Raw genomic sequence first — 101,599 nt, 5'->3', positions numbered from 1 at the left:
TCAAATAAATTTGTTAGTCTAAGGTGCCACAAGTACTCCTTTTCTTTTTGCGAATACAGACTAACACGGCTGCTACTCTGAAACCTGTATTAAGGAAAACTCCAGTTCAGCTCTAGCCTTGTGCGTGCTAGTGCATTGTTTTACTATTGATCTCTTTGGGCCTTTGCAAATCTACAGAGTGTGATAATCAATGTCTGTCACTACCTATGGACTAGTTTATCCAATTAAAATCAAAAGCCATTGGAGGCTCTAGGGAACCAGTTTGGAGCTAGATTTGAAGTCCCTAAACACAAAGCAAGGGATGCTGAGTCCAAGGGTTTTTCTGATTTGTAAGGTCCTAGGAATCCACGAAACTTGCATTGCCCCAGGACACAATCTGATGAGCTATAGGAATGGTTTAACCTGTCTCCCTTGGCAGAACACCACCAAGGGGCCTGGGACCAATACACCCACCCTATTTTTATGACCCCTTCTCTCTCATTCCAGCTCCCCCCTCATGCCCAAACTGGAATTTTTATTTCTTCCTTTCTCATTCACAGACCAGAGTCACTCTTTCTCCATCCCTCTCCTGTCTTTCCTTCTGCCACATCACCTTTTCCCTGTCTGCCCCATGCTCTTCCCCCTTCCTCTATTCCCTGCTCTCTCATCCCCCTCCCCCTCCACTCCGCGGTCCCTCTTTTCCTGACACCCCTTCAGTACCCCTTCCCTCCTCGCCTCTCCCCCATCACCCCTTTTGGTTTCCCCTTCCCCTCCGTCGCCCCCTCTGCCCCCTCCCCCACAGGCCATTCCCCCATCTCCCCTTTCCCCTCCCTGCCACCCCCTATGCTCCCTCCCCATAGGCCTTCTCCTCCTCCCCCCTTCCCCTCCCCCATCACCCCCTCCTTGGTCTCCCCTTCCCCTCCCTGCCACCCGCTCCCCCACTGACCCTTCCCCCATTGCCCCATCTCCCTCTTCCCCTCCCTGCCACCCCCCTCTGTCCCCTCCCCATAGGCCTTCCCCTCCCCCATCACCCACTTTCCGGTCTCCCCTCCCCCCCGTCACCCCATCCCCTGTCCCCTCCCCCCCCCCGGTCTCCCCTCTCTAGCAGCCGCGCGCACAGCGCAGCCCTGACCGCGAGCCAATGGGGACGGGGGGACGGCAGGCGAGCGGGGCCAAAGGCTGCGGCCCGGGCCGGGGCGCGCTGTGCGTGGGGCGGGCTGGGCAGGGGCCGCGCGCGCCTCCTCCCCGCGCCCCTCCCCCCCCCCCCCCCCGCGCCATGGCGAGCTGAGCCGGGGGACGCGCCGCGGCGGCTGCACCAGCACCACGGGCAGGGCCGGGCCGGGCCAGCGGGCGGGCAGCGCTAGCGGCGGCGGCCGAGCCGAGCGCGTCTCCGCCGTGGAAGGGGAGGAGGGTCCCATGGCTGCCGCCCTCAGGCGGGGGCTGCGCTTCCCCGCCCCGGGGGGGCCCGGGCTGGCCGGCTAGGGCAGGCAGCCGCGGGGCCGGGCTGCGAGCAGGGCAGAGCGGAGTCCGGGCTCCCCGGGAGCAGGGGGCGCCGGGGCGGGGGGCGGCCCTGGTGCTGGGGGGGCGCGGGGCTGGGGCAGCGGAGGCGGGCCGGGCTTGGCTGGCAGTTGGGGTGCAGGGAGGTAGGCTGTAGGGAGAGCTCCTCTCGGGGGGCTGCGGCTGGAGGCGGGGGGGGCGGGGCGGTGGGAGAGCAGGGGGGCGGGGCGGCCTGGGCAGGGGGGGTCGGGGAGCTGCCGCCGGGGTGCGGGGCTGAGGGGACGGTCTCGGGGCAGGAGCAGGGCAGGGGCACCCCTTGGCAGAAGCCGGGGCGTCGGCGCTCCGTGGAGCGGGCCAGGGGCGCGGTGTATTTTGGGGGGCCAGCGTGTGTCGGGCAGCGAGTGGGGAATGGCTGGCAGAAGCCGCCGCTCCTGGCTCAGCGTGTTGCTAGGACTCATCCTGGGCTTCATCCTGGCCTCAAGACTCATCCTGCCCCGCGCCGCGGAGCTGAAGAAAGCGGGACACCGGCGGAAGGCGAGCCCGGAGGGCTGCCGGCTGCAGCAGGGCGGGGGGCTGCTGCGCAGGGACTCCCGGGGGACGCTGCTCTGGCCCCAGGACCCCGCAGAGCGCCAGGACGACATCCCGCCGGCCAGCAACTTCCTCTTCGTGGGGGTCATGACAGCCCAGAAATACCTGCAGAGCCGGGCGGTGGCTGCCTACAGGTGAGGGCTGCAGCCCTGCCTTGTGCTCCTCCAGCATTGTGTGGGGCAGGGTCTCCCCCCCTTGCACCCCTTCTCTGTCCTCCCCCTCCACCAGTGCACGGGGTAGGGTCCTCGCTTGTGCATCCCCACTGTGTCCTCCATCACAGGGTCTTCCCCCGGGCACCCCTTCTCTGTCCTCCCCCTCCATCACAGAGTCTCCCTCTTGCGCACCCCTTGTCTGTCCTTTCCCTCAGGCAGTGCATGTGGCAGGGTCTACCTCTCGCACACCTCTTCTCTGTCCTTCCTGTCTCGCAATGCGTGGGGCAGGATCCCCCCTGTGAACCCCTTTTCTATCCTTCCCTTCCAGTAGTGCATGGGGTAGGGTCCTCCCTTGTGCACCCTTTCTTTGTTTTTCCCTCCCCCAGCAGTGTGTGGGGTAGGGTCTTTCCTTCCGCCTCCCGGGGCCCTTCTGTTCTGTGTTCTCATATCCTCCTCCACATGCTTTGGGCATGCTGTCCTTGTTCTGGCTGACCCTATTATTATGCTGCTCTAGGCATAGGGCAGCCCTCCCCTTCAATATGACTTCTTTGGCATATCTAGCTCCTCATCAGTGAAGAAGGTAGTTACTGGAGTAGGGGTGGGTACAGTGGGAGGGAAATATGTATGGGGATTTGCTTTATGCCCCCTTTTCCTTTGCATGTTAGCCTACATCTGTTAAGTGGATAAAGTCCCTATAGGGGGTGTGCAGAGAGGAGAGTGTCTGTGAGGGGGAATGTGCTTTATAGTGCTCTCCCTTATCTGGGTTCTTTTGTATGTGCAGTTTCCCATCTGTTAAATGGATAAAGTCACTAGCCTTGCAGGGGAAGGGGGAGATCTTGTTTTATTATTCCCCTCTCGACATCTCTAACCTACTGCACAGATTCAGGGGGTCTTGCTGCTAACCAGCTGCTTTGTATTCTGACAGATGGGATCTATAAGTATCTAGAGTCTCTTCAGCAATCTTGACTTGCTGTGTATTTGAAGGCGTTTTTTGTAATGGCATTACATGCCTGTGGGTGACTCTGTCCATATTATCAACATCAATGGGGTTTATAAAAAGAGCCTCCATATAGATCAACCTGGAGGAAATCTTGAAATATGCATTCTGAGCTGCTGCTGGGTTTCTCACTAAGTAGGAAGACATCTGCACTGTACAGACACCAGTGTCTGACTTACACTTTGCTCTGCCTTGATACCTGTTAAGCCTCAAAATGCCAGTTAAAAGTTGCTTCAGGTGCTACACCTCCACGCTAATCTTCTGTGGTTCTTACAATCACATTTTCCTATTATTAAAATAGCTTTCCTCTCCCCTGGTGCTGTCTGGCAGACCCACACAAACAGCAGGAGAAATCGACAAAGGCACTGTGTGTTTCTGGGCAGTTTCACTTGTTCCTAAAGTAGTGTCAAATGGATCAGAGGAAACTGAAAAAATACAAATTTTTCAGTTGTAGCCATTTTTGTTGCTACTTGCAACAGTAGCAGGCAAATTCAGACAATGAGACCTTTTCCTCACAGGTTCTGACCCTTTAAGATTTAGGAGTTAACTAACTCTTGTTTGAGAGAACCCCTCAACAAAATTGAGGGCTACTTTGGAAATATAAGTTTGAGTTTGTTATAGAGCTTTCACCTTAAGGTTTTTCTTGGTTCTGGTTTGTTTGACTAGTTGCAATAAGTTGACAGTTTAAAAGAAGGAAATGCTCTTGCATCAGAATTAAACCGTCTACTCTGAGAATGATCAGTCTGATAACTGATTAGACTTCCACAAATATGTCAATACTCAGGTCTATTCAATTGCACTTTTCACTGGCATCCCTTATCCTTCATTAGGATATGCTCAGCTAACACTTTTGCACTGAACTCTGTTTGTTAAGATCTCTGGCACAGAAGTTTTTAGCAAAAACTGGTTTGAGATTGGAAGCTCTTCTTAAACCATATCTCATTTGAAAATAGGAGGGGGAAGTGAGTAACATGAAGAACAATGCTGTGGCGAGATCTGAACATTCGTGTGTGTGTGTGTGCGAATGAACTTAAACCTCTGTGTTCATTTCAAAATTGCCAGGGTCAGTCTGACAGTACTGTAACTTCCTTATGTTGAAACTTGATGAATGCACCCACTAGACCACTCCTTTGTGTCTTGTTTTAAGGGACATTATCTGGTAACTGTAACCCCAATTTACTGTTTAAATGAGGCTTAGCATACTATAGCTTCCAACATTTTAATATTGGTGGAAATGTTTTTTATTGAACTTCTGTTTAAAAAACAAAACAAAAAACATTCACCACAGGCGTGTTTAAACCAAATTTGTAGCATTGTGTAGGTGAAGTGTTCTGAATCTTTTCCATACTAAGACCCCATATTACAATAGAAAAATAGTTTTGGGACCACCTCTGTTCCCATCTAGCCATGAAGAAAGTGATCTCCAGGTTGAGAACATGGACAAAGTAAGTAGAAGACATAAATGGTAAAACACGGATTGTTTAATGTTCTTCAATTTTGATACTAACACAGGGAAGGAGATCTCTTAAACATATTTTAATTTGCAGTGTTCTCTGATTAGATTACGTTCTTCAGGGCAGGGGTCCTCTTTTTGCTAGGCATAACAATGTAGCCTGATCCATAAAGGGGACTCCGATATGCTACTGTAATACAGACAATAGTTGGAACATAGTAACAGATTTCATCACCAATCTCTGTCTATTAGAGCAGTCATCCCTTTGGCAAGAGTAGTCCCTGTGGTTCTAGAGAGTCTCTACTCTGCTGATGTGTCCTAGACGAAATGTGCTTGGTGCTTCAAACTTAAGCTAAAGGCAGATCTTGGAACGTCATGCCCCAAGGTCTGCTTCTGTAAGAGATCTGTAGTTAAGACCTAGCAACCTAACTTGGATGTTATAGTTTTTAATCTTTTATGCAGATGTATCTTAAATAAATTTCTGTATTTTGTATGTTAAAAATATTTGGCCTGTTCGATCAATAGGCTAGTGAAACTGAGCAAATAAGTGCTTTTCAGTGTTAGCAGAAATGGGAGCATCTGATTATAATGCCATAAAATGTCTTAAAGTGGAAGGGAATATTTAACACAAGGAATTGGCTAACTGGGCTCTTCAACATAGTAGCTCTGCTAGCTCAAACCTAGTTGGGTTGGGAATTTTGGAGAGGGAGGCGGTCATGAGAGATCTGTGGAAGATGTTCAAAGAGATGTTGGCATATGCAGCATTTACACGTTTGTAGTTACTAATATAGGACCTGAATCTGCATCCATTACACTGGGTAGTAGCCATGCAGGTAATCCCATTGACTTCAGTTGTCCTGCTACTTATGTGGGTCAGGCTTGCAGAACTTGATCCATAGGGTAAATGTGCGGGAGAGATGCACACTGACAGATGTTGGGTAAAGGTGGAGAGAAGAGAAAAGCCTTCAGCGAGCAAAATAATGCGCAACCTGGAAGAGGAACTGGGTAGTCCCCCCAAAATTGGTGCTTTTTTGAGAGATTCAGTAGTCACCAAATGGGCAAGATCTGAGAGCTATTACCATTGTGAGGAGTCTAAAAGCATTTTTCACCCTGCTGTGCATTTAAAAAAAAAAAAGGCCCAGAGATAAGAACACACTTTCCTTTGGCTAAAAGAAACCTTAGATGGCTTATGATTGCCATGGTACACTCCACTAGACAATTAAGATTATTAAATTGACACAGCATCACAGTAAGATGAATTGATGGTTGCCGCAAGGAAAGTGGGGAAGCCCTTAGCAAGGAATTCTGGTATTACCATCTTAAGAGTTGCAGAGACTGGCTAATATGATTTCAATAGTTGTGGAGGAGCCAAAGGTGCAGGGAGCTGAAAATCTCCAAACTATTTTAGCTCTAAGGCTTTAGTTGAAAAAAGTAGTTGCAAATATTTACCAGGGACCAAAGAACAAAATGTACACTGTCCCTTGCTGCTGTTAATCCACTTATGGTTAGGAAGAACTTGAGCAGTGCACTTCCTGAAAAGCTTTGTCAGTCATTTCAGTGAGTTGCTAGTAGGAGAAGTGGGCCTGTTGAATTTTCGGAAGCTCTAAATAGTGCTCTGGTAGCATAAGAGGCAGAGTGTAGTAGGCATTTGCTTTAAACTGTTATTCCATCTGACAAACAGATTAGCAGAAACTGTGTCTTAGAAGGCCACTAAAATACAACATAGGAAACAGATTTGATCACCCTTGCTGTGACCATGTAAATCAGGGAGGAGGTTGGAAAGTCAGAAAGAGTATAGGTATAGGGACTGACTAACAAAGGCATGAGGCCAAGAAAAAGGATGCCAATAAATGTTAATGGTTGAGTGGCGGGAAGTTATCCTGAAGGGTTCACAGAAGGGAGAAAATCCGCCAGTAGACTAAGTACCAGAGGATTCCAAAGTCTGTTGTTAGTAGAAGGTCTGGACAAAGATGTCTTGTAAATGGAATAGCAGCAGTAGTCAATTTTGCCAAACACTAGACCCACTCATTTATTTTGCACGTCAGTTCTATTGACTGGGAAATTTGGAGAGTAGTTAACTTTTAACACAATTAATGTGTAGGAGGCATCAAACTTTGAGAACCAAGCTGAATGTTAGTTTTCTCTACACTGAACTGTGTAATTGAGGAACAAAAAACAGAGATATGGTCGTTAAAGGACCATGAAAGAGCGATGCCATTCTGCTTATGGATAATGTTGTGCAGTACCTCATGCCCAAACTTGCCTATTTCAAACGTTGCGTGGAAGATTCTAAGGTAAGGCACTTATTCAAGAGACTGCATTTTGAACACATTGTCATGCTGTTGTTATATCTTATAGGAAATAGATTGCTGAGAAAGCTAAATACTGCTTAGAAAAGCTGCAACAAAAGGCAGCCAAAAGGATTTGGGGTCTAAGAGTGTAGTGTGTCTTCTATGCCTGAGCCCAGGGCTGTCCATTGCAAGAGTAAAATACAGGCTCTTTATCTGCAGGCCCCGGAATCTGCAGATAAAGATTGGGATTCCTCTTATTGGGTTGGGATTCCTCTTATTGGGTCCTTTTAGGGCAACTAGTTAGATACTGTGGTGGGCGGTGGAGTATACACTTTTTTTATATTTGGGAAAATGTCATTTGCTTCCAATTCAGATTATGTTAAGTGAATCCAGATATGTTTTAATCAAAATAATTGGAATGAGAGAGAAAATATCAATGCAAACAATAAAAGTTCTTTTTATGGTCTGGTCATATGCCATAGTGAGGGTATAAGACTTCTGGGAGGACATTAATATTTATTACAGTGACCCAAAATCTGCAATATACTCTACAGAACAAATAATATATTTTGGGAGCAACCACCTGTTATACTTCTGAGGTAAAGAGGAGACCTAGGCACTGGCTTTCCCACCTAAAATTGATTGTAGGAGCACTTTTATGTAAATTATAGGCACACTTGTACATTTACCCAGATGCTATAAATTGCACCTGCATATACTTGTAAGTGCAGAATTGGAGGCTGAACTCCAACCCTTCTGGAAATGAGGGCCCTAGATTAGCTTTTCTTAGCTTTGGAAGGGGAGACTTTAAGGAGTACAGCAGACCATTCAGGCTCTCTGGCAGCTTTCTGCAGGATAGCATGGCTGGTAGCTTTAAAAAGAAATTTCCTATCAAGATATAAACTCCTAGAGATCTTCTCTGGTAAGAGGGGAGACAGAATTGTATGTGGTGGTCAAGATCAATAGTTTGCACTTTGTTGATGTAAATAACCCTATCAATACTAGTGTAAAATTCTTCAGTGCTGAAGTGGATCAGCATATAAATATCTTTAAATTTTAAAAACCCTTACACTAGTGGCACCACAGATACTTAGTACCAGAGCCACATCTGCTACCAATGCTGCTTTTTCAGCATGACATTCATAGGTGAGTTAAGCTGATTTCTTACTTAGAAGTAAGGCACTCAGTGGAGAGAACTAGTCCATCATTTAGAAACAGAGTTGCTCAGAACTAGTCTTAATTCAAGGCTCCATGGTGTATTCAAGAAATCATTTTCCCAGCTTCATTAACTTGCTGAGGCATTGACAAATTGTTTTCTTTGGCATAATTATACAATGCAAGTGTTTCTCAAAACTCTAAATGGGTTCCTTGGTCTCTTGCAAGTGAAGTTCCCAGCAGAATCAGGCAAAAATGGAATACTTTTTTTCTTTAATCCTCTTTGATTTGGGACAACTCTCTGTGTAATAAATATTCTAGATTATTGTGCTTTTTTATGAGTGTTCACTGGAGATAATGAAGCAAGAATTTGTTTTGGAAACTGAAGATGAGGAAAAATTCCAGATCTAGGACATGCCAAGTCCCAACTGCTAAGTGCATACATTATTACTAACACCACCATAACTGTATTAATGGTTTCTTTTTAGGAAGTATTTAATTCCTGGTTATAGTAGTTGTTGACTTTGTAGCCCTAACATGTTTTTGTATACACCTTAGTTTGTGTCTTCAAAAGATTATATGCACTTGATTTACACTGATTTATTTTTTAACAGCTTTCTGTGGAGAACCCTTGTACCTGACCAGCTGTACAAATCATGTGACTTTCACACAATTGGCTATATATGCGTGCAAAGAAAAGTTTCATCTGACTCAAAAAAGTAATGACGTTATGACAGCTAGCCTTAATGCACTACATTAAGTGTCTTCATTCTAAAGGAAGATTGCTCAACTCTTTTGTTTAAATTATGACGTTGGTATTTCATGCTTCTGGATTGTCAGAATTGTGTGTGTCTTGCATGCTGTGTGAACTAGTATTTCTCAGTGTCATGCACATCTTCAACACTTCTCCCAAAAAAACCCAACAACCATATGGACCTAATCCTTCAAATCTTGACTCATGCAGTATTCCTGTTCACATATGTAAAGATTCTACCTATGAGAGAGGGTTGGGCTCTCACAGAGCAGTTCTGTTATGTGGTTTTTGAATACTGATGTTCAGTAGCCACTAACGTTTTCCTGATCTACCTTTGTACGGTGTCTAGTGTGTACCTGGCTGAGGCCTTTAGGGACTACTGCGGTACAGATGATTGATAATCCTGGTAACACCAACTTCGGCTACCTGGCTGTAGAAGTGTTGTGACCACATTTCCTTAACCAAAGGAGTCTGATTGGGGAACTGGAGGGTGGGGGCAGAGTATGGGCCTTCTCTGAAAATATCCATTTTTTGGTTTTTATTACTAAGCTTCAGGCCTAGTTCTGCAAACCTTTTAATAAATAGTTCTCACTTATGTGAACAGTACAAGCGAAGCAAATGGGACTGCTCATGTGAGTAAATACTGTTCAGGCCACGGGAGGGGAAAGAGAACAAAGGCCCGTGACTGTGAAGTCTTATGAGTTAGGACACTGCCTATAACTGAAGATCAAGCAAAAGAAATAAACCTAAGGATTCTAGACTGAATTGGAATAGTAGCTCTGAAATTGTTAAACTTGGTTTTACACTTTACAAGTTGGCTCTTCAATGACTTAAAGTTAAGAGGCTTGAAGTAGCTTTGAACAAAATTCCATGTTTATAATAATTATTTTTGTCTTTTGATAGACAAATCTTTCAAATGTCAGATATGGCTGATCAAATAAATTCAGGTTTGATTCTATTAGATGTAATAAACATGTATCCTGAACTTAAATTTTTCTGTTCCTGTACTTTCTGAATAAGTGGATGCATGAGAAAATAAGTTATGCATATCAAATGTCATCTGCCACTAATTCCGACAGTAAGAAGCAGCAGGTGGTGTTCTCCAGATGTTTTGGCCTCTGATGACTGACTCTTTTATTCAAAAGGCCTTAAGTGAGCTTCTATAAGTCACCTGTACCAAAGTTCAAATATGTGCTGAAAGCCACTATCCTGAGTTAAGATGACTTCTTATCTTAGAAATCACATTAATTTAGGAAATGATTAAGGTATACTCCAACTGTAGTTCCACCAAAAATATTATCTAGGGCAACTGGCTTTGGGCCAAGGGATATTCTGCAGTTTGAACACTTAAAAACCCTGTCTTAGAGTTTTACTGATGCACGCTGCTGTTCCACCTCGAGCAACGAGGAGCTATTCCCTACCAGTGCTCACATAAGTGTTGATATGAAAGAACTTAAACTGGGAGGGCTGAGAGCACCTTCAAACATGGGAAATAACAGACACAGCATTGCTTTACATAGCTGAGTACTCTTCTAAAACATCTGGACTGTGGAGGATCATTAGCTAGGAGCTTTAAAGTGCAGAGAACATCCTGCGCTGTCCATAGTTCATCAATTAGAGAGTGCTGACTTTTCATGGTGCAGGGAGTGAGCTGGAAAATTATTGGCTTCCTTAAAGGAAAAAGACAATAAACTGAAGGAGTTATAAGGACCTCATCTTGCCACTTTATTAAATGAATCTGTCTGGGAAGTGGCTTGGTTCAGTATAAAAGCAGCATTGGGAACAGATAACAACAGATGCTTTTGATTATTGTGATTCCCAACAGCTTTTGTTCTACAATTCTACATTTAAATTTGTCACAGTGCACTTTTTGACTAATGTTGGTCAAAAGGCTTCTTCACTTGGTTTTTAAATTTAAATTTATGCTGGGATATTTCACTCGTAAACCACCAGATATTAGCATGCAAAAAGCTATGTATGGTCTGCTTTCATTTTACTTAAAAGGGAGTAGAAGATCAATCTAAATGTGATTACCAAAGAATTAACAAAGAAACTGACTAGTTCCTGAAAACTTAAGATGTGGGTGTTTGCTTAAAACTATCTGATTTTCCCCACTTCAGTTGAATGGTTTCATAAACTGTAGCTTATGCATTGATGACTATGGGTATGTCTACACGGCAAAGAAAAATTCACGGCTGGCCCGTGCCAGCCGACTTGGGCTTGTGGGGCTTGGACTGCGGGGCTATTTCATTGCTATGTAGAATTCATAGACTTCTGGGCTTAGGCTGGTGCCTCTGCTCTAGGACCCTGCGAGGTGAGAGGCTCCCAGAGCCCAGGCTCTAGCCCAAGCCTGGAAACCAACACAGCAAGGAAGCAACCCCGCAGCCTGAGCCCTGTGAGCCTGTGTCAGAAGGCATGGACCAGCGGCAGATTTTTCTTTGCTGTGTAGACATACCGTAAAGATCTGATTCAGCTCTGACTGAAGTCATTGGGATTCTTTCCATTGACTTCAACTGGATGTTAATTTCCTAAAATACACTGGACACTTGACTAATAAATCCAGATTTAAATAAGTGTATCCTTTTAAATGATTGTGGCTTTTTAAAATTAAAATTTTTGTGATGAGCAGACTTCAAATACCATTTTATTTCTAAATGGAACTTTTTGTTTAATTTTACCTGAATATTTTTAAATGAGGTCTCAAAGCCCTGGTCTATGCTAGGTGGGGGGATCGATCTAATTAGGCAACGTACTTAGACCTACTCATCACGGCATCTTCACTTCGGTGAGTCAACTGCTGCCGCTTCCCCGTCGACTCTGCCTCCACCTCTCAAGTCAGAGGAGTAGGGGAGTCGATGGGAGAGTGCTCGGGGGTCGATTTATCGTGTCTAAACTAGATCCGATAAATTGATCCCCACTGGATCAATTGCTGCCTGCCGATCTGGTGGATAGTGTAGACATAACCCTCGTGGCTAATGCTGTAGATTTCGGATCGTTTAAATGATCCAAACACATCCTACTCTATTTGTAATCTAAAAAATTGTGGTTGGAAGCACCTGGTATAAATAGAACTGTTACATTTAAGGAACACTATTCTTTTTCACACCTCAAGAATGTTTTCACGGCTGATTCTGAATGCAGATTATGGTCTGAACAAAGCTGCCAAACATAACTAGAAAGTAACTCCTATAGAAGGAACGACTGTCCAGTTACTGATTAAAACTGCATTCCATGTCTTTCTACACAGAATACTCTTTCCTCTTTGTGAGCAGCAATTGCATTAAACAAATCCCAGTGATCTAAAAGTCATAAGTTTCTAAGAGCAAGGATGTAAAACGTTTAATAGCTGCATAACTTAAAATGTCTCTAGAGAGTCTTTGCTTGACTGTGACTCAGAAGAGGTGTAAAGAGGAGTCCTCCTAAGCGTAAAGAGGCCAGCTGCCCATGTACATAAGCGCTAGGCAGGCTTTGCTAGAGGTTGCTGGTGAAGTCTGAAGACCGATGCTATGTCTTTACACAGCTCTACACAAATGAGGGCTCCTGGCTGGAAGAGTGGCTGATATTCCATAGGCCCTGTCTATATTGCTGATCCCATTTCCTCTCCCAGCTCCCTGTCTCATGAGACATCCCCTTTATGCTTGGAAAAGCCTGCCATTTCTTGTCCACAAATACCCATTCCTATTTAAACCCCACTTCTTTCCTAACCTCTTTAGGGGAGTATGGGTCTGTCGTCTTCTGGGAGCTGATCCACATCAGAAGTAGGAGATCCATAAATGTCTTAAGTGACTTAGGAGTGCTAGTTCTATTGAAAGCCATTTTAAGTATCTTTGTCCTGTTTGAAAATCCCATCCTTTAATTCTTTAGCTGAAGTGGTAGAGTATCATGGTTTTAGCTCTGCAGGGTCCTAGGTTCAAACCCTGCTGTCAACCCAAGTGGTGGCTGTTACCTTTTTAACCCTCCATTTCAATTGTCCTTTCTCTTCCTTTTGGTTTCTTTTGCTGTGTTTGTGAACTAGAAGCTGAGCTTGTGGGATCATGGAACACTTAATATCAGAACTTTGAGTAGGACTTAAAAAAAAATCTGCATTCCCATTCTCCAGAGACTGATACAAAATGTGGCTGTGAGGGGTAATACCATGGTAAGAAGAGAAGTCCATCTGTTAGGATTCTACTGTGCTGCTATTCATGCCCCATTCTTTGGGGCTGCTTTTCCATAAGCCTCCAGCTGGTAGGGGGCAGATGAGTTTGAGGTGACCTTTCCTGTTTCTTCCCCTGCATAATGGGTTGCTGCATGGAAGAAAGATCTCTTCCTCCATCAGAGCCTACCTATTCAATCTGCCAGCTCCTGGGTGGAAAACACCACTAGTTTACCCATCTGTCCTAGAGTCTTTCCTTCTGTGGGGTACAGACTTTTCATAAGTTAATGCAAAAAAATGGTCATCTGTTCATTCTGCACCTCTGAAACTATAGATTAACCTAGGCACCAGTGGACAGAAGTAGGGACTGAAAAATGTGCAGGGAAACTTTTCATCTACACAAAATTAGCTTCAAACTGTTCTGTCATCTGCACAAACTTGAAAATACATTCTTAGTAATTAAAAGAAACTTATTTTCCTAAATTTTGCAAAAACTTTCGGGGTGGGGGGGAGGAAGGTAGTAGCTTAAACAAAGTCAGTATCTAGGAGGTCCCAAATGTTGTTCTTCCCTCTGCATCTGACTGGTATTCATACTTTACAGTTATATAGTCCTTTGTAAGGACTCTAGATGGTACTTTCAAGGGCACTCAGGATTAGCCTAACATAGTTCCCTTTGACTTCAATGGGAGTCTTATGCCCAATGTCAGTGGGGACAGAGTTAGGCTAACACTGAGCACTTTCTGAAAATTCCACATTTAGTTTTGGAGGAGCTTGATTGTTAGCCCATCTTGAAACTAGAAACTTAAGCTCAGAAGCATGTCATGTTGGAATAGCTTGGACGTCGTATATCAAACTTCATTGCACCCCTCTGACAACAAAAATAACTACATGACACACCCACACCCTGTGTGCCTGAGGGCTTCAGTCCTAGGCAGCAGGGCCTTAGCCTGAGGCCCACTGCCCAGGGCGGAAGCCCATGGGCTTTGGCGTCAGCCTCTGGTGGTGGGGCTTGAGCTTTAGCCCTTGGCCCCACTGAGTCTTAACGCCAGCCCTGGTGACCCCATTAAAGCAGGATAGCAACCCACATTGGAGTTGCAACTCACAGTTTGAGAACTGCTGTCTTATATGGTTCTTACCACTGTACGTGACTATCGCTTTTATGGAAGGAAGACCGCATTTCAAGAGAATTAAAAAGGGAGGAAATTCTTAAAACAAATGGTCCTCCTGAGTCACTTTTTCCTGTATGTTTGACTTGTACTGTGATGTGCTCTGTCTATAAACTTAACTTTGTATTTTCATTCTAGAACCTGGTCCAAAACCATTCCTGGCAAGGTCGAATTCTTCTCCAGTGAGGGTTCTGACACCTCTGTTCCAATCCCAATAGTGCCGCTACAAGGCGTGGATGACTCCTACCCACCCCAGAAGAAATCCTTTATGATGCTCAAGTACATGCATGACAACTACTTGGACAATTACGAATGGTTTATGAGAGCAGATGATGATGTTTACATTAAGGGGGACAGACTGGAGAGCTTCCTTAGGAGTTTGAACAGCAGTGAACCCCTCTTCCTTGGGCAGACTGGGCTTGGCACTACCGAAGAGATGGGGAAACTGGCCTTGGAACCTGGTGAGAACTTCTGCATGGGAGGACCTGGCGTGATCATGAGCCGGGAGGTGCTGCGCAGAATGGTGCCTCACATTGGAGAGTGCTTGCAAGAGATGTACACCACTCATGAGGATGTGGAAGTGGGAAGATGTGTGCGGAGATTTGCAGGAGTGCAGTGTGTCTGGTCTTATGAGGTAAGAACATGAACACAAGAAATGAGGCATGTGGGGGCGAAAGGTGTGATGTTTTGTACAGGATAATAGCATGTCCCAAACACAAGCAAATGGGATATGGCCTACCTGACATCTAATTTTGTATAATATAAATTTAAAATCGGTTAAAGTAGTTCTGGATATTGCACCTGTCCCAGAGTTCCCCTGCTTTTCTTTCTAGCTTTACAATAAAATTGTCCTATTGCTCTTGAAAATAATTTTTCTCCTTCCTGTCATCCTGTGAAACCCCCACACGAATGGATATGTGACTTCACGGAGAAAAATGTCTCCTAAATGAACCAAACTGGGGGAAATCTGGTAACTAGTCTACCCTTTCAGTTACACTACTCTTGGATGTTAATTTGTTATATATATATATATATATATATATTTTTTAAAAAGTCTTCAGGTAGAGGTGTGACATGTAAGCTGAGTGTCTCATAGTTTTACCATCCCTGTGCTGTGAGGTAAGAATATTCATCACCCCCGTTTTACAAATAGAAACTTGAGGGGAAAGCTAAATCAAAGTGGTGTCTTTCTTTCTGTCTTGTTTTAGTTTATCAAATGGGGCTCAGCATTCACAAGCCCGTATGAATTTAATAGGGAGCTGCAGGTGCTCACCACCTCTGAAATTAGGTCCCTGAGTGATTTGCTGACTGTCAGAGCCATGAGTGGGTGTTCTTGGTTTCTAGTTTGTGCTTAACCAACTTGTCTGTGAGATCAGTATTGAAAACTAATGGAAAACCAGACTGCTTACCAGTGTTGGAGCACACAAGGCCTATAGACCTGTAAAATAATTACATGTATCTGTCTTAGTCTTTCACTCAATGTATACCTATTGCCAAACAAATGTTTAATCTCTCAAGCATTTAACATTGTCACACTGCATGCAGTTCTGAGTCTGCAGATAATTAAACATGAAACTGCCTACAGGGAAGTGTCTACAGCTCAGGTATGGTTCTGTTACTTGTTGGATATTTGCTGATTCCTGCTGTTGGACTTGTGGGTGGAGACTGGTCTTCAGAGGGGCTTATCCTCCCCCTCCCTTTTCCCTCCCCTGTCCCTTCCCCCCACCTGTACTGACAGCCACTGATATCTGCCCAAGGAGATCTGATTGCAGCTTCAGGATCTCAAAAACCCCACAACCTGCTGTTTACAATGCTGTTTATTATTTACACTTTGTTATCCTCATGGACAATTCAGATCCATACAGTTCTCTAGGCTTCAAAGTTTGGTTGTAAATGTTGCAGAAGAATAATTCTGTTCAGCTACTTACATTGGAGTTTTTTAAAAAAATACAGTGGAATCACTTCCATCAATCTGTAGTTCTGTAAAAGCCTGTCCCTACAGAATCTAAATATGTGGCCAAACATGAGTTCAGTTCTCTTTAAAGGGACACCAACTTAATCACACTTGGAAAGAACACTGAAGATTACTTCCGATAAAAGGTCAGAGGAAGATTGCTTTACACTCATATATTTTTGTTCCAAGGGCTTACTCTTTGTGTTCTGGCAGCTCTGTGTATAGTTTCCCCTAACTGTGAGCTCTCACATAGGAAAAGGGGGAGCTTTTTTTAAAAAAAGAAAATTGTAAAACCACAGAAATTGACAGAGGGACTTGAGTCAGAGATAGTACCTGAAGCTGTTACTAACTAATTGACTTGGAAGCTATTATTAACTAAGTGACTTGGTTTCATTTTGACAGCAAGTCAGTTTAAATTTTTGAAATAGTTACTGATTGCTTCTCCTGAGAAGTTACCATTTAGTGCCTTGTGGGCCCAATTGGAGCTCAGTGGAGTCAATAGGCATTGGATCAGGTCCTTGAGATGGAGAGAGCTTTTCAACTGCATTCATCTTGGCACGTGTAGATGTTTTATATATAAAAAATGAAATCTGGACACCGGCGAAGATGAGCTCTGGAATGGCAGTGGTGCTGTCACTTCTTCTATATTTCTAGACCTGAAATGATTTACTAGTGTGGTAGGTGCTTTACAGAGAAAGGATCAAACCACTTTTTTCTTAGTTCTCCTATTTAAAATAGTTATTGGGCCTAGAGCAGACGATTGTAACAACTTCCATGTAAATAGCTACATCAGGTATCACTTGAAACTATTAAATGCTCAAATCCTGGTCCGATTGAAACAAATAGCAAAACAGCCATTGATTTCAGTAGGACCAAAATTTGGCCTGAAATCTTGAATCATTTTTAGAGCTGTCACACTTTGAGGAGGTAAGAGAAACAAAATAAAAAAGTGAGTGACATGTAGCAGAACTAGACTGCTAATAATGCTGAGGAAAAGCAAAATGCTTGAGCATTTTTAAGCTATTCAGAATGTTGTCTTCTCTCAGATGTGGTGGATTGTCTAAAATTAGTATGTGTGGAGGGGGAAAATAGCACAAACTCTTAAAAATTACCCCTGCAGTGTGAGTGAGAATGTAAGGTTTAGTGTTCTTCGGGAGAGAGGGAGAGGGAGGAATGGCTGGGTAGCAGTTTCAATTATGAAAGCACATTACTGCTTTAGGGAGTAGCTGTACTTTCATTTCACTGAGGGCTTTTTAATTTAAAAATTGTCATACTTTGGTCTTTGATCTGATTCCCTCAGTGCCCAGACAACTGAATTAAATGTGCCTAGGGAATGTTATGTAAAATAAAACAATGGCTCTGTTAAGCAATGCAACTGCCTTAACCAGCTGTGTTAGGAAAGGTTAGTGTTTAAACAACATTTTCCATGTCTTAACTTTATTCATGAGTGTCAAGCAAGAGATCACTATGGCTAAAATGCAATGCATTGTATTGCAACAGACTTTGGGTGGAAGGAAGTTTTATTCCATCCCCTGCCTTCTGGGGGTGTTAGTATTGCATTCTTTAGGATACCTCAAATTAGTTCCCTCTTTACAGTTCTTGTAGGGCTTAGCAAATTAGACTCTAATTGCTTTAAAAAAAAAAAAAAAAAAAGTTCCTTGCTCATAACTTCCATTTAGAAGAGTTCCAAAGAGCTTTAATGGCCCAAATCTTGAAGCCCCTATTCATGTGAGTAATTTCACTGATGTCAGTAGGGGCTGCTTGCATGAGCAAGTGTTTACCAGTACTTTGCCATACATTTGTGGAACATCGTTGGGGAAAACTCTGCTAGGCCCTGTATTTTCCCCCTTCTACTCTCCATTGCTGTTACCCTTATTGACACCCTGGGGGTCACATGTATTTTGATAACTGCAACCACCTCTTCTCCCTCTCCCTTTTAACTCCAGCCACCACCAAAACAGTCATCTTCTGTCCTGACCATTAGGCACCCCTCTACTGCTGCATCAAAGCTCTGTCCCAGCCTACATGTCTGGTCCTGGATCCTCGTGTTCCTCCTGTACCTTCTGCTTGATCAAAGATATCAGCCTCAAAACCCATCTTGTTTCATTCTTGTATTCGGTGCTGACTTCTGTGCTGCCTCTTACTCATGAAGTGCACTCCACTAAGCTATCAACCTTCTTCATTACAAATCTCATGTAAACCCACTACTTCCATGATGCCCACAAGACAAGTTGTGAATAAACTTTGTTGACCTGAATGCTTGGGGGTGTGTGTGTGTGTGGGGGGGGGGCGATAGCACTGTCGATTGTTCCTCTCTCTGGGTTTTATCCTTTCGCTGGTGTGTCTGAGGTTGTAAAATCTCTTTTTATCAGTGATTGTTCCTTTTCTTTGTGTGTGGTAGAGTGCTGAACCTGTCATTTGTGCTTAACAAGCAACTATGAAATGCAGCCACCTCCTAGGGTCAATGGGAGTAACCACTCAACAATTAGGGCACAACACATTGCATGACAGCAGGGGGAGAGGACAAATTATACCAAGGATGAACAGGGCCATGGAATATCATATGTCCACAGAGAACAGACAGGACCTAGGTTATAAGGTCTTTCTTTCAAAACCTGACACCCCTTCCCATCCCCAGCATAAAGTATGTGGAGCTTAATTTACCTACGTTGGGGAGGATAAAGGGCTGAGTTGATCCCATGAGGACTGGACCCCACAGTCCTAGAGAATCTAGGTATTTCAATCTTAAAGGGATGATGCCAGGGCTGAGGCGAGAATGTTTGATATACGTGTGATAAAATCTTCTCTTTCGCAATTAGTTTACTACTTTGCATTTGTCTCTGCTTGGAGAGTGAAGACTGGCTAGTTCAGTTTCTGCCTTAGTGCAACATTGTGCCAGTGTACCAATTTCAGTTGCTCATACTGAAGAAAGCTGGCTTCCGTTCTGATGCAAAGCTATTGCAATGCCTTCATTTTTTAAAGAAAAGTCACTTTTCTATTTTGAGTTTCATTTATTTTGAGTTTCATTTTGAGTCTTGTATTTTCTTTAGCAACATCTCACCCATGGGGTCATCTTTCAGTAGCAGGTGATGCATTTTTTTTTTAGTTGCTCTTGCCATAAAAATACTATGTAAAGAGTTCCATTCCTGTTCACAGGAATCCTGATCACTTTTATCCAAGTTATTCACAACTGCTGGTACAGGTGAGTCGCATCATATGCATATTTAACTTACGCGAATTCAACTATATGCGCTCGGCAAAAAAAAAAAAAAGAAAAATAACAAGATACCTGTAAATAGTGTGGGCGATTCCACCCACCATTCCACTCAATGAGCGTATGCCCCGGTGTGAGCATGAGATGGGAGACGTGAATCTGCTGTTCACTCGGTCGGTCTGAGTTCCCGCGTGACTCTCATAGTGTGAGCATCTTGCCACGCTGAGTGTGATTCTAGTGTTTAAAGATACTGTAAGTATTTTTCGTACAACATGGCCCCTAAACGCAAGCCAGCTACTTCGTCTGGCGCGCAACCGAAGAAACAGCGATCTGTTCCAACGCTGGAGGAAAAACTGGCTGTGTTGGATTTATTGGGAGACGGTATGTTGGTCTCCAACGCAGCACATAAATATGGTTGCAACGAATCTAGCATCCGTGCCATCAAGATTTGAAAGAGAGAAGTTCATCAAGCCGTGGCATCAAGTGCTCCAATAATTGCTAAGGTGACAAGCTAGGTGCGTGATAAGACTTTAGTGAAGACTGAAAAGACATTAAACTTATGGCTGGAAGACATGAACCATAAATGTGTGCCTATCGATGGCAACACGTTGCAAGAAAAGGCTCTTCACGCTGTTCAAACCTCCTGCTGAAGAGGGACAGCCTTCTCATGAGAAGGAATTCAAAGCCAGCCAAGGTTGGCTTAACAGTTTTAGGAACCGCTTCAACCTCAAAAATGTGCAGACTACCTGTGAAGCTGCATCTGCCAATGAAGAGGCAGCAAAAGCCTACCCCGAACAATTAAAGAAAATCATAGAAGAAAAGGGTTATCTTCCGGAACAAGTTTTTAATGCTGACGAGACTGGGCTCTTCTGGAAAAAAATGCCCAACCGCACTTACACTTCGAAATCAGAAAGACAAGCCCCTGGCTTCAAAGCGTCTAAAGACCGTGTGACTGCGGTGTTTTGTGGCAATGCGGTTGGGCATTTAATAAAGCCGGGCTTGCTCTACAGGGCTGCAAATCCCCATGCCCTAAAAGGCAAGAACAAAAATCTCCTGCCTGTGTTCTGGCAATCAAATAACATGGATAAGACGCGACTCCACTGTAATTGGCAAAGCTGCAAGATATGCATCCAACTTTCTTCAGTTGTGTTATAAACCATTTGTGCCATTTTGCCCTCTCATAGTGTCAAACGCTTTTCTTTCCTCCTATTACAGTGATTGGTGCAGAATAAGAACCTAGACAGTGTTGTGCCCTGGTGAAAGTCTCTTACTGGAAACTTCAGTTTTCAAAAGAATAATGTTTTCAAAAGAATAATCATGTAACACTTTTCTATTTTAACTAGACCTGAAAAGTCATTTTAAAAAATGTATTGGTCCATGTGTCTTAATAGAAACTCCATTTCCTAGTTTACCTAGCAGTATTGGGAGGGGAGTGCTTTCCACACCAAAGCATCAAAATAGAAAACATATTTTCAAAACGTCTTTACGTGTGAGAGGTAATGTAAAGGAAGCCAGGGAGAGTCGAGTGCTTTATATTATTGTATTCTGTTGTGGGTTGAGAAGAAGAAGTTTGTCAGATTCACATAAGTCCAATTATGAATCCTTAGTGGAAAGGAAATGTTTGGAAGAAGGGGGAGTCTTGCATTAGTATTTTTGTCTGGCCTTTTTCACTCAGATTTAAATGAGGATAATAGCTTCTCTGAAGTGCAGCTAACTAGAACAGGGTTTCCTTCTAAAACATTTGCATTGCATCAGATAGAGACGTAGGCATCCCCCCAAACGTTCCATTTCTGTATATAAGGCTCTCAAATGCGGGGGCAGGAGGAAAGTGTTTAGGGGCTCTAAAGTGGCCAGAAGTCAGAGAAATCCTGTGTTGGTTAGGGAGGGAAACAGCAAGTACTAGCACAAATATACAACTGTTAGTGTGTGACTAGTCTCCAGTTCTGTGGGTTTCTCTCCTGAGAAGGAAACTTCTCCTTCACTGTGTCAAAAAGGTATTGGAGACTAACTGGCTGACTGACTGGCAGTGCTGACGGGCTTCATGTGGCCCACTTAAAGCTTGATCCTATGCTACATTAACTTCAAGGGCAGAGCTTCTATTGACTCTCTGATGCTGCACCATTAGCCCCGATGAGATGATTTTATTGGAATACTCTGTACTTGCCTGTTTAGTCTAATAAATATTAAAATAGAGTTGTGAAGGCCTTTGAGAAGCAGGGTACAGCATGTGTCTTTGTTAACCTTGAGGACCAGTGTAGCATCATGTCAGTTCTTGAATTTGTCATCTCCAACATTTTTCCACAATGCTGAGTATCCACGACTCCAGCTGAGGTCAGTATTTCTGGAAATCAGGCCTTCAGTATTGCTTTACATCAGTATCTCTCTGACATGCAGTCCGTTCTGACATCAGGCCATGTACTACTTTAAAATGAACCTGTCTTTCAAAAACGTGGGTAGCCGGGTTATAAATTGATGCCATCGGTGTACGTGTTGCCATGTGTACCCATGCACAAGGTGCCTAGATGAATCTGATGCAGACCATCTGTATGTATGCCATGATTAGTTTGGAGAGAACCTTGAATTACTAAAGACTTTTAAACTGTAACTTTGATGGCACTGTCATTGAAAGGCTTCATGGAAGTCTGCTTTGTCTTTTTAAGAGCAATTCCATTTAGCATACAGGAGCTGAAGAATGGATTTCAAACATTGTGTGCATGGCTGAGGAGAAACGAGTACCTTGCAGGAGAGACAATGGACAAGAATAGGTGGTGACCATATGTAGGCAGGGGCAGAATTGCGCAAGGCCTTGGAAATGAGTGCAAAAAAACTTGACCTTGATGCGGCAGGCAATAGGGAACCAGTGAAGAGCTTGGGGGGAGGTAGAGGGAGGTGAGCAGAGCATCATAACTCTAAAAACAGCACTTTCGGCAGATTGGTGAGGGGAGAAGCAGGGAGGTCAAAGCTGAGGAAGCTTCTCCGTAGATGCAGGAAGGCCACAGGGTGGACAAGGGTTTCAGCATTTGGAATGGGAGGTAACTTAGGATTCACATCCAAACTGTAACTTCTACATCATCTAAGTTACTTAAAAGAAAGCAAAATCTGACTGAAAACTCATAAGCCTTTTCTTAGTAACTTCTGCAGTCGCAGATCAGCAAAGCCTTAAAGCAGAAGTTTGAGGTTTGTGAAGTATTTTGATTGCTTTGCTGTTTGAACCCAAAGACCCTGGAGACAGCTCCATTTTGTGTATGTGCAGTTTTAGCACAAATACTTTTTGACTCCTGGCCATGTTGTTGGGGGTGGGAGGAGGGAATTGTACGATGTGCACTTGTATCTGACTTGTACGTAATGTTGGGTTTTTTTGTTTGTTTTTGTTAGGGTTTGACCCAGTTTTCATGAGAATACAGAGGAATCTGCTCTTAGATGACCTATAGTAATGTCTAAGCTGACGGTTATAAAAATTTGAAAGTTGAACAATGAAATGTAGTCTCTGCTGATGCCAAGCATAAAAATAAAAGTACCTTAGGTCTTCCTTCAGTCTTCTGAAGTTCAGCCATTCTTTCATGAATTAGTATCAATGTAGTGTGAATGTGGGGAGCTATCAAGATTAGTCATTGTCTTGAGTACAGTCAGCAAAGGCTTTATTGCTTTGCTGGATAAAAAACTTCAGTAGAATTTCCCCTCATCCCAGATTCCTAATTCAGACATGTACTTGTGGAGAGAAGTTGTGTGAAGACTTGAGAAACCATTGGAGAAGGGGGAAATTCTTCGAAAAGTGTCTTGATAGACTTGATAGTATATCCACAATCAACTTGAAATCTAGTCTTTTTTGGATATTACACCTGCCCAAAGGATCCCTTGGGTCTTGCCAATATTTATGGGTTGGCAGTACCACATTTCTTTTTTAAATGGCTGTCTCATTGTTTTGTGTTGGCTTTTCTCCCAAAGGGAAACCCTATATAGTCAATTTCACTGCTTCACTGTCTAGGCAAACTTGTCAAATGCACAAAGCAGTTAAACTATAAAGAGAGATTACTACAACAAAGACTAAAATCTTAGGTGGTACTTATAGTAATAGGCACAGTGCTTTCAGGATTGCTTTTTTAGTTGACTGTATCCCTTTTAATGTCAAGTGAAAATGACCTTTTAAAAAAAAAAAAGTGAAGAGGGGGACCTGCTTTCAATCCCTCAATCTTTAAAAATAAGTCTTAAATTACTATTTATGTAGCACCAACAGTGTGCTGGGTTTGTCTAGACCTGTGCTACTGCTAGACTGTACCTGTAGTCCTGGGTGCTCCAAAACAACCAACTTTGTAAAAGCTGGTAGCACTAATCTGTTTCCAGGGCCTTTATTAATGCTGTTGGGAAGTCAGCATGGCGAAATTATATACAATAGATCTCTCCATCCTGATGTATCACTAAAACAGCTGCTTTCTAAGCAGCTCTCTTTGCTGGTCATGGTATGCTAGTGTATACAAAGGCTTTAGTAAACTGTCAGTTATATTTTGTTGATACAACAGGATCGGTTCCTGACATGTTGTATTCGTATCTTCCCAATTCGTATTCCTGATCTTTTTTTCATTCTTATCCGTACAGTATGCCTCCAACTGAGAGAAGAAAAGGGGAAAAAATACTGAGAAGAATTAAGTCTCTTAAAAAAATAAATCTCCTTCTGCTTCAACAGCTTCCTTTTATAAGGTCACTGTCTGTGGAATACAGACATCCATTAGTGCTGCAGTTTTTCCTTTTTGCTGACTTGGCTGGGATGAAACTTCATGTGCTGTGATGTGTTTAGATGTACAGCTGCAATTAATAATGGGAGCTGAATATCTTAACCCTCCCATATACACTGCACTAAAATGTTTCTGTATGGTAAGCTAGAACTTGGCTTTGGACTGCAGTGGAGGTTCTAGCCCTCTGGTAGATAAAAGTGGCTGTGAAACAGCAATCTGCAGCACCAGCTCCCTGTCACAAAAAGGATCACTTCTAACACTCTGCTGTGTACTACACTGTACAAGATCTCTATTCTTTTCTCTACATAATCTGCTGGCTACGGTTTGTACCGTCCATCGTATAGAGAACTAGTTGTTCAGGATGTGTCTAGCCATTTAGCAAGTTTCCTGCTGAAGAGTTGCTGTGAGTTGTGCCCTGAAGCCCTCTGATTTGGAAAATGGAACTTGGTTCTCTAGTCTACTGGGCTGCCACATATCCTTAATTGAGTCTTAAAAGGCTTTAAACACTTAGCACTAATTTCCTGTGTTTAAAAGCTTAGCTGGACTCCTGATGGTGTAAACTTTCATGGTTATCAGCTAGAGACATCTTAAATTTTTGCCAGAAATCCTCATTATCTAAAAGGTAGGCATTTTGTTCTTGCATACCTGGGACACCATGACCTTTAAGTGTCCTCAACTTCTCTGCAAGTACTATTGGGAACTCTCAGAAACCTTGCTGTTAAATTTCATCTGGAAGAGGATTCACTGGTCCTGTTGCACTTAAAACTTAGTTCTACTTTATTTCTTGCTTTAAATTGGATTTCTGCTTGTATTACCACTTGAAGCAAACTGTCAAGAATTGCCTTCAGCTATGTTTGAGCAACTTCACATACAATAATAATGACACAAACTTGACTCTAGTTTTCATTTTCACCAACCGGAAATTTGAGAATCTGGTTAACTGGCAAGTTATGTTACAGATGGTGGCTGCGTTTTGTGTGTTTTTTTTTTTTTTTTTAAATTTCATTAAACAAAAAATAGCCAAAGTTAGCTTAAATTCAAATATATTGATGATGCAAATGCCTTTTTGTGTGTGTGTGTGCGCGCGCATGTGCATCAGAGGAGATCTACTCACTTAGGGTTTGTACACTACATTTAAGGTAGTGTTGGTGTTCTGGTTTTTGAATTAAAGTTGGAGAGGACATTCCACTATCATATTTAGACCCCAAGCCTGCATTTGGATCTGCTAGCAAAGGTTTCTCCAGCCGTGCCAGATCCTATTTGACTGTAGAATTGGGGCCTGAACGCTTTGCTACATGGGGAACTAGTTAGAAATGGCTAATCTAGAATAATTCCATGATAGATACTCATATTCCACACCAAGTGTCTTATTCAGACTTGGAATAAGTGGATTGAACTAATTTGGAATAAGGCACTGTTGTTGTGGAATAACAGCATCCACACATGGCATTAATCAGGAATCACTACCTTATTCCAGATTTATTTCTATGTGTAGACAAGCCTTTAGTCTGTGAAGTTGTCAGGGAAAGGGATAGTCTTCACGTATCTGCAGAGAACACAGTTGGTGCTTAACAAATAGGTTGCAGATCTTAGTTAAATATTTTGAAGCTTGGCAGGTAGCATTTTCCTATTAAATAATATAGGAAGATGATAAATGTCCTAGTAAGAATCTTCTGAAATTTCAGAGGTGAGTTGTCTTCCTCCTGTACAGTAAGAAGGGTGGGGAGACACACAACTGTGCAAATTCTGACTATTTGGAGTAGCTTTTCCCTTTATACCTTCAGAAATACTGAGAATATATGGCAAATGGATACTTCTCTCCATCCCAGTATGCCTGCATTGGCACTTGAAGTTGGTCTCAACATTTGTTATAAAAGGCTGAACAAGTTGCTTCATGAATAATAGTGGGCAAGTTTTCATATACATAACTTAAAATCAGTGTGATTGGTTAGAACGCTGTTCCAAGAATAAGTTAGTGCTAATGAAGGTACCAGCCCTTATAGGCCTTCAATGGGTTTAATTACTTGGCAGTAACTCCCTTATTTTGAATTAAAACTAAATGTTTTGGCGGGTTATGTCACCACTGTATTATTGTGGAATGAAGGAGAGAGTGTTAGTTTGCCTCCACTGAACTGCCTCTGGATTCATAGTGCACTTCAGACAGCCCAGACTCTGCAGCAACATTGTCTGTCTTGGTGGTATAATGCAGTGGCTCTCAGCCTTTCCAGGCTACTGTACCCCTTCCAGGAGTCTGATTTCTCTTGTGTACCCTCAAGTTTCACCTCACTTAAAAACTACTTGCTTACAAAATCAGACATAAAATACAAAAGTGTCATAGCAAACCATGTCTGAAACATTGCTTATTTTCTCATTTTTACCATAGAATTATGAAATAAATCAATTTGAATATAAATATTGTACTTCCATTTTAGTGTATAATATATAGAGCAGTATAAACAAGTCAGTGTATGAAATTTTCGGTTGTAGTGGCTTTTTATGTAGTCTGTTATAAAACTAGGCAGATATCTAGATGAGTTGATGTACCTTCTCTGTGTATCCCTAGGGGTACGTGTATCCCTGGTTGAGAACCACTGGTATAATGTAAATTCATTACTTATACAGTGACATTTGCTGGCTTGGGCACTTTAAGGATATGTAGGAAAGCAAATTCCTGCCCCAAAGAGCTTACAACCCAAGGTCCCGATCCTACAGTGGGGCCCAGAATTTAACAAGGCAGGGTGCTCTGAAAGTGAATCCTTTTTTCTGCACATAAACTCCAGCTCTATTCTCTGTTTAATGTTACTACTTTTAAAAAAAAAAAACTATATAGAACATGAATTCCAGTATTAAATATGTGTTTACCACACTAGGCACTCAAGGCCTCAGAAAATGCCTTGTTCCTCTTCAGTTGGCACAAGGGTTTTGGGTTTTTTTTGTATCTGCTCAGTCATAAGTCTGCTTTGGTACCCCAAACCATTAGTACTGGCTGCCTTTTGAGATATGCGAACTCTGAGGCAGTGATATCCTGTAATACATTGGCACAGTTGGGATGGGACATGTGGGAGGGAGAGTACTCTGCTCCCCATTAGCATCCCCCCTTTCTTGCTAAATCCAGCTTTTAAAAGTTGATATCTATATTTCGATCCATTAGAATGGATACATATCTATGTACAAAAGCTGAGGGCAGTAAAGGGGAAAGTGATAAGAAGTGGGGCTGTTGGGGACAAGTAGTGGGGTAGGGAGGCAGAGGGAAGCATGGGGGGACAATTAGATTGGGATGGAATGGGGCATTACAGGGGAGCATGGAAGGAGAGCAGCATTTGGGGTTAGGGCCAACAGGAGTTGTCTAAAAGACACCTACCTATCCACACTAGTAGAAAAACTACATTAGCTGACACAATTCTTTATCAGGTTTCCAAAATGGTGTCTTTTTTTTTTCTTTTGAAGTATGTATGTGGTGGGTGGGTTCTTGAGACCAGGGTTTCCTTCGCTTCTGTTAGCAGTGTACCATGCAGATTTTCATATGGTGCAAGAGATTGTGTTCAGTGATTCATCAAGTGAATGTTATAGGCAGAAGAGACCCTGTTTACTTGAGACGTACTGCTGCATGTTATTTTGTGATAGATGCTTGGTACATTCCATTACAATTGCTGCATTTGTATCCCTGAAGGGTGCTACATCTGTCCTGTGTACACTACAGTTCTGCACTAATGCTGCACTACACACAGGGACTGTACGGGGTTCTGTCTTGAGCTACTTGGGTGACCCTTGCTCTATTCTCTGGTAGAAATGTTCTTCCAGTATAGGGAGACAGAACAGCTTACCAGTTTTTACTAAGCCTCTTTAACTCACTTAAAATCCTTCAGTTGTCTCTACTGATCAGACTTCAGGCATACAGTGGACTTCTTTCACAACAGGGTGAGGAAATACTTTACAGCTTACTTTTAGATGGGCTAATGCTGTGTGTTCAAGTAAGCTTGAAGGAGTCTAGTTTTAACCCTGACCGCCAAGAAAATTGGGGAAAATGATTCATTTGTACTTTGAGAGGAGTTCTAATCCTGTGTCTGGAATTTTATGAAGTGTTTCAGCAGCAAAGCGTTTTGCAACACCTTTTCCTCACTGCACCTCTGTGATAATTACAATGATCTTCCTCTTGCAAAGGGGTTTAAGTAACTAGCCCAAGGGCACAAAGGGAGGCTCTGTCAGGGCAAGAATTAGAGCACAGGAGGTCCTGACTCCTCCTCATATACTCAAATGACAGCGTCTTTTCTAGTTATTTCAATTAAAATTCCATAGTCAGGGCTGACACTAAGAGAAGCTTGAGCAGACATGTTCTTCCTCTTGCTCTAGGAAACCACGTGTTCTATCAGATCTCTTGGCATCCCTATGATTTAGGGTCCAGACAGCTAGTTGCAAGTTGGTTCCTCAACACAGTTAATAGTAGGATATCATGGCAAACTTGGTCTTCAGTCTAAACATTGTCATCTATTAAATCAAAAAAGCAACTCAGCGGCTCCAGTGAGCAAACTTGTGACATGAGGGGGCGAGGAACCAGCATCTGGTCAGTAGGAGAAGGGTACGAAGCAGGGGGGCAAAGATGAAATTTAAGGAACTGTTAACTAACACAAGTGGTGGAATGGAGTCCAAATAAAAAACATTGAGTTAAATCAGAGGTGGGCAAACTATGGCCACATCCGGCCTGAGGAACCGTCCTGCCTGGCCCTTGAGCTCCCAACCGGGGAGGCTAGCCCCTGGCCCCTTCCCCGCAGTCCCCCCTTCCCCTGCAGTCACGTCGCTGCACGGGCAGTGCATCAGCGTGTCTAGCTCCAGCCGGGCGGCGCGGCTGCCAGACATGCCGCTCTGAGCGGCATGGTAAGGGGGCCAGGGCTGGAGCCGGGGGGTTGAATAAGGGGCGGGGAGTCTCGGAGGGGGCAGTCGGGGGACAGGGAGCAGGGGGCGATTGGATGGGGTGGTCAGGGGACGGGGAAGGTGGGGGGGTTGGATAAGTGTGGGAATCTCGGGTGGCCTGTCAGGGGTTGGGGCAGTCAGGGAGCAGGGTGGGTTGGATGGGGGTGGGGTCTCGGGGGGGGGGGGGCAGTTAGGAGACAAGGAGCAGGATAGAGATGGGAATAGAGTTACTATAGAACCAAACCTCCTGGGAACTTTCTAAGGGTGAAACCTTCAGTCCTGCTTTTAGTAGCAAATTCACTAGAGCAGCTGCTCTGATGCTGTAGTCTGCTGAATGCTTGCTGGTCAGCTATTGCAGGATCTGCCTCCTTCCTGCATAACTGCTGCTTCAGGTGACCAGGCTTCTTGCTAAAAGGAAGAATCTGGTTGCTAGGGTGGCTCTTTTACAGCCATTTCACATATTAGCCTTTGCTAGAGGCCACAATTACTATAAGAAGGTGGAGAGCAGATATTTGCCAGCAGGAAAGGAGTTGCCCTCATCAAGGAACTTGGGCTGAGAGGGGGAGCTGGGAAAGGTGTGAACCTTTGATCCACAATGGCTCAGTTGCAGGCAGTCTCTTAGTATTGGGAGCTGAAGGTCAGGCAGAAGGGAGCTTGGGAAAGCAATATATTGTAAGATCAGGGGTATGCGTTGGGAAATCAGTCTGATTTTTAGAGTTAACTAAACTTGTACAAATGAGTTAGTGTGCTCTGGAAGATATTACGTGGTGCCAGCTTCCCTGGCATGTCGCAGATATCTGCAAAGCACCTACAGGAATCCACTAACCTTTCTACACCTGGATCATAGAATATCAGGGTTGGAAGGGACCTCAGGAGGTCATCTAGTCCAACCCCCTGCTCAAACCAGGACCAATCCCCAATTTTTGCCCCAGATCCCTAAATGGCCCCCTCAAGGATTGAACTCCCAACCCTGGGTTTAGCAGGCCAGTGCTCAAACCACTGAGCTATGTCTTCCCTCCAGGCCAGGAAGAATACCTAACGATAAAGCATGGACTTTTAAAGTCCGCAATCTTGGCGCTGCCACAAAGCTCTGTCCTGCACAAAAGTGACAAGACTCGAAATCAAATCAGAGGGAGGGAGTTGAATCATGCTGTGGATAACAGGATGACTGTCTATTGAGGGGCCCCTGCCTTCGTGGACAACTGTGGTACACTGGGTCATAATCCATTGGTAGGTTTCACTGTTGCTAATTCAGGTTTTCACAGCGCATTGAAGCACTGAATGCAGGGCACTGCCATGAGAGGGTTAACAGGCTGGAAGATTTAAGTAAACATAGACTTAGTAATGGGGATTTACAGTTTATTAAGGCATGATAAGTATTTAGGAAAGTAGAAAGGAGCAAAGGAGCTGTAATTATAAGGTTTAATTTAAAACTAATTATAGCTATGCAGGTGGCTTGTTAATGAGTCATTGAAATCTTGCTTGCCCACCTTTTATATGTAAGAAAAAAAATGTATGCTGCCTGTATATTATGAATTTACCAATATTTAAAGCCTTATGTCCTTGTCACTGCTAATCTTACATTTCCTCCCCCTTCCCCCTCCCCCACATCCTTCTTTGTGTACAACACCATTCCTCTCCTGTCTCATCCTTATTTTCATTGTAAGCTGTTTGGAGCAGGAGACTATCTTTTAGTTGTGTGGGTTGTATAGCACTCAGCAAAAGGGAACCCCATTCGTGCCTTGGGCCTCTGGGGACTATTTTAATACAAATAATGAATAACTGTATTTCAACAAGTGCAAAAAAAAAATCCTTAACTGCCTCAGTTTCCCACAGAACTGGAAGTGCATGTTAACTGCATAACCAAAGGATGCTTGCTAGTGGCTTTAAGAACAAAAAAGTTGTCTACCATTTGCAATATCCAAGTTTACAAAAAGCTTTGTCCCTCAGACGAAAAGGCTTTGAAAACGTGCATCACCTTAGTTTAAATAAATACCACTTACTTTCCCTCTTTTTAAAACAAACAAACAAACAAAACCCCTTGTAATAACTGAAATGGGCAAGCAAGGTACAATTGTCCTTAAAAGCAAATGTGCACAAGAAACTCTCTTGAGCTACTGTAAACCTCGTATTGTAAGGAAACAAATGTATTTGTATTGAAGGAGTAACTCAGCCCAACTCCTCTTCATTTTGAGCATGGGGCATTAATCCACCGTTCTGTACAGAGCAGCTTTAAATCCCCTTGCAATGAGAAGTTAATAGGTCCTTTTTTCTTGAAAAGCAGTTCAGGAAACGTGGAGGAAAGAGTCAAACGACTGAGCACTATTTTAGTTGTTGGAGTAAGGAACTGCTTGGTTGGCACATGAGGAAAATGACTCTAAATGCTAGTCTTGGCATTGAGGTTTGCAGTCATCTGTTGATGGATGGGGTCTTTCTTGGTGTTGGAACAAAGGGTGGAGAAGTTGAAAGGGACCTATATATGCAAAGAAAATTGTATTACAGCAACTGTACAACTGGGCCTGTGGTAAGATGCTAGTATAGACCAGATCTGAGTGTTTTTACAGCCATGTCCTGAGTATCTGCTTGCGTCAGGGTCTTCTGATATAGAGGTAAGCCATCCCCACTGCCTCCCAAGGCCTATGTTCACTAGTGCTCAATGTAGCTGCTTGGGTGGTTGCAATGACAAGTGGTACGTTTTTCCAGCATAGACTAGGTCACGAAGAGAAGAGCACCATCTCCTTCAGCAGAGCAGCTGACGTTGCTGTGATGTAATGCAGGGGTTCTCAACCTTTTCCTTTCTGAGGTCCCCTGCGACATGCTATAGAAACTCCACAGCCCGCCTGTGCCACAACTGCTTTTCTGCATATAAAAGCCAGGCCCAGCTATAGGGGGTAGCAAGCAAGGCAATTGCCTGTGGCCCCAGAGCCCCACACCACAGGGGGCCCTGCAAAGCCAAGTTGCTCGGGCTTCGGCTTCAGCCCTGGGTGGCGGGGCTCAGAGTCCTGGGCTTTAGCCCCATGCAGTGGGGCTTCAGCTTTCTGACCTGGGCCCCAGCAAGTCCAAGGCTGGCCCTGCTTGGCTGACCCCCTGAAACCTGCTCGTGGTCCCCCAGGCGGTCCCGGACTCCTGGTTGAGAACCACTTAATAGGAGGGCCACTGCTGTCTGCGCTGGTTGTGAAAAATGATGTAACTGAGCAGTATGGGTTTTTTTAGGTACATGCTGGTCATGTGTCAGATCCCACCTTGTAAGCAAAACACTGGGCGGGAGGTTGTGGTTCTTCGAATAGTGGTCCCTAATTAAAATATATATATATATATATATATATATATACACACACACACACCCACCTATGGACACTGCTATGAAAAATCAGACTCCGGCACAGGTGCACCAACATTTGGAATATAGATGTATTCCAAACGTTGGTGCACATGTGCTGGAGTCTGGTTTTTCATCGCGGTGTCCATTGACCTGCATGTGCATCATGCATTGCCTCATGTCTCAGGTGAGGTTATATTAGGCAGTGTGGGTCGAAGCCTCTTCTGTTCCCTCTTACTGCCGCATGGTCGGTATCAGAAGTGGAAGGACTGGGTCTCTGTACTGACTCTCTGGAACCAGGGACAGTCAGTGCATTTGCACGGTGGCAAGCTCAAAACTGATAAAAGAAATACTTTTTTCATGCAACACAGCCTATGGAACTTACTGCCATGGGATGTCACTGAAGCCAAGAACTGGGCAAGGTTCAAAGGGGGTTTGGTAACCTACATGGATAACAAGAATATCAAGAGTTGTAGTAACTAATGCTTAAGTGTTAGTTTTGTTTTTTGTTTTTGTTTTTTAACAGTATATAGAACCTTGTGCCTCATAGCATAAGACTTTTAAGGGTTAATATTAGACCTTTGTGGGGGGCAAATTATCCCACATCTGCCTAATACGAGGTTTCTTGTACCTTCTCCTGAAGCATCACAGACTGGATACTGGACTAGATGGACCTATGTGACTTAAAACATTTTTGATCTCCCTTGAGTTCCTGCCTGATCGGCTGGTCTACATAAGCGGTTAGATAGTTCTATCCACCCTGTTATCCTAGCCTGCTGTGCATCATAATAGATGCTAAGAAGGGCTCGTAGGGCTTGATCCAACTCTGGTTGTAGTCCGTGAAGCCTCAGCTCATTTCTGTGAGACTCGGTTTGTCATACCTGTTCCTGGTAGTTGACACCTCAAACAGCTGTTGGCTTGTATGGGGAGTCCAACTGAAGGCGCTTTAGCAACAGTTCCTGTACTGTACTTTGCTTTCAGTCTGCTTTACAGTTCAGTTTCACTCAGATTTTAAAGTCAGAAGGAAGTAGTATGCTCCTCCAGCATGACCCGCTACTGTACATGACACCAGCCATAGAACATTTCACAGTAACTCCTGATTCAAGCCCATAACTTCTAGAAAGAGATCCATTCTTGATTTTTGGTGCTTTTTCTTTTCCTTGTAGAAAACACTGATAGAATTGCTTGTCTGGCACTTAAGAAACCTGAGCTGCTCTAGCCCGGTCAACAGTTTTGCAGGTGGAGAAACTCAAATGAGACTGAGAATAACTGAGCTTTACAGTGTGCCCTGAAGCTCAACAAACTTTGCCTTCTGCAGACCAATGAAGGAAGAGTTCCAGAATAGAGGTTGCTTTGTAGAAAATGTCTTGCTAGTGGTCATTTGACCTTTTCAGCTGGGGAGCTGTTACCAACTACAGCAGTGTTGCATGAAGAGTGAGGAAAGGGGAAAAATAACTTGTGACACTGACCCCTGGAGTAGGACATGTTAAACAGTTGGAGCTTATCTAAACTTTATTTCTGTCTGTGCAATAATGGTGACTTCACAGATCTACAAGAGGCTCATATTAATCAAATAACTACCCTGCACAGACCCACGTCTAGGCCCTTTGGAGGAAGCAGTTTGGCAATACGTCAAGCTAACAGTAAAAAATAAGAGATTATAACACAGACCTACTCAAATTGAATACATAACTGATGGCCACATGTATTCTGCTGTATCAAAGGTCAGACAGACAGCTGAGTGCCACAGGGGCAAATTGTTAATGTAATCCAGCTAAAACAGTGGACAGTTCAGACTGTGCTGTAAACAGATACAGGTTGGGATGTGATTTTTAGCTAGCCGATTTTTAAGGAAACGTGAGACAAAGCAATCTTTGTCGGAGCCTGCTGCAGAATCCCTCACTACCAAACACTTTATCATGTCAGTTAGTCTGTGGTGGGTGATACATTACAGTAATAGATTTGTTACTGTGCAGAACTGCTGCTGTCTTTAGCTGGAGAAAACTGACCTTTGAGCGTTGCTTGAAAGGGTTTAATGCTAAACTTACTAAGAGAGCCCTTTTAGGGGAGAACCCTGAACTTTCAGCTGAGCGATACAGCCCTAGGATATGAGAGTTTTTTGTTATACCTTGTAACCTACTGCAGAAACAACATGCTTAGGTGAATCTTCTGCGTCCCTGAACTCGCTCATGAACAGCAGCAGAGAGAAAAGCATTGAGTTTCTACCATGGAAAGTATTTCTTAAAGTTACAACCACCGAATAGCCTTTGAAATACTATTGTGTGTATTCTATAAAATGCTAGAACACGTGTATTAGTGTGTTTTCTACACGCTATACAGGTTCTGGTGTTATCCAGCTGATAAACTGCAGCTGTGATAAGTTTATCACTCCCTTTGGCCCACCCAACCTGCACTTTGTCTTTTAACATTCCAATACTACCAGACAGCTCTTGGAGGTAGGCTGGTTTTTTTGTTTTGTTTTGGGGGTGACGGGAGGAGGAAGGGGCAAGGGAGGATGTAAAATCAACCTATCAGAAAAGCTTCCTGCATCTGTCCCAAATGTGGAGTTTTTCTCCTCAAAGTCCTCCCTGTCCAAGGCACAGGCTACACAAGATCCATTTGCTACCAGTAACAGATTTTACATACATAAAACCCACCACAACTTTAGAGTCTGGTCTTAAGTGCTGAAGGGCTAGAAAAGGGCTTTATCCCACTGCAAAAGGGAGAATTCCCAGCTGGCCAGCTAGCTATACATTGCTTGATTCTAGCCCTGCAAGGGCCCAAGAAATTGGGCTTTAAAGTCATGCCAGTTTTATGTACATAGTAGCTATTTTAGGTCTCTTTTTGAAGTTTTTATGACTCCCTCCAAGCCCTACACAGTTGGAATCATGATGACTAAGGCTTTGCTGGCAGATGGATGCAAGAAATAATTCCAATTTGAAAAAAAAAATTAAACATTCCATGAAGTTTTTCTGTAGCATAAGCTTATCCACACAAGGATCATGTGCTATGAAGATTTTGGGCAGAGGATCAGCTGGTGCAAGGCAGCATACCTCTGTCTGTTTGGAGCTATGCCCATCTAGAGCAGCTGAGGCTCTGAGCCTTTATCAGGCCTCATTTGGGATGACCTGAATAGCTCATTTGTAGCTCTGCCACTACTGTGCAATGTGACCATCCTAAATTCATGCTGATAAAACATTTATACACCAATTTTGGGGGGGAGGGGCAGGAGGGTGACTAGGTGTCTGGTTTTTGAATGGAACACTCGGTCAAAAAGGGACCGCTGACCAGGCCATTAAAAGTCCGGTCAGCGGTGCTGCGGCGCTAAGGCAGGCTAGTACCTACCTGTCCTGGCTGGCACCACGCTGTGCCTCGGAAGCAACTAGCAGGTCCGGCTCCTAGGCGGGAGGGCCACAGAGCTCTGCGCGCTGCCCCCATCCTGAGCACTGGCTTCATACTCCCATTGGCCGGCAACCAGCTAATGGGAGCTGGGAGGCAGTGCCTGTGGGCAAGAGTGGTGCATGGAGCCTCCTGGACCCCCCACCTAGGACCCGGACCTGCGTGCTGCTTCCGGGGCACGTGCAGCATGGTGCCAGGACAGGCAGGGAGCCTGCCTTAGCTCCTCTCGCTGTGCTGCTGACTGGGAGCTGCCTGACGTAAGCCTGAGCTCTGAGCCCCCCCTGAAACCCAGAGAACCCTCTTGCACCCCAAACCCCTCATGCCTGGGCCCACCCCAGAGCCTGCACCCCCTGCACCAAACCCCCAGCCCAGAGCCCCCTCCCACATCCTGAACCCCCTTACCCCCAGCCCCACCCGAAAGCCCTCACCCCCTCCTGCACCCCAACCTCCTGCCTCAACCCACAGCCCCCTCCCGCACCAAATCCCTCGGCCTCACCTCCCAGCCTGGAGCCTCCTCCTGCACCCGCAACCCCCTGCCTCAACCCACAATCCCCTCCTGCACTCCAAATACCTCAGCTCCAGCCTGAGGCCTCCTCCTGCACCCCAAACCTCTCATCCCCACTCCAGAGCCTGCACCCCCAGCCGGAGACTTTACCCCCTCCTGCACTCCAACCCCCTGCCCCAGCCCAGTGAAAGTGAGTGAGGGTGGGGAAGAGTGAGCTGGGGGCGGGGCCTCGGGGAAGGGGTGGGGCCTCGGGGAAGGGGTGGGGCTAGTGTGTTCAGTTTTGTGCAACTAGAAAGTTGGCAACCCTAAGAGGCAGGGACTGTATTCCCTTTTATACCAATCTATTTGCCATTACGTATATGGTAGAGAAAGCTTAATTCAAATCTGCTGAGGCATAAGATGCTGTAGAAAGAGCAACAGAAGAATTTAGGGGTAAAACTTTTTAATATAAGGAAACTGTGAAAAATGATACTTTTTATGAGGTGAATGAATGAATGATAGACCTACCACTGATCAGCGTGGCCAGTGAGTGTTGGTACAGCTGGATGCAGAGTGTGAGAAATGGCACAGTGGGAGTCTTGAGTGATTGATCCAGCTGCAGTACACCTTACTCTGCTGCACCTAAAGTAGGGGTGGGCAAACTACAGCTGCGGGCCACATCCAGCCCGCGGGACCGTCCTGCCCAGCCCCTGAGCTCCCGGACGGGGAGGCTAGCCCCCAGCCCCTCCCCCGCTCTCCTGTTGTGGCACCGCTGCACGGGAAGCGCGGCTTGTGCCTGCCCACCTCCCAGGCTTTCGAATAAGCCAGTCCTGCCGCTCTGAGTGGCCTGCTAAGGGTAAGGGGGGAGGGCAGGACGTCCTGGGGGGCAGTCAGGGGGCGGTTGGATGGGGCAGAGGTTCGGGGGGCGGTCAGGAGACGGAGCCGGGGTGGTTGAATGGGGGTGGGGTCCCAGCGGGGACAGGGAGCAGGGGGGGGGGTTTGGATGGGGGGGCAGTTACAAGGCAGGGGGGATTGGATAGGCATGGGAGTCCTGGGGGGCCTGTCAGGGGACGGGGGTATGGAAAGGGGTTGGGGCAGTCAGGGGACAGGGAGTGGGGGGGGGGTGGATAGGGTGTGGGGTCCTTGTGGGCAGTTAGGGGTGGGGGGTCCCAGGAGGGGGCGGTCAGGGGACAAGGAGCAGGGGGGGTTGGATGGGTCGGGGGTTTTGAGGGGGGAAGTGGGAGGGGGCGGATAGGGGGCGGATAGAGGGCGGGGGCCAGGCTGTTTGGGGAGGCACAGCCTTCCCTACCCGGCCCTCCATACCGTTTCGCAAGCCCGATGTGGCCCTTGGGCCAAAAAGTTTGCCCACTCCTGGCCTAAAGAGAAGAGAGTTCTGGACCATGGCCTTGACACAGAAATATTAGCCCAAGTGCCAGATTTTATGGGAGTAGAAATGAAAGCAGTACAGCCTAGAACTTGAGATATCTGTTGCAAAGATTCAGTTCTCTTTCCATCATAAGTTGTCCATAGGCATCATTAAGGCCAGATAGCGGGCCTGGGATCCACCCGCGTGCATGCAACCAAGTATGTGTGCACACCTAGGGATCATCTGAACTCTAAAAAGTGGAGGCTAGAGTCTGAAGAAGAAACTCTGCAGTCTTAGAGTACTTATTCTGTTCATGTCCTGGGAGCAGAAAGGGCATCTGCTCTTTAAACAATTGTAAAACAATAAAAACCAGCAACTGAAAAATGGGACTCAAGTACTATTTGAAAAATACTAATAGCAGGATTGTTAGCATATATGTACCTTGGTTTTCAATAACAGGGCATTATTATGAGATCTTTAGCATGACGTGCACAGTTGCAAGCCCCCTCTGTTAAACAGGAGTGATTAATTAACTTTGTTTTGCTTAGAAGTCAAATTAGCAATTAAATTAATCACTGAATGTTTCCTGCCAGAGAGAATAAAAGGGAAACTTCACCTTCTCTGGGCAAAATGTAGTTCCCAAGGAATTTGAGAAGCTAGTGAACAAAACTGTTCCAAAAATGTGGCCGATCAGACATTCAGCCACCCAAAAAGGAAAGAGACAGGAAGTGAGACAGATTTTAAAAAAATACAGCTGAGTGGAGGAAATGACTCGTCCTTTGAGAAGAAATCTATATAAGGCACATAAGGCAGACTATTCTTTGTGGCTTTGAGTAATGGAAAAGAAAACATTAAAGAACAAGCAAAGAGCACCCTGTATATCTTACAGGGCAGCACCAAGTTAATGTTTTAGCCCTATCCATCTGAGATGGAAACCTGAACAGAATTTGGTTACTGCTGTTAGGACTTCTAATTTTTAAAAAGATATTAATCTCACAGTTGACTGTAAAAACATTGTTTTTAAAAAAGCCAAATGTGTTTACAGAAAGTATGCAGTGTTGTAGCCATGTTAGTCCTAGGGTATTGAGAGACAAGGTGGGCGAGGTAATATCTTTTATTGGACCGACTTGTGTTGGTAAGAAAGACAAGCTCTTCTTCAGCTCTGTAAGCTTGTCTCTTTCACCGACACACAAACTGATCCAATGAAAGATATTGCCTCACTCACCTTGTCTCTCTCCTAATGAAAAGTATCATTTACTGTGTGACTCGGATAATGGGATGCAGCTGCCTGTCTGAACCCAGGTCACATTGATAGCAAGTGAAAGTGGTTGGTAACCAACAGTTATTTGGTGTCCTAAGTCAATAAGATGCTCTGTCCAGTTCAGAGGGAACAGTTCTTTACACCAGCACTGGCACCTTCAGAGGAAGGGATTGAATTGGCAAGGAGAATGACCCCAGGACTGAGCAGGGGTGATCTGAGGAGAGTTGTTCTGCACCTAGTCAGTGCATTCATGAAGGGATTCAGGTTCTGGTGCAGTCATTTGTCATGTTTTGGGACAGAGTGCACATTTAAAAGGAAGAATACAAACAGATGTTCCTTGCTTACAGCAGCTACCTCATTTAAGGTAACCCCAGTGTTAATCCCAAACTGTGGCACACCATCATGCTTTAAACAGGCACCAAGTGATAACCAGAGGTATCTTTCAGATAGTCTTGAACACCACACTTCAGGTGAAATTCATTTTCTGGGCACAGGCAGGCGCAAGGCGTATGTGCCTCTGTTTGGATATATCAGGTGTGATTGCCCTTTTGCTGGACTTCTGCTCAGGGGGTGAATTTGAACAATGATGAGTTCTAAAGGGTTCTTGACTAATTCTGGACTATAGGCCAGATACCCAGCTGGGGCAGAGAACTGTTTTGCACAGTTAGGGGAGTCCAGCCATTCCCCAATGCCAAAGAAGCTGAGCACCAAGGATCATTACAATTCTGTGACCATGGCCCCTTTACCTCAGGTGTGCCCTGCACTTCCTGCAGGGAGGGGTGGCAAGGTGGCATAGAAACACTATGCCACCCAGGGTGCGCCTACACAGAAGGGCTGACTAAGCCAACTTTCTGCCAGTGGCATGGAGCGCAGCTGCCCTCATGCAGGAAGGATCTGAGGCATCTGTGCAAAGAACTAATAATTGCATGGAATCAAATCACCGTTGAATATGATTCTCAAAGACTGTTGCTACAATACAGTGAATTTGTTATAGACAAACTTTACCTAATTACTGCCTAAAAATGCCTTACATAGTAAATTGAATCACAGTGGTCGAGCATTTACCCACACAGAACATTTTACTGTCCATGCATTTTGCCCAGAGGTGGGGGGGAGCACTCCGCATTTTAAGATTGCAAATGGCATTCACTGAGATATTTCAGCAGTAGAAAAAGACAGTATTTTAATTAAGCAATGTGGTTCATTAAACATAACTTATTGATCTGATTTTTTTAGTACTATGTACAACCTATTTCACCCAGGTAGAAAAATTAGACCTACTGGTAAACCTAAAATCCTGCAGTTTTTATATATATGTAAAATCTGTTACTGGTAGCAAATTGTTCTTTCTTACTGTGTGCCTTGAACAGCAGGAACTTTGAGGGGAAAACTCCACATTTGGGACAGATGGAAGAAACACTTATGGCTTGGTTTTACACCCTCCCCACCAGGGGTAGGGGTTTCCAATAGCTGTCTGGTATATTAGTATGTTTAAATTTAATAGCCAGAGTGCAGGGGAGGTGGACAAAGGGGAATGATAAATTGCCGATGTGATAAGTTTAGCACCGGGGTAACACCACCACACGGGGAGGGTGTAGAAAAATACAATAACATTTCAAAAGTCTGCTAGATAGTTATAACTTGAAGAAATACTTTCCATTGTAGAAACTGGATGCTTTTATGTCTACTGATGTTCGTGAGTGAGTTCAGGGATGCAGAAGTCACCCAAGAATGTTGTTTTCCCCAGTAGGTTATGAGGTACGGCAAACACTATCTCACACCGGCACTGGGTCTCTTACCTGAACATGGACCTGTGATTTTGAAAAGACTTGTTTGGTGGTTAAATTGGATACAGTTTGCAAATCTGTTAATTCCTGTCTGTGTTGGCTGCTTTGGTTTTAGTGGTTGGGTAGCTTCTACTGTTTGACTACTGCACTCCACTGATAGCTTGCATTATTTATGCACTTCCAATTCAGAAGTGCTAATACAAGTATTAACAAAAGGTATTCTGAGCATGATAGTTAAGTTTAAAATGCCTCCTTTATAACAAGAAAGAAGTATCTCTAAAGGGAAACCTGTCTGACTTTCATATAGCTACTCTGTACCAGTTAACCGGTGTTGGTATCTATATAATCTTTAACAAAAACCTGGTACAATATTTTATGCACTGTAGGTGCATGAATATCTCGTGTTAAATCCAGATCCATGTAAAGTATGCCGATGACATGCATAAATCACAAAATGCTGTCCTATTGAATGAAGTAGTTATGTCAAGATTAGTGGTCTCAGACTTGACCCGTAAAAGGAAAAAGCTGTAGAGTAACTACAATAAATGAACAAACTCGAAGAAAGCATCCAAAAGCATCCCCAGAAAAAGGACAGGTAGCCTAATGTGATTCTTTTTTGTATGACAGAAAAGTGTAAAATTGCTTCAGCCAAAATGCATGATCTTCAGCTTGCACCTCACTCGAAATCTGAAATGAGAGTACAAGATTCTCCTTTTCACTATTCCCTTAAGTGTTTTATCTAACCTATTTTTATACACTTCAGAGGCCTCTTCTAGTAACTCGTTCCATTACCCACATAAGAAATATTTTTTCCTAACGTGCTAACCAAAATTTTTCCTTGTTTAGATTCAGGCTGTTTCTCCTTGGTACATCTGTCGACCATTCCTCTCTTCTAGATTGCTGTTTAAAATAGTTGTAAACAGTTACAGTATGTCATCTTCTGTCTCTTTTCTAAACTGTACATAGCAGATTACCTTAATCTTTCCTCCATCCCTCTTTTTTCTAAACACTTTGATAATTTTTGTTGCCTTCATAAAAAAATTTCCCCTAGTTTTCTTGGTTGTAACGGATGTGAAGATCAAAATTCTTTGCAGGGCTGAAGGAGTGGCTGTGTATATATGTAGTATTACTTCCCTGTAGCTATAAGTGATGCTACTATAAGCATATCTAGAATAGCAGACCTTTTTTTTTATTGCAGTGCTGTATGATGGACTGACATTTAAATTGCTTCAGTTTCCTGGATCACACTTTCTACCTTTTGTACATCACTTCTCCTTCTGTCCTTTGGTACATTCTCTGTGTTCAACAAATTGTCCAAAATATTTGAGTCTTTTTGTGAACTCTGGGACCAGACGATATACATCCATTGAGTTACATGGATGAACTCAGTTGAAATCTGTTTTAACTCTTCTCGTGAACCTTTTTGTTTTGACTCTACTAATTTTTCCTTTTTATAGGAAATGTAGGTGAATACTTTTACCACCTTGTCATTATCTTCAGTTTCCTTCTTTTCACTTATCAGCCTTTCTATAGAGCTTTCCGTCTCCAGAGGGATTTATAAAAACCTGCTTCCTTTGAACTTGCTGAGGTTTCATGTTGCAATTGTTTTTGTCTCCCTAGTCTTGTTCTTGCAAACTTTCACTCATATCCTGTATCCTTGCCTTGCTAACTTTCTTCCCCCACTATCCCTTCCCACTCAGGCTTTTATGTCTGGGATTTTTAATCATCCCTCTGAAACTTCTATACTGCAATGTATGTCCAGGGTTAGTAGAACTCGAGTGAGCAGACCCTGGGTTTGTTAACCTGGAGCATCTACACGCATTACTCCAGGTTAGCAATTGTTGAACCCTGGGACCCAACCTGGGATTCCAGCATCTACACTGCTTTACTCAGGCCCAAGTCCAGCTGCCCATATCCCAGACTTCCTAGCACCCTCCTAAAATGTGGTTACTCTAGCCCTTTGTTCATGATGCAGCGTGGGAAAACTTGGCTGTCCAGAGGACAAAGAAATTCGGCCTGTGGGATTGTGGGCTACTTCTGGTGGACTCTATGCTGCACTCATGCTCTGAGACTGTTCCACTGGAAAGCAGTAGGACTTGAACTCTGGTTCCCAGCTTAACTCGGGCTCAGACCCTGGGTCCGAGACCTGGGTTAACGTGTGTGTGAACATATAGACAGAAGGGAGGTTAGGCTTGAGCCTGGCCTTACATTGCAGTCTGGACATACTCTAAATGTCTTGTGTCTTTTTCTGGTCTAGTCAAATTGCTTTGCTTCTCTTCTTGTGCTTCATATTCTGCTCTGACTTTCACTTTTATATGCATCCCTTTTACCACTTCTTACTTTCACCCATGGGATTCTGTCTGTTAATTTAATTTCCCACTGCCTGTCTACCCTCTTCTTTAATATATTAACATTAGATCTCTAGGTCATTACTTCCTGCAGGTCAGTATTTAATCATAAGTAGAATTAACATGACGATCAAACTTTTTTCAGTGAAGCCCATATTGTTTCTAGTGAGGGTTATTTCTGAAGGGTTTGCTATATTAAAAGCATTTCCGTCTACTTAAGGAGGCTTCTTGAAAAGGGTAGTTTATTGCCTTTTCTCTTGGCATAAGAAAATGGTGCACAAAAGTTTAGCTCTTTCAAACTGAAGCTGAATGAATATTTGAGCACTTTGCAGCTTAGAATTATTGTTACATAAATCTTAAGTATCAGTACTTCAAAAATGTCAAAGATATAATAGGTTTTGTTTGTTTGGGGGTGGGAGGAAGATTGCCTAGAGGGATCAGACAGCATGACCCTCCTTTCTTAAGTAATGCTGAGGTCACTGCCAAATCATTGGATCCTGAGATTTTTGCCATTTACTTGCTGGGCTCTGGCAAACATTATCAGCAATGTTCTACTTGACTACACAAGCCCACAACAGCCCTTTGTGTGTGTGCTGTCCAATAGCCTTCATTAATATTGTGTTTCACACTTTTCTCCTTTTAGGTTGTGTCCTGGGAACCTTAATTCTCTTCAAGGAGACTTCCCTATTCAGGCTGAGATGTTAAATCTTGTGTGAAGTTCAACTTTTCAGTTGGTGGCAGAGCAGAGCTGCTTTTAATTAAAACTCCTTGTTTCAATGTTTTTGGCATTTTTCCCCTCTCCTTAAATTTCCCCTGCTTTATACTAGTCTCCAAAGGGCAGTGCCGCAGTAAGGTAGTGTCTGAATATCATGCTGAGCCAAGAGTTTTGTGTAGTCTAATGGCTTAATATCCTTTCTTAAAGAGGTTTGCTTGGGGCTAGGCAAAGTGAAAGTGGATGGGGGGGGGGGTGAGGTAGAGACATGTCTGCTTTTTCTGGGGTTGCTAAAGATGTTTAGGAAAATATGTAAGGGGTTGTCACGGATCTAGAGAGGCGTGCTTTGCCTCTGGCTTTTAGACAGCCTCTCTAGGAGGGTACCCCTTTTAGTGTTAGGCCCTGTGCCTCTGTTAGCCCAAGATTAGGACACTGATTTCAGTACCCCTGTCTCTTGCCATGGCTGTTCCAATGAGTTCAAAAGAGCTTCAGTTCCTGTTAGAGACTTCACCTTTCTGGGAAGCAACCCAACAGCCATTGTTTTGTAGCAAAACAGGACAGCCTTTTCAAAACAAGTCAGTGCTTTAGTTACCTGGAATATAGTGTTTAAGGATTCTTGGGTTAGAATGGAAAAGCAAAGCTTATGAGAGTCCATGTTGGCAGTATTATCTGGTCCAGAGCCTCCAGGATTTCATCCATATCTCTCTCTCGCCTTTGCTTAGTCGGCAGAGTTCTTATGTTCATGTTTTCACACCTCAGTCCTTTGTTTCCAGTTGCAGTCAGACTACTTCTGCATGTTCTCCTTCCCTTGGCTTTTCCCATTTATATGTTGACAGTTCTTGATTATTGTTCATTCCAGCCAAGACATGCCTACTGGAGTCTTCTCCAGTTTCCTTTCCCAAGAAAGAAATTAACTCCTTTACACCCAGTAGGTAACAGTAAAATGTGAGTGGGAAAACTCTGTCAAATTTTTTTCATAAATTTCAGAAATTTTCGAACAGTCTTCACAGAACTGATAATGTTGGACTTCTCATTATTAAGGCTTTACTCCTCTATCATGCCCTCTCCCTATTGGTAGCGTCTGTTTTATTATGAGTTGATTTTTATATGCCAAACTGTGCTGTGTATATGAGATGTTTGGCTTTTATGAAAGCTGTGGTCCGTCAAGAGATCTGTATCAAGAGATTTGAGATGAGTGGACAAACAGATAGTGTTAAGAAATAAGAAATGATGAAGGGAAGTATTGAAAAAATTGAAAAAAGCTGATGGCTTATGCATAAGTGATGGGCAAACAGGCTCCTTACTGAAGGATCTCTTGAATATACAGACCAGCTTTTGTTTGATCAAGATGCGTGGAAAGATAAGGTAACTCTAGATACAGCCGTTTGAGAAGAGTTTCTCAAGTGGTAGGGAACCTGAGAGCTGGAAAAAATGACTACAGTCCTAGGAAGAATTCTTAATAAATAAGATACATGGATGGCAAGGGTCCCTGAGAAAAGGAAAGACCCCTCTGCTTCCTAGGATAGTGTGCTTACACAGACTTTGCCATGGTGGAAATATGACAGCTGCTTTCCTGACTAATATAGTGCTAAGCAAGCTGACACTTGTCCATCTCAACAGTAGTTGGGCATATAACAGAGGGTCTCCAGAGCAACTTGACCTCAGAGATTGACCTGAGATGCAGCATGCTAGGAAGAGAGATGAGACTTGAACAGCCTGGAAAAAGTTAGAAACATTGACATTTTATTTCCTGATTTCAAATATTTGGGCCCACTGAGGCTGGAGGGCATGTGTGCATGGTTGGAAGGGGCATTTTGGTTCTATTTAAGACACTGTTAGGCTGTTGAATGGTTTCTGGGACAATTCACTGCAGTCCATCCCAAGCAGAAACAATGTTGAAACAAAATTGTTGGATGACCTCCAGGGAGTAGTAACAAAGGTGGTTCTGCAATTAAGCCAGGCTTGGGCTTTCTGTCCAAGGTCCTAGACTGAATCGTGCTTTTCCCACTAGTGCAGTCATCCTGAAGTCTGCGGGTGACAGACTGGTCTTCAACTTCCGATACTATTACCAAATGGTTATGCTTTCTAAATGTCAGTATAGCTGGAGAGAGAGGCTCCATAGGGTATGTCTGCCCAGGGCTAATGGGGCTCGAGTCAGCTGATCTGTGTTAGTGAACACTTGAGTGTCTAAATTGTACTTTCGCACTGTGTTAAGACTTTTGTAAGCTGTGCTTGAAACCAGGGCTCTGGCATCCACACTGCAGTGTGCAGACCTGAGTCAAAGTAACCATATCCCAGAGTACCTAGGTCTCCCCTGCCGAAATGTGGCTTCTCTAGCCCTAGGACTGTGGTGCACCAAGGGGAAAACTTTATTGCACACCCTCCATGTTACAGGAAGTTTGAAGCACCCTGCTTTGCAAAAAGTTTGATCTGTTCACTCTCCACTGCGAACCCAGGAGGCTCTCTGATGATGTGCTTGGAGATGGGTGATGAGAAGAGAATGGGTTAACGCTGACCTGAGCTGCTGCCGTTCGCAAAGGAGGGGAGCGGCTTCCATTTTCAATAGAGTGGATTATGGATTGTTTTGATAGAGAGGACTAAAGAAGTTGTCCCATGGAATTGTGGGATACTTCTAACTCACCCCCAGGACCCAGCTCAAGCGGGGCTGCATCTGCGCTGCAAAGCAATAGGGCTCAGAGCCTGGGTCCCGGCTTAACTTGAGCTCGGATCCTCTAGCCCTACAAGTCTGGGACCCTGGGTCTGAGCCATTGGTTAGCAAATTGCAGTGTAAATGCAAGGGGGGTTGGCTTGAGCCAGGGCTCAAGCACGGGCTTATGTTGCAGTGTACACATACTCTTGAGCCCTTTCCCTCTGCCTCCCTATATTTTAGGTTGTGCTGTAGAAAGTGACTTTTTTGGTACAAATCCATTTTTGTTAATTGGCTACCCTTTCTTTTGATATGACTCTTCAGCTTGTTGAAGACCATCCTCCATCAGTGGCTCTCATTTACTGAGCCTTCAACATAAGTAAGAGTGAATTTCTTTCCTATTGTTTGGGGTCTAACATTTCTGTAGTAATGGTGTGTCATCCCGCACCCCCTCAGTAAAGAATTACATGTCACTTAATGTCATATTGCAGAAGGTGTGGTGCTTTTCTGAGCTCTGATCTTGCTCAAACATCTTATCTCTACCTAGACCTGTAAATAGCTCTGAATAAAGTTGACAGCCGTCCATCTCAGAGTAGCAGAATGTACTGTTTTGATCTGTTTGAGCATTTTTGTATAAGAATATTTCTCTGCTTACACTGTGTCTAAAGGATGTCTTAAAATACCATCTTCCCTTTTGGGGATTTTTTTTTTTTTTGGTGAGGGGAGTTAAGGGTAAGTCTTGTAATTATTAATACTTGCTTGCTATAGAAAGGAATGTTTAAAAATAAAGGGAAGTTTTTCCATTTGAGAAGGTGACTAGGTTAGGATTGTTTTCTTAAAGTAGTTGCTGGTGGTAACTTTGTAGCAGTCATGTGGTTTATATTTATTTGGGTTTTTTTTTTTAAAGTTCTTTTTGGTCTTAAATTTATCTTAATTAAGTAAACTGTATCTTTGTTTTATTTTTGTTATTTTCTGGATATATCCTCCAATTTAATTAGCAATTTGTCTCCCCAGAGGGTTTTTAAATGCCTGAGTTTTAAAAATAAATTAAGACGTTCCTCTTTGTTACCTACTTTCCATCTAGAATTGTAGCTCCTCAGCAGTATTTACAGTAACTGGAAGTGTTCAGCGAGTGGTGCTCTCCTTTTCTGCATCTCCAGAGCACAGAGATAAACATGTTTGTACTTGAATGTGACGACACCATGGAAAATAATTGTTGATCTGATTATCTCAACTGAGATGGAGTTTGACTTCTGTGCTTTATGGGTGATCACCTGCCCCGGGCTGCTAGGACTTCAGTGAAAGACTAAGTTCTTTGCAAAAACTTTCCATTCTGCAACCAGTCAGAGGATTAAAACAAGCCTGGACAGCAGACAAAAGGGCATATATCATTTTACATGTCAGACTTTTGACGTGTGGACTTCCAAATAATTCTAAGATTACCTGTTTTCTGTCTCTAGATTTTATTTATTTATTTTTGTTGGTTGCTTGTTTAAACAGTATTAGCTTACGAAGTGCTTTTTTTTCCCATGCAAAAATCTGCTTTTATCCTGAGAATTAGTACTATTGAATACTTTCTGAATTTTAAAAACCTGAAAGGAAAATTGGCTTTTACTAATGACTAGTTAGAACTGTGCAGTGGACAACTCGTTTTTCCCTCTTAAAAAGCAAGCATTCAGTAAAATCAGTAAATACCTATATGAAAGGTTAGGAAGAAATTGGAGTATGAGATATCATGCCATGAAACAAATGTCAGTAGCATTAAGGAGCACTTTGTAAGACCTAGTATAATTGTTCACAATGAAGATGTGCTAACATGCTGCTCATTCCATAAATATTTCTTGTTCAGGAAAATGCATTGTTTACAACTATGGCTGAAAGTGGTAGGGTTGCTAAAGTTGGACTGGTATTTAACCTGTTGTGTACAAAATAACTTAAGAAGAAGGTGCAACTTTGGAATGTTGTGTTTTTCTGTTCCTGGAGATGATGGGGAACCATGGAAATAGTTCCAAGTAACCAGTGCAGAAACATTTTATTCCAGCGCTTCACACCAAAACTTTGAAAATTACTAAGCAGGTACCAAGCTTAGTTGCTTCAAAAAGCAAGGGAAAAAATTAAAATGGACTAAGTGCAAGGTGGGGACGGTAGGAGGTAATACACTAGTTTATATAGTCAAAATCAATAGTATGGTTTTTGAGTGTATCCTTTCCTTCAACCCACCCTTGGGGCCTGATCCTACAACCACTTGTTCATATGAGTAGTTCCATCAGTGTCAATGGGACTACATATGCAGGGTTGGGCATTGATGTGGCATCTGACCCCCATTTTAAGCCTAGACTCTGCAAAGAAAACTGGATCTGTCTACATTGCAATTAAAAACCCATGGCTGGCCCATGCCAGCTGACTCATGGGGCTTGGGCTATGGGTTTGTTCCACTGCAGTGTAGACTTCTGAGCTTGGGCTGCAGTCTGGGCTCTGGGACGCTCCCACTTCACAGGATCCTAGATCCTGGGTTCCAGCCTGAGCCTGGAAATCTGCACTGCAATGAAACAGCCCACCTCACGAGCCCAAATCAGCTGGCACAGGCCAGCCATAAGTGTCTAATTACAGTGTAGATGTACCCTGTATGGTCAGCCCCTGCATCCACCTCTTCTACTTGCTCGATCGGGGTCTGAGATGGTAAGCTTTTGGGGGCAGGGACTGTATCTTTGTATGGGTTTCTGTGCGCACTAATGTCGTTTTCAGGTATATACTTCACCTATTCTTTTCCATATATATCATCTTCGAAATACAGGGATTTTGGAAGCGAAGTAAATAAACATTGCCTTTAACTGCAGATTCTTCAGCAAATTTGCTGAATTGGTGCTGAATATAACCAATGTTGAGATGCCTGACAAGATGTGAAGTTCTCACAGCTGTTGGGCTAACTTACCTGCCATATACAAACCTTTTAATTACACAGTTGGCTAAGAAGCCATGATTAAAAAAGTGTCTTCTGGCAACTTCTGTTTTCCTCCTTTCTGGTTCTAGGAGTATAATCTTGGGTCCTATCTACGCTAGAATAACTGGCAGTTTTTGACAGCTCCCCACATGCACCCCTTGCTCCACAAGTAGCATTGGAAGTTGTACCACTTACATAGGCAGGGGCATGCTTGTTACAATGGTTGTTGAACTCTGGCTGACCCTGTTTACATCAGCAGGACAACAGATTTGAGTCCTGCTTTGATGCAGAGGAGAGCAGTTTCCCTGACACCTGTCAAAATGTCTGTGCGGTACTGTAGACTGTTCATTATACCTCATGGTAAAAGCTGTCACAAATTGTAAAGAAGGCCATGTCTACACTAGAGACCTTGCAGCAGCACGGCTGTACCAATGCAGCTACACCGCTGTAAGATCTCCCGTGTAGCTGCTCTATGCCGATGGGGGAGAGCTCTCCTGTCGACATAACTAAACCATCCCCAACGAGAGGCAGTAGCTGTGTCCATGGGAGTGCATCTCCCACCAACTTAGTGCTGTCCACACAGGGGCTTCTGTTGGTGTAACTTATGTCACTCAGCAGGGTGTTTTTTTCACACCCATGAGCAACATAAGTTTTAATGACAAAAGTGCTAGTGTAGACATACTTCAGGAAATAACCTAAAAGGTATCTTTCTGGCTACCTGAAGTATTTGTAAGAGCATGATATCTGTGTACCTTTTGTATAGGTACAACTAAATTGGGGTGAAGCCTGTTTTTAAAGGAGCTGGTGTTACCTTGACATAGGGCTTCACACGTAACCTTGGCTTGCAGAGTGCGCCTACATTAAGTTCGTGTTCATGTAATTCTCCACTGGTGTCGCGGTAGGGGCTGTAGTGTAAGTGGGATTACAAATGCTCTTAACATCATGTTCTCTAATTGTAGTTAAACAACATGGTGGTTGTAGCTTAAAAAAAAGCCCAAGCTTGCTCTGCAGTAAAGCTTCGCTCTGTGGAACTTTGCTTTTGGTGAATTACAAACCTTTAATTTTTGTAGCGTAGGCATGTTAAAAAGTATCTGGGCTTCAATAGGACAGAAGTAGCTTTGTTCTTGAAACCTCAGTGGGTAGGATTGTAGGAGCGTGTCATTATTCACGCTGACTAGTGTTTCCATCTAATGCCATAGTCTGGGAAACCTGTGCATGCATTTCTCGTGGTTTTCATCCAAAGAACTCCAAGCTCTTTACAAACCTCAGTGAACTGTGCCTCTCTTTCTCCCTCGGCGGTAGTGAAGTATTCTATTATGCTCATTTTAAGCGGTAGACTGAGGCACAGGGGTTAGGGAATCATACAGAAAGTCTCTGACTCTGGCAGAGTCTGAACTAAAACCTGAACTAAAACCTGAACTGGCTTTCCAGCCTTGTGTTTTAACTTTCCTCTCCATGTAACACTGCTAACAAATGCTATAGATGTTAACTTAAATTCACACTTGGGATTATTTTTAGTATAAATTCTTTTTAAAAAAAATTATTCAGTTCACTTAGAAGGCACATGACTGGCTGGTAGAACAGACTTCTCTTCAGGATGTGTGTTCCTAAGTTAGAGCCCAAAGGTAGCTGAGACATCTGTTTTAAACACATTTGAGTTAACCGCTTATTATGGAGCATAGGTTAAGATTTCAGTTGAATTCTAAACTCTGGAGTCCTTTTCAGTATTCGCCTAACAAATTCAAGGCTCCAGATCAAATAGTAACAAATTGTCCCTTCCCAGACTTTGGATTCATGTATTTCTTTTAAAAAAAAAATGCCATTTCAAAAATAGTTCTGTTTTCAGTTTTGGGGAGCTTTCTCTCAGGATTACGTCACTTTTCTGGGTCTCTCCAAGTGCCTGACAATAATGAGTCCCAGTAAAGATAGTCTTTGGTATCCATTTTCAGCATCCTTAGCTGTAACATGAATGATACTATACCTTTCAGAGGGGGTATGAATGGCATCCATGTACAACATGCCAGCAGGAGTCCAGTGAGGTTAAAACTATCCAAATTGTGTTTACCTTTGGTCAGATAGCATTCACCTTCAGAGATGTTAATTCCTAGAGCTGGCTGTTAGACTTGCTTTATGGATGGAATAATAATCTCATAAGACACCTTGCCTGTGATGGGGCACACAACAAGCAGCGCATAATGCATATGGAGGATGTATGTTGTCAAACAAGTCTTTAGAGAACTCCAACTGCAGCCTGAGGGAGTGAATTTTCTTGGCTGTAGAGTTGGAAGCTGATATAGCTATCTGACCAGATCAATCCGTCTTCTGGAAATGGCATGGGAGTGGGGCCAGAAGGGTGGGTGGAATCTTGTGGTGTTTTCCATAGCGTTGGGCTCTGGTTTGTAACAGGTGTTCCTCCATCAGCTGATAAGCAGAAGAACTAATCACTAGTCAGTTGATGTCCTTTCCCATTATCCTGCTGCTTGATCTACCCATCCCCAGTCTCTCCTCTGAGACACGTCCCAGTAGAGCGCCTCTGACTCCAGGAGGGCCTGTGAGGTTTAGCCTGTAAAGGGATTTGGTCCAAGCTCTTATGGGCCCCAGTAGCTCATCTGTCAAATTTGCCCGAAAGAGGGGAAGGAACGCTTGTACTCTTCCAGAGCTACCCCACCAACACACAACAGAAGAGAGGCCCTCAGACAGGGCATGTGCAGAAAGAGCTTCCTAAGCTGCTCTCTGTCCTCTGACCCCCACCACTGCTTTTCTTGGCCCAAACTTGGGAGGACAGAAGGGGTGAATGGGAAGGCCAAATATCCTCTCCTCGTGCCCTGCCAAATTGAATGTCAGGAAAAGATGATCACAGCTATGTAAACACGGTTGAGAATCTTTTGCATGGGTTGACTGTGTATTGGCATTTGTTAGGATTGCCTCACCAATCTTATGCCATACATGTAACTGTATAAATGTATGCTTGCTGGCTCTGATCATGGGCCAGTCTGCTAGTAGTTGGTGAAATACCTGTGCCTGGTAATATGCTTGCCACAGCACAGTGGCAACTAGCTGTTCTTGGTAGTGCATGGATCACAATAGCGCGTACACTTCCATGATCTTTCATTACTGTCCTTTTAAAGTACAGTAAATGTACCCAAAGTGGCTTATTCAGAAAAAATCAATAAAAAGCCAGCTGAGGCTTCCACGTTGCCTTGAACACACCCTGTGGTTCTAAGGTATTTCATTACATGCAGTCAGTCTATGCAACGTAGCAAACTGATCTCATACCCTGCAATCCCTGGATGCAGAATGGAAGGGGAAGCATAGAAGCAAGGAAATTCCAAGTTGAAACATACACTGTATTGAAGTCAGATGCTTAACATTTAATTTCAAAGTAACTTTTTGTGCATTCATTTTTCCATTTTCGTAAGTTTTTTTTTTTAAATATATGTGCATGCTTCTACATGTCACATATGGCTTGGCAAGCTTCCAGCCTCTCTCACTTTCCCTCTAAAATAACTACAAGTCAGAGAAGTGAAGTTTTCTCTTTTTGAAGGCTTCAAAGAATAAAACTGAAGCAGTCTGCATTTATTCTTACTCTTCCGTCGTTGGCATGAATGCTGTCTCATTGAGTGGTGGATGGCATTCCAACACATTAATAACCTCAGACTTGGGCACACATGAACTCAAACACATGCTCAATAATGACTGGGATTACACAATTTTGGGGTGGGGGAGTTGATGAAAGAGGTGAGATTGAATATTTATTTTATATCTGCCTTTGTTTTATATCTGTATTTTATGTGGGATTATATTTACTCATGTATATTAAAATGACTGACTTGCAGAGCTTTTTACTGCACTTTTGTGTAATTGTTCAAAGGTATATTAACATTTTTTCAGAGCCCTCTAGATTAGACTTAAAAATCTTCTGTTAACAGAAAGTCTTCGGAGAGGTCTATGACTTAGAAAATCTCGTCCACCAACATTTTAAAAACTGGGGATACATTAGTACAGAACATTGCATCAGCCTTTTAAAGTTTGGGTTATAGAAAACATATTTCATTTTGAAGCACAGGTATAACTGTTCTGCTTAAGATGACTTAATTCAGATGTGTTTGCTTTGCCTTTCTCCTTCTGAACGGAACTATTTCAGTTACTTATGCTTCATCATAATCAATAACCCCAGCTCTTATTCATGCAAAATCTTTTTTTATAAGCCTTTTCACTCTATATACAGCTAGCCGTTGAAGACACCAAGTAGTTTATTTACTGTTAGAAACACGTTCCTGTTTTTGGAAGCAGTGAACCGTGGGCTTTGCTAGCAACTCCTAATGTAAAGCTACAATAGTTTAACTTTCATACTTCGTAAAGCATCCTGCTCTAATAAATATCTGCTGCCAACAGACCTAATAATCCATCTAGAGCAGATATTTTAATAAAACCTCTCTGTAAATACTGGGGATGGGGGGGAGGGGGCGGGAAGAGATGGCCCTTGCAGCATGTCTAAAGGCTTACAGATAAGGGCTACTGTTGAATTCTAGAGCTGAGAGAGCTTTCACAGAGAACTCCTTGCTGGCAGCCTTCTCCTCTTGTCCAGCTCTAGTGCCTATGCTGATCCCATAGGTAGCCTAGAAGCCTGTGTTCAGAAGAGTACTAATAGCCCCTGCTCAGAGCTGGCGTAGTAAGGTTCTTTCTGCTATTCCTAACCGTGGTGCATTTGTGGCTGCGTGGGGAGCTTTGAACAGCCCCAGCCTGCATTACATTGTCTTGGCCTGTCAGTCATGAGAAATGCTGTGCTGATGCGTCACTGTGTATGTGGCTTCCCCTTCCCCTCCCCACCCCCATACAAGTAGATAATGTGAAACCTCTACACTCCTATTCACTGGCTTCTTACTATTACCTGACAAATCACATTCTTAATCACAACTTCTGAAAAAAACTGTACAGAATAAACCAAGCCTTTACTTTTTGGGTTGTGAGGCCATTAGTATTTTGTCAAATTACGATTTTTAGTGGGGAACCCCTCCACATGCCTTGAGCCCAGTTGAGGCATAACCGCGTGTGTTTAAACATAAAGAGCCAGGTTTTCAGAAATGCTCAACCGCTCCAGGTTTGGAGCTGGATTTTTCAAAAGAACTCCGCTCCCCCTTAGGCATCTAAGCAAAGTAGATTTTCCAAGAGTGCTATGCCACAGCAGTCTCCTAGAGCTCATTTTCAACGCTGTTCTGGATGTTTTTGTAGTGTAAACAGGACCAATACTAATATGGTTCAGAAACCGTAGACTGGCCCTGAGAGTCTTGGCCTCACCCTTGGGTGGTTGTCCTCAGCCTCGCTGATGTCAGCGACTTTTGGGACTCACTAAAAATCTGGTGCTGCTGTCATGTGAATGCAACGTTGCTTAGGTGCCCCTCTCTATTCTGTTTGTTATTCCTCTAGTGCAGTAACTACTTTTCACTTTAAAAGGGTTTGGGGTTTTTTGTTTTTGAGATGCTGGGTTTCAAAATTGTAAACTTTTTTGTCATGGAGAAATGAATATAGGTGTTCTGAGGAAGTGGCAAAGTTAATGGTTGCTAAAATGGGCAGATGTCTTACTCCTTCATATCAGACCTTGGATAGGGAGATTCCTATTGGTGCTATTAGTGACTCTTATCTCTGTTGCTGAGAAGGAAACATGCTATGAAGAGGTCTAGTTTTTCTGTTGCTAACTATAGCCTTCTGTCTCTAGCATACTTAGCGGGACAAAAGGTTTTAAATACTAGCAGCAGGTTTCTACCCCTTCCCCACTGCCTCCCCCAGTGCCAAAGACATTCCATGGCATTCTTTTATACATATTCACCATGGACAGTAATTTAAATGCCTTTATATCCAGATGACTTTAAAACTTTTTCTGTCCCTGTACAAGTATCTTCCAGTTATAAACATGCAAACAGGAAGACAAGGGCTAGGGATTTTAAGGGTTTTGTCTACCCAGGGAAGTTAGTGTACAGTAAGCTAGGCTGTGAATTTAAAGTGCACTCGTTACTCCTCACTAACTCCCCATGTGGACACTCTTACTACACACTAAGAACATCTTCAGGTGCTTCCAAAGTGTATTAAGGTAATGCGTACAAAGCCATTCTCAGTGCGCAGTAAAGACTGTCCACATGGGAAGTTAGTATAGAATAACTAGTGGGTTTTCCCCCATGTAGACAAGCCCAAAGGTGTCTAAGTGGTTTAGACACCCAATGTCCATTGAAAGTCAAAGAAATTAGATGCCTTTGAATATCCTAGCCAGGTTGCTACTTAAAGTTTCCCGGCTTTCAGGCCCTTTTGTAAGGGGAGCAGGAGAGCTGCATGATTTCCCCATATGGGGGCATGTGTCTCATAACACTTTCAATGATCTTTGTGATGTCAGATGCAGAAGAGGCACTGTGACAAGCTGTGTAGCTGGGAATTGGTTTGGAAATAATGCACTAGACAAAGATACTTTTTAAATGCAGGATGGCCTCTAGAACAAGGGTTGAAGCTGTTGCGTCCTTGTACAGTGTGGTGTTGAAGGCTTAAAATTCTTTTTGGAGAACAGATTTTAGAGGGAGCTATAATCTTGCAAAAAAACATCAACTCTGATGCCAGTATATTTTGTATGGGTTTTTTAAATAAATTGGTGGATTACCACTGCCCATTTTTTTAGAATTTCATATTTCAGGAAAATAGTCCAGGTTAACCGAGAAATGGTCTGAGCAAAATCATTTGCATATTGGTTTAAAAATGGGACTAACATAGGGGAATAACTAATTTACTAAATATGTAGGCTCAGATCTGACTCACCTCAAAATAGTCCTATAGATCTCATTCTACACGAACGTTCAGCTATGTTTCATCATCCTTGCTACAGAAAGAACAGTCTCTCTTCAAACTTCAGCTTCTGTGGTTGTTTGAGGTTTAACCAACTTCTGTTTAGAAGGTGGTATTTAGACTCACCATGAAGCAATGGCTTCTGAGGATGTCTCATATTTCTAATCTTTTTTTTTATATAAACACCGTTTTAAATTATGGCTTAGCGCTTTCCCAGTTTAGGGATGCAAAAACAATGTGAAACTTTTCTCATTCAGAAGAGCCATTTAGAGTCTGGAAATAAGCTGACTTTCGTTACCATCTCGTTATCCCCTGGTCACTTGTGTGAATTGCTTTGGGGTTCTCTGTTGGCCCTGCTTGTGTCTTTGCAAAGTGAAGTGTAGGATGCATTAACATGTTGGAGATGTGTAAACAATCAAATAGACTTTTCCCAGACACTTTTTTTTAAAAATGGGTTGCAAAGAAAGTGAGTCAAATTTGCGACCCACTGTACCAACCTGACAAGATCTCTTCAACAGGGCTCACAAATGATACCCTAGGAAATGTATTGAGTGAAATTGGGGTCCTCAGTCCTTTACACTGTTCATCTTCATTATAAACAGCTCTTGACTAGTCATAGTCATTTTTCAGAATTCTCTCCAAGCATGCTTTTAAATATTAATATAAGGATTAATTCCTATGGAAACGGCATGAAGGTCTTTCTTGGTAGTTATTAAACTTAACACCTTGGTTTTTTTTCTCCTCATGACCTTTGAACCTCTCTTTAATCCGTTTGACTAGAGCTGAAGGTTCATGCCAAGAAGACCCCACTGAGATGAAGAGGGGAAAGCAGTCCAGCCTGCGAGGCCCCTTCTAAAATCAGTGCTTGCCAATGTTGCAGTAGGGATTTCAGCTGAAGACAAAGGAAGAATGATCTCTTGTGCTGTATGGGTATAGCAGAATAAAATTCTGTGGTGGAGTAGCTACGTGGAGTTGCTAGCATAAGCTTACAAAACGCTACAAAAGAGATGTTTAGGCTTTGACAGAGGGAGCTTTTATTGGAAGGGGAGCGAGGATTGTGGTCGTTCGGTTTTCCCTTTCCTGTTACATTTCTGGTACAAGTTGCCTGGTTTTTGTTTTTCTAATTTTGGTAAATTTAGAGCTATGAATTAAATAAATGCAAATTCAAATTTTCTGAACGTTCTGGAACAGCCTAAACATCTCTAAACATCCTCTACTGTTAATCTTGTTGTTACGCACTCTTATAAAAAGTTTACATTAGTCCCAGTAGCTAATGGCTTTAACCCCTTTGTGACCAGGAGCTGGGGTCTCCCAACACAAAGCACTAATCTAAAATTGTTTAGAACTCTGATATGCTGGTACTCTAGGGAGCTGCATGGAGTGATGCATGGCTCATATCCAACAGGCTTATGGAGTACAGTCTTAAGTTTCATGCAATATATTTTATTTTGTTAGTTTGAAGAGGTTTGCTGCTATGAAAAGGGTGTATTACTCTCAATGAAAGAGAACAACGTATTCAAAGTATATAAACACCCCTTAAATATCCTTAAGACTGTTATGCTGTCTTTAAGTATTGATTTGAGAAAATCCTGATTGGAGGATACACTGTCCGTTGCCTACCTCTGTCCCTTAGTCTGAAAACTCTAATTGTTGCAGTGGCATTACTGTTATGAATTGCCTTCATGCTGCTATCTTCTTGTACATTCTTTGTTCAAAGTATATTTAATTACAGTTGCTAGTCTACCGTGCCTGTCTTCTGATTTGCATTTGAACTTCAGACTTGTACTTTAGTTTCTAGCTGTGAGACCAGACCTCCAAAGGCATCTATGCAGGTGGTCCATATGCCCATGTACAGCCTCAGTGAGATCAGTGGGATTTATGTACAAACATTAGGTCATGAATTCCTTAGTGGGACTGTCACTAAAATTTTGATTTACTATCTCCATGTATATAAATAAGGGCTGCTTTTACACAGGGAACAGTTAGTGAAGCTTACCTTAAACTGTGGCCTGTGTTCATGTTACCTGGTGAATGCGCTAAACATTTTAAAATAGTTATTCCAAAAGTAAGTCAATATAGTGCTTTTATGAAATTAGAGTTCAGTGTTGCCTACTGTTTATGCATACGCACATGCATTTTCTGTTGACTGAAAAGAAAACTGCACATGTGTCCAAGGGCAGAAATTGACGGCTTGCTGAAATATTTGAGATTCGGGGCTCTAGGCTGCAGATTGGACAGCATGTTAAAAATTCTTAAGATTATATATGCTATCCATGTGCACTTAAAATCTATCATATTAAGTAAATAGTTTTCAAACTTGGCTTCCTGATACAGTATTCAGCCTAAATATTCTTTTCTTAACATCACCTCATTACTGAGTTATTTGTGCCAAACAAAATTCCTCTCGTTCTTGGTGCTTTTACTTTTTAGATATATTTGTAGCCTCATGCGCCCACCTCAGTCATTAGACACTTAGCCAAGATATGAACACTTAAGTCTAGTCTCATCAATAGAAAAGTTGTATGCATGTTCTGTATGTAAAAACCATCATGTGATTAAATTTAACTGATTGTCAGGAAGTGGGTATTGTACAGAATAAACTAAAAAAAATCCATCTGGTTTAGTTTTTTTAATTATTCGTATGCTAATAGAGCACTACTCTTGAAGTTTTACTAACATGAAGGCAATAGTAAAAGTCTGACATAAATATGATTAATTGTGGGGACTTCCTTTTCTTTAAATACAATCAGGGTAACAAACCTTTTCAAAGTAACTTGAAGGGTTAGTTCTGTGACTTCCTTCTTCTTGATCTCATGTCCTGCTTTGAAGGTCTGGGTGGGCATCTTTCTCTTACAAACCTCTTAAACAGCTGTTCCTACAAGAGGCCATAAATTAGTAGAAGGCATTCAGGCAATGAAAGGAGACATTTCAGCATCTAAATCCTAGTGTTGGACATGGGTATGATGAGAGATAATATTGTTTTTTTTATCTTCTTATAGTAGCATATAGCTACATGGTTATAGGGCTAGCTGTGCCTCTGATCCCTTTCTAGTCTCTGAGTGCACTCTCTCTGGTGTCAGGCCTCATGCCTTTACCTTTTGTGGGGTAGCAAGTGTGATCCTCCCAATCTTGGACTGGGTTCTAGGCTGTGGTACACAGTATATCAACTGTGCTTCCTCAGCAGGTCTAACTGTGTTCAGTATCAACAGGTCTTTCCTTCAGGACCTTGTGACCCGTGATTAATACAGTGACCAGACAGCAGCCTTCTCAAACCAAAGTATTGTTCAATGTTAACAGTAGGAACAAACCATAACATTAAAAAAAAAAATTGAAACAAGAAATGGTGTGCCCACACATGAGTCTTACCCAAGTTCCCTTACACTGGTGGCTGGAGGGGGTAGGCCTTGTTTCTTCAGATCCCCGTGAGTGTCCATCTGTTCCCTGTGAACAGCTCCCAAACAACTACTTCACTGCTTCCCAGAGACACTTGAACTGTTTATAGTCCTCTGGTTTCCAGCACTGGCAAAACAAGCTGTGTACCTTGTCTGGAGCTAAGGAGGTAGGATCTTCATTTAATAGCTCAGACAAGGTCTCTTATGCTTCTCCCGAAATGTTTATATGGAACCATTGTCTCACCTTCCTGCTTGTTTCTCCAACAGCCCACAATTTAACCTAAACAAGCATTCATACAATAAACATTCTAATAACTGGGTCACATATAACATTAGTAGTTTACTAGAGCTTCTCCATGCCCTCTGCAACAGAAACGTAACGAGTATAAACCTCTTCTTCAATACATTAATTCTCTATCTTCTGGACACTATGGAGCTGCATCCATAGCAATGCCATACATATTTTTAATTTAACCTGATCCATCTGGAATCTTGCTCTCTTCCTTTACTGGATGCTATCTCAGCAGAAGCTTAGACTGACACTGGTGAACAAGTGACCATGAGTAGCCAAGGATGTGTGTGGATTGAGCCTGGATTTTGTCAAAAAACTCTAGGGCTATGATCTACCAGGCCACAGCCTCCTCCCCCTCCATGAGGTTCAAAACCTCTCCTTTTTGAAAGATTAACTTCTTGTGATTTTTGTCAAGATCTGCTGAATTGGAATTCATTTGCAAATTGGATACAATTAACTTAGGCTTGAATAGAGACTGGGAGTGGCTAAGTCATTATGCAAGGTAACCTATTTCCCCTTGTTTTTTCCCACCCCCCCTCCCCCCCCTTCCTCAGATATTCTTGTTAAACCCTGAATTTGTGCTGGAAATGGCCCACCTTGATTATCTTACACATTGTAAGGAGAGTGATCACTTTACATAAACTATTACCAGCAGGAGAGTGGGGTGGGGGGAGAGAAAACCTTTTGTAGTGATAATCACCCATTTTTTCATGGTTTGTGTGTATAAAAACATCTTATGTATTTTCCACAGTATGCATCCGATGAAGTGAGCTGTAGATCACAAAAGCTTATGCTCAAATAAATTGGTTAGTCTCTAAGGTGCCACAAGTACTCCTTTTCTTTTTGCGGATACAGACTAACACGGCTGTTACTCTGAAACTTGTCAAGATCTAGTTGGATAGAAATTTGAATTCAATTAAAAATGCACCAAAACAGCATTTTAAAATTTAGGGGTTTTAATTTAATTAAAACCTCATCTTAGCTGTACTGGATATGCAAGAAAAACATTTTTGAAAACATATTTTGCATATAAAACTAACTAGTTTACTAAACAAATGAAGTATGACCTGTAGTTGGTAATTTGAACTGTTTCCGGTCACCATGTCCTTCAAGATTTTAGAACTAGTAGACCTCATCCTTTCACACTAGTTCTTATTTTTAGATTGAAAGAGGAAAACAATTTTTCCTGCTTTTTCAACTCCCAATTAATTTCTTAAGTTTGAATGTACTAGTCAGAATGTACCGAACTATTTGAATAAACTGATATGAAGCAAATATTATCTCTGCGCCTGCAGAACAAGCTACTGATGTCAAAAAATGGCTGAGCACTTCAACAAACTCTGTTCCCAAGTGCCAGTGACTTCCACCAGTCCAGTGGTTTGACTTTCTTTAAAACATTTTCGAGTGTTTGCTCATGTCCATTCCATATTAGGTGTGTGTGCTCGCCACGTGCACCAGTGCCAAAGGTTTTTTCCCTCAGTGATATCAGTAGGGGACCGGCTATGGTGCCCCCTGGAGCAGCGTGCACATGCCATGGTATAAGGGGCGCTGCCGGCTCCCCCCACCCTCAGTTCCTTCTTGCTGCCAGTGATGGTGCTGGAAAGTCTGCTGCTTCGGCTAGCATTGCGTTTCATTCAGTGTTCCTTCTGAACGTTTCCTGTAAATTTAGTTCTAAAATAGTTTCTAGTTAATAGTTTCCTTAGTTTTAGTTCTAGTTTAGTCGGTTCTGGATGGGACTCAGGCTAAGGACGGGGCATACCCCGGTCCCCAGGCTTTAAGCCCTGCGATCATTGTAAGCGGCCTATGCCCATCAGTGACCCGCACGCTAGTTGTTTGAGGTGTCGAGGTGAAGGACAGACAAGTGTCGCATCTGTAAATCCTTCAAACCCCAAACAAAAAGGGACATCCGTCTCAGGGCACTCCTGATGGAGTTGGCTCTGACCCCAGCACTGGAGATCCGACTTGGTCCCGAGCACCGCAGCATCAATGCAGAGCACCCCGCTGGCACCGTCTTCGAGCCATGGCACCGGCTTCGTCCTCATCATCGCTGGACAAAGCCATCACAGGTACCCCTCACCCAGTTCCACGAGATGATGCTACGGTTCATCAGGAACTATTGAAGAGGGTCGCCTCCAACCTAGGACTCCAGGTGGAGGAGCTAGAGGAGCCATTGTACTCCCTATTTGATGTCCTCTGCTCCATGGCACCTGCTAGGGTGGCTTTGCCCTCTGCTCCATGGCACCTGCTAGGGTGGCTTTGCCCCTACACAAAGGGATTCAAAAACTAGTAATGCCCTGTGGGAAACCCCTCCTCCCTGCCTCCTCATTTCGAAAAGGGCTGAGTGAAAATACTTTGTACCAGCTCAAGGCCATGAGTATCTCTACACCCACCCAGCCCCAAACTCTCTTGCAGTTGAGGCAGTTAATCAAAGGGAAAGGCAGTGGCATCCCGGGCCCATGCCCAAAAATAAAGACTCTAAGAGGCTGGATCTGTTTGGGCGAAAAATTTATTAGTCTTCCAGCCTTCAACTGAGAGTGGCCAGCCACCAAGCCTTCCTGGGCCACTACAATTACAACATGTGGCAGGCCATGGCCAAGTTTGAGGTTTTGTTTCCCGATGGGTCCAGGAAGGAATTCTGGGCCATCCTCGAGGAGGGCACTGCTACGGCCAGGGCGGCTTCAGACGCGGCGGACTCCGCAGCTGGCCCCATGGCCTCAGCCATCTCCATGCGGTGGGCCTCCTGGCTGCTCCTCTCTGGCCTGTCGACAGAGGCTCAGCAGTCGATGCAGGACCTCCCCTTCGATGGCCAGGCCATGTTTTCACAGCAGACGGACAGCAAGCTGCATGGACTAAAAGATTCCTGCACTACCCTGTAGGTACCCTCTAGTACTGTACATCCCTGGTCCAGTGTGTAAGCAGTTTAAACCACAGCCATCTCGGGGCCAAGGGAGACAACCCCAACAGGAGCCACCCCACAGGAAGAGATGGGGCTACAAGCGCCGCCAGAGCCACCTGCCTCCACCAAAGCGGGCTCAACCCGTACTAAGCAGGGGAACAAGCGGGCATTTTGAGGTTTAATTCAGTACTACAGGTATTTGCAAGACCTGACTTTATTGGTTAGGTCTGTCAGCCAATTCTGTTATGAAATTAATGGAGGGGCAAAGTTTTTTTGGTTTAACTTTCTTAGTGTCATGGCCTTTAAGGTTCATTTTTAGACTTTACGAGCATTGAGAGATGTCTGTCTTGCTTAGTTCTACAGATTGTCCAAAATACTGTAGTTTAGAAATGACCGCTGTACTACTCCCTTATGTCTAAAGGATGGCAGCCAGACTGAAAAAAGCATGCATCATACCACTGACTCTCACTGAGGGAAATCCAGGAGCTGTTGGCTGGAACAGCTGCTTGCTTTCCTTTTGAAGGAGACAAGAAGGGGGAAAAAATGACTAATTCTGAGCAATAACGTGAGGCATTTGAAACACTGCATAGAACTGTTGTCGTCATTGTTTTTTAATCAAACACTTGATTAGCAAATTTAGAATAACAGCACTTAAGAACTTCAGTTATGAGTCATCCTAATTTCTAAGGGTTTTCATAACCTATATAAAGTATTATATACAGTAGAATTTAGCATTGAAATTTCAGTATTCTAAAGGGAGGAGAGGAAACTTACTCAAAGCTGAATGTCTTTACTCTTTTTTTAAGAAAAAATCTGATCTGTATTCTTTAATTGTACATGATGCATTTACATTATTTTCTTCAGACAATGTTTGCCAAAGAGATTGTACAAAATGTGTAGAATCCTGTTTACTCACGGTACAAATTAGTTATGCTAGAGATGTTGTCCAGTCCGGAAAGACTAAAATTAGACTTACCAGCCATGGCTTGGTTTGAGGCTATGCATTTGACAGTAGAAGCAGGGATGTTGAGCTGTCTTTGCTCGCTGCTGTACTCTGGCAAATATCTAAGAAACTGGACCCGTGGGGCAGAGTAGGCAGGATGGCACCCAGAGGCTCAAAGTGTGTGTATATGTGTAATATCTTGACGCTAGCATACAGGGCTTGACACTAGCATACAGGGCAGTGGCAAGGATCACTCCACAGAAGCTGGGGGCCCATATATATTGCTGTCTTTGTTTTGGGGTTGCTTACTCTTTTCAAGATCAGGAGGCCAGATTTTAAACTCTGGTGTACTTGGATGTCTCCTTTCCTGGTTTCTTTAATCAATTTTGATCCCTTTGAAATAGGGATAATGTAATAAAGAAGGGTCGTTGGTTGATCAGGTTCATATTTAAAATCCTTCCTCCCCCCTTCCCCAGGAGGGCAGGGCATTAAGAATGAAAAAGCAGGCTGCTGAGAGAAGTTCCTTTACTATAGAGAAGTGAGAAATGAATTGCTGATGAGGGAAAGCAAACGTTAAATGGGTAATCTATTGTCTGTCAGCCTCTGTGCCAATGTATCAGCACAGCATGGTAATTGTCAAGCTGTCCAGAGTGGCTCATGACCATGAGTGCCAATCTCAGGGCAGACTGTTAAGGAACAGGGCACAAACCCCAAACTGGTTGTGTATTCTATACTTAGATTCCACCAACCAAGTATCAGGCGTGAACTCCTCAGGCACTACAACAGCCTAACACGGAGTTAGACAGTCCCCTTGGGTTCTCCGGTCTATCTTGACCCTTAGGCAAGCTTTCCTTTCTGATAGATGGTCCCTTACACACACAATTGCAACAATATTCAGGTGACTGGTCCTTTGGGACTGGAAGTAACTTTCCGCAGGTCAGCTGTGCCTTAGCTCTCTAACCAAAGACAGTGCTTTTGTACCCAATCCTATAATAAACTAACTACAGATTTATTAACTAAGAAAAATAAATAAGAGTTATTTACAAGGTTAAGCAGGTAAACATACACACACCAATAAGTTAGTCTTAGGTTCCAAAAGGTGGTGAAAGCAGCCGTATGCAAGCGCTATATCTTTTAGGCCGAACCCTAACTAAGCAGCTTGGAGATCCCTTGCTTATGTTAGAAATACAGCCCTGTCTGAATTCCAAGCAGCATAGTGATACAGTTCCTTCTGGTCAGGCATTTTTATTCCCTTCCATCAGAGTTCAAATTGATGGAACAAGTATGGGCTCTGTCTCCTCTTCATGGGAGTGAGTGGATGGGAGGCAATCAACAAAGTCTTTGGCCTTTGATGTTTCACAATGGCTCGTTTGGTTTCATTGGACCTTCTTGTGTGCCGGACCAGCGCTTTACACTAATTAATGCTGCTTTCCTGTTCAAGTTACACAACTACAGAAGTTTACAGTGCAAACGCTCAATATAACTTTATACCGTGGGCTACAGATGTTAAGTGAGGTCAATACATACAGCATCCTGCAAGTATTTCATCAAGTCTAAATTCATTCTTAACAATTTAACATCTATTTTAACAATGGTAACGCACAGATGAGCCACACTGCTCTCCAGCTATGCATTTGTCAGCCTTCAGTGAGACCTAGGGGACTTGGAAGGAGCAGACACCTGGTCTGCCAGCATCACAGTAATATTGGCCATTTATAAGAAAAGGTGCAATGTGGACATCTCTTTGAATTGGCACAAGTGATCTTGGTACAGCAGGGCCTCCATACATAGGACTATAATATCATGAGCTAACCTAATCAAATGGGAATTGTTAACAGAGAGGCCAGGCCTGCACTATAAACTTTACGTTGGTAGAACTACGTCTTGCAGGGGTGTGGACGGGAGCGCTTCTCCTGTCCACACAGCTACCATCTCTTGCAGAGGTGGACTAACTGCACTGACTGGGGAAGCTCTCCCATTGGCATCGTAGTGTCTTGGCTGAAGTTCTATAGTGGTGCAGTTGCGCCACTGCAGCATTTTAAGTGTGGATCTTCCCTCCGCATCACCTTTCTGGATTAGACCCTATGTGGGCCACAAAGCCCTGTTTATAAAGGGTTTTTCCCTCCCCACTACATACTTTGACTGGGAGACCACAGAAATGATGCCCTTTGGTGTGAGGATGTGCATTGTACTGCACTTAAAATTATTTCTCTCACGTTTTGGGGGCACAGTTCAGCCCCTGAGCAGTACCTAACTTTGTCATCTGTATCGTAGTTCATTAATGACTGCTAATTGTCCTCAAGACACTAAAAAAGGAGCAGTGTTCACAATGCTGGTAATAAAATCTGTGATTGTTAGTCCATTGCCCACAGTCTTGAGTCATCCAGGCTAGGAATTCTGGTGTTGTGGCATAAACTTGTGCAGTGTAAAATAATCATATGCAAAATTAAATATTCTTCTGGACTGATCTTTAGCCCGAAGCCGGTTAGGTCCAGGATGTCTCGGATGAAACTAGAATATTTTTTTTCACTATCTTCTGAGCACCAGTCAGTCACAACAGGTATTATGTAAATAATAATTCCCATTCCTCACTACCTAAAAGGAGCATGTGGAAGTGCATTGCTGAATACATAATGTAAATTGGTAGACAGCTGAAGTAGGATAGCAGGGTATTTTTGCAGCCTTGATGATATGGAGACTTAGAACAAAACATAAAACCTGCATGTCAAATTCATTGTGTTTTAGCACATGTTGCTTTTGTAGGCTTGTGCTCCAGAAAGTTAAATCCTGGCTTTTTAACAGAGTAAATACATCTTCCACACCCACCAAAAAAAAAAAAGTCAGGTGACCAGTCTAGACAAAGTTGATGAAAGATTTCCCTCTTGACAGACACCCAACAAAAGCTAGAGACGGGGATGATTTCAGTGGGAGAGGTCAGTATTTATTTTTTCATTTTATTTTTATGTTTAGTACTGTAGCTAGTTGGCAACCGATTCAGAGCAGTCAGTCATATTCATTCTTCCTAAGCGAAAGCGTCACATGGGTGTAACTGTTTTTTGTTCCATTTATGGACTCTAAAATGTTCAATTTACTCAACTTTTTAACATTTAAATTGAACAATAGTTTTTGTTTTGTTTTTTAAATATACAGACAATCATTCTAAAAGGGTGGCAACGTTCCTGGGGAGAACTTACGCAAGTTTTGTCCCCAATAAACTAAAAGACACCTCAATTGGTTCTCTTAACTTCTCTCAGCGCTGTTAATGCAATGATCTCATCTTCAGGGCATATTCCCTATGTAATCACCACCATCTTGCAGATATATCGTACCATTAGTCCTCCCTCCTTTTTACTGTGGTTAAACTGCTTGTAAAGAGGACACCCCCCCCCCCCCCACAGACACACACACAAAACCAAAAACATTTTATGAACAGGCATTGTGTGTCTGTGTGGGGTTTTTTTGTTTGTTTTTTGTTTTTTAGAATAGCAAAAGCCATTAAAAAACCGATTGTCATGGGTCAAAAGTAGAAAGCCTTTAAGAGAGTTAATGGGTTTGATAGCCTACCAGGAATTAATGGGATTCCAAGATTCTCACAGTAGAGGAGATTAAAAAAATGAGGATTATTTAGTTTAGGGAGGTGATGAATTATGGATGACCCCGGTAGAAGGATATGAAATGGTACACGGAATGGAAAGTTTCCTGTTTAGCCTCTCTAATCATACAAGAACAAAGGGACATCTTATAAATTTTAAAAAGGAACAAATTCAAAACTGCTAAGGGGAAATGCTCTTTTACTCAACATTTATTAACTTTGTGGGCCTTGCTTCTGCAAGATGCTATTGAGCCAAGGTGCTTAATCATAAAAAAAAGATTAAACATTATGTTAATAAGAACATTGATGGTTACACTCTCTAGGAAAAATATACACGGTGTAGGAAATAAGCCAACACCAAAAGGATTTAGGACGACATTTTCTCCCTGTGCATGATACTGTATAATTGTCCTTTATGGGCAGTTTTTCAAGCCCTCTCGCACTGGCCATTGACAGAGACAAGATACAAGATTAGTGATCTGGTATGGTAACGCCTTCCTTCAGTGTCATGTCACAGAGCTGCTAATCTTCTGGGATACCAAGAGCCATAAAACAAGAGCAGTTCTTTGACATATGTGAAGGAATATAGAGGAGCACCAGAGATTGCCCAATTACAGGCATCCACTCTGGGTGAGAGTATGTGTACAGCAGATATGCTTGATCCTACTGTTTTACCTTCAAATATTTCAGTTAACTCTTTACTATCCCTAACCAAAATCAGGCTCTCCATGATCTGCGCCATGTGTACCTTTTGAGGGCTGAATGCATGCTTATAAAACATTAGGCATGTCTGTTTGCTAATGTGTGTGCTCTTTCTTCACCTAAACAGAGGTAAGCATTTCAGTGACACAGTCCATACAGACTGCACCTGACTATTTTACATTCAACCTGCTTCTTTCTTACAGCTGTTCCCAAGGTAGGAGAGGCTTTGTTTATTCATTGATTTTGTCAGTTAGCGTTCTACCGATAACTACTTGTGTCCCTTCAGTCAGTCATGCTCTCAAGACTGTTTAGAAAAACAGTGCATTTTCTTAATATGTTGTACTAGGTGGTGGTCTTCAAGATTTATGAAGCCATAATGCAGTGTCCAAAAAATCTTCCACCTTTCAAGAAGTAATGGGCAGACAAGCTGTCAAGGTTCCTTCCCCACTCTGTACAGATGTGGGGACCTGCATGAAAACCCCCTAAGCTTATTTTTACCAGCTTAGGTTAAAACTTCCCCAAGGTACAAACTATTTTACCTTTTGCCCTTGTACTTTATTGCTGCCACCACCAAGTGTCTAACCGATATATAACCGGGAAAGAGCCTGCTTGGAAACGTCTTTCCCGCAAAATCCTCCCCAAACCCTACACCCCCGTTCCTGGGGAAGGCTTGATAAAAATCCTCACCAATTTGCATAGGTGAACACAGACCCAAACTCTTGGATCTTAAGAACAATGAGAAAAACAAGCAGGTTCTTAAAAGAAGAATTTTAATTGAAGAAAAAAAGTAAAAGAATCACCTCTGTAAAATCAGGATGGTAAATACCTTACAGGGTAATCAGATTCAAAACATAGAGAATCCCTCTAGGCAAAACCTTAAGTTACAAAAAGACACAAAAACAGGAATATACATTCCATTCAGCACAGCTATTTTATCAGCCATTTAAACAAAACAGAATCTAACGCACATCTGGCTAGATTACTTACTAAGTTCTAAGACTCCATGTCTTTTCTGTTCCTGGCAAAAACATCACACAGACAGAGAGAACCTTTGTTCCTCCTCTCTTCTCTCCCCCCCCCCCCCCAGCTTTGAAAATATCTTGTCGTCTCATTGGTCATTTTGGTCAGATGGCAGCGAGGTTATCCTAGCTTCTTAACCCTTTACAGGTGAAAGGGTTTTTCCTCTGGCCAGGAGGGATTTTAAAGGTGTTTACCTTTCCCTTTATATTTATGACACAAGCTCTGCTCAGTTTTGGAAGGTACCTTAACTTCCAGTTGTATCTTTCCTTTATGGTCTGACTTCCAGATGCTGGACTCCCTTTTGGTTCAATGGCCCAGCATTGGCATTATTATTACTACAGTAGAACCTCAGAGTTACAAACACCTCGGGAATGGGGGTTGTTCCTAACTCTGAAATGTTGTAACTCTGAACAAAACATTATGGTTGTGCTTTCAGAAGTTACAACTGAACATTGACTTAATAAAAATTTGAAACTTTACTATGCAGAAAAAAAATGCTGCTTTTAATCATCTTATTTTAAATGAAACAAGCACAGAAACGGTTTCCTTACTTTGTCAAATCTTTTTTTAAACTTTCCTTTCATTTTTTTAAGAGTTCGCATTTAATACAGTACTGTTCTGTCACTTGTGTATGCAAGCTGTGGTGTTGCAGATCAGTAAGATATATTAGATGTCAGCCCAAAAAGGGACACAGTTCTCCCAGTGCTTTCTCGAAGTGCACAGTCCCATTAGAATCAAGGGGGAAACTCCTGGGAGTTTAGGACTGATTGCTTAAGTAAGGTTTTTGCAGGATGTGGGGAAGGGGAGGAGGAGGAGAAGGCTAATTATTTCAGGTACTCTAGTTGAAATCCTAAAAATACTTGCAGATCATTTTTTAAATTCCTTTTTCTCTCTTACCCCTTGGATATCTCTGGGATATGCTATGTACTATTTGTGTAGTAGGATCTGTCATGTTTCTTTGGAGCTCTTGCTTGGGTATTTCACTGCTCTTTATGTATAGAATACTGTGTGTGATTACATCTCCAGAACTGATTGCTGCAGCAAGCTAGGCCCACTTTTAAGAGAGGAAGTATTTGAGGAGAGAAAGTCCACCAATCCATCAGCAGATCTAACTACGTACAATACAGATTGCCACAACATTAACAGAAACTAACATTTGAACGGAAGGAAATCTGAGCTGATGGATGTTTTAAATTATTCCCTTTTGTTGCAAGTACTAGAGAGCCAACTTGGAATAGCTGTCCAAATTACAAATCCTTCTTAATTTGTTTGACCTTTCCATTGATGAAGGAAAGGCACAAAAGCCATATAAATTGAAGCCAACTTCATTAATTTCAGTTTTCTTCCCGGGACACACATTAGCTTGTTCTCTTGCATGTGTTGGCTGGAGGAGTTCTTTGCATGGTTTAATATTAGAAATTACTTACTTCTCAAATTCACTGTCAGGAATAAAGTTGAGCCTTTCCTTATGAAGGATTAACCTTCCAGACAGAGTGCTGGATTTCACCATCCTGCACTAAAAGATAAACCAGCTATGTGGTGGCTTTCAAACTCATCTCACCCTAAACTAAGCTTAAAGTCAAGCAGGCTTGGGCATTCTGTTAGCATTATTAATAAATGTGCATTTTTCCAGAGTCGTCAGGAAAAATGATATAAACCTAAATCTGTCAGTTCCTAGGACATGCAGCTATTTAGGTGGATGATATAAAAACCTGCCTGAGAGGGAGAGTGGGACTCATGTACAAGATTATACATATAACCCTGAATGATTTCAAAAGCCTTTTTATGAACAAAGTTCATTGGCTTTTTCAATTTGTATTTTTAAAAAAACCAACCTAGATTAACTGACACTTTTATACCTGCCTCATGAAATGTATTTTTCTTGCACATGGAAGCACCTCTTCTATCAAGTACAGTACAGTTCAGCTAGCATATTATATAACCAAGAAGTTTCTTGATCCTCCAGTGTTCCTTTTTTGGTTTTAAAGCGTTCTTCCAACTAATCAGTCTAGAAACCTGTGTTGGAAATGTGTGTGTTTTCCAGCAGTTTATCAGCCAGTCTTTACAGAATCCAGACAGCTCACTTTCATGTTGTAATAAAGGAAAAATATAATTGCCAGACGTCTACTTGAATAGATGGTTATTCTGGTACAAGTATGTATGTCACTTGCTTGGTCTGTGACTCACCAGTGGATAGAACAGTAATTTTTGGTGACTAGGAGGTGGAGTAAATTACTGGTTGTGATCTGATGTCTTATCCACAGCATAGTAAGCAAAAGTGATGAATTAGAGACGGGAATAGCAGCAATGTATTTTTGGGAGGGGGTGCAGGAAACCTCAAAGGATATGTTATACTATTGCCATTTTGATTACTTTTAAAAAAGAACATAAAGATAAAATAAGAAAACCTCAATCCTAATGGCTTTGCCAGTAATAGAAATACATCATAGAACAAAAGGCTGCAGAGCCTTTTATATCTTGTGTTCAGTAAATTGAGTTGAAAAGGAATAGACAAGTGTATTTTTAAAGTCCACACCTTAAGTCTGGGCCCTTATTTTTTGTATGGTGGAGTACCTTTGTGGCATAATAGCCATGCTCATGTAAGCAAGTATGATGGCTTATGTCGGAAAGGGTATAATTAATATAGAATTAATTAATCTTATGAAGAGGGTAATTTTTTAAAAAAGCCTTTTAATTTATACTGCACTACCATGCTTAGATGTGCCTTCTGGTCACACCCATCCTAGTCCTGGAAGCCCTGAGGATCCTGGATATGGATTCACTTAACTTACACAACTGCTTTTCATCTTCACTAAATATAGAGCCATTAAATCATATAAATGGAAAGCTTATTCAAACTGTTCTAAGCCAGTGATGCTTTTTTAAATCCTGTAAATATGTTTGTCTGATTCTGGCACTTTAATTGTGATGCAAGGCTTTATATGTGTGTCATGTATATATTTTTTTAAAAAGTTGGCCAAGCCCATAGCAAGCCTTCCCCCATTCAGAACCAGCTGCTTTTCATTTATTTAGGCTCCTTTCACTCTGGGATGAGCCTTCCACAGATCTCTTTACAACTGATGCATTGTGTACATAAACCACTGGCAAATCTTCTTGCAGGAAGAAACAGTGTTGTCCAGAGTTGTCTCTCTCTGGGTGCTAACCAGGATGAATGTCAATAACAGTTAAAATCAGATCTATTACATGATGAGAACTTGTATTTGTGCATTTCGCACTCTTAGTTGGAGAAGCCTGAAACTTTCTGTTGTTTTTCCACTTTACACTTGGTGTTACTTGCTGTATTTCCAACAAAAACAAACACTGGAAAAAATTAAAAATCTAAATTGGCTGGTGTCATGTAACTACATACCTGGTGAAATAATCCGGTTGCATTTGTTTCCAACAGGGACTAGGCACAAATTCTCCTTTGCATTCAGAAGTTCCTAACCTGTTGGCACTTCCTCCAGGCTTTCAACCATGCCTGTTACAGTCCAGGCCCTAGTGTATAAGCTCAGTCTCTGCTACTAGAGAGAAAGTAGAACTTCAGGTCTCTTGTTAGCCTGTTGTATCAAAAAGCCAGCAATATACAAGGGTTATGGCTCCTATTTCTTGCCTTCATCTGGCACCTTGTCTGAATGCTGTTTCCAATAGGGGCCAACTCACCATGGCAAATCCCTGAGCAGAATTCCTGGATCCCGCTTTGGGGGTGGTCAGCCTCTCACTAATCTCCATTTCAGTGCCCCAAACTCCTTATTCCAACAGATTAAAAGAGAGCTGTGTCATGGTTCTACTCCTCCAGCCCCTCATTCCTTCTGGAGATAAATCCTAACATTCTTCTCCATGCTTTTTCAAACCATGCCACCTCCATTAAGGAAACCGAGTAGGCTATACTACTGCAACAATAAATTTTAAAATTAAATAAGTGGACATCTTCGAACCTGAGAAATGCAGGGTTAGAAGGGACCTGGAGAAGTCATCTTTTCTAGCACCCTGCACTGAGGCTATGTCTACACTACAGCCTATGTTGGCATAACTTGTATCGCTCAGGAGTGTGAATAAACCACCACCCCCCAACTCCCAGGGAAATAAGATACATCAAAGTAAGCACTTGTGCACAGCGCTATGTCAATGGGAGAACTGCTCCCGCCAACATAGCTTCTGCTGCTTACGGAGGTGGGTTTTTATGCCGACAGGAGGGCTGTTTCCCATCAGCATAGAGCGTCTTCACCAGATGCGCTGCAGCGATGCAGCTGTAGCACTATACCTATAGACATGGCCTGAGGACCAAGTAAACTTAAATCATACCTGACATGTATTTGTCTAGCCTGTTCTTAAAAACATCCAAGGATAGGGATTCCTCAACCTCCCTTGCTGACCTGTTCCGGTAGTTAACTACCATAAGTGGCCCCAAGCTATTTACTGGCTCTGGAAGTAGTACTGCTAAGGCTGTGGCTACACTAGAGAGCTTACAGAGGAGCACCTGCACCAATGCAGCTGTGTTGCTATAAGCTATCTAGTGCAGCCACTCTAAGCTGACGGGAGAAAACTCTCCCATCGACTTAATTAATCCACCCCCAATGAGGTGCAGCAGCTATGTTGGCGGGAGAAGCTTTCCCACTGACATCATACTGTCCACACTGGCGCTTAGGTCGGTGTAACTTATTTTGCTCCGGGGGTGGCTTATTCACACCCCTGAGTGACATAAGTTATACCGACATAAGGGCAAGTCAATCTAAATCATTCTTTATGCCCACTACTTGGGTGTTCTCTCAAGTGCTAGTCCTTTGTGGCTCAGGGTTGGAATGTTGCATCTAAATGGACTTTGAATACTTCCCCGTGCCTTGAGGGTATTTATAGCAAGTTCCTGCACATAGATAGGAGTTGCATGTCTACATTGTTTGGGGTTTCAGCCCCAATCTTAGTTAAGCTGACTTCAGCAAATGCTTGAAGCAAAAGTTTTTCCTTGAGGGGGAGAGAGGCAACATCAGGAGGAGGCTTCTGGTGTGTGATCTGACCTTGTTAGATTGCAAATGTCTTCGTAGCAAGGAGTGTCACTTTTTTGTTTTTACCGTGCCTGGTGCAGTAGGGCCTTATCCATGATTTGGACCCCTGGGCACTACCACAGTACAAATTGTAAGCAATTACATAACTGATGGATTGTGAAGCTATAGGCCTGTGATAACCATGTGGAATCAGTTTTGCACATACAAAGTGTGAGCTATTGTAAATGCAAACTAGATTAAAATATACACACTCCTGTTGCCAGGAAAAACTTCTTTTGAATAGTGCCTGTTTGCAAAACTAACTCTGTGAATGTGACAACTTTACTACAGAACTTGTGGTGATCTGTGTTGCAGCCTTCCTTCTGTTTCCCTCTCCCTGACGTTCTTTAAGAAAACATTACCATCCGTTGCTCCTTGCTACAGCATAAAACATGGCTACATAGGCAAAATACACAGTGACAATTCTTTTGCACCCTAGGCACTAAAGTAATGTTGGTCTGTCTAAATATACCTTGTGAATTTACCATGATCAGTGGAAGTCGGTGTCAGACGATCCTGTTTAGTTTCAAGTTGCTACAGTTCTTGTGTCAATTAGTTTGTCATCCGTAATCACAACCACTTGGGTAGCAAAGGCTAAATTCACCCTCAAAGCCTGTTATGAGGTGGAAAGAGTAGCATGCTTCTAATGCTGATCCAAGTAAACAGCTCCGTAGAGCAGTACTGCTCTAACTTGAGGTCCTATCAGTCTTTAAAATAGAATAAAACTTGGGTTTTGTGTTAGAGCTCTGCCGGCACACTCTTCAAATAAGATAAATGCTAATCGTTTTGACTGCCTAAGCGGGCAGAGCAGCCGGTGTGCTGTCATCAGTAGCTTGAACAGCTTTGGCGCTAGAACCTGCTCTAGTATTTTAAGAGGGGGAATGTTGGCCAACATCTTGGAGAAGAAAGGTGCTGGTAATCGGTTCTCAAATGGCAACAAGACTCCAGAAGTTATTAGCCTGGTCCCGATCTGAACCACTGATTTGGAGGTGAAAGGTTCTTTGCTCTCAGTCTTTCCAAAAGACATTCACATCTTTCATCAAGAGGTGTCTACGTCTTTATTGTTTGCATGTTAATTATTGTGCTGTAACTCTCTGTATATTTAGCGAAGAGAGCATCTTGTGCGATCTACTTCCTTTCTGCTGTTACATATCATAGAGTTGATGTACTAAAGCATGCATTTTTGGCATTCTAGCTCTTTCGTTTTTAAATGGTTCAATCTCTGAAAACCGAAAGAGAAACTGTCTGCAGTCAAAGGAAGCACAGTATGTTGGGAGTGCTGTCAAACCCAGAATTTGTGCAGCTGCCAAAATGAGGTTCTATACTTTTATTGGGTGATATAAATGTTTAATTCATAGTGTATGTCTCAGAATAAATATTACTCTGCCAAGTAATGAGGCTCCATCTTGCAATCAACACCTCGTATTCTGAGGTAGTTTCCTTGACTAGTTTTTATAGCTCTGTACGTTCAGAGTTTCTTAAGAAAAATAAGACTTTAGAGATAATGCACACAAAAACCATCTCGTCTAACGTAGATCACTGAGTGTAAAACTTGCATTTAAACTGCTTCTTGAAGGCAACCTTCAGAATTAGAAGTATGGTTTATAGAGTTTTATAGAGCAGTAAAGTGCAATTTCTCTTTAGAGAGCAACAATCAGTATGCCAGGTATAGGCTCTTAACTTAAAACCTTGACATTTGTCCTTTATTTTCCCCTCTCTTGAGAGACTGCTGCTTATTTTCTGTATCCTACACTGTGCCTTTTTTTTTTTTTTTTTTTTTTTTTTTTTTAAGGAAAGTGTTAATTACTAAGCAAACAGCAACTACTGGATGTTGCTCTGACAGGCATAAACACTCCTAAGGTTTGTATTCCTTAGCCATTTCCATTTCTTGGTTTACCTGCGGGCGGGGGAGAAGGGGCAAGAGTTCTGAGCAACAAAATTACCACAAAAAAGTAGAGACTGCATCTTGTTATACTAGTTATCTAGGCAAAGCAGAAGGAAAACAAAACCGCAGCCATTGTAAATCAGGGTCTTCCCATGTAACCTGTATAGCTTCAGTGTAAATCTCTTCCACTGGCCCAGGTTATTACAGATGTAAGACATCCCTTTTGTTATAATAATTTTTTTTGCAAACCATGCTTTAATTCATCAATGAATTTAATATTTCTAGCTTCCGTCAAAGTGGTTTTCCATCAGCATCTCCTATATCTCTGCCCTGCGATTATTTTTTCCAGATAATTAGTTGTATTAACAAATTAGTGCATTAATTTTCATGCACAACCACTCTGGAATGAGTTAGTTGTCTTTTCCTCTCCCCACCTCCCAATACTGAAATTGCTGAAAATCCTGACTCAGTACACCATCAACTCCAACTTGTATAGTTGGGTTCACCAGCATATCAAGGCCCTGTCCACAGTAGGATCAGAACAGTGCCGATTACCATCTTGTCCAAAACCAGTTGTTGTTAGGAAAGACAGGCAAAAGCCTTCTAACCAGTATAACTAGGGATCACTTCCCCCAAGAATTGTGCTGTAAACTATCCCCACAAATAGTCTATAGCATGGTTCCGTAACACTGTTTTTACATTGTTCGTGGAGAAGAATCCTTGCTCCTCCTGGTGAGGGAAACCATGACAGAACCTTACTAGCACCACCCCTATTGAAACAGTTGTGTTTCTAGCACTGTGCCTTAACTCTGGGAAACCAGAATGTTTGCACTGTGAGCTAATCTACTCCTTAAAGACATTAGATAATGTAATAAAATAGCTCAAAGGCACATTCTAATTAATTGCCGCATTTCATCATGCTTCTAAAATTTTTATCTGTTGCAAAGTAGAACTGTATTTTTAGTACAGTGCAATCTAAAATGTCTGGCCAAAAACCTGATATAGTACCTAGCAAAATGGAAATATTTCTTTAAATGTATTCCAGAGCTGTGGTTTTTCCTCAGGGTATTTAAACTCTTATGTTCTGACTACTTACTTTGGTGCAGTTTATATATGACTTGGATTAAAAATTCATTTTACGGACAGTTGACTCTGATCTTTCCATGCTTCTTTTTAATAATGAAAAACAGAACTTAAATTTTCAATTTAGCATGATGTAAACTCCAATATATAGTGTCCACGGAAAGAAAAATTATATTCTTTCATTTGCCACTGAGGTTTACAGATGTATTCTCCCTTCATGGTTATGACCAAAGATTCATGCTGTTGTAACCCTGACCACTACCTCAGTACAATATTTTTGTTTCTCTTACTTCAGATCTCCCTTCCCCACTTGTAATACAGACCTGGCTATCTTCCCCAATGCAGTGGATTTCACATTCTCTGGTCCTTAGTGTAAGAACTTTGGCCCAAGTTCTTTGCTGGTGTAACTGGTGCAGCTCCTCTGAAGCCAGTGGACCTAGTCCAGTTGACACAAGAGAAGAGCTTTGCCCTTCATATGCTACTTGTCTGAATGTAAACTCAGACAGGACAGTTGGGAGAGGAGTCCTGTCTTCTTTAAAATAGCAAGCGCTCTGTGGACCGTTCATATTTCAGTATTGCTGCTGTTGCTAAGTCACCAATATACCCTTTTTTTTCCCTTGCAAAGAAACACATGGTCCAGAATCTTCAAATTGCAACCTTCTAGAATTACACTATTGTCCCCTGCTGTTAGTTAAGTGTTTTTTTTACTGCTTTTTAAATAATAATTTACCAATTTATCAATGACCTTTCACTGCACAGTTTCCACATCCATATACCAACTTGTAACAGGGGCCTCTGCTAGTCTAGTTAATTTGCTTACAACAAAATGAAACCAGCAGAATGGACTCTCTCTTGTTCAATAGCTGGCACCTCAAGATAGGGCTATTACCAAGCTCTTTCAATGGGTCTCAAGTGGAAGTTATGTGGTGGGTAAAGATCACTTTGTTTACCTTCCAGGCATTTTTTTCTAAACAGGGTTTGAAGGTAGAGTCTGTGTGGAGTGGGTAGGGTAGTCTTGTTCCGGTTCCTGGTGGACATAGGGCTATACCACAATGGCACCTTTTCTTAAGTCTCTCAACAGAGAACTCCACAAATGGATGATTCAGGAAGGCTGGGCTACCATCGCATACCTAGGGCTTCATGGGCAGAAAGCTGGTGCTGGCACTATTTTGTGGCTCACTGCTCTGTGGAGAAGTGGTAAATTTCACAAGCTCTCATTAATCAGACACTCAACATGCACTAAATTGAAATTAAACAGTAAGATGAAATTCAATAAAGACCGATGCAAAGTACTACACTTGAGAAAGGAAAATCAAATGCACAACTACAAAATGGGGAATTATTGGCTAAATGATTTTACTGGTGAAAAGGATCTGAGAGTTATAGAGGATCACAAATTGAATATGAAACAGCAATGTGGAGCAGTTGTGAAAAAGGGTAATATCATTGTGTGGTGTATCAACAAGATTGTTGTTTGTAAGACTCAGGAGGTAATTGTTCTGCTCTGCTCAGCACTGGTGAAGGCCCACCTGGAGTACTGTATCCAGTTCTGGACTTTAGTCCAGAGGAGATCAACAAACATGATAAAGCGTTTAGAAAAACCTGACCTATGGGGAAAGGTTATAAATACTGGGCATGTTTAGGCTTGATAAAAGAAGATTATGGGGGGACCTGATAAGTCTTCAAATACGTTAAGGCAGTGTTGGGCAACCTGCGGCCCATCAGGGTAATCCTCTGGCGGGCCACGAGGCAGTGTTTACATTGACTGTCCACAGGCATGGCCACCCACAGCTCCCAGTGGCCGCGGTTTGCTGTTCCCGGCCAATGGGAGCTGCGGAAAACGGCAGCCAGCATGTCCCTGTGGCCTGTGCCGCTTCCTGCAGCTCCCATTGGCTGGGAATGGCAAACCGCGGCCACTGGGAGCTGTGGGTGGCCGTGCCTGTCGACAGTTCATGTAAACGCTGCCTCGTGGCCTGCCAGCGGATTACCCTGATTGGCCGCAGGTTGCCCACCAGTGTGTTAAGGACTGTTATAAAGGGGAGAGTGATTACATTTTGTCCTATCTTCAGTGGACATGGAGAACAATGGGCTTAATCTGCCGTAAGGGACAATTAGGTTAGATATTAAGAAAAACTTTTTTAACTCTAAGTGTAGTTAAGGTCTGGAATAGGCTTCCAGGGGAGGTTGTGGAATCCCAGTCATTCAAGGTTTGTAAGAACAAGCTGAACACACACCAGTCGGGGATGGTCTAGGTGTTTACTTGGTCTGGCCTCAGTGCAGGGAGCTGGTCTAGATGACCTCTCAAGATCCCTACGTTTCTATGATTTTTATTTTTTTTTTAATCCACTTTATGTAGTAACCCAATGGTGCACTGTAGGTTAGCAGTTCTGCCACTATAAATCTCATAGGAAATTGTCTCGTGAGGGAGATACCATGAAGGGAATGCTCTTGCTTTATACATAAACTTCACAGTACAAATACAGTAGTCGCATAATGTAAATCACATTCAGATATTCTGAATCTTGCTTCCATTTTCTAGTGCTGTAGGGAAGAGAGGCAGTACAGTGAGAGAAACATACCTCATCTGCTGAGATGTTAAACAGACAGCACTGGCGTTTCTTGTTTGAGTGGGTCGCCCAGCTGATCACTATGCCTTTGTATTAACTGACTAAGTTTATAGGGTTTATAAATGGGTGGGGAGGAAGACAATCAGGGTTGGTCAACTTCTCAGCCTCTTGGCTTTGACAGTGTCACTTTAATTCCTGTTGCAAAATCCTGCTATGCCATATTTAGGAATTCCTAGGATTTTAGAATCCCACCCCCCAAATAGAAACCATACTTGAAAACTACCAAAGGTGATTAATTGCATGCTACCATATGTGAATGATGTATGTGCATTTGATTCCTCACCCATTATAAGCAAGGCAAAGAAGTATCCTTTCTGAGTTCATGGATTTAGTGGAGTTTGTTTGTGATTCATTTAATGTGCTTCAGATTATTTTTGATGCTTATTTCCTAGGCTTCATTAAGCTTTGTGGTCTGACCATATTGTGGTGGTGCCTGCTAACAGTTTAGTAAAGACTAGTTTTAATATCCTGATATATTTCTTTAATATCCTGTAATACACTTTTCCAGTTCTTTTTGGATAATGCTAATACTAAACAGGCTGTTATGCACAAGAGCCCCCAAGCTACGTTTTAAGATTCACATAATGGATCCCATCTTTCTTCTTTACACAACACTGAATGCAGTTTGTCTGGAGTTTTTTTTTAGTATACACAGCACCATATGTGAGTGTGTGCTTTGCAAAAGCAGTGTAGAAAGACTCTTCCTGCCCTAGTCATGCTTTGGTATGTGTGTTGTGGGAAGAAGCAGTTAGCACTTTTTTCTTCCTTCATACTTACGACTTCTATGGGCTAAGGCCAGGTCTTCACGAGGAGCACCTGCCAGTGTAGGAGTACTTGGCCATTTATACTTTGCCATTTATACAACTGCTCCAGAGCTGTGCTTGCACAGCCTATTCTCCCCACAGGCCCAGGTGATCCAATACCTCCTGTCTACTCCAGGCAGAAGTGTGTCTGTAGCATGTAGCCAGCATGGTAGGTTGGGCAGTTGCCCACAACAAGGGATTGCTGCTATGTGTGCTCGCCACACTGGGCAGTCTGGAAATGGCATTTCAAAAATACGTGCAGTTTTTAAAGAGGGTGTTGGCTTCTGGTGTCCATGACCCGTGGGAAGTGCAGGTCACAATTGTGACCAGTGTGGGACACTGTGGAAGGCTGCTGGAGGACAGTTAGTCAATGTAGGTCACCCGGTGTTGACACTCTCAGTGCATCAACCACAGTAGGCTGACTATGGCTCCATGCCATTCTGGGAGGTGGTATTACAGCATTGCCACGGCAGGGCACTTGCATAGCGGGACCAGCAGACTTGTGTGTAGGTGCAAGCACAACTAGGTCCAAACAAGGTGGTTTACATCAGCCTAATGTTGCAGTGTAAATCAGGCCTAAGCTGATTGCTTTTGTTTTGGTATTAGACTGTCTTCTATCATCAGACTCTTTACCAAGTAAAAGGTGGCACTCTGGATGGATTGCTGTGTGGCATTGTGATGACTGTGCACTATGATGCTCAAGAATATTTATGACAAAGTGCATGGGAGTGAGAAGTCTGTGTTCCGTAAATCAAAAGAGAGGCATTCAGAGAGGCACAGTAATTTATTCACCCACATGGATCAAAACGGTTCCGGGGCATGCACAGATGCCTTCCCAAAACAAACATCCCTTGGATATGTTGTTTTCTAAAGGCAATGGCAAATTCCTCTGGCCTTTAGCAACACACCAGACTGCAGAGGTCATCTGAAGAGACTGGTTCCTAGCATGTGTTTTGGGTGGCTGCTGGATTAGATTTTATTTTGTTCCGGTTTAAAAGGACTCAAAGCGAATTTTCTGCCGCTATTTCCAACAATGCTATGATAACAAAAAATTATAGATGCTCAACAAGACCCAGGGTATGACGAGAAGGGCAGTATAAAACTTATGAAAATGTCATCTTCCTAGATGCTTTTGTGTATGCTTTAAAAGATTTAATTGACCAAAATAATGGTGTAATGAGAGGACTGAATACTGCAGTAAACTGACAGCAGAGGATTTGGCATTCCAAGTTAGGTGGTTCCTGACACTGCGTTATCACCAGTTTTTTCTCATCCAGAGCTACTTAATTGCTGAATAAACGCCTCCGAAGAACAGTAAGGAAGGGTCTGTGGAAAAAAAGTAGTCATCACTCCATTTGTTCCACTGATACCCATGGTCTAAAGCCATTCCAAGTAACAGGTCAAACACTAAACATTCATAGATGGCTCACAGGAAGGCAAGGCATTGCAGTCATGTATGTGACACTATGAACACTATTCCATATCCTGATCCTTCTACTAATCAAACTGGCCACAATCCCTCCACCCTAAAGGCCAGGACTTTAACAGGGTTCAAAAAAAAGAACTAGATAAGTTCATGGAGGACAGGTCCATCAATGGCTATTAGCCAGGATGGGCAGCAATGGAGTCCCTAGCCTCTGTTTGCCAGAAGCTGGGAATTGGCCACAGGGGATGGATCACTTGATGATAACCTGTTCTGTTCATTCCCTCTGGCATTGGCCACTGTCAGAAGACAGGATACTGGGCTAGATGGACCTTTGGTCTGACCCAGTATGGCCGCTCTTACATTCCTATGTAAAACACTCACACTGACATGAACCTGCCTCTTCGGTGACAAGAGCCTCATCCCACCTTCCAGTTGCTGACCCCTCCCCTCTTCTTCCTTCCTACCTTGGACTCAGCAGCAACCCTCCTAAAAGGTGCCGAGCTGCCAGACCTGTGTGTGATGCACAAGAAGTAACTTGTCTTGCCCACGACCTCCCAAACTGGTAGAAAAGGGGACAGGGAAAGCCAGAATTTTTCACATTTCACTCTGCAAGTACACGTTTTTCTTTCTGCAGTTCTAGAGAGGCCTTATCCCTACAAAAGAAGGGAAATGCACTGTATTGGATGTGCATTCAGAGCCCCAGTATAAAGGCTATATGTGCTTCAAAATCTGCTATTGGGTACTGTAGCTACAAATGAATCCATTAAAAGCAGCCGATGTAGCAGCAACAGGCAGCTGAAATATCAGAATTCTGAAATGGTGGCTGAGTTCTGAAGTCCCATCAGCAGAAGTGGGTTGCAAGAACCTGAACTATCTTCCAGTATAGAAGCGGAGTGAAAGAGAAACCGTGGGGAGAAATCAGAAAGCTTTTCACATGCAAGCAGCAGAAACATTCAAGAGAATTAAATCCATGCCTTGCTTGATTGACAAATTTTGTGAAGGATTTGATTGCCAAAGTTGAGGCAGTGTATTTCACTCTTTTAATAGCGGCTAATGAGTTTTCATTCAGTGTAATGGGAGCTATTGGTAACCACACTTCCTGCTTTTACTTAAAGCATTATAAAGTTTTAAAAGCAGCGCTGAAAATTTTAGTGCCAAAGCTAAATTATAGGCGGCATATATCTGTATAGCTTAAAAACACTAACGAGGAGGTGAGCCCACCCTCAGTCTGACACACTGCATGTATTACAACATACTCTGTTACGTAGTGCCCCAGACTCTTGCTGTTTGTTACTTGGCCAAACTATGCCAGAGAGCAAACCTCCAGAAAAACCTCAGACCATATACAGTTAGTCAGCAACTCCATGTGAAATCTCTAACCATATTTGAACTAATGGGCTCACTTGGATACTGTGGGAGAGGGTGGGAATGCCAGTCTGTCTGACAGTTTATTTCAGTAATTAGAAAGTTGTTCCACCAATGGGATGACAATAAAAATCATAGCTGTGTAGGAAGACGCAGGCTCTCTTAAAGCTATAAACGTATGCAAAATTTGGAGGAATGGCATGGGTTCTGACTTGTTTTCTCTGTGTGTACATATATACACACAAACAAATATACACAGCTTCTCAATTCCCATCATTTGGCTGGTGCGCACCTCCTGGATTTGTATCTCCTGTAAATCTATTAAAAGGAGTCTCTTTATTTTGCTTAGTAATCTACATGCACTTCTACCTCTCCTGAAAAGTGACCTAAATATACCATCTTAAAATTATTATTTTTTACACTTCAGAGACACCATTTACAAATATAGGTGAATTTTATAGCTAGAGCTCTTCATACTGGTCTTATGTAGCCTTTTTATATAAATGCAAGAAAGTCAAATTACTTAAAGAATGATGACCCTACTATATAGGCAGCATTCCTCTACTAATCTCATTGACAAAGTATCCATATCCTTTTGTGACCTACCGACTACGTGCATCATCTGTGGGAGTCCAAGTTCTTTGGGGCACAGGCTGTGTCATCTTAGGGTTTTGTACAGCCACATATAACTTTGACACTATATAAATTTAATTCAGATGTTTCCCAATGATAAGAGAGAGGGTAGTTTATTGCATTCAGATTCAGCTACTATTGGACAGTCTTAAGGTGTAGTCGAGGTTATTGGACAATGGAGAATCTGTCCTCCCTTCAGTCCTGTGTAGTAATGACGTGACTGCACCCCGCCCCCACCTCCCAAATGCTTTCACAATCATAGCATTTAACTGTGGAAATGTACATCTGCAGTAACTGCATACCACGCAGTGCTCCTTACCATATAGGCTTTCAAAACTGTAGTGTGCTCGAGCCAGTGCTATCCAGTAAGAGTCTAATGAAGTAAGTAAGCATGTGGTTTCTCTGCATAGCACAAGAATTTGTGGCTGCTTTTTTGCTATTCTGAGCAATTATAAAACAGTGCTTTTGGCCAGAATCACATGTACCTTTGAAACACACACTTTGAAACAATGCTGTGTTGCTTCAGTAAATACAGAAGGCTGTCATCTCACACTGTTCTCCTTGTGAAATTAGTTGGGGGGTTAGTTCATGTCCTAGTGGACACATCACACAAGCCAGCGCTCGAATAGGCTTTATCACCATTCTTAGCAGTACCCAGTAAAAAACAAGATTGACTGTGCAGGGAGGGCTAATTTATGGTCATAGGCTGCTGAAGAAATATGCGACAGACAAAAATTACCCTTGTTCCATAAAAGCTAAATTTAATGTTGGACAATGGTACTGCAGTATATCACAGGGAGCTGGCTAATATGTCTTTCTTTATTTCACAGAGACTCTGATGTTCCTCTTTATTATTTGTTTTGTACCCAGAATGTTGCTGTACCTGATACACCATAGTTCCCATTGGGCTATTTGTAATGTATCACATTAAGCAGATTCGCTGCTATAGTGTGATCTCTTTAAACGATTCTTTATCTTACCCCAATGGCTATGCTACGGTAAAAAGTAACAAGAGCATGTGAATGGAGGATTATTTTTTTCTTTGAGTATTATGGGGAGACACAGTAACTTGTAAATTGGCCTTTATGCGCCGTTAGGTGTCATTCAGTTGCTTTATTGCTAGGTGTGCATTGCAAAGTTTGTAGCTTCTTAGTGAACTAATAATAATCTTCCTTTCCTGAGCATAAGTGTTTCTAGTGGTCATTTTCCAGAGCTAAGAACACTTCTGTCCTGAATGGCTAAGGAAATCAGGCTGACACAGGAAGGCACTAGGCAAAACTAGGCCATTATTCTAATGGCCCAGGCTAATGTAGATTATAAACTTTACTTGACAAAATGTCGCTAGCAGATTAGATTATGTACAGTGCAATTAAATGGGGTTTACAACAAAAACTGTAAAGGTTCATTGTGAGTGGCAAGCAAAATGAAGTGTGACACTTTGAACTTATGCTTTATAGAATGAACTAGCATTTCAGTATGTGCTTGGTACTTTCAAATTTATGAAGGTACAGTCTTCAATCCCAAGAGTTTACCATTTTAGGAAGGAAAGCAACGCAAGGGTGACTAGAATGGAAAATATGCCATCAAAATACATATTCTTTTAAAAATGTGTCCTTGTACTATGCCTTTTTATTAGCTGGCTTATTTCTTATAGGCACTGCGACAGAAGTGGATCTTGAGAAGGGGTTCGGAGGAGAGGGCAGTGGCCACACACATCAGCTTGTGCAGGTTGGCATGAAAGAGGAGCACAGCTGGCTGTGGGAGAAGTAGACAGTCAAATGTTGAATTTCCCAGGCCACCTGTCAAAAGTGTAAATGGCCAGCCCTCTGTAACCAGAGCCTTGACTGGCTAGAGAGCAGGCAGGAAATCCTATCCCTACTGCCAATTCTCTTCCCTTTGGAGGATGGGGATGCCATTCAAGAAGGCACTGGGTGGACTGCAGGACTGACTAGGTGCTGCTGCTGCAGGACAGCAGGCTGAGAATCTGAGATTGGAGGTTGGGGAACAGGTTCAGGGAGCAGCCTTTCTGCGTCGCATGCAGGAATCAGCTAGAAGCCACTGGGAAGAAAGTGCCTTGCTCAGTGTCTAAGGAGCTGATGTTACGGCAGCACTTTAACTGTGTGCTTCCTGATTTCTGGGTGAATTCCTGTCTCCCAAAAGGCTGTAGGAGGGGTCTCAGTCCAAAAGCAATGGATGGGAGTCTGGAACTAACTACCAGCTAGGGTTGCCAACCCTGACTGAAGCCATTCCGGGAGATTTTCTTTTCCAACACAACATAATGTCGTTTTCTTAAAATATCCTATTAAAATCTCCTGGATTGCTTTCAATAGTCACCTGGAGATTGATACCGATTCTGGGAGACTCCAGGCCAATCCTGGAGGATTGGCAACCATTCGAGACCAGCATCACTGGCATAGTGGACAGTGTGAAAGAAGCACGTGTGATTAAAGACAGGGAAGGGCTTTGATGTTGAGGACAGAAAGTTTGAATTTGACGAAGCGAAAGTGTCAGACAGTAGGGGGAATCCAAGGGTGGGTGATGTGGCCGGCAAGGAATATTGTTTTAGCAGTTGTGTTTTGGGCTGGCATATCTGATCTATTTCAGGGCTGATACGTAATGATGGAGCCGGGAAATGCAGTCACACCGGGAGTGGAAAACACCAACTTTTAATCAGTGCCCAGAATTGCTAAATAGTCCAGGACTGAAAGTGAAGAATAATAATGCACTAACCATTTGAACCTTTAAGGAGAAATTGGGTAAGTCAGCAGACTGTAACTACCCACAGGGACAGTTTGGTCAGACATCAAAGCCAACACGTGTTCTGGTAAAAAAACAAACAAACAAACAAAAAAAAAACCGCTACCAGTATTGGATTGCTTTAACTGGTGACAAGTTTTTAGTATCAGTCCAAAAATGGCATCTCCCAGAGTTCATAAGCACTGCGTTGGGGCACTAGTTCAATATTGACTTGGTGCTACTCTCTGAAAGATGTCACAGAGCGATGCTGATGAGATTCCATAGGCAAATGTCTCATTTTTATTGTCTAGCCTTCACATTTCACCAGTGTTAAACTAGTTTACAATAGAAGACTCTAGCAAGATACTGTGTCCCAGTCACTCCTTGTATTATTTCAGATGATGGTGAAGTTGATAGAACAAGCCCATTTTTGAAGTTACAAAAATGGATTAAATAAACTGTCATGCCAGGACACAATGTGTAGCTGCCTTAGCATCAGAGCAGATGCCTATTCATATGAAAGCATTTCATGTTGCTAGAGTAGATGATTTAAAAATATATACTATGTTACATCACTTGCTATGTCAGCTCTGGTGGTGTAGAGGCAATGTCAGTTAAGGCAACCGTGAGGAGAACTGCTGCATCAGTATCATACAGACACTTTGCTGGTCCCATAATTGCAGAAATCTAATGTGCTCCAGATTCCTGGTGATTTTGACTAGGTGTTCTGGAATCAGCAGTGCATGTACACTGATACAGATACACCAGTAATAACCTCTAGTATAGACATCGTGCACCAGAGGTAAATTGCAGTGGTGCAGTCTCCATTTTGCACTGGTGTAGAACACCTACACTGGGGGTTTGCTTGAAAGATGCTGCACCAACATAGCTACATTGGTGCAAAAATCCCTAATGTTAGGCAAGCTGCAAAGGCCACATCCTGCAGCTAGATCCATAAGGGCAGACACACTACAGTAATAGTACAACTAATAATAATCCCCGGGTGGAGCCCTGTTGCAGGATCTAGCGCTTAAGAAAGACCTCAGGGTTTGACCCGTTTATTGCTACAGCTCTGTCAGTATCACTGGCCTTGATATACATACATATATGAGGTAGTGCGGGAACTATTAAGAAAAGGTTGTTTTTTACTTCTGTGCTTTTTTCTTTGTAACTTTTTATTGATTTGATTTTAAGTACTTTAACAGCCTCAATTTATCATCTTTATATTTGTGAGCAATGATCCTTTCTGTTTGCTACCAAGTAGCCATAGGGTTCCCCTCTACCCCATCCCAAGTGGTGCAGAGTGCCTCTGTGAGGAGAGGATATTGCCATCCACAGGAGGTGGAAAATAACAGAAGAACTACTAGATGAGAAAACACCCTGTTTAAAATCCATATATAAGGTCAGTTTGGCAAACAAGGTCCATTCTATGGAGAATCCTATTTCTAAACCTTGGTGTGCTATTGCATCATTAAAATAAAAGATGGAAATTGATGCTACACCCCTTAAGATGTCTTCAGCTCACTGCTGCCAGCTATAATACAATGTATAGAGCTTTCTGTGTTTCCAAGAACTGCCCTACACTTCATTTGCGACCTAGGACAATGGATAACTCCTCTCTGGATTGCTTATCTGAAGCTTCTCCTGCAAAATCTTGGGGCTTTCTATGAAATAGAACAGATACAAACTTCCAGGCTGTTTGTGGCTGTTCTTTTCATGGGGCTGCTGTCAGTGATAACAAAACCCAAGTTTGTTTGCATCTCAGCACCGTGGAAGCTAGGGGTACGTCTACACTAGAAAGGTAAGTCAACTTATATCAGGTTGACTTACAGCCACCACTGTAATTACTGCAGTGGTGCTTGTCCACACTACCCATCTTGTGTCAGTGGTGCACACACCTACTCATCAGGGGTGCTTCCACTAAATCCTCACCAGGAGTGCTTCCATCAACCTAAGAGGGGAAGTATGGGGAGCCGAGAGCCCAGGCTCTCGGCTCCCCACACTTCCATTGCACTCCCTGTGAGGAACCTGACTTCCCCACAGGCTCCCTACTGGCTGTACCCACATGCCCATTCTCTGCCTGGAAGAGTGGAGGAAGCCACCTGAGGCTTCTCCCCTTGCTCCCTGCCTAATCCCTGCTGGGAGCCAGTCAGTCTTGTGAAATTGCTGTGAAATTGATATGGCTGCCAGGCTCCCAGCCAGAAGTGGGCAGAATCCAGCTGCCGCTGGGTCCAGCCCCGCCGCCTCCCCCAGCTCTTCAGGGGAGCAGGAGGTAGTTGGGCTCTAGCTGCCTGGCTTCCTTGTCAATTTCACAGCTCCTGCCATGAAATTGACAAGACAGCCACATAAGGAACACAGTGTCTACACAGACACTGTGTAGTAGGTTACTTACATTGGTGGGGGAAGGCTGTAGTGTAGACACTGACATAATTAGGTCGACCTAACTGCATAGTGTAGACCAGCCCTAAGAGGAACAATAAAATCCGACACAAAATATTTGGTATGAAAGTAATTTGGTACAGTCCCTGCATCTGGCCTTAAATGAACAAATCAGAAGTGAGTTACGACTAGTTCATTCCTATTTTGTCTGGATCAGTGAAGGCAGCCGCTCCTCGATTTGTGAAGGAAAGCTGAATCATTTTTCCCACAGGTCAATGTCAGAGCTCAAGTGAGACAGTGCATTTCCACTGGACTCCTAATCTGGAAATGCTCAAATTGAATTTTGAACACACTTTCTCAAGTGAATGTGATATAAATTAGTCCTAGACAGCTATGATGCTGCACTTCTTTAGTAGCTGTAGGGTAGAACATTTAATAGCATTTATTGGCACACTCCTTGTTTTTGTTCCTATTAAGCCAGAAAGAATCCTTTTGGAAGCAGAATCCTAAATTACAGCCAAACCTTGTGAGGTTTGCATAACCAAATCTAATCTCTTCAAAAAGCCAGTTTTAAGGGTGGTTTGTTTGTTTTTTATTTTGTTTCTTTTATGATACAAAATACTTGCAGAGTAGAGTTCTGCTTTTTTGCTTTAAAAAATAAAATAACTGCAAAGAAGCAGCACTGAGGCTTTATAGAACTGGAGTGATGGCAGCTGTGTGGCTAGTATGTTATATGTTCCAAATGGGAGGACATTATTTAAACAAACCAAGCAATAATCTCCTCCTGAGAGATGCTTGTGAAGGCTCTTGTCTCGTCTTTTTTTTTTTTTTTTACCACTAAGCGTCCCAGTCTGTTTCCCATTACTGAATTTGGGGGCAGGGGTGAGAGGACCCTTCACTTTCCAACTGCATGACTGGTTCCCTTGTCTAGATCACAGGAAAAGGTCATTGCAAAACAAAAAAAAAAAGGTTTATTTTCCATCTCTTTCCTCCACTTCATAACTAGGAGATCTTAAATTATTATATTTTCTTTAAATTCCTTTTTACTGTGGTCTGTTAGTAATGCTAATTCCATGATACTAGCGCAACCATTGCCAGACATATCACTCACACGTTGGAGGCGGGAGGGAGAACTGCTGTTTGGACAAGTGACTATGTTGGGTGGTAGAAAGGAGAAGAGATGCAAATTTGGAGAGTATGATCCATTCAAAATTACTTCATTTGGAGAAACTGGAAATGGGCAAATTCAGGACAGATTTTTAAGCTTCTGTGCTTATTGAGATGGAGCAAAAAGGTCAGTTGCTTAATGAAGTAGTTGTGTTGTAAGCTATTGTAAACTAAAGATTAAACTCAGATGCAGTCACTCTTGTAATTTACAGCTGGACTAGATGTTCCTTGGGAATTCGGTGACCTTGGATTTGCTGTACTTTAAAGTTGTCCGAGATGTTTGGCTTGCCTTTTAAAACACTCTGGAGAGAGAGGGAGCAGTAGCTTCATAGAGGTCAGCAATACACATGGCACTGTTGGAATGAAGATCCTGAGACAGCCTCAGCAGACTCTAGATGCTTAAATGGAACCACCAGCACTGTTCTTTGTAATATCCTAAAAAGAAGTTTATTTTGCCAGGCACAGCTCACTCTTTCTGAAGAGCAGGCTTAGAATTATTTAATACATATGTTCTGAGCCTAAAACGATTTTGTAGCACCCTTAATGTTCCTTTCCAAAACTGCATTAGATACCACATTTGAGATTTGTCCAACCAATATTTTCCCTTTTATTTAAAACAAACCTCATTAGAGTCGAGGGTAGTTAAACGTGCTTAAGTTGAAAAGGATGGGCTGAGCACATGCTGAATTGGGGCCTGAATGTTTTGTTGGTCAGTTCAGAAGTTTAATATGAACATCTAGCGCTGTATATGACGCTTTCTGTACCTCTTCTTGTTGTGGCAAACAGAGAGGCTGTGTTTAAAGGGTGAGAGTGATGTGCGTAGGAAATCACGCTTTATCCTTTTCCCCTAAACACAGTAATATCCATTGTACGGCGTACCTTTGAGCACCCCAGCAATAGCTGTGTGGGGCTGCATGTGACACAATCCAATGTAAAACGCAAAACCCTGTATCAAGAGTCATTACGAAGAATCCTCAATGTCCCTTCACCCTCAAAGGTCTGTTACTTGAATCTCCTGAAAACTCCACACCTCCCTCTCCCCCCGACCCGATAAAGAAAAGGAGTACTCGTGGCACCTTAGAGACTAACAAATTTATTGTTATTTATCGGATGCATCTGATGAAGTGAGCTGTAGCTCACGAAAGCTTATGCTCAAATAAATTGGTTAGTCTCTAAGGTGCCACAAGTACTCCTTTTCTTTTTGCAAATACAGACTAACATGGCTGCTACTCTGAAACCAATGATAAAGAAAAGTCTTTTATCCTGTGGCCTCGTCTAAGTATTGAACATTTTACTAGCAGAACTGTGCAAAGAGGTTGGTTTTTTGTTGTTGTCGTTGTTGTTGGGTTTTTTTTTTACTGACCTAGTTAAGGTGGCAAAACCATTAATGTAGATGCAATTTTACTGGCATAAGGTGCTTTATATCAGGATAGCTTATTTCACGTCGCTGAACTGGAATAACCTATCCTAATAGAAGCACTTTTATACCCATATGGCTGCACCTACGCTTTGCGGGGAGGAGGCTGCTGCTTTATGCTGGCATAGTTAAAGCAATAAAACTATAGACAAGGCCTCTGTGTGGTTGTCTTAAGCACGCACTTTCCTCTTGTGGAAGAGTACCGTCTGCCGAGATCAGATGCTCACCTGCTGTTGAAGAAAGTTCTCCCGAGCTATGCAACATTAGCTATTATCCTAGGTTTTAATTAGATAGGTTTTGTATTTAAAGTGCATCTCGGGTATTCATAAATATGCCATACAACATGAGTTGTCCAGAGCTGCTTTTCATGACATCTGTAGAGCTGTATTTTCTGCGCTGTGGCAGTACAGTCTGGATCTGTGAGAGCATGTCCTGTGGGGCTATTATGTGGCTGCAGGCCAGTTTCTGTATATATTGGCCTTATTTTTTAAGTCCATTTTCTCCAATACACTCTCTTTTTTTGGCCTGCAAAAGACTTCTTCATTTAAAATGATCAACATAACACTCTTTCAGTTAGTCTTTTGGATCCAAGCCCATACTGCCCACAACAGCTGTACCACAGTTTAAACATTCAGTCTCTAACGTATTGGGAAACATTAGGGTGTTTTAAGGCTTCAACAGGTCTAGAGTAAATACTGATTAATAAAGAGTAGCTCCTTTTTGTGTCCCTGTATTTCCAGTACTCTGCATTAGAATAAAGCATGCTTAGAATATAATCCCCAAAATTAATAACCATGAAAGGTTCTTTTAAAAAAAATACTTAGAGAAGTGTATTCCAAATGAGGAGTTTGGATACATGTTTTACTAGCGAGGCTCTAGTAACCAATTTGTCATGCAAAAGCTTGCACGTAATGTCCTGTAGAGAACTGTATGTTCCACAGATTGACCACCTTGCTATCATTTGATCTTTTCTTCTTGATTTCTGTCTACACATTTTGATGGTCACTAGGTTAAAAAACAAAAAAGTCAAAACTGTTTAGTGTTCCCAAATCCTCAAACACTGAAATGTGCAAATATCAAACATGGCTGCAATCCTTTTGGTAGCATGATCAAATGCTTTCAGATCAGGGCCCTTGCATATGCTAACCTTTAAACAAATATATAAATAGCTGGCATGGCATAATTGGTTCCAAGCATGGATTGTGTCCCCCAACATAGAATCATAGGGTTAGAAGGGACTGCGTCTAGTCTAACCCCCTGCCAAGATGCAGCATTTGTTGTGTCTAAATCGTCCAAGACAGATGGCTATCCAGCCTCCTTTTGAAAACCTCCAGGGAAGAAGCTTCCGTGACCTCCCCAGGCAAGTCTCTTCCATTGTCCTACTGTTCTTATAGTTAGGAAGTTTTTATCATGAAATTTAATCTAAATCTGTTATGCTGTAGTTTGAACGCATTGCCTCTTCTCCTGCCCTTTGTAGCAAAAGAGAACAACTTTTCTCCATCTTTTTTTATGGCAGCCTTTCAAGTATCTGAAGATAGCTCCCATATCACCTCTTAATCTCCTCTCTTACAAGCTAAACATACTCAGTTCCTTCAGCCTTTTATTCATATGGCTTGCCTTCCATTCCTTAGATCATCTTTGTCACTCATCTCTACATCCTTTCTATACATTGGCATCCAAACTTGGACACCGTACTCCAGCTGAGGCCTAATCAGAATTGAGAAGTGATACTGAAACCTTCATGACTTGCATGCTGTGCCTCCGTTAATGCAACTAAAATTGCATTTGCTGACTTATGTTGAAGCTGTGATCCACTACAACTCCCAGATCCTTCTCAGCACTGCTGCTGCTAAGTCAGTTTTCCCCCATTCTGCATGGATATGGCAACTACTCTGGTAGTAGCTGTGATTGCTAACCACGGGTTGCCCTTGTTAGTGATCTAGGCTAAAACGTGGTGATTTTTTCTTTAATTGAGCCATCCCAAAGGTGAAGTGGGGGGGAGGCCTAACTATATAACTGATTCAGGTAGTCCTTTTCTTTCTAGCTGTGTGCAATAGGATATCCCGGAGTATGCTGCATTTATATGGTGCTTGTGCCCTTCTGTATGCTTGTCTCTGGAGCACTTTGTCCTTTGTGGAGGCACTGTGGGTTAACTGCTCAGTTTTTCCCAGAATGCACTGGCAGTATGGCAAGTGTGGATGCACAGAGATAATGTGGTTGAGTTGTGAAAAAAATGAGTTGCTAAATAGATGTCGCGCGCGCTCTCTCTCTCTCTCTCTCAGGATTAATGAGTGGTTTTAATAAATGGGTAATCGATTGTTAGTTCAGCTGGTCAATAAGCTGCATATAACCACCTATGACACCTTCTGTTGGTGCATAACCACCTATAACAAACTACTTAAGTCTATAATATGCTTATAGCATCTATTAACCATTTATTAGCCCTTTGTAAAGCATTTTAAAATGGGATCTTAGGGCTTGTCTACACTACAGTGCTACAGCGACTTTTAAGCACCACGAAGCAATGAGTGAAGACACTACCTATGCCAACCAGAGAGCTGCTCCCATCGGCATAGGTACTTCACCTCCCCAAGAGCAGGTAGCTGTGTCAATGGCAGAAGCCCTCTTAGCCAACATTGTGCTGTCTACACCAGCAGTTAGGTTGGGATAGCAGCGTCGCTCGGGGGGTGTGGATTTTCCACACCCTGAGCAATGCAGTTTTACCAACATACATTGGTAGTGTAGACCAAGCCTGTATATCAAGTGTGACTCAGTATTATTTTTAAACATCCTTTACCATTGAAGTCAGTGGGAGCTTTGCTGTCAACTTCAATGAGTAGAGAATCAGGCCCACAGCGTACAAGAGGCCGCTTATGCTTATGAAGTACATGGGGAGTGGCTTGTCTGGGAGGGAGGAGACGTGAAGTTTTATAGGAAAAGCAATTAAAATATCCTTGCAAGCTATTCCTCTGAAAAACATGTTTATATACAAACTTTCTGGAAGCCTTGGTGTATCTGCATTCTAGCACTCCCTGATAGCTCAACTGCAGTGAGTGGTTTGTTAGAATTTCCACTTTGGGAGGGCCGTGTGGGAATTTAACGTTTTCTGTTTAAATTGCATTGAGTTGAAACTTGAAACACCAGTCACGTCTACTTTTTTCTTTTCAAATCAGCTCTCCTAGAGGAGAGAGGGAAAAAACATATTTAATTGTCTGGGCTTTAACTACTAACATTTTATTCCTACTTAGAAAGCACCTATTGTAGTCCTTAAAATATACCAGTTACTTTCATTTCAGAAAGTTAGTTAATGGTCCATATCTTAATTTGCATTCAGATGTTTCATAAAATTTTTCCTACCGATCAGTGTTCTATTAAAACTTTGTTGAGTAAAGTAACCTAAAAGTGCTTCTGCTTTTCATAGTTTCCTATTGTGGGTGTTTGAGTGCCCTGGTTTGGTATCTTAGAATAAATGCTCTCAGGTTATATGGTCTTGATTATTTGTTTTTCTTTTTAAATCCAAAACAGAATTTGAAAATAAATGCTATTATCAGTGCTGTTTAAAAAACAAAACAAGAACCTGACACTAGCTACCTATTGAAACAATATAAAATATATATATCTTGCCTTCCAAAGTTCTGTGGAAATCTGTGCCTTCACTTGTATTCAGACAGTTGAAATCCACAGATAGATACTATGTGGTATTACGTCTAGTGCTATATATAGTACTATAAAAGACATGCCTGATGGAGACAGCTTAGAATTAAAGTACATGCTCTAACTCTGTGCTCTTGCAATGTTTTTGTTCATGCTATATAAATTCTCCATTGTAACAAACAGTGTGCTTACAAGATTGATTCTAAGTGGGTGCGACATGGGGTCATGGGGATCCCAGAGCTCTTAACAAAAACTGCAAGACTCCAGATATACTACAGTAACCCATTATTAGTAACAGAAACAACATACACATAATTTAAAAAGGGACGGAGGGCAGGATGGGAACCATGCTTCAAAGCTGGTTTCTTGAAGAAGGCCTCAGTCCGTTTAACTCTTACAGCTCCTACTCTGAGTTTCAGGCTGATTGAGTTCCACCCCCGTAACACTCTACTTCTATATCTGGGAGAGTTTCTATCATGCACTACTCCAAAAGGGTATGTATTTCTTGTCAGTTGACCTGTTTTTATGGCCTAGAGGCCCTAACCAAGTTCAGGTCCCCTTTGTGCTCGGAAATATACATACACCTTGTAAAAGACAGATTCTGTTCCAAAGGGCTTACAGTTTATATTGACAAAATGGAAGAATGACTTAATGTGGGGAAGATAGAATAGGAAAGAACAAATGTCTTGAAGGACAAAGAAATTGGAAGGAGAGGGAAAGAAATGGTGATTACTGCAATGTGGTCAGGGAAAAATGATAAGGGGTAGTAGTGCAAGTAATGTGCCCACTGCAAGTAATATGCAGCTATAGTTAATATAACATCGTTCTTAAATAGTGGGTCAGACCAAGCAAATCAGGTGCCGGTAAAGTGTGGTGGGCCACTTGCACTCCAAACACTCCTTATCTCTGTGTGCGTGCGTGCATCTCTTTATACTCCTCCACAACAATGGGCTGAACTTAGGACACAAAGCAATTAGAGACCCATGTGATGGGACTTCTAGCTGCTGTACATAGACATAACAGGATCACATAAGGATGGTGGCAGCTTTAACTGCCTTTCTTTTAGCATCTTTAAGATGGAGACTTCATTTCGTTATTTCTTATTATTTTATAATTTGCATTTAGCTCACTGCTTGAATGGGCTTTCATTCTTAGATTTGACATTTAGACTCATTCTGCCTTAAAATATCTCCGGCTGTGTGTACGGTTGAATGGCTACAGCTGCACTACTGTGGCATTTCAGTGTAAACACTACCGTGACAGGAGGGTTTCTTCCACCGCTGTAGTTAATCCGCCTGCCCGTGAGGTGCTTGCTAGGTTGACAGAAGAATTCTTCCCTCAGCTAGCACTCTCGCCACTGGGGGTTAGGTCGGCTTAACTATGTCTCCCAGGAGTGTAGATTTTTCACTCCCCGAGAGACATAGCTATGCAGATGTAACTTCTCAGTGTAGACCAGTCTCAACCTGCCACCTCATTATTTTGAAATAGAGCAATTCCCATTTTAAGAATGCTTATGTTCTACTGTATATGTACCTTATGTTTTACTTACTTTATGAAACTGCTGTCGGTACTTTTTGAAGGCACCTGTTATCATTTAAACTCTGTATTTTATTTGAAATACTTAATTTTTTTTTAAAATGTGGACCACATCACCCGCTACCACAGAGACTGAATCCTGATATGTGTAATGTGGTGCCCTCATGTTTACTAATGCAGAAATTAAACATAGAATTTAGCATCTTTGGTAAAAATGTTTAGTTTAGGTTTCACACTGGTATTGTCCAAGTTTAACTCTATTATTATTTTTCTTTAGAAGAGTTTGGCTGTAAAGGAAAAGTTTAAAAGGACATGATAATGAAAACATAAGTTATTCTGAATATAATGTCCTTGCCTTTCCATATGTCATTTAAAAAAACAAACAAAAACAGAAAAATGCTATTCATTTTATAACGTAGAGAATAAAAACACACTGACATATTTTATCTGATGTTGCTGTCTTAGACTAAAAATGAGTTTATGATCTACTTAGCACACAGTTGTTCAGATAAGGATATTTCTAGAGTAGGACATAATAATCCTAATCCTTGGTAGATGTTTCTTTCACCAGTTTACAATGAATAACCCTCTTAATTCCTTTGAGCAGCAGCTGGTATCCCTACAACCTGTGTCTAAAATGGAGAACAGCTTATTCAGAAAGACTTCTGGTCATATAAGCACGGAGGCATTTTCATACAGTAGGGCTATGTGGGGTAACTGTCACAAATACACTACTGCTAAAATCTTAATGTTGCAAAAATAATAACTTAATATTTCTCTTTTTAGATGCAGCAGCTGTTTTATGAAAATTATGAGCAGAACAAAAAAGGCTACATCAAAGACCTTAGAAATAGCAAGATACACCGAGCTATAACACTGCATCCCAACAAGAACCCACCATACCAGTATAGACTTCATAGTTACATGCTGAGTCGCAAAATCGCAGAACTGCGTTACCGGACTATACAGTTGCACAGAGAAATTGTCCTGATGAGCAAATACAGCAATGCAGAAATACACAAAGATGACCTTCAGCTGGGGATACCACCTTCTTTTATGAGGTTCCAGCCACGCCTGCGTGAGGAGGTCTTGGAATGGGAGTTCCTTACAGGAAAATATCTCTATTCTGCAGCTGATGGACAGCCCCCTCGGAGAGGGATGGACTCATCACAGCGTGAAGCATTGGATGACATTGTTATGCAGGTCATGGAAATGATCAATGCAAATGCTAAGACCAGAGGGCGGATCATTGATTTCAAGGAGATACAATATGGCTATCGCAGAGTTAATCCTATGTATGGAGCAGAGTATGTTCTTGACTTACTGCTTCTATACAAAAAACACAAGGGAAAGAAGATGACCGTGCCTGTCAGAAGGCATGCCTACTTACAGCAGACATTCAGCAAGATCCAGTTTATGGAGCATGAAGAGATAGATGCCAAAGAGCTGGCCAGCAAAATTAACCAAGATTCTGGATCCTTGTCTTTCCTGTCCAATTCACTGAAGATGTTTGTTCCATTCCAGCTCACTGGATCAAAAGCAGAGCGGAAGGAGCCCAAAGACAAGAAGATCAACATCTTGATTCCTCTGTCTGGACGGTTTGATATGTTTGCTAGGTTCATGGGGAATTTTGAGAAAACTTGCCTCATTCCCAGTCAGAACGTCAAGCTAGTCGTCCTGCTTTTCAATTCTGACTCAAACCCTGATAAGGCAAAGCAAGTTGAATTGATGAGAGATTACCGTATTAAGTACCCCAAGGCTGATATGCAGATCTTGCCAGTGTCTGGGGAATTCTCAAGGGCTCTGGCTCTTGAAGTTGGATCTTCTCAGTTTAAAAATGAGTCTTTGCTCTTCTTCTGTGATGTTGACCTAGTGTTTACCACAGAGTTTCTCCAGCGATGTAGAGCCAATACAGTTTTGGGCCAACAAATATACTTTCCAGTCATCTTTAGTCAGTATGATCCAAAGATAGTTTATAGAGGAAAAGTTCCCAGTGACAATCATTTTGCCTTCACCCAGAAAACAGGTTTCTGGAGGAACTATGGCTTTGGCATTACCTGTATTTACAAAGGTGATCTCCTTAGAGCAGGTGGCTTTGATGTCTCTATCCAAGGTTGGGGCCTTGAGGATGTGGACCTATTTAACAAAGTCATTCAAGCTGGCTTAAAGACTTTCCGGAGCCAAGAAATCGGAGTTGTTCACGTACATCATCCAGTCTTTTGTGACCCCAATCTGGATCCAAAACAATATAAAATGTGCTTGGGGTCCAAAGCTTCAACTTATGGGTCCACACAACAGTTGGCTGAACTGTGGCTTGAAAAAAATGACCCGAGCTTTGGGAAAAGCAGCAATACTAACGGCTCAGTGAGGACAGCCTAATGTCCAGCTGTGCTGGAGAAGACTTTTTTTTAATTATCTAATTTATTTTTGGGAAATGTTTTGATAGTTCATTTTTAAAGACCACACAAGGATATATTTTAGAAATCGTGTTTTCCTACCAAGAACTCTTTTGAGAATGAGCTTTTTTGAACAAAACTGTGATTTGATATTTGCCTTTGAACAAAAATTTTGGCTGAGTATTATCTGGCAGATCTGCATAATTCTGGTGACTTGAAATAAGGTTTCCACGTGAACAAAGGACCTCTTCTTTTTTTTTTTTTTTTTTTTTTTTAACCTTTTTTCATTGATGTCGTCTTTGCTAGGATTCTATAAATTGGAACCTGAACGTTCAAGCAAAATGGTAAAATACTGTACCTAACTGTTGTGTTGTGACTGTTACATTACGCAGATTCTACTCTTTTTAAATAGCCATAACGTTCAAATTGTGTTAGAACAATGCAAAACAGTGTGGCAATAGTTGGGTTATTAATTTCAGGAGTATTTCAATTGGTTGATTACTTCAACCAAAAATGTACTTTTACTTATTGTGGCCGAGCAACTTTTTGAAGGAGTGTGTGGAAAAGAAGCACAACCTTGTATCAGTTTAGTCCATATGTAAGTTTTGTCTGACATTTGGTCCATATGTGGATCTAACATTAAAAATTCCATGGTGGATTCTGTGTATTCTAAATTGTTCTCCTGTCTAGAACAGAGACTGCATGATGGTGAAATGCAAAATTGTAATGTGTGGGAGGGAGAAATGAGAATTTCTCACTGCAAAACAAGGTACAAAACTAAAAATCTGAAATCCCTAATGAGAACATTAGAAACTTGAATCTGATTGCATTCATTTTGTACAATCAGTTACAAGATGTTGATGGGAACAATTGTTACATTCTTTGATTACTAGTTTCTTTTGGTTTTCTGTATCTGATAGACCTTTAATTTATTTAATATCCATTGTTTTAGGTTCTTGCCCTTTTCTTGAATATCTGTTAGTCATTTATTTATATATCTATTAGGAATGTATTGCTTTTTCTCACTCTTAAGGTAGTGTACATCTTACTTACAGTAAACTGTGATCTCCAAAGATTTCTTTTGAAAGTATTTTTTATTCCAAATTCCTTTTAAAATTTTACTGAGTGACTGAAGTAACCTTGGGAATTGTTTTGATGCTCTAAGATGAACTGGGGAGAGAAAATGTTGAGTAGAAACAATATGACCCCTCTGAGTTATCACCTAGGAAAGGGTAAATAAACATACAAATAAAGTGCCTTAAAGTGAACAACAGGAGGGGGAACTCTTCTGCATCGAGACGTAGAACACTGATGGAAATTGCTGTTGAAGCAGATCATATCTTGAGCTCAGAAGTTAAAAATAAAGCCAGTGGAAAATATATTTTTCTATTGTACTCCAACACCACTCTGCCCTAGTTCCATTTCAGTAATCTAAAGACCTGCTCTATGGGAGGTGAAGGATAGTAAAAGAGAACGAAAGTCAGTACTTAGATTTGATGTACCAAGGTTTAAGGGGCCTTTATGGAGTAACTGCTTGAATATTCCAATAGGAAAATAATCAGTGGTTACACGTTTATGGAATGTGAATTGCATTTGCAACTAGCCTAGATTTGGTGTCATACAACTGTCGGTATTTTTTTTGGTGACAGCCCCAAGGATGTAGATACTTATAATGGATTCAATGCATGGAAAGTGTTGAAAGACTTGGTCCTAAGATGCAATAAAGATTTTTATTTGCAATCCTCTCTCATCATGTTGTCTGCCTCAGTCCTCATCTTACATAGCAGGCCCAGTTTATGGTAAGTATTATAGCAAAGATTTTGGGAGTGAAATGAGCCTAACAATAAAGTACCATTTATGCACAAGTTCTTGCCATCTGTGCCAAATTTCAGAGGCAGTAGCCCTGGGGAAAAGGTGTTTCACCCACTGCCACTACTACTGTTTGCTGTCTTGAGATTTGTTAATGGAGATCTTTGAAGTCTGCCTTGTGAGGAGGGGGTTTATACTGCTTCAGCTGCTAATCAAGATGTCTGAAGCTACCCATAATTGTAAACGGAATGCACCCAATTACCAGGCTGAAGGACTCTGTAATATTTTGTATAGCCTATGCATGATAAAAGTTAAGACCCACTTTTCAGATATGTTGAGCACCTGTTCACTGCTGCCTCTTCTATTTTGATCAGAACTCTCTCAATGGTGGTTTTTCTTAAACCCCCAACTCGTGGAGTCATGTGACTATGTAAAGTGGCTACTGATCTTTAGAAGCACTGAGAACCCACTGTTTCTGTTAGTTTCAATAGGAGCTATGGGTCTTGCATGCTTCTGGAAATTGGGCCTGAAGTGTCTCGGGGTGAGCAAATGAAATCGGTGACTGCTTCTGAAAATGTTGGTCTCGGTGTCTGGGATAAGAGGCAATATTTTGTGTTCTATAAATACAAGTTACCAAGGCCAATGCTTCCAGAAGTGACTAGTGACTTTGGGGATTGATTTTTTGGGGGCGCAGGGTGGTCCAACTAGAGACACCTCAGAGTATGTCTACATTGCAGCTGGG

The 101,599-nt window shown here is 42.4% G+C and overlaps 1 protein-coding gene across 1 annotated transcript; it reads left to right on the top strand.

The window, feature by feature from the left end:
• The first annotated feature begins 1,778 nt into the window (after window positions 1-1,778).
• Window positions 1,779-100,787, top strand: CHSY1 (chondroitin sulfate synthase 1). Its single transcript, XM_074966550.1, has 3 exons — window positions 1,779-2,198; window positions 14,306-14,801; window positions 97,439-100,787. Exons 1-3 carry the CDS (start codon window positions 1,885-1,887, stop codon window positions 99,029-99,031), a joined length of 2,403 nt encoding a protein of 800 aa, XP_074822651.1. The 5' UTR covers window positions 1,779-1,884; the 3' UTR covers window positions 99,032-100,787.
• The last annotated feature ends 812 nt before the right edge of the window (window positions 100,788-101,599 follow it).

This window comes from Natator depressus, chromosome 10 (genome assembly GCF_965152275.1).
Source record: "Natator depressus isolate rNatDep1 chromosome 10, rNatDep2.hap1, whole genome shotgun sequence".
Taxonomy (NCBI): domain Eukaryota; kingdom Metazoa; phylum Chordata; order Testudines; family Cheloniidae; genus Natator; species Natator depressus.
Note: the sequence above shows the minus strand (reverse complement) of the source record. Positions and strands in the feature narration are given on the sequence as shown.

Bases quoted from the DNA above. Each gene is read 5' to 3' on its own strand.
- CHSY1 (XM_074966550.1), top strand. From the start codon at position 1,885: ATGGCTGGCAGAAGCCGCCGCTCCTGGCTCAGCGTGTTGCTAGGACTC. The intron at 2,199-14,305 runs GTGAGGGCTGCA...TTTTCATTCTAG, and splicing joins CGGGCGGTGGCTGCCTACAG to AACCTGGTCCAAAACCATTC. The intron at 14,802-97,438 runs GTAAGAACATGA...TTCTCTTTTTAG, and splicing joins AGTGTGTCTGGTCTTATGAG to ATGCAGCAGCTGTTTTATGA.